Source organism: Fringilla coelebs, assembly GCF_963513975.1.
Source record: "Fringilla coelebs genome assembly, chromosome: 11".
Lineage (NCBI taxonomy): Eukaryota > Metazoa > Chordata > Aves > Passeriformes > Fringillidae > Fringilla > Fringilla coelebs.
The window spans coordinates 24265395-24408498 of NC_140037.1; the positions used below are offsets into that span (position 1 = coordinate 24265395).

At 43.6% G+C, this 143104-nt stretch overlaps 6 protein-coding genes across 14 annotated transcripts in view; 2 read left to right on the plus strand and 4 right to left on the minus strand.

Moving 5' to 3' along the window:
• Positions 1-20112: 20112 nt before the first annotated feature.
• LOC311157865 (transmembrane 9 superfamily member 2-like) lies at positions 20113-47595 on the minus strand. The gene is made up of 17 exons (XM_084212882.1): positions 47399-47595; positions 46950-47017; positions 45554-45647; positions 43938-44065; positions 43585-43714; positions 42500-42627; positions 41215-41326; positions 39010-39089; positions 37999-38107; positions 34682-34814; positions 33570-33689; positions 33336-33393; positions 30305-30464; positions 29501-29652; positions 28440-28551; positions 27853-28024; positions 20113-20742 (listed from the first exon to the last, which is right to left on the minus strand). Exons 1-17 carry the CDS (start codon positions 47513-47515, stop codon positions 20675-20677), a joined length of 1941 nt encoding a protein of 646 aa, XP_084069008.1. The 5' UTR covers positions 47516-47595; the 3' UTR covers positions 20113-20674.
• A 3149-nt stretch (positions 47596-50744) lies between these two features.
• Positions 50745-61222, plus strand: RBMX (RNA binding motif protein X-linked). Of its 2 annotated transcripts, none has more exons than XM_084213273.1 (9): positions 50745-50779; positions 52055-52184; positions 52379-52485; positions 57897-58068; positions 59114-59230; positions 59583-59697; positions 59814-59939; positions 60016-60119; positions 60624-61222. In XM_084213273.1, exons 2-9 carry the CDS (start codon positions 52076-52078, stop codon positions 60929-60931), a joined length of 1158 nt encoding a protein of 385 aa, XP_084069399.1. In that variant the 5' UTR covers positions 50745-50779; positions 52055-52075; the 3' UTR covers positions 60932-61222. The 2 variants fall into 2 exon arrangements, with proteins under 2 accessions (XP_084069399.1, XP_084069400.1); XM_084213274.1 differs by having other exon boundaries at positions 60031-60119.
• Positions 61223-74742: 13520 nt separating this feature from the next.
• Positions 74743-107521, plus strand: ARHGEF6 (Rac/Cdc42 guanine nucleotide exchange factor 6). Of its 7 annotated transcripts, XM_084213247.1 has the most exons (21): positions 74743-74833; positions 77744-77828; positions 82412-82539; positions 82948-83149; positions 85697-85767; positions 86937-87031; positions 87687-87782; positions 88617-88739; positions 90023-90161; positions 92024-92083; positions 94191-94337; positions 95185-95271; positions 96230-96308; positions 97171-97304; positions 97584-97709; positions 100458-100478; positions 101292-101385; positions 102538-102627; positions 103339-103438; positions 104261-104315; positions 105233-107521. In XM_084213247.1, exons 4-21 carry the CDS (start codon positions 82951-82953, stop codon positions 105371-105373), a joined length of 1857 nt encoding a protein of 618 aa, XP_084069373.1. In that variant the 5' UTR covers positions 74743-74833; positions 77744-77828; positions 82412-82539; positions 82948-82950; the 3' UTR covers positions 105374-107521. The 7 variants fall into 7 exon arrangements, 5 of the variants coding, with proteins under 5 accessions (XP_084069373.1, XP_084069370.1, XP_084069371.1 ...); XR_014616442.1 differs by lacking the exons at positions 74743-74833; positions 77744-77828 and having other exon boundaries at positions 82432-82539; positions 105233-106096; positions 106224-107521; XR_014616443.1 differs by lacking the exons at positions 74743-74833; positions 77744-77828 and having other exon boundaries at positions 82432-82539; positions 105233-106096; positions 106653-107521.
• A 3246-nt stretch (positions 107522-110767) lies between these two features.
• Positions 110768-116328, minus strand: CD40LG (CD40 ligand; the record flags this gene model as incomplete). The annotated part of the gene is made up of 6 exons (XM_084213164.1): positions 110768-111162; positions 111946-112008; positions 112286-112342; positions 112625-112667; positions 113857-113994; positions 116173-116328. The coding sequence occupies 6 exons, from the start codon at positions 116326-116328 to the stop codon at positions 110768-110770; spliced, it is 852 nt and encodes a 283-aa protein (XP_084069290.1).
• Positions 116329-133695: 17367 nt separating this feature from the next.
• VGLL1 (vestigial like family member 1) lies at positions 133696-138001 on the minus strand (the record flags this gene model as incomplete). Its single annotated transcript, XM_084213189.1, has 4 exons — positions 137533-138001; positions 136520-136939; positions 134369-134428; positions 133696-133736 (listed from the first exon to the last, which is right to left on the minus strand). The coding sequence occupies exons 1-4, from the start codon at positions 137741-137743 to the stop codon at positions 133696-133698; spliced, it is 732 nt and encodes a 243-aa protein (XP_084069315.1). The 5' UTR covers positions 137744-138001.
• A 4540-nt stretch (positions 138002-142541) lies between these two features.
• The window catches only part of HTATSF1 (HIV-1 Tat specific factor 1), a 14689-nt gene continuing 14126 nt past the window's right edge, over positions 142542-143104 (minus strand). For both annotated transcript variants that reach the window (XM_084213113.1, XM_084213112.1), the window contains one exon: positions 142542-143104. This exon is cut by the window's right edge and continues 3968 nt beyond it. The gene's annotated coding sequence lies outside the window, so the exon portion shown is untranslated.

The following is a 143104-nucleotide window of genomic DNA, read 5'->3' on the forward strand; positions in this document are numbered from 1 at the left end:
GGTTGGAAGCCTGCAAACAGCCAAAAAAGAGAGTTGCTATGTTACCTAAAAGACATCTGTGATACCTGCCAGACTCCTTTAGGGTGGGAAAACTTCTCTTTAGAGCTATATTACAGCTAAAATGCCTCAGGAAAAATGACTTGTGCATGTAAGCACCCCCAGCCACTCCCCACCAGCAGGTATTTGTGTGGTAAGTGACATCCCTGGCATCCACATAATCTGGTGACACCACAGCTGCCAGGCCCAGGGTGCCCACAAGGTGCAAGTTCTCACCAAGAGCAGCAGAGGTTGGGGGTGTAACAAGGCTCATCATCCTCAGATTTGACAGTGGTTGCTTTTTATTTTTAAAGGGAAGGGGTAATCAGCAGGAGGGGGCATTTGCCATAGGATGGGACAGGCAACAACTAAGAGTAGCTGATCTTCCAGAGGGCTCGAAGCACTGTAGAACATCTGCAATTTTAATTACGCCGGAGTCAGAGAAGTCCCAAGGGGTTCTCTGCTCTTGCTGCCCACCCACGGGCAGGGTGGACCTTTGACTTCTGCTTATTTCCTGAGTTACACACTCATTACCCTCACATGAAGGAAGACTGGCAGTGTGCAATCATTTATTTCATTAACTAATTCTTTCCCATACAAGTTTCTTCTTGACTTCACTTATTGTGCCATGTTCCAATGCACAGCTCAGCATTTTTTTTTCCAGGGACACCGGTCACCAGCTGAGAGAGAAGGAGTCCAGCCTGGCTCTCCAGTGGCACTGGCTGCAGGCTGGGGATGTGGCACTGACAGATCCTCTGCAAGGTGTAACAACACAGCAGAGGCACAGAGGGATGGCAAATCCTGGAAAAGGTGCAGACTCATCTGAGTACCTTGTTCTGGACAGGGATTTGTATCCGCTGCGATCCAACACACACAAAAAAAAAAAGCATTCATGCTGTCCAGAATTTGGATGGCTCCAGACCTGCAGCTACCTTGGACAGTTGCTACTTCCAATTTTCTTATGACCATCTCAGGGCAGTGGTTTTGGTGCAGCCCCACAAAAAACACCTGCATTCAGAGGTTTGAACCCGCCCATCTCCCAAGGCACCTCTCTGGATAAGGGCTGAGGACCTGAGCATCCTCCAGGACAATGGGCATTTCTAAACTAATTGCAGGGGCATCTATCTTGAGTTTTGGCCAGCTGGCACAAACGTCACATCTGGATAGATAGGTAAAACTTAGCTGAACCTCCTGCACTTTATCACACCTCCTCACCTACTTCTTCTCGTCCCAAACTCCACCAGCTCTCCAACCTCCACAGCTCAGTCTCCAATCCCCTTGCCATGCACGGATCCACAGCCAGGCACGTCCTGGGGCGCAGCTGGATGCGGCACCCGGCAGGGCTGGGGCAGAAGCAGCCAGCATCTGCCCCCCGAGAGCGCAGTGGGTTTGAGCTCAGGCAGCACTGTCACCAGCCCAGCAGCACTGTCACCAGCCCAGCTGCAGCAGCGGCTCCCGTCCCGCGGCGTGCGGGGACAAAGCCCGAGCCTTTCAGAGCTTTCAGCGCTCAAGTGGAACTTTCACCCATCCCAGAGAAGCGACAGCCGTGCAAAGGGACTGTTCTCTCCCTGATCCAAATCAGAGATGCAGTGCCACCTCCCCGCTGGGCACCCTGTCAGCCCAAGCCTCTGCCCTGGTGCCAGCCCAACCATCACTGCAGGGCAGGAGCAACGCAGAAACCCACCTCGGGCAAAGGCTGACGACAGAAAATGTGTATTGCAACAGACCAATATTTTTTCCCAAAATGAGGACTGCTAGCAGAAGATTCTCAGCAACTAGCTTTCACTTCACATGTGTGGCAGCAGCCAGCCACTTCTCAATCTGGCTGGTGATAACTGAGGGCAAATCACTGAATGACAGATCAAATTACGTAGGATTAATTAATTGACATCTGTAAAGAGGTTTGAAGATGACAAGGACTTGTAGCTGCTCTGTGTTGGACTCCAGTGGACCCTCCTCAAGGCCAAAGCCACTTTGGCATCCCCTGATGCTCCCACAGGCAGTCCTGCAGGTGTGACCCACACCGGCTCTGGGAGAGCTCCAGGGGCCCAGTGCCATCACTGGGATGTGCCCTTGCCCAGCTGTTCCCAAAGCTGTTTAAACCAGAGCAGAGGGAGCAGAGCCCCAGAGCTGCTGAATTTCCCCATGGTGCTCATTCATCCCTGCATTCCCTCATTGTTCCCTGCTTGGGAACTGTGATTCACCTGCACCCCAGCTGACGGCAGACAGAGGCCAATGAAATTTGCATTTATACAGCCCTCTCCATCCACCAGTATTTCAGTGCTTTGATTAAAAAAAAAAACAACAAAAAACCACCACAGCAGAGATGAAATTCCTGTGAGGGGAAGTGCTGTCAACCCTCACAGTCCCCAGCTTCTCACAGAGCCTCTGGCTTTCCCACTGCCCCATGCAGGCTCACCTTCTACCTGCAGCTGGGAATGCATTTAAAGTCCAGCCTTTAAAATAAAGCCCCAAAACTTTCCCTGAACTTGGATCAAATCTGAAACTATTAAATCTTCTGGGAGGAGCCCAATGAGTTTCACGTAATCAAAGAAATAGAACAAATTATTACAATAATACAGCACCAGTTTCAGTAGAAACCTCCCCACTTCAGAGATTTTCAGGTACAGTTGTCCATTCACCAGACAGATTTGAAGCAGATAACACAGCAAAGTTTAGCATAATTAGCCCTAAAGTAAAGAGTTTCTTGTTAAGTGCATTTTAGTGCCATGTGCCTTGAACACTTTTCTAGACAGAGCCTGAACCTCCCATTTCCCCCAGCAGGAACCACCCAGTTTGTGTGTATTCATTAACATTCTGTCCTAATTGCTCCCTCATCAGCTATGAATCTTAAGAAGCTTAACTGCAAAGGGGTTAAACTGTGTTTACTGACAGAAAATAGAATATTCACTAATGATGAGATGGTGATGACTCAGGATTACTGTGGGGCCCTCACACCTGAGGCTTTGGCAATGAGGTAGTGATGCTTACAGTGAGACTTTTGTCCTTAAAGATGACAGAGAGGCTTTGCCTGGACTGTGCAGCACAAAACACAATGCTGTGATGCCCCTGGGTTCCTCTCCAGCCAGGGGAGGCTGGAACAGCACCTTGCAACCCTAAAAACCATCTTCCCAAAGCACCTCCCTGCCCTGCAGGGAAGGGCCTCCACCAGCCCAGCACGGGGTGCTCCAGTCTGACACCACCTCTCCCATTTCTGGGCAATGTGCACATCAACAAGCTCAGTTTTTTCAGATTTAACCCAGCAGAAAGAACACAAATAACAGTTTAAATTTCAAAACTCCCGTCCCTTGGCTTTGGCTCAGTGGTGGCTGCTGTGGGGCAGCCCTGCATCAAGTAGTTGATATATTTATGAAGTCCTAACTTCCAAAAATATTGCCAGCAGCAGGTCGTAATTCTCTGACGTGTGACCTATGGTTTTTAAATACTGACCTGAAAAGACTGGCTGCTGGGAATAGATTTGATTTTTTTCTTTCTCAAGTTCTCCTCTGAGACATATTTGCTGAAATACTTTATTACCTCATCACTGAGCATAATTTAAAACTGCAGTTAAGCACTCAGCATTTAAGTAAGAGCATACATCATTCTGACAGTGTTCAGTTGTGAGGGTATAAAAACTTCACAAACATTAGTCCCAAAATTTCTTAAAATTCTCAGCTATTTCCTCTGCAAAAATGCTCTGACTTTGGCATGTTCATTGACATGCATTTCAAAGCTTTAGGTTCAGCCTTCAGTGTTTCAAGGTAACTGTTATGGCTTGGCAAAACGTGTGAATTTAATTAGTGTAATCTAAACAAAAGAAGCATTTTAGAGCTGCTTTAATCCATACGAGAGCAATATGCTGATTTGTCAATGTGAATTTAATTAGTGTCTTTGAGTCTAAACTCCAACTCCCTCTTCTTTTATCTAATTATCACATTTATAAAAAATATTATCACATTTTTGTTGGCCTGCCTGCTTTGCCACGCAGTCACACTGAAATCTCAGAGTCAACATGCACTCCTAACGAGCTCAATATGTTTTGAGGTCACTGCACTGGGCACAATATCTTCCCCCACAGCCACTGCATGCTTCCTCTCCCAGAAGCCCAGGACAACTCCTCCAGCATTGTGTCTTTTCCCCATACTTTGCCATGCAAAGTGAGATCCTTCTGGTGTAACCATCAGTTAAGTGCATCAATTATGCACCATGGGGATGTCCACCACAAGGCATTCACTATATAAGAAAAATTGAGCAGAGAACAATTGCTATTCCTTTCACAAGTGGTTCCCAAGGGTTGCAAGGGGACTGAAGAAATTCACTCTTCATCAAGTGAACATTCAAGTCATAAGCACGACCCAAATCTCCCTGTGGATGTTAAAGATGTTCTCATTTCTCCCTACAGCCCATATTTGTTAAATCCAGCAGACAGTTCCCAAGGCCAGTGCTGCAGCCAAAGTGGGATGCCAGGCCCTGGGGAGTGGGCAGCTGCAGCTGCACTCACACCGAGACCCCAAAGCCCTCGGTGGCCAAGGACCTGCCAAGGAACCCAGGGCAAAGGAGCTGCACCTGCACTCAGACCACCCACCCAGCAGCAGAAAAGCTCTTGGGTGTGGAGGGAGACAATTTGGGGAGCTCCCACCGGGCCACCCTGACCCTCCAAGAGTGTCGCACACCCTCCATTGCTCTGCAGGCCAACAGCACCGATCCCCAAACACTCCTTTCCATCAATTGCCAGAAGCCCTCAGCCTTTGGCTTTTAAGATGAGCAGACAAGCCTACGTTACAGGGAGCAAAAGATATGTACCTGGGGAAACTCAGCCTGCTGGAGCCAAGCAAGGAGCGGGTTATGGCTCCACACCTGCACTAAAAGCAATGAATTCCCTTACCCTCAGCTCCAACAGCACTGTGACCTGCCTTTCCCCAAAGGAGAAAAATCCTTTTGCAGGTTATTCTTAGGAACTGCAGCAATATTGTTCAAGGAGGCTAAAAATTTAGACCCAAATACTGTTTTTCTTTTAAAGTTAGTCAAATTTTCCTAAATGCAACCTATTGAAGGTCATTCAAATAATATGTGATAATTTTTCTCCTTCCACATTAGAAATTTGTAAATATCCTGAATAGTCCCCTTTTCCCCATGATAAGCAAAAATCCAGTGGAGCAAGGTCAAAGGCTGGATTTCAGACAAGCCCTCAAGCCTAGCACAGCAGCACCCCTTTCTTCAGGTCATTCTGCTGCCCATCCTCCTTAAGCAGGACAGCAAGATACAGCACAGGATCATGCTCAGGTTTTTTTCTTCTGCATATAATTGTTGTATTTTAAGATAAACTATCCTTGCTTGGTCAGGTTGTGATTATCAGCCAGTTTGGCTGAGAGTTACTGTCAAGGAACTTAACCACAGGACTATTGAAGAAAATAGGAGCTTTACAAGAGCAGGTGAATCAGGTTTTTGTTCAGAAACAGGCAGACAGCTCTGCCAGAAGAGCAAAATCCTTGAAACGCTCTTTGCTGCACTTTAAAAACTAAACTAGTGCCCGGATTGCTGATCTGAGGTTACCTTGCCTGTGCTACCAGCAGAGATCCTTCTGTCTGTGCCAGGGGAGGGGAAGAGCCGTGCAGAGGCGAACTGCAGGCCCACCTCAGAAACTGTGGGTTGGAAGCTAGAGAAGAAAATTTGAAAAAAGTGGCCTGGGAAAGTTATTTAGGCCAAAATTCTCTGAAAGTCTTGAACCACAGAGGACTAAGGAGTTGCTGCCCTCCTGAGACCTTGCCCCATACATGCAACCCTTGTGTGTTCAGCCTCCCTGAAGTCAGTCTGGGCAGTGGGAGAGGGCAGAGCATCTTTGGGAGCTCACTTACACAGCTGGTACAAAGAGAAAAAGTTTGGTCTCACTTTGGATGGAGAGACTTAAGGAGGCATCCAGTCAAAGCCAGATTCAACTGATGAACAGTCAAATCATTATGAAACTTCCCAAAAAACAGTGAAACTCCAGGAGGCCAGTGCTGGGAGGAGGAGAGCTGTGCACCTTCCTCCAGCACTTGGGTTCAAGTTACTCAATAGACAGCTTGGAAGGTGCCAGAAACCATAGGAAATTGAGCTAGAAAAGATGCCCTAGTCTCTTCCCCCACTTCAACACAGATGGTGTAAACCTGCATGGCTGCAAACAGGCTCACCATGCTGCTCTCACCCCACAGTGACACAGATGTCCTGGGCAATCCCTTCCTTTACATTTAGGAAGGGTTTCTCAGCATAAAGCCTACCCATTCCTGCTGCAGCCCAAACTCTGACTTCTCACCTTACCCTTGTAGATACAGGGAACAAATTACTTGTGATCCCTGCAGCAGGTTTGGATATTTAACTGCCATGTTTCTCTTGCATGTGTGTGAGATGGGGTGGCAGGAGAGGGGGAATTGCCATCAATGACAGCCAATTTTTTTCATGCAAAGAGATGAAATTCTGCATTTTTGGCAAAAGTGAACTTTCATTAATTCTCCCAGCTGGAGGTTTACCATTTTTCCAGAGGAATTTGGCCATTTTCCCAGTGTGCAAAGCCTCTGTGGGTTAGCACCAGCAGGGTTTCATTTTCACAAGATCAGACTCCAAATACACAACACAGCCTATTGTCTAAATACAGTGTGAGCACAGCTCAAGTCACCTGATCCGGGCCTGGTTTCCTGGCATTTACTTTCCCCATCTGTTGGCTTTTAGCACAAATTGAAGCACAAATGCCTACTAATGCTAGTCTCACATATGAACGTGCTCACGAAGCCATATTCTATCATGCAGAGCATGTTGGACCCAGTTCAGTGTGTGTGAAATGTAAGGCATATCCCAAAGGCAGAACTGGAATTGCTTTGAGGGCGTGCTCCTTGCCCAGACCTCTCTGCTGAACACACATATGCTGGAGACCACTTTTGGAAAAAAGAGAAATGCACATAAATGGAAGCTTCCCTCAGGCTGGCTCTGATCCTGCTTCATTTCTCATCTGACCCCCAAAAACGTTCCAAATGCGCTTGGAGAAATCAGTGCTGATGTGTGAGAGACACAGAGCTTTGAGTGATGATGCCCCGAATTTCCTTGCGCGTTAACGGCCGGGATGTGCGAGGAAGTGACGCGGCCCCGCAGCAGGATGGCTCCCTGCACAGCCCTCCCGTCCTAAAGCCAGCCTGCCACTTACCAGCTGCCCACGCCTTTTGTGGCCTCCAAGGATCCTCTCTGCACCAGGGCTGCAATAAACCTGAGCTTCTGGACCACATCAAACATCTGCCCTCCTAAAAGTGCAACGGATGGGTGCAGAAACCAAGGCTAGTGTTTCACCATCAGTCATTTTCAAAGGATCCTCTTTAAGCATTCCAGCTCGGTGTTGGCAAATTAGGAGTCAGAGTAGGGATTTGTCCTGTACCCTTGACCATTTCCTTCAGTCCTCTGCCCTGTGGAGCAGGGCCCCTTGCATGCCACCACCCAGCCTCAGGGATTGCCAGTGCTCGTCTCCAAACCAGGTTTCTGAAGGTCAGTTCGCCCATAACCCGGGCAAGGAGGGATCATGCCAATTAAGAAGCTTACCAAAATCAGCACCTAGACCTAACCCACAAGGCTTTTCTGGATTTGTGTGCCTGTAATTTCAATAAAGGAGCTTCTTCCATATGTGCACCTTCTCAGCATCCCAGTTTGCCTTTATCTCTTTGATTCGTCCTTAAAAACAGTATAAAGTCTTGTGTCACATTTCATCTTCTCTTTCTCAGAGGTGGCTGAGAAAGCACCAGCTCCCTTCTCAAAGATGGGCAGTGTGTGACTCCTCTGATGGAGCTTGTGCATTGCCATATCTACTTTTGGTGATATATCCAAGGGCAGCTCCTGGGCCCCTTCTCTTTGAGCGTCCAAGCAGCAGCACTGTGCTCCTGATGGATCATGTTCAGGACATCTTTTTGCTTTCTCCACTCCCAAGAAAGCGTGCTATTTTCTACTTTATACTCCTTGGCAATTGCAGACAAGGTCTTAACCACATCCTTGCATGTAGACAGCAGACAGAACTCCCTTCTGAGCCCAAATCTCCATTCATCTGCTTCCTCCAGTGCCACATGCAAATTTTGTCCTCCGTTGGTGTTGCATGTACATAAGAAGCCAAGCAGGCACAAAACCAAATGGGCAACAGAGGCCTCAGCAGGAGTACTGGGAGCAGGTCTGATGTGGTCCCAGGAGAGCTGCAGCAGTCAAGGGACAATGGTGACACACAGACAACAGTGGTGGTTGCATCCGCAAGCCAGTTTTGTGGCACTTCCAGGGCTGGGGCAGATGAAACCTAAACTGGAAATCAAAGGGAGCTCCTTCAGAGACTTTTCCCTCCCTTCCCTGCTCCTGCCCATGGAAGTGTTCAGGTGTATTTTTCTAGAGGAATTTTCACACTAAAGCTGGAGCAAAAGGAAAAGGCATGGGTACCTCACATCTCCTGAGTCTCTGGCTGCTGCTTGCTCCCAGCACCCAGTGCAGCCCTGGGACAGGGGGTCATTCCCCCAGAGAATAGGGCTTGGCAGGGACAGTGTTGTTCCTCCAGAGGAGGAACAGAGGGATGTGGGCTGGAACAGCAGCACAGATACCTCCCTGTGCTCATGTGCTGCACCAGGCACAGCCAGGGAACCACCAGGAGAGTGCCCAGGGCCCCACAGGGAACTGGCAGAAAGCTCCACAGGACCAGGACTGTTTCCCATGCCCGGGCAAACTGTCCCACAGATTCCAGCCCTGCTTCCACCAAGAGCTGCTCACTAAGTGATGCCACATGGACATTGTCCCAACAAAGACTGTGCACAACTTGGCCCAGCATTCCTCCAAGACAAAGCAAAGGGCTTTTTGACCTGCACAGGCCCAGGACAGCTCTCCACAGATGGAGTCTCAGCTCTGCACTTCAGCACTGGCCATATCTAAAAACAGTCACTACTTTGCAATGCCAGGAGATTTGTTCACCAGTAGAACCCACCCTGGGGAGCTTTGCAAGTGGTGTGAGACCAGCCCCGGGAGCACACACCACTTCTGTCCCTTGCCAAACTCCTCCTTTCAAGAAAATAAAATTCATCTCTCAAAGTACAAGGAGTTGCTTAGCAGTGCATCTATGTGGGTGGGAGTGTAGCCTCACAGTCTGGCCCCAACACTGGTGAGTCTGGAGATGCTGCTGCTCTACTTCACAGAATGGAGAAGAAACCATTGATTTGACTTCCCTCCAACAAAAGGTTTTGGTTGAATTTTGTTGATGTCTACCTTTCTGACAGCAAACCAAAATCTCAGCTGACAAACTGTTATTGTTTTTTTTTTAATGCTGAAGCCATAAATTCCTCCCTCCTGTGAGTTTCTTATGGCAGGTAAGATTTTGCTGGTGTAAGAAGGGGTAAAAAATCTTGCACCAACTTGTACCACCCCAGACCTCCTCAACTAGAAGAAAGCTGCTTTGTCACTTGTCACTTTGTCATTTCAAGATAGGTGGTTTTCACTCCACAACCAATTGTGACAGCTAATGGGCACCACAGCCCATGCCAAGGGCATAGTGAGAAACAGAAACAGGCTGGGTTCTGGATGCCCCAGCCGCTCCCCACGCAGCAATCCTGTGCAAAACACACCACTAGCTGTCAGCCCTGAGGATCCCCAGGTCTGGTCCAGTCCTGGAAAAGATGTTCTGAGTGTTGGTAAAGATACCTTTATTACCCTACTATGAACAGTCTCTTCAGACTCTGATGTAACAGTCCTTTCGAGCACAGCAGGGGTTGTGCCTTACTCCAAGCACTGGCAAATATTACATGTTTTTTAAATACAAAGCACAGCATCCAGCTCCTAGGCTGATGTTTTAAATATAGTCAGTGTGATGTGGGGCAATATGTATTACATTTAGATGTATATGTGTCATTTGATAATCAAGACTAAGCAATGATTTTTTGAGTTTCCAGCTATAAAAACGCCCTTCAAAGAGCAGCTTTGTCACAACAGCATCTTTCCACTATGGCATAGAAAGAGGCAGCCAGCAGGCAGGGGATTGAATACTTGAGAAAGTGCCTTTGCACCCATAGCGTGCGGAGAACCCGAGCTCCTGGAAAAGCCTGCCTCAGTCAGACAAATCAGGCTTATAAACTCACCTCTTTTGGGGAGGAGGGAGTGCAGAGATGGGGCTAACGGCTGCTTCATTGCATTAGGCAATATCTTCATTAAGGCAGGAAAGAGTAACCGAGGGGAATGTGCATGTAGCGTGACTTCTTTGCTAGAACCCCACAAACCACCAACTGGCAGCTCCTTGGCTCCTCGCCACCCAAATCCAAGAGACCATCTGGCAACTGGTTCACTTATCCCTCCCTAGTTAACAGATGTACACTAGATGGTGTGGGAATGGTATTTTGCAGAAGCAATTAGTTTAATCCTCAGATAAACAGTTTAAATTCCAAGTGGTTTGAGGAAAAGAAAAAAAAAAAAAGGGAAAAGAAAATCCAAAAAACAAACCAAGTTGTTTCTACTTTCAGCGAGAATAACTAATGAACAGCCAGTTCAGCTGGTTTCACCACCAGTGTGTGCTCATGGGACTTGTTCCTATTTCCAGCTTCATGTACTGGACAGCACAAATCCACCAGATTTATTCAGAGGCTGCAACCGCAGGGCCCCTGCTCCCGTGGCTGTGCAATAGCTGCACCCACTCTCCCACAGCCAAAACCCAACTGGGTACAGGCTGTTCTCTGAGACACAGCTCTTTCCTGACTCCAGCTCTTTGTCTGGCCTTGGGCAAATGATTTAACCTGGTTAAATCAATTTGCCCGGCTTGCACACCTCTCTATTTCCAGAAAATGAGGTAAATTATGTGGTCCTGCTACAGGGAGTACTAAGGTGGAATCAATTAGGGTTTGTGAAGCACTTGGAGAGTCTTGAATTGGAGAAATTATCGAAATAGAGAACATCCTTATTAATTACACTAACTGATTAATTATTATTAAATTAGAACAATTTTATTCTCTTGAGAGGAGAAAAATATATTTTCCAGCCATTTTTTTTGCTCACATCCTTGTAAAAGTGACTTCCAACTGAAGAAGATTGAATGAGGAGCTTAACCCAAATAAAATAAATTGCCAGTAATTTCTGGTATCCCCTATGCCATTATTGAACAATTTGCATTTGAATCAGGGCTTTTTCTATCACAATCCAGCTTCACCTGATCCTGCTCTATAATCACCATCCCCATTTATGAAATCCCAGCATGTTGCCGTAGAAATTATGTCACAAATTCATCATTATGACTTCCCCAGCAGGAGCAATTGGAGCTGGAGATTGGCTGTAAAAGTTGCCTTCTAACCAGTCATGCTTTAAAGATATTTTAATTTATTTTTTTTAAGGGAGAGAAGTGAGATTAGCTACCATAGGGAATTAGACAAGCATGCCATGAATATCCCAGGGATACAAGATTACATCCATGAGTCACAGGTACCATAAAATATGATCAAGAGACTTTATAGAGGATGATCTTTGAAATTACCTCCTAATCGCTGAGCAGTTTGCATAAAATCAACTATTAGTTTAAAAAAAAGTAATTCAGAATTCAAAAGTGAACCTGACTGATAATAGTGAAGTTCCAGCTATTCCCATCAGGAAGGCTTATCTGTCAAGCCACTCCAAACGCTTATAGGTTCGCACACTCCTTTGATAACATGATAATTGGTCAGGTACTGTGGCAAGAAACACTCAGAGAGTAAACTTTTGAGGTAAATTATTTATATTTAAATATTTTAGACTTTTCTTGCGAGGCTACACTCCTCCTGCTGCTGCTTGTCAAAGGCTGGCATGTGCTGCAATTCCTAATGAGAGCTACTGAAGAACCTTGACACAGGAAAGCCTCAAAACAAAGACTGCTTCTGCTATAAGAAATGCACTTTGCCAGAAATTGTCTTATTATACCTCTTAATCATTGAAAACAACATCAGAATAAAAGCCTCTTTTTATCAGTGTTAAAACAGAAAATAATTCGGTGAAAAAATAACACCTTATAGAGAGTGTAACACCCAGTCTGAGGGCCCTACCCATGAGCTTGGGTCTCGTCTGGATGCATTCACACTTTCCCTCCTTCCTCCCACACAGCCATCCCTGCACGCAGCTGGAGCCCACCCGCTCCTCTCGCTTTTGGCAGTGCAGCCTGGGTGATGTGAGAAGCGCCCGCTCCCGTGGCTGAGGAGATCAAAGCTACCACGTGCCAGGTCCTCATTGCAGCAGCTATTAACGCAGACTGCCACCAGTTCTCATTTGGGCCGACACAAATTATGGCAGCTGGAAAATTACCCAGCCATAAATCACCACCGCTTGGTTGTCAACCAAGTTCTCCAGCTGGATGCACAGAATTCTCCTCCTCTCCCCACCAGCTTTTCTAAATTTAAAACAAGCAAAGTAGGCAGTAGATATGTCCTGTATTTAGTTAGAATAAATGTTTTTGTAATGTTGTTGAGCAGTCTGGCAGGTTAATTAGTTCTCTGAGGTATCCTAGAGAACAAGGTTTGACTGGTAAGGGAGACACCATCCATTTTAAACCAACTGAAGACATTGAGGATGCGCAAGAAACCCCAAGATTTTGCAGAAAAAAAATCCCAATTAACAGAGGAAAAGGGAAAAAAAAAAGTGTAATACAGACAGGGGCTTATGCCTCCCTATGTCCCCAGAAGAGCAGCCCTACAAGCAGAGAGCAACCACCAACCTGCACTTAAATAACAAGATCATTTAGCACCAGTAAGCCTGTTACACTGCAGTTGAGCCCTTCCACTTCTCAGCAGTGACAGGCAATAATTAATTAATAGCAAACACTCTGATGGGTACTTGGTCCTTATTCCAGAAACTAGACTCTTTCAGCCAAGATATCTGACCCAGTGCAGCACAACTCATTAAGAGAAAGAGCAGGAGGAAACTTGGGAGTAATTCAGCGCTGGAATAAGATGGAAGTAAAGAAGCAGAGACACCTGGTTCCATGCATCCTGTGGCAAGATTCTGAGGAGCTAGGTAACTAGATCACACTGGTGTGTGGTTTTCTACCCAGGAAGCATGCGTCTGAAGCCTGGTGACCTCTGTTCTGTATGTAAGGAGTAGTTCGTATGTAGTACCCAGGAAAAGTGGTTTAAAGTTATTAAAAACGTGGGAAGGCACCCTGTGCTTCCTGAAGGATACCTGCATTGGGCCAGGAAAGAATGGCTGGGCTTACAAACTACACACTGAAGTACCTATCACTCAAAGAGGGACCTGAAGAGAAAAGCTACCACCTGAATCTGATCCATGCCATGGACCTATTGAGAACCTCAGAGGAATCTTCCCTAGGGTTGAGTCAGAAATCTGAGGGGGCAAAAGGCATCCTCCTCCCTACATCACGCAACATAATGCTGTCCTACAAGGTCTGTAGGAGTTCTTTTTGCCCACAGCCACTCCAGTCAGCCCTTTCACAAACTCCAAATACAATACAAACATGGAGCACAGGCCACAGTGTGACAGCAGAGGAGCTGAACAAAATACACACCCTGAGAGACTTTCTTGGGCAGTCATAGCATGGCCACCCATGGCAGGGACAAGCCTGTCCTTCCATCTCTGGGGGACAAACATAGCAACCAGGGGACAGGGGCCACCCTCCTGGTTTTATACCCAAGGCACAGAAAAACCCCAGCTGATGGAAAGATTACAGAGTCTAATTCCCAGCTTTAAATGTCCCAGTTCACCATAAAACACTTTGGTCTCAATCACAGGATATGTCATTGCCCCACCTGCAGCACCAGAGTCCTGCTGTTTTCCAGACAGCATTTATTTGCCAGCTCTTGGGGAGGCACATGGTGTGTGGAAGACAATAAGCTTGCTGTGACAGCAGCATCACAGCCTAGGGGCACAGACACCATCCTGCGCAGAGACACTGCCTGTCCCAAGAGAGCCTCAGAAGCCAGCCCACTTCTGCCCCCAAAACCTCTACCCCAAGTCAACCGCAGAACAATCACTGCCACAAACACCTCCTTTTCCTCGCTTTTCCTTCAGAGAGGGGAAGTTCAAAAACTGTGGATTGTTTAACTGACATCTTTTCCTGCTGTTTGGGATCAAGAAGCAGCAGACACTCCAGTCAACAATCCAGAACAAACTCCTTCCCCATGCTCCCTCTTCACCACACCTGAAAGCCCGAACAATCCCATCAAGTCACCAGTTTTTCTGCTTAACTACCCTCAGCTACACAGGCAACACCAGTTCACTCAGTTCCCTCCTTTCTCACTGATGCTGAGGCTAGTGGATCTCCCTAGCCTGTCCTGCAGGAAGCTGCCCATGCATCCTCCTGAGACACATGCTAGATCTGCTTTTCCTCTACCTCTGCTTCAGCTTCCCCAATCCTCATAGAACTTCTTCCCTGAGCATGATCTCACCCTGCAGGGCAGCTGTTTTGGATAAGGCATCTGCCTTTTTCTTGTCTTCCTTCTTAACCAAAGCTTTCCTGCTGATGCAGCCTCCAAAGGAGGTGTTTGGAGAGAGACAGGAGGAAGCTGGAAGCCGGCTGAGGCTCTATGGAGACCAAGGAATCACAGTCAGCTGCGTGACCCCACTTCCCTGAGTCTGGTAGGGAGCCTCCCACTGCCATCCCATCCATGCCTGTGCCAGTGACATGCCTGGACAGATGCAGACATTTCACCCTGCTTGAACATCACAAGAGCCTTGCAAAGCTAACGGTGCTTCTCTTTCTGCTCACAGACCACTGCCACTAAGAAACCTGGAGGGATTCTGCTGCTGCCTGGGAGAATCAGAAAAACTCTATTTGCTGCATCCCACATGTCCATGGCATAAGGATGACTGGTCTAGAAAGACTAGCTGTAACAGGCAGGATGGAGATGGTCCTGAGACACCCAGTGCCAGCAGGAAATTTGTTGGAAAAAGTACTCCATGCTAAGCTCAGGGAAAACCACACTTTGATTCTTTCCATTCTGATGGATTGCCTCTTAATTGGGACAAAGTCTAACCCCCAAGTGCACATCCAGGCTGTACAAATTAACCACATGAGCAGCATCTGCCAGATGAGCTGAGTTAGGTGCAGCCATAGGTTCTGCAGTTTGGGAAAACCCCTTTCTGCTGGTCACCCCACCTCCAAAGTCACACTATTTCCCTACAACCCCTCTCAAAATGCTCAGGTGTTACTCACACTGGTACTGCAGAAACCCCTGAGAAGCAGGGCTGTGGCAGCCACAGGGATCTCAGGACAGTGGTGGGAAGAGGTCTCCAGGCAGAGGGAATGTTATTGAGCCAACCAAACCAGCCAGGACACCTAGCTCTGGGATGTCCTCCCCGGGTCCATTCCACTGGCCAGGCTCAGGCCTATTGCTCCCACCGGCTGGGGTCTGATGTGAGCCACCAAGCTCCAGCTTTCCCTGTATAGCCATTCCTAGCTGCCTACTAAACAGTTTCTTAAGTTTATCTCTTTTTACCTGAAACCATCATCCTTTGGAACGAGCATTTCTGAGGTGCTGACATCCCACTGAGAGCTCCAGCGCAGTCTGGGAGCACTAACTCTCAATCCACCCACTGGGATTTCCTGTATTGCCTTTCTCCCGAAGTTGCAGCCTGATCAAGAGCTCAGTTGTATATTGTCTCTTCTCTATTAACAGAGGGAGATAAACATCCACTGGACATACAAATACAATTCTTCTCCCATAGACTCCAAAACCTTTTGCCAAAGCACCCAGGACTTCTACTGCTGAGCTTATCAAAGAGCAGCAGGGAAACAAATCCAGAAAATACGGGAGGCACATGTGCATGTCTGATTAACCCAACTTTCTATGATAAACAGAACAGCTCAAGTGCCCTCTTGTCTTTGTCCCCGTAATAAATCTCCCAGTTTTACTGTTTTGTGATATAAAACATCTAAGAGATTTCCCCAAGTTGCAAACAGAACATAAATTACATTGGGTAAACTCTGCAGACACTAATGTTATCTATAAAATCCTGGCACTAATAACTTCACAGAGAGTCTGCAGGCTCCCGGTCTGTATGAGCAAAGCTAATTAGTGTGTGCAACGTGTAACTCAGAGGCATCAAGATTAGGAAGATGAAGCACCAAACGGGGAACTACTGAACTGTAGCTACTCTGGATACCAAAACAGATGGTGACTCTGTCCTGAAGTTTTTGGTTGAGGGCTGTGGCATCTCAACAGAACATGAAAGAAATCCATCCCACTTTTATCCCAGCAAAGTTAAAGATATCCCAGATGCAAAGAAACGATTCTAAAAAGGATGAACTGTGCCTCTTGGAGGGCTGCATAACTGCTTATTATCTCAGGGAAATATAGACTGTTGTTAAGCCTTTTCCCACTGTCTGCCATAAAAAAGTCCACTACTCACATTGTGGGCAAATTATGATTTCAGCATTAATGAAGAAGCCAAAACAGTTTGACCTCTTCTCATGTGCATGAGCCCTCCAACACCTGCAGGGGCAGTGCCCTCCAGGAACTGCTCTGGGCTTGGTTCCTCCAACAGGGCACTGGAGAGCTCTGGGAAATGAAGTCAGATCCTCTTTCTCACATTTTTCTGGCAAAAGGAGCTCTTCTCAAGGCAAAAGAGTTCCATGAAAGTGAAAGGGAAAATGGAGGCCACAAACCCAAATCCACTCACATGGCCCTAAATATATTTTCTAAAAATAATGTACTGCACACAATTAATATTTAATGAAAAACAGAAATATTGAAATAACTCACCTCTACAACATAAGTTTAGTTGACACTATTTAAAAACTTAGATTATTCTATGACTTATAAAAGTCAGAGTTGCAGGTGAAGAGCACAGCTTCATCTCTCCAATCTTAAGCCTGGAAGCATCAGCAACGACTCTGCAGAAATTATTTCAGTCCTACTTTGCAAGTGAAAATGCAAAGTGGTATCACTCAGCAGAGAAACAGCAACACCCGTGCTGAAATTTACTGCCCCATTTCCATTAGGTTTACTGATACAACTCATGGGGATAAGACTAGATAGCCGAATGTCTGGTGTAAGACTACAGAAGGCACTGCACACTCAAGAATCACCCTTCTCTTTACAGTTTGTGACCAACATGACCCAACTTTTTCCACTTGCTTCAGCAGTCATTGGACTTGGTCCCGACTCTTATGATGCAAAATGTGCAAATATTGTTTTCTTTATGTGTCATTTTCACTGCTGGATCTTCACATGGTGAGTGTTGTTAAAGATCCCACTCATACGTTCCAGAAGAGATCCCATGTCTGCATTTAACTGCAGGCATGTTTGGTTTAGATCCCCTCTCTCCCAGCCCTTTGACACAGATCTCCACAAATATTCGAGCTATTGGCATAGCAGACTTAATTAGGAGACAAATTTTAAATGTGAACTTGGAACCAAACAAAAGCACAGCTGCTATAAGGAACATCAGCAAGCCACTGAAGTCAACCTTACTGCTGCTCATTAAACAACCTTCCATCACAACTTGTCAATGTGTGCTCCCAGCTCCCCCAGAGCAACACTACTCATAGTCCTCAGGAATGTTCACACAGGTGTGGGCATGGATCCCAGGCACACACCACCACCAACTCCCCTCCTTGCTGCACATGTGTATCTTGTTGACATTTCCTCTCAGGAATGATGCTGTAGCTGTTCAACACTGTTCAAGCAAGTGGAATGAAATGTAAAACATCAGCACTGAAATCCCCTCTTCCTTTGAGGTTCTGTTGTAACTTGTCAAGTTTTACTTAAAATATGACAAAACTGACATTCTACAAAGTATGCTGGATTTGGGTGGTTATTACCAGGAGAGTCTCACACTGGAGATGCTTTACCTCATCTATTACTGAAAGCATTACAAACACAACGTAGGGAATGCTTTACTAAGTCTGTTGTTCTCACAGAAGTAGATGAAGAATGGTTATTTCCATGTGACAGCTATTATTCATAAATTAATATGAAAGGGATATCAAGGAATCAGTTGCTGGTATCTAAGTACTCAAAACATTCATGTACCCATAATGACCATTTCATCTTCAAAACCCATCACTGACTCAACACAGAGTAGACAAGACCTTCAGCCATGCTTGAAAACCTCCCAAAGAGTGCTGAGAATCAATAGAAAAAAATCATATTATTATGTCCATTCTGTGCTCAATAAAATTAAAACAAAGAAGTTTGTCTATTATTTTCTGGCTAGGGCTTACACCACTTTAAATGACACGCGCTCAGAACCATTCATATTTAGCTTACAGCCAAGGGCTTTCTCTATAAGCACAAAGCCAAATGAGAGCTGGCACCTTTGCTGTAGTCAAAAAAAGTTGCCAGAAAACTCTGAGGGCATAAATTCAGATTCTCTGCAAAACAGCACAACTCTTAGATACGGGGAAGTATACAGGAGAAGTATTTAGATGTAGAGGACCTCAGGAGGAAAAATGGGTGGTTGTCTCGTTGGCAGGGGGAGTGCAGCAGCAGTAGCAAATCTCTCACACACACACACACACACACAAAAGTTCACTGATAACAGTTTAGGAACAATCAATTTTACTTCATGACTTTGGCTCTGGACTGACTGGCAAGCTTCAGAAACCTGTTCAACACACTTTCTATGTTTTAGCTCAGTAGTAGTCACAGTAAAAGCACCACAAATACAATTTTACAACCCATTTTACTTTGCCTCTTGTGAAATGCATATTTATTAATCTGGCAAAATTTCCGGCTGGGAGTTTATGGCAATTGTAGCTCCAAATTTGCTCATGAATTAATTTCCCTTTGAACACATAAAATTTAAAAGCAGCTTCATGCAACATAAGTATCCAATAAAATCACCCCCCAACTTTAAATATAAAATTTAATAGGAAGGACCTATATAAACAGACCAGCACCAATTCCAAGAGCATGAAATTTCTAATAGAATGGTGCTCTTGAACCAGCTGATAACCAACTACAACCTGATTTCTCTGAGAGCAATGCTATTGTTTACCACCTCTGCAAGGGAACAGAAGGGAAACAGAGGTTTTTCTTGGTAGGAGGCAACTTGTGAGGCCAAGTTGCCTTCAAGAGCATATCTGCACCTCATTGGGAACTGTATTTACTGTAACCAGCTCCTCCTGGTACACCAATGCGATGCTTGACACTTTTTACCTTGTCTAAAGCTTCATTTTTATGCCACAGGCACTGTTCAAAAGATGTGGCCTGGCAGTCATCCCACCTGAGCTAGGTGATCTGTCCCAACATTTCAGTAACCTTGAAGGAACAGCTTCCATAGAGACTTGAAATCTTCAAACCAAAGACTACACTATTGAAAGGATAATAAACATTAACTGCAGTCACCTGGTGTTTACATGACTATGAAAAGATACACAGTCATTTTGGGTCTTGTTAAATTGTGGGTTTAGGTGCTGAAAAGTAGCTTCCAGCGATGAATGTTTCCATATGCCGTTTAATAAGCTTTGAGTATTTCACCCATTAATCCGAGTGAATATCCCCCTACTCATCTCCAACAGCATCTGTAACACAGCCATTGGAATTTAAAGTCTGCAGTAACTCTGCTCAGCTTCCAGGGCCATTCAAGATTTTGGGGAGCCTCTTTAAAACTTTGATATTCCTCAGAGAAGAGCCCTTGCCATCTTATACCTGACGAGGCTATTAAGATGTTCTCATGCAATCCAGCATTGAAGCTAAGCTCTGCAGAGGAAGAAAAAGGCTTCACCTTTATGAAACACCCATTTCCAAGCCCCCTAGATTCATGTCTAAACTTCCCAACAAGCTCAATTAATCTTCACAGGATGAAGAGTAAGGAGACATATGTTTCAGATGGCTACAAGAAGAAATAGGGGTGTTAATCTTTGATAGAAAGTAATGGTTTGCCCAGCAAGAAGTATTTTGGGGTAAGCTGGAGAAAGCACAGAGATGACACACAGGTCCAGAAGCCTGTGCCCATCCTACAGCCACAGATTCAAGTGACCCACCAGTCCTTCTGCAATCTGCATCAAAGACACAATCAAACTGCTTATGAACAATATAAAACTCAAAACCAATCAACTGGTCCAACTAATATGATCCGTGTCCAAGTAGTGAAGACCTAATCAACAAGAAAGGAAACACATCAGCTGGAGTTGAGCAGTTTTATTTGAACAAAAACCAGTGTCAATATTTTTAGTCAAGTCTACATTACACTAAATGCATGTACATTTATAAGAAGATAACCTAGCTGTAAAGAAGGTGCAGGATAATATGTACAATCATAGTTTAGTTTAAAAAATTCACATTTTACATCGATTTACTTGATAGTCCTAGGCTTTCATGGTACATAAATGGTAACCAAAAAAGGTAACAAAAAACCCAAACCCTAGTCACAAGGAAATTCAGCTGGAGGACTGCATAATGCACTCAATTTTTCAAAAACTGTTTCACAGAATTCTTATTCATCCTAAATCAAATTTTGGATATAATTTTTGAACTATTATAATTAACATGTTCAATGGGTATTTTGATGTAAACGTTTTTGTTTATATCAAAATGGCAATGGTGCCATTTTCTTCAATAAAAATCTGCATTTTATGTCGTGGTCTGGTCTTCCACTTTTACAAATTAGAATAATTACACAGGATGCTTCTCAATACATGGCAAAAATTATGAAACAGCAAGGAGGATATGTTCAAAAGACACTTTGAAGCTTTTCAGTCCACCTTCACAACACTGTAAATCTTACTTACAAACCAGAAGCAGGCAAAAAATCCAATAGTCCCTGAAAAAGAAAGTAATAATGGTTAGTTTATCTTCCAGTTTGCCCTGAGAGAGAAATCTAACATGTACTTCCCAGCAGGACAGAATATAACACTGTAATCCAGCTAACTACGCAGAAAAACAACACTTCTTAAATTTAACAACACACATTCAATCCTGAAACCTAGGTTACTATTTAGATCAAGATGACTTTTTGGGTCGAGGCCACTTTATGTATGTTTAAGCCACCAACGACTGTGTTGACACCGCTATGATCAGGGACACAAGCACCAATTTAGAAACTGACTTTTATAAACACGCCAAGCCAGCCCCTGCCTAATTTTTTTAGGTCTAGAATATTTCACTGCCACCTATGAATTATGACACATAACTAGGCCTTGAAAAAATTCACCTGTCCCAGTTTTATATTCATCGTGCTCTATTTATACTTGAGAATAGAAATTTCTTCTTCTGTGTATCCTGTTACTTCCTTTTGGCAAAGGAATGCTACAGCAGCTGGAAGTGAGCAGCAAGTGAAAGCAGCAGTGACAAATCAAAACACTAAATGAGATTAATATATAACAATTTTCTATTTTTAAACTGATTAACAAATTTGTGGTTTTCACCAACAGTCACTATTATTGGGCAACTGCAAAGACACTGTCCATCACATTTACTTTTAAATTACTTTAAGAACTTCATATGCAAGGAGACAGAGTCCCAATTAATTTAGTCTTCAGCCTCTAAAGGAGGCAATGCACTACTCGTCATACTTTTACCTAGTTGTAAACTGCCACAGAGATGCTAACCCTTAACAGACAAAAAAAGGGAAGATCTCAATTGCACTGAGTTCTCTCTCAAAAACACCGCTACATGCCAGCCCTGGGACAGCCCTTCCCAGCTCCACTGCAGACACTCGCAAGACCATGCACTTAGCTCCCTCCAGTTTTATATTATCCTTTTCTGTCTGTACAGCTCACGTTTAACATCAGCTCCAATCTCTTTCACTACTGTGACTGACTTAACAACTAGAAGATTCTTTATGAAGCATTCAGGTTTTTTACATGAGTTACATTTCTGTCTTTCAGACCACATCTATACATTTCCCAAGCAAGCAACCTATCTTGGGATGCTCACATTCCTCATGCTACCATGTATATTTTCAGTTAAAGACTTTTTGACAGACTATTACTACACGCCACAGATTACCCTTTCCTTCGAAGTTTGCAGCTGTTGTTCTCTGAAACAGTAGGAGACAGCAGATTTAGGGCTGTTGATAGGAGATGAGACAGCAACCACACAAGGAATGTAATTCCTTTGTAGGCTTGACATCACTAAGTCTTTGCAGTTCATGGTCATATCCCACTCCTTCCTCCTGTGCCAGACATTCCAATACCAGCATTGTTACTCTAAACCTTACTCTCACAGTTTTGTTCTAATAATGGTTCTCAGTCTCTTCCTGGTTGTTTTTATAAAATAGCTGACTCCAAGCTTTTTATGGCTTTGAAAGCAGTTTCTTCCAAATGTTTAACAGATTAAATTCCTTAAAAATTTATCTGCTGTTCTAGAACAGAAGTGTACTATCATAACAAAAATGTACAACGATCCCAAGAATGACAGCTACCGTAGTTTTCTGAGCATGCCACAACTTAAAATGGGAACACACTCTAAATCCACATATTTTCCTCCGATCCTTATTAGTCTGAATCTTTATAATAAATTGGTTTTCTATAAAACATTGCCTCAGTCATAACAGAACTTGAAGACTTCACACTGTGAACAAGCATTTTATCTATAAACAGATTTTCACAAGTTTCAGTAACATTGATTTTCAACTCCCCCTCCTAAAAAAGTCTGTTTAGCAGATAAAAGACCAAGAACACCCTGCTCATTTTTCAAACTTTATCAAAAATTTTGCCAATGTACTGGAAGCAGAATAAGACACTTTTTAAGTAGTAATGTTTGTCAGATACCAGATTTGAATAATAAATTCAGGAGAGGAAGGCAACACTCATCACCAAGACACAGACTTGGGTAATCAGAACCTTCTCTGGTGAACAGAGATTCCTTCTGTTGCTACCTCTGCATCAATAATTGGGGTTAACCAGCACTGTAATTTCTTCTTCCCTCCCATGAACAAATACATCTTACAAACACCATACGTGTATAGCTCTAAGGATTAGAAATATCAAAAACAGAACATCAAACTAAAGACTCAATCAAAGGTACCTCTCCTAAAGAGCCACTTGATGCTCTAGGATCAGAATGGTTTAAAGGTACTGGCAACAAACTAGGTTGAAAACTGGTTTTCAACTAGGTTAGAAATCCAACTGCAGAATTAGGAGTGCAAATGAATCACACCCAATCAACTAGGTGATTTTAGTGCCTTTTTTTTTCTTTTTTTTTTTTTTTTTAATAACATGGGCCAATTAGACTAGAAGCTTCTAAAGGCTCAGGTCAGCAGAGTTGTGTTGACATTGCAACCAGTATTACCCAACAGAAATTAATATAAGGTAAGAAAACATTATTTATAAGGTTCTCCTGAACAGTAGCTTTACCTACATGATTGCTTATGTTAGTGCAAAAACAAAAAAACCCACAATTTTTGCCTCTATTTTTAAGAACATGAACCACAGCACAGCACCTGGTTCCACTGAAATTCAGTGTGTTTTCCCCCTCAGCCCTTGGGATGCTTGTGATTGCACGAACACTGTTAGGCCCAAAAAAGGTAAAGCAGTAAAAATGTTTCTGATTTCCTACATAGCAATAAATATCCCAGTCAAAGGGATCTGCAAATGAGTAGCAACCAGGGAAAAAAAAAATCTCTGAACTAGTGTGGCCTATTTAAAAAGTCTAGCCAGAATATCTTCCACATTTTCTGTGTTTTAACCCATTTCACAAATTTGTCACTCATTCCAGATTTGAGCACTTCATACTAGATCTTTAGACTGGTGCTGACAAGCATCACAGGTTTTCAGATTCTCCTTTTAACTACTTTGACTAAAGCCTGTCTTAGCTGCACACTCTGTTTCCTGCATCTGTAACTCTAGCCAGTAGAATTGCTATTATTAGAGGCACTAGTTAAAATCCAACCTTGCCATATCACATTGCATGGCTTGAAATGCATTTTCTTGAAAAGCATAGGTAGCACTTCAATCTTGACAATTTTTCTAAGCTCATCTTGCACCAAAATGAAAATCAGCATTAAAATGAGCCTCTCATTAGAACAGGAGAAGTATTTAGGTAAGGTTTAGATAAGACCATACCAGGATGTTGCTTTTATTTTTCTCTTTCAAAGCACATTCAAACTGAAACCCAAGTTTTGAGGCACTATCAACAAGAAGCACACCTCTGCAGCTCAGGCTTTTCTGAAGACACTGATGAACACAACATGACAGAGAACAGATACCTAAAGGCGTTTTTGGAAAAGCTGTTAAAAAAAATTCTAACACTAAGTACTTAAACCACAACAAAAAAGACCCAAACAAAGCAGCAAACAAACTAAAACCACAAATAAGTAAAATATCCCACTAGTTGCAAGAGTTGAGCCCATTACTTTTATTTTCTGATTAGTCTAAACTCCTTCACATTTTAAGGTTTGTAACATCTTTCACATGCACATCTCTATCAAATGACCCAGCACCAAGCCTAACACCAATTCCTCCAATGAGCCTTTATAATCTGTTTGTTTGGTTTAATCCAATATAACAAGTGAGTTAGCTAGTTAGTGTTTACTTTACCCAATCCTAACCTTCACCAACTTAAACTGCATGAAGAAAATACTTGAATGGTCTGCACTGGAGAACTCATTATTGTGGGACAGATCCTTATTTTTCCCATAAGCAGATGACCTGCATATTTTAAGATTCTACCTTTTAAAATAATCCCTACTATCCTAGGAAAGTGATGCCATTCCAGTATACAGCAGCTCACTGCATGTCACTGACCATTCTAGGGAGGTACAGGTAAGGGATCTTTTGCAGGAGCCATTTAAAACTCACAAATCCAGATATGAAGATGACTCAAGACACTTCTTTAGCCAAGAAGCATGTCCTAAAATCCCTTTATATGTAGTGGGGAGACACTGACACCTTCACTGGTTTTTGATGATATTCTGCTGAATAGTCTGGTCCGCAATATATATACTACCACTTTCTGATACACAGAAACAAGAGGCTATACACAAAGCCAGCATCTAACTGAGTAACGGATAGTTCTTAGTAAAGCAGGTTAAATTCAAAATTAAAAACAAGGATTATTGCAAAGAATAATGTCAAAATACATTAAGCAATCTCTTCTCCTCTACTCATCTCCTCTAGCTTTATTGTTTAATGAAGAAAAAAGAATTCAAAGCACGAGCAGATTGTAAGAAAGCAAATAGAAAAGCACTCTGCACTTGGCTGATACTTCTCATGTACCTTAAAAGCTCTCTGTATCATACTGGTTTCAATCACCGCACAGTGGTGGGTGCTTCAGAATCTCAGATTCTAAACACAATCTACCCAGAAGATCAAAACTCAATTTTGAAAATGGCATTAACTCACAAGTGAAAATGATGTTCAAAAATAGAGGTCACTGTAAAGAAACATGCTTTGACTACGTTCAGGATTTTTTTGCCTCCACAAATAAAATACATGTAATAATGTAGCTACCCCCATCCAACCACACTTGTTATTTCTTCAAAGATTAGCTGCACTTTGTACATTAAAATCAAATTGTCTGGTTTGTGTGTGCACACCATCAGATTTCACTAGTCAGATTATATTACTGTCAGTCTTGGTATACAAGCATTCAGTTCCTATTTACTTATTCATTATGATCCCTTTTGAAATGTCCTGGGTAACGCAATGCGCTGCTGCGGAGGAGGCATTAACACCACCCCTTGTACTTCTGTCAGAGTTGCTGAGACCTAGTAGGCAAGAATAGAGAAAATGAAAGTACCTAGCACTAACTTAAGTGGAACTGATCAAGGCCCCATTTTTGGAAGGCTATTAATGCAAGCCATGTGTAACATTACATTAGCAAACTCCACCTCCAGACTGTGAAGGACTGAACCCTTATTTTCTAAAATAACGCCTGTTAAGGAATATTTTATAAAACAAAGTAAAGTTAGGTGCCTACTGTTTTTTTTAAGGGTGAGCTGCGCCATTTGTCTAGAACAGCTCACACTTCAGGCCCAAAATCTATCACCTAACTAAACATGGAAAAGAAAGTTATCACAGTATTTTACATTAGCAAGGATTTATTCCGCACTCCGTGCATCTGTTGTACCCATTAGCCTTCTAGTGACTAGCTGTTCTATTAAATGTAAAAAAAAAAAAGGAGGGCCATATAGTAGATTTCCTCTTGAGCTACAAAAACAGCATAGGGAGCACCGCTGCGGGTTTTTTTCGAAAGAAAAAGACAACGCTGCAGAAATAATTGCAGCACAGTTTATTATTGTACTTCAGGGGCCTCAATGGCCTTCATATCAAGAACTCCAGGATGAGCATATCTGATGCTTTGAATACTATTTTGGCAGCTGCCATGACAATTTCAATTATTTAATGTATGAAAGGGACATTTTAAATTCTACCAATTTGCATATTATGAGTGATATTGAAATTGGCAGGATAGCAACTAACCTATGCTAAAACTCAGACACATATTAACATATTGCTTTAGCAAAAAAGTAATTAAAACATTTTAGACTATCATTTTTGGGGTTTCTAAAAGACAGATAGACATCATAGAGGACATCTGAAGCTTGTCTGTTTCACCACAATTTAAGCATTTAAGCAGAGGTTTAACTGGCAATACGCACACTTCCAAGTTTGCCTTCTAATAATTAAAAACCAGAAAAATTAAATCCTCCTTGTTTTATTCCCCTGCTTCTTTTTAGAACTTTTATTGTCCGTCTTCGAAGAGACACATTTCTAAAGAACAAAAACGAGCAGTAAGTGACAGCTACTCTTAATATAATTTCTACAGCATAACTGCTTTCTTCAAACACAGACAGGAATTTTCTTCAGATTTTTATGAAAAGTGTTTTTTTTCCCTTGTGTCAACCAGTACTAAGAAAATTAAATACATAAGGATGAAAGAGGTCTTTCTCGCTGTTACACTGACAAACTTGAAATCTGACGTTAAGACTTACCTTCAATGCCTATTTCAGCCACTCTTTTTCAACTGCATTTAACTAAAAGATGCATTTCACAAAGTGAACACAAAGTAATCACAGCAGCTTTCAACAAACAACCAGAAGAAGTTAAAAAGTAACAATATAAACTACCATGCCATCAGCAGAGAAATCCTCTATTACAAATCTTTGCAGTGACTGTCATGGCTGTTTTTATCAACAGCCCATCATATGTGAACACACATTTTCTCTAGTTCTGTCATTGCAGTATTTCACGAAGCCAAGCAGTGACACCTAAAAAGACCTGACTTCATGTGTTAAACCTACATATACAACAGCAGCAGTATGATGAACACCAAGATAAAACACTCGGCTATTTTTCAAGGCCAGTACCCTTCAAAGAGCTTCTTATTTCACTAACACATGGTGTATTTGGCACAGATTTCTCATCAAATCAGCCTCAAAATTATTGTTTCAGTCAAGTGCCTATGAACATTAAAATAATCCTCTGGAACATACTATGTTTGAATGAGTCACATCAGAAAAGTTGGACAACTAACACTGGAGAGCCATATTTCAAATCAGTTCCTCCAGTTAAGGTACATTTCCATCATTATGAAGTGGTTTAACGAGCAAGTAAGACAACTCTAACAGTACTAAAACTCTATCTTGTCAACATTCACTTCTTCCCCAGCACCAGCCTCCTTCACTTGCTGGTAGTGAAAGCTGAAAATATCTTGTATTCCCCATATGCAGAATGAAATTAACTACAGAACTTGTAAAACCAATTATGAAATCCAGAATCAAGTTAATACTGGATATTGATAAAATGGACAACATACTTGATATTACATAAAATTATAATACTCGATAAAATGAACAAAAATGAAAGTAACACAGCCTAAAGAATCATAAATTGTATTTAATATTTCATGTAATCTAAATTTCACCTAATGTTTCTCATTTCAAAACCAGAGCCCTCTATATTAATTTTAGTTTAAACATTGTACTTACCTGTGAAAAGGAAAAAAATCAAGACCATGATCATTGTGTAACCAAAGTATAAAATGGTGCTGGCAGTTCCTGTTATCTGGAGTTTGGAGAAAAAGTAATGGACTGCATAGATAAAGAGATAAACTGCTGTAAAGCTGCTGGTCAAGAATGACCTCCACCACCAGTGATAGTCCTGAAAGAAACAATAAACCGCTTGCTAAGAATCATCATGTAAGAAATGGAATACAGATAAAATGCTGAAAAATTAACATTGTCTTATGAACACATTTAATTCTGTAAAATTTAGCTCAGAAAAATTCCAACATGGCATGTATATATTTTCTTTTTTCAAAGTCAGCCGTATTGCTTCCACTACAAAGATGAAACTACTTTAAGATCAAAGCTGTTTGGTTTTGCTTATCTGTTGCCAGCAGATGATTTTGAAGCAAAAGGCACATTTCAGAAGAGTGGCTAAGACAGGCATGCCAAGGCTGAAAATGCAATCAGTTCATAGTGTCCAGCACTTCACAGTGTATGTGAATACCTCACCTATGTTTCTAATATCTTCCAGCGACAAGTCATATCTATATCAGAACTGCAACTTTTACCTCTGCACACAGGTGGAAGTAGCACAGCAAAACTGTAGCCTCTGAACATGTAATTAGAAGAATTATAAAAACTAGGAACAGGAATCCAAACATATAATACATCTGATGAGACCTAAAATTAAACACAAATGAAAACACGAGTCTCATTTTTGGTTGAAGTTCTGAGTTAATTCACAGTGTCACATTACCAGATTCTGAGTCAACTTTTGAGTGAAGGTGACAACTACTGCACTACAGGATTTAACAGAGGGAATATCAGTTGCATATTCCCTCTATGCTTCCTTTTCATAGGATAAAGAATGAGAAAATTTAAGAATTTGCTAACTTCAACTACGAATGTCCACAATATACCTGTTAGTCAGCTGATTATATTTTTCAGCACAGTTACATTACACGTTTTGAGGACTGATAAAAAAAGTCAATTTATTGTATTTGCATTTAAAAACTGCTTTAAAAAACTGTTCTGTAAGATCTCTCAATCTATACAGATTACACCAAAAAAACCTGGCACCTTCAGTATAATACTTCCCCTTGAACGACAATGCATTAGACATTTCACGTTTACAATGTGAAAGTAATGAAAGATCGCACTGGTTTAATTATTCACGCACTGCTTGATTAGGTTGTACAAGATTTAGGAGTGGAGTGGATTGTTGATGGGGAGTGGAGTCTTTGTTTTGCAGAACATGGAATCCCAAGATTGAAACTGCTAGATCATATTAGTTTCATAAATCATAATATAGTTACACAATGGATTAGGCTCTACCTAACCACAACAGCATGCAACCACATCTGTGCTGTACAGAGCCAGATGTAAAAGATAAAACAAGGCAATAGGACTCTCATATAATACTTTGAAGTTCTCCTTAAGAAGAATTAGTTTTGTAAATTCTAAGCACAGAAATAAATATAAAGAGTCCTGAAATTCCATAAAAATCTGCAAAATTATAAAAAACTTTCAAAATTAGTTTACTCTTCATATTATACGCTTTGGGATGTTTAAACTCACCGTGTGTATTATCAAACCTGTATAACTAGAGGGGAAAAAAAGTGATACTCACCAAATGCTATTCAGAATGAAAAAAAGTTGAATAAAAATACAGCCAAACGGCAAGATACCACCCATGATGATACCAGGCAATGGCTTTGTGAAAAATGACTGCTCTGGGATTTGGCGAGGAATCTGGTTTGTACGCACCGGATGTTCAATAGGCTGCAGAAAAAAATAATAGAAATAAAAGATGAATTATTACATCATAAAGATGATTACTTTTCCCTAGTATTAGCATATAAAGATTTGATAAACATAACTATATTTTTATTCTTAAGCCATCACAAGTTATCAAACAAAAAAACCTACAAACTTGATATTCATCACTAGGAAAAAGCACATGTGCTTTAGACACTCCAGCTATGGGCCAGTAATCAAAGCAGAACGCAAAGAAAATAAATCTGTTCAGTCCTTAACTAAAACCAAAACAAAATTTAAAAAATCCAATAACATCGCCTTTTTCTTAGCTATCTGGCATTACTTCAAACTAGTGAAGTACAAAACCGAAGCCTCTCTGAAGCACTACTTCAAAACTCGGCAATACTACCAGCAATACTACTACTATTGCTGAAGCACAAAAAGCAAGAACTCCAAGAACATAATTAAAATCTGATTCTAGTGAACAGACTGAAAAAAACAGTTTGGTATGACATTATAAATACACACTGTTTCAATATCAAGACAGTAAAATGTCGTTTTACAATCATGGGATCATAGATGTTCCAATCCAACCAGATCCTGTCTAGAACTCTTGCTTCAATGGCTCAGTTACAGAGGACAGGTGTACTTCAAATCTGTATTCAAAGGGCCCTACCTTCTCTTTGAAGCCAAAATAGGCACCAACAAAGGTTAGTGGGACTGAAATTCCAAACCACATGGCAAGGATAGCAACTAAAGTGCCAAAAGGGATGGCAGCTGAGGAGCCTTTCACCCACAGAATGAGATTCATAATGAAGAAATCAGCAAAGACAATCCTGAAAAATAAGATCAGAAAATACATTAAAATATTCAAGAAAGAATGAATATCACTTAGTATTACAAAATGTAAATTAGTTAAAATAAATGTAGCTTCTTTCAATTTTCCAATTTCCCAACAGTCCTAGTTTCTTTCACCACTGGTGCAGGTAAAGTAAAAATGCCTGCACCAACCAATGCTTGTAATGTAGGTACCCATGGTAAAGCCACTATTTAAATAAAGACTCTGTACATAACACCAAAAAGTAACGGAAACAAGTCACTGGAAAAAATCTAAAAAATAATGGAAAAAATACAGAATAAATGCAAAAAACCCTTATCTGGACCTTGTTTCCTATTAAAACCATAAATATTTTCTTTATGTCCCTTATATATAGTAAAGTCCTTCTGAATTAATACAGTGATAGCAAAATCTCCTATTTAGGAAGCCCCATGGACTCTCACAACATGAACTCTAATGTGCTGCTGCAGTTTGTGTCACAATGGGAAGGACAGATTAAAAAGGGCTCTGCTCTACAACAGAAATATTTGTATAAGCATGGAGTTACACATACTAAATAGCCTGTGCTTCTGGAGAATTTAAATAAAGACTTGAAATAAATTTGTCTTCAGACCTGCTTTTCCCTCCCCCCTTAAACACATCTGCCTCATTTTCTAAACATCTCGGACAAAAACTTGAAACAACTCAGAGATGAGAATCAAGGTGCTGCTGAATCAAGGTGAGATGAAGATTTCAAATATCCCATTCTGAAAACAAAGCAGAATATTCATTCTGCAAAGGAACTCCATATCAAAAAAAGCTTGTGCTAATTGCCATTATTTCTGGATTCAAATATACACCACAGAAAATTCAGCCTCAGAAAGGGTCCTGTAAAGTGCACCACTGCCTGGGTTTTGCTAAAAAAGTGTTCCTGAGACAGAATTTAAGCTGCCTTGAAGTGAACAGGCACCCTGTATTTAATTTAAAAAGGAAGAAGGAAGGTTTAGAGCAATAGACAGGCTCATTTTTTTCCTAGGAGAGGCCTGACACTTGCCAAAACTGCTTGGGGGAGAAGACTTGTTCAATAAGCACACCCAAGCGACCCCTGGTGTAAGCATCTTGTTGAACAAAAAATAAAAATCAAATCCATTTTAGAAGTCTTTCTAATCTTTATCCTCTACCCAGGTTCATAACACAGACCTCACTTACCCCCTCCACAATTATAAAAAATACTTCAAATATGAACTCCCATCAGTCTACTGAGATTAAAAAGGCCTTGGGCTGTTTATGGTATTATGCAAATTCACTGAACTAGCACAGTGTAATCAGGGCATCTGTTCATATTCTGTCAGCCTCAGTCATTTCACTTCCTCTGTGAAACTCAATTTCTTTGGGAGTTTAACTGACTAGCACAGGATTCTTTCCATCGATATATATTTTCTTCTCTCTCTTGATAACATCTAAATGACAACAGGGAAACTGAAGCACATTCTGTTAAGAAGTAAGATTTCTCACGGAAATACTAGACTTGGTTGTTATTGAGTACATTACCTTTAATTTGATGAAATCCTGCTTTACTCGAAGCCATGTTTTATTCATTCTGAGGTTTTTTGGGGGAAGAAATACCTTAAGAAACTTATAATCTTTTCTTCCACTTTTGCCAAAAATATTTGCCAAGGGATGACTTCATGTACTCAAAGTTGCAACCAAGAAACATGGAAGACTTGCAGAAGAAATGAATTTCTGCTCCCTCTCCCCCCACTAATTCTCAAAAAAGGTCATAAGAGCTATGAGAAAACAAAAGGCTAAAGTGCTATTGTCCTTCCCATGCAGGATGGTACTGCCCACACTGTAGAGTACGATACACACTACAGCCACATCCCTAACTGGACACCACCTATATTCATGTAACATTATAGATACATATTATAATATTGGCTTTTTGCAAATATTAAAATGGATTCTATATGTGTGCTGCTAAAGTAACTTTGCTATAAAGATATCGTTTTTATTTCTTTTGTTAATTAAGCTTAGACATAGTAGTGAAATAGCTGATATAAGTATGCTTGTGTTAAAATGCCTGCTTGGATGGGATAACATCCTGTGAACACACGATGAGGACACCTGCTACAGACATGCCAACTATCAGCACTCACCATCTGAAGAAAGCATGGACCAAGGCCCAAAAGTGATAAAGAGAAGGAGCCAAAACCACCGCCAAGAAACACACATGCTCTAAAAAAAGGAGGACCCAAGGAGGGGCCATGTAAAATAGTTCCTGGAACATGCAAACTAGTTTGGGGAAAAGTTTACTATGCATAATTGTTTATGAATATGTAACAAGCTGATGCTACTGAAATGGTATATAAAGGATGTTTTCCAAAATACCAAGTGTGCTCTTGGCTGAGTGTCAAGACACACCCAGCCATAACATCTTTGCTTTATTGTCTTTGTCTCCTAGTGTCATCTATTAAACTTTCTAAATTTTTAAGGAGAGTGAACTGTGTTTTTCACATGTAAGAAAATTATAACCAGAATTACCTGGTACTGCATTACCAAACTGGAATTACCCCAGCACTGTGCCAAATGTTCTGGTGCAGTGATTCCCAAAGGCTGTGACACAACCTTGCAAGAGAATTGCCCTATTCCTCCTACCCCCGCACCTGACAACAAAACAAGAAGCTGTGTTCTAGCTGTACCAGCTCCTCAGAATTCACTTTTCTTTATAGTCACAGATAGGCAATGCACAAAAGGAACAGCAGCTTGGGAGTACCATAAACAAAATCATACAGGGAAGCATCATAACAATTGGCTTTTCCTCACCTCCTCCCCACTTCTGATTCACTTATACTTAAGAATAAAAGAAAGAATGAGGGGAAACAATACTAACCCAGGGCAGAGCAGAGCTGTAAGCAAGACATTGGTCTTCCACTTCTCACCCCTGAATGCTGAGGAGAAAAAGTAAAAAAATTTCAAGGTCAAGACTTTTTCCAACTGCTTTGCAGAATGGCAGCAAGAAGCAGATACACTGTCTGAGACACCAGCTCCAATTGGAAGTATATATTCAGCCCAGCAATTCTGAATTTAATACTTTGTCTCACATTAAATAAATGCATGTACTTACTCTTGTACATTCTAGCAGACACATAACCAGCTGGAGTTCCCAGTAAGACCCACAATACAACTGCACAGGTCATCAGAGCACCACGGTTGGCAGGAGAAAGGAAACCAAGGCAAGCTAGGACTAAAGAAACAAAAAGATTTAGTTATTTGGGGACACATGTCAAAATATCCCTGTAACAGATCACTGTGAAGGTTTATCCCTTTCACTACCACCTATTTAAATGAAGGCTGAGTGCCTAAGCTCTTGTACAACGTCATCACATGAACATACCCTAATGGCACGGTTTCATTCAAAAGCATTATTTTTACCTCATCTCTTAAGTAGAAAACTTCTCCTAGCCAAAACGCTGAAAAATAAAATGCTACCATCCATCAAAAGCATTTTCTCTTGCCACGAATTTCTTTCTATACTACCAAACTGATAGTGCAGGAAACTATCATTGCTAAGCAAGATACAGAGTTGAGATCAACACTGATAGACAAGACTATCAAGAAAATTCTAGTAATCTTACAGTATCATGCAATAAATAGAAAAAAACAGCTCCCCTATGAAAGACCAAAATCTGAGTTAAACCTGGAGAACAAAATTTGAAAGATTCTTCTTTTGTACTGAGTATCATTCTACTTTCCAATTCCACTGTATAGTAAAAAAAGGAATGCTCATAAACTTTACAGATAACCAATAATAAAATACCATCTTGTGACAGGTTACAAAAATCACATACATATACAGCTATTTATGGTAGGCTATCATTATCTCAACATTGTGTCAGTACTATTTCACTGGCGTGCACTCTTGCTCATATTTCTGTATTGCTGCAACCTCATGGCAAACATATTGGACAGAAAGGGTTCCCAGAACAAAGAAACTTGTAAGAAGGAAGTTTGATTTCTGAATTCATAAAGAATCAGCATTAGCCCAAATATCACAAAGTTTTCAATGACAAGCTTACAACAGTCTTACTAAAGCAAATTACTGTTATGAAATTGCCTTAATATTTTACACTACTAAAGGAAGAACTTTATTTCTAAAAGAAGGCTTTTATATAATAATATTGCATCTTTCTGATTACTATTACACTACATACACATCACCTTACTGAAGTTACTTACATAAAGTAATAAACGTCATAATGAAAATTTGGGTTCCTTGGCCCAAAAAGACAGACAGTAACATTCCCTTCCTGGGAGGTCTAAACACATCTCCATGAACAAGCTTCCAGCCAAATTCCTCTTGGGCATCTTCCTGTATAAAATCAACAATGTCTTTAGCAGCAATACATAATGCAGTAGCGAATTAACACAAACAAAATGCAAAATACATATTTAAATTTTGATTAGCTTCCAGTTAAGACCCAAAGCCAGACTAATTGCATCTGATTCATCACTCATTGATTTTATAACCCCCTAATGGTTCAGTGAAAAAGGCAAGATTTATCAAGAAAATTCTCATCTCCTAAAGCAAGGAAAAGCAAATGTAATTAGTCAAACCATAGAACATCATTCTAAATTTAAACTAAAACAAAGCAGTCAGTTTAAACTTCAATCTAGTTCATGCATTTATTTTTTTCTGTTTTGATTTCAAAGTACATTGGTCTCAGTGACAATAATGGAAAAGAATGAAAGTGTCTCTGTACTCCAGAAGGAATTTTGCACCCTGGAATCATGAGGGACAAGTACAAACACTCTGGCCCACTGCCAGAGGTGAATGGATGAAAGGATGGAACAGGGAGGGGAAGCCTCAGTCCAGTGGCTCTAAGGAACCACTGCTCAAGAACAAAACTTTTCAATAAAGTCACTCAAAACAGACACCTCCCCTAACAAAAAACAGCCAAGCAACAAAACTAACACACAGAACCACACACAATCAATCCCACAAGAAGACCCTCTACTCTTCATAAAGTTAAAAGCTACAGGTTCCATTCAGCGTAATACTGAGTTCAGTTCAAAGGTCTGCCTATCAGTAGAATTAAAGCTTGCCAAAATACAGGGTAAGAAAGAAAGCAGACCACACTAGTAAATGACACAGAGCGCCTTAAATTGCAACAGATGTAACTTTTCTTTTTCTGGAAGACTGTCTTTGATTTCCCCACACTGATACCGCTGCTTGCTAAAAATGACTCTCAGAAGGCTGATATATGAATACAAAAATTGAAAACTATTAAACACAAGATAACACTGATTAAAATACAAAACCACACCCCATACCTGATAGAAAATGATACCAGATATCCAGGTATAATTCCAACACATCAGTGTTCTTCCAACAAAGAAAGATTTGTTCAGCCAAAGAAGCATAAATACAAAACTTCCTGTAAGTCTGAACTTGAACTAATTGTGATAATAGCGAGTAAACTGTTGAGGTAAGACAGAAGAAAGGCTTTTCCCAGGTAGTTGTAAGTAAGGAATTAAAGAGTTGCAAAGGTTACCACATGAAGCAAATCTGTTTCCAAAATGGTAAACACTAAGCAGAACTAAATGCTTAGTACTTCACTTCCCAACAGAATACAGAAAACATTTAGAGATTTGAAATGATTCGTACAGAATCTTTGTCAACAACTCATCTGGGAAATGCACTCAAAAGACACCTTCTGGTTCTAATGTGAACTTTAAAACAAAAAGCTCCATGGTAATTATCTTCATTTAAGAAATAAAGGGAAACCAAGTCTGGCAGATTGAGACCATTGATTTATCCTTTATAAGCCTATGCACCACAGTTTGTCTCAAAGCTTTGTTTTTAATTAAGTTATTTTATTACTGGTCAATTAGCTGTGAGTCAGAGTATTTTTCAGAATTCTGTTCAAAAAATTCAGCAGTATTTCTTACTGCTAACCTTACAACATAATGATAAGAACTATACAACTAAACCAAGTAGTAAGCTATATTTTAGAGTTTCAAAAAATATTAGAGCAAAATTACTCTAAACTTTTCAAAGGTGCAGTAACCCTCATATCCTCATCTTACCCATTAATTTAGCTTAGTGTTCAAAACATTCTAACAAAGATTTAAGCCCCCTACATTCAAACAGTCACTATCAAAGAGATTTTAGGGAAAAAAAAAAAAAAAAAAAAAAGAACACTTTACCTCTCACTGGTGAAAACATACTGACATGAGTTCTCTTCAGTTCAGGAATCCTCTCTTAGTCATAAGACCCTAAAAGTAATCTAATGATTTCTGAACACTTCTTTAGTGAATGTCTCACTAAATCCACATCACACTAAAAGCCAGCTAGCATCAGCTGAAACATTAAATGCACATTCTAAGACCACAGTCACTGGCTGGTGCATTGACCTCTTTTGAAGTACAATCACCAGCATCCCCTACATGTGAGATACTACTTTGCTTCCCTGCATCTTCTTCAGCCGACATCCTCTTTTGCACAATTATTTCACACCTTTTTAAATAAGCTCCTTGAGCTGCTACAGAGCTGTAAGTCTCTCACACCTGGCAAGAAAATAAAAAACTGTGGCTTTCTGAAAGTCACACCTATCCCTGATGTTACTCAAAAAAACCTAATCAAGCTTCTACAAGTCTTGCTCTTTATCACATTAAGAATGATCAACTAATAAAGACAACACAGTATAAAATATTGAACACAATTTAATTGAGAGATCAAATAGAAGCCTCACAAAAACTATCAGTTAAAAGATGTGAGAAAAATCATTCCACTTTAAATCACTGTCTGGATTTACATTAACAAAAGATATTCAATATTAAAACCACAAAGAAGATCAGGAGTTTTTACACACAGAATTCACAGTCAATATGAAATATTTTTGTGCATTTTGAAGTATTTCCTTAACTAGATGGAGAGCAACGAAAGTGAAAATTCAAACCTCTGTTGCATCTGACATTACTTCTCATCTTTGAGTTGCAGATACCACTTTTACCAATGAGAGAAAGGCTGAGTAAAAATTACTCTCCGTCTACTGGTCAAGTCTTTCCAACTCACAATCAGTTATATTCTCTTCCACTATAGAAACCTGCAGCTTTCCCATTTTAAGGAGTATATATCTCAAAACAGCTCACAATAGGTTCAGTCAGATGGCAATTCAAACAAACAAGACTCAGTTTAACACAGCGATTACCATGGGAATTGTATTTACAAATAAAATAAAATATCATTTACACACATACCAAGTAGCTCTAACACAGATAGAGGTCAGAAGTTGTATTGCACATGAACTGCAATATTATGATCTCCTAACTAAATAAAGTGATTCTACCACAGCTTCCAGCCACAGGTAACATCAATTTGAATAAGCCTATATTAATCAGAATATCTCCAATAATTTTTAACCCCCAGAGATATTAGCATATATCAAACTCATAATAGTTATACATCTCTCTAGACTGTACTCAAAACTAAGAGACAGACATCACTACAGACAGAAAAATGTGCTCATGTAAAAGCAGTAAATTTTACTCACAGAAGAGTCGATCTGGTTGTATCTTGCAATATCTTTATGAAGAGTCCTCAGAATGATCATAGCCACCATGCCAGATAAGAACAGAACAATTACGAGGGAATTCATTATACTGCAGATAAAGAAAACGTCAAACTTTGGTTCCAGTTATTCAGGTTTCAGGAGATGTACCAGTTCATACTACGTGTACAGTTCAGATCTGAGGAAAGCCTCAGATATTCAGACCTTTCAGTATTTTCCCATCCAGAGAAGATAAAGGTACCTAACTTAAAAGTCTGTGACTTCTTAGGAGACAAGTGAGGAAAACAGTATTTCATGATACCTTGCTAATTCTGAACACAGTTACATATAGCTTTTCTTTATTTTCCTCCTTATACAGCTAAGAAGTAATTTCCCTGGTGAAACAGCTACCGTTCTTAAAGCAGACTGTCAAGTAGGTTTTATATCTATCAACCAATGAAACTGATTTTGTGCCATTTAATATTTTGTAGAGAACAATTTATTTGGATTAGCCTTTTCAAGATTACATTGCAAAACATTAACACTTCAACACAAATTATATACTTACTTAGTATAATTCCCATGCTATGGAGGGAAATAAAATAAGCAAGAGCTTTTCACATACATCTTTTACTCATAAAAAAAGACCTTTTTACTGTAAGCAGCTGCTGAGTACAAAACATGCATTACATATAAGTACCTCTCACTTGGCCATCAAAGCCAGACAGTAACAGAAAGAACACTGCAGAGCTGCAATGACTCAAAACTTCTCCAGAATAGAGATGATAAAGTAAAAAATGAAAGCTGTTTTCCTTTTGGATACTGTTAATGTATTCATTTCACAAAATGCAGTAACACAATTGCTCCCAAGAGATGAAAACTTAATTCATGTATGAAAACAAAAAGTTTTCTTGACTAAAAACCTACAGACATTGTTCTATCTCCCTAGAAGTACAACTAAGAAATCTTTGTGCTCCCCTGCAAGGTTACTTAGTGAATAAATGCAAATCTTACCTAAACCACTGGATGTTTGTATGCGGCATGGACTCCAAAATGTAGTCCCACCTGGAAGCCCACTTAATATTATTCTTTTCCTATAAGGAAATGAAATAGTAATTAATAAAAGCAAGCACAAGTTTGTTGGAGTCTCCAAGAGGAAATAAGCATACCAGATCTCTTCCCAAACCTTCCAGTCAGCATTCACTTCTAAGCTTGGTATGAACCCTGGATGTAAGACCTCTTCTCTTGCATTAAGTCATCTCTAGAGACCTAAAAGAGTATATTTTCATTGAAATCTCCTATTCATATCTTCTACCTTTAAATTAAGCTTCACTAAGCCTCATCTTTCCATGATTTGGGATGGAGCTGCCTGCAGATCCCAGCTGCTGAAAAACAATTATGCCATCACTACAAGATTTTCCCAGCATAGCACACTGATCTTGAAATTTCAACTTTGTCAAACATACTCCAGAGAAAAATTCCAGGGGAAACTACAAATATGTTTTTCTAATCACTTTTAATGGATTTAGCACAGGCTTCTTTGCTCTCTGCCATAGTGTTGGCTGATACAGACTAATTTCCACTCTGATTCCTGGCACACAACTTTCATTTCCTGATATTCCTGTGATGGACCTTCATGTCTACAACTGAGGACACTTTTTGACCCACGAGCCTTGTCCTCCCCATTTATTTATTTTTATTTGTTCTCTTTGGATGTACACGTATGTTGTCCTGCTACCAAATTCTATCCCCTGATTGGCATGAAGTTCTGCTGAATTTCTTCATTTACTCACAAGGTGCTAAGTTTGTACAGCTAAGTACCAAACTGCTCCCATACTTACATTTTTGTACACTTGTGTACTAAACATTAGAGCCATGATGACGTATACTTTTCACACAGTGTTAAATACCTTGTCCATGTCAATTAATTAAAGCAGACACCGTAACTTTCTCATCCGAAGTCAACTGCCATATTAAAAAAGACCCTAAAACAGTTATATATTTATGCTTTATGTAGTCAGGCATACTTAAACTGATGCTTTCCTATTTAAAAACACCTCTCACTGATAAACACTCCACTTTCAAGTTATTTTGAAACTACTAATAAAAAGTAAAACACATGAGTTATTATTTCAAACCAAGGCTTATGGATGACAGAGAGAATAAGCAGTTTTGAAGTGCCACCTGCTGGAAGTATCCAAACCCACTGGATGTGAGCCTTATCTGCTCCACATCAGGGAGAAAGAGTGTGGGTATCCAAACACCTCACACATTGCATGAGTAACCAGACAAGTTCACACTGAAGTTGTGAATCACAATTTACCTCAAGATTTAAACACAATGTTAATGAAAGAAGGCTCATTCATGTAGGAAAATCACAGCTGAAAGAGGATTGGGTGTCTCAAGGGAAAAGTAATAGGCTACTGAGCCTTGCACCTTAAGGTCACTGGTTCAAATCAAATTCAATTTGGCAGGATGAAAGTTGTTGCCATATCATGGTCGCTTCACTGTCTGTACAAAACAAGCCTGTGGTCTCAAGCCAAACCTTTTAAGACTGGTGTTTTATATCAGAAAAACAACCACGCTTTCAGTACAGACCGGAACAGAGGTACCAAGTATAGTCACATCCACAGGAAGCTCACTTTCCATGCTGGGGTAAAGACCCATTTGCCAGAAAGCAACTTCCTCCTAACTCATTACAGGCTGAATAAAGCATTAGTGTATTAGTAAACATTAGAGTATTAATTGTAAAAATTAAATTATCACCTACTCAAGAAAAAGCCAGTGAACAAGATAAAAAACACACAAAATGAGACAAACCCTGCAACTTCATGAGATAAAACTTTACAGTCAACATTTAACAAAGAAAATGTCCCCAAATAGAAACTGTTCTTTAACATAAGACTCTCAGAAGCCTGACTGAAATCTGAAAGCAGAGTTTACCTCAAGGAAGACAACTCTTCCAGTTATTCAATCTGCTAATTTTCTATTAGTAATAAAACATAGAGGAGAAAAAAGGCCTTCATTTATATTTTCATAATGTCACTTAAGTTACAGGAACAAAAAACCTGTTAAGATTTTCAGAAAAATACTTCTCAAGACCATCCTTACAGAATTTACATGGCTGTAATCCACTTACGGCTATTAGAATGTTATCCAATTGCTCTGATTTCTTTCTTGTGTGGAATTACGTATTCATGTAACAGATTTAATACTTACTTCAAACGTCACAGAGTAGGTGTAAACCAAATTCAGTTTATTGGTGAATTCTCCAGGAATCTCCATAGGTGGGCCCTCACAGCTTAAGTTGTTCTCATCTGTATGCTTATAGCTAACGGGGAAAAGAAGTTAAATAAAATTTTTAAAAACTAAAATTTTCTTTAAAGAAATTTAGCATTGTGCTCCAACCACAAATACTCCCCCTCCGGAGAGCTTCAAGGCTGAAGCAAAGCACCTCGTCAAAGAATTACAAAATTAAGGTTATGTGCAACCTAACTGCCCCCTCGTGGTCTGCACTGCCAGGGAAAAGGGAAATTCTCATTTTTCAGCCATTCAGGATGCTACTGATAAAGCATTTATGAAAAAATGAATAAGATTCTATCAATCTTCCTGGCACTCACGGAAGGAATAAACTTGCATAGCAAGTATAATTTACTAAAAAAACACTCTACCTTGGCAAGTATCATCAAGTCATGTTGTACCAAGCATGTCTGCATGACTTCAGAAACTGTAGTAGTGTAATTTATTAACTTACTTAACCTCTATAGAAAAGTTTAGCTATATAAAAAAAATGACCTACTCTGAAATTTTGTAACTGGGCTGCAATTTTCAAATATAGATAAATATGAACTGTGTATAAACAGATTGACCAGAGGCCAAAGTAGTTGCTCCAGTGTTCTTCTGACCTCTGAGCTGTTGCACCTCCACTCTGGTCAACACAAAAACTAAGCAGCTACTCTTCGAGAAAATCAGTTAGTCTTCTTAGGAAATTAGTTGTTGTCATCTGCAGTTCTGAATAGCAGCGTTAACATGATATTTCAACTATACCTCTGTATACAAACTTACACAGGAAAAAGTACACCTGTACATTCAACCAAAATACATTTGGGAGACAGGTAACAGATCTGACATGGGAAATGTTACTCATTGAAAGCATGTTTCTCAGCGTATCTGAAAACATGCACACCCAGATACAAATCAACCAAAACTTGAAAAAGACTCTGTTGTTTGGGTGAGGTTCTAAAAGTCTGCATAAACAGTTTTTCAATCACAAGGGACCTCAGGAAACACTTTAAAAGCAAAGGTAAATGATATTTACAGTTGTGGAACTGTCCTTGTAAACAGCTCCAGACATAAACCAGCACACTGAAAGCTTTCCCAGAAGTCAGAATAACAAGTTCCTCAGAATTTATTAACTCCAATAACATCTCTAAGGAACTGCTCTCTCTGGAACTGCTGCTAGGACTCCAGAGTACCCGAACCTGATGCTTTAATGCACAATTACCTTTGTGGTCTCAGTCTTGCCATCACCAGTCTTGCACCAGGCCAGTTTTCATCCTTCCCGCTGTGGTACATGATTGTAATGTCAACATGGTTGAAGAGGTAGAAAGTGTTCTTCTTGTTAAACTCTGACTACAAAACATGATCAGGAGACTGAGCAACTTCTCCAACAGGAGAGGGCGCAAGAAGTCAACAACTTTATCATGAGACTGGTGTTGTATGAAGGAGCAACAAAGGCAAACACTTCAACATTAATATACCTGTATAAAAGATCACTTTCAACAGTCTGGGGAGCCTGAGGAGTAACTGAGTTGGAAGATCACTGCAGACAGAGTAAACTGAAAGTGCATGATAAATGCAACACTTCAAAGAAGCATCAGACCTGCTGCATACAAATGAACTGACTGCACTGCACACAAGCAGCAGGTCAAGTGGTAGAGCAGTCATGGAAAGCTCTCTTCTCACCAAGAGGAGTGCTGTCCCTCACCCAGGAGGGATAAAACTATCACTATTATCTGTAATTGTACTAGTTCACAATGGGACTCCCAGGATGACTGACACATTTCCAACTGTCAACATAATTTTCTCTGTCACAGCTGTGTTTGTAATCCTTCAGCCACCTGGGAAAACCCTGACACATTTAACTTGTAAACTGTGCTAGACATGACTTTTGCAACTGGAACACAAAGCTCATTTCTAGGACTTCACTAGAAAGCCCCTATCTGATACTGATAAAAGAACATCTTGCACATGAACATGACCTAGACAAAAAATGAAGAGGTACTAGAATGGATACACATGAAATTTCAGAATAAAACCTCAAATTTTTTAAGGCTTTTAAACACCCACACCATTCTTTTATAGCTTCATAAAACATATATTAGTCAAAGATCTGTAAGAACACTTTATTTGGAAAACTGTATCAGTGAGTCACTGCACACACTAGCAGCACTCAGCTCTGTCAGTGCCCACAGTCTGAACATTAAGCATGTTTACAAACACATCTGTTCTTTCTCAGGAAAAGAAAGCTTGAAAGTAAAACCACAAATGAAATCACCCTATACTAACAAAGAAAGTTCCACCACTTACATTTATAACACAAGCATCTTTAACTCTACCATCTGGAGTAACAAAACATCCTATTGGAAATCCTGGATTACAGTATTTTTGTCCATCTTCCACATCATAACACCACGTTACAGGCATGTTATCGATAATCCTAGACAGAAATCATCAAAGAACACATCCTCAGAAAGGGGTGCACCTCACTTCACAGTGACATTTCACATTCATGTAACGCACACACTTTTCAGTAGTGCCTATGAGATGCACAATAGAGAGACAAATATCACACAAAAGGAAGAAAGCAACCACTAAAACATAGGTAACAAATGTCCAAAAGCAGAAAATAAACCCAACCTTAAGCATATGTCTTGGCTTACCAGTGATGCTGATAATTCAATTGCATTCCTTTCTTCAAAAAAGCCAGTTTGCTTTTATCAGCACTGTTTCCTGGGTCATATGATCTTGTACAAACCTTCTTGCAAGTTTCCTGCTTTTTAAAAGTGAACTGTTAAAAAAAGCACACAAAAAAAAAGTCACTTCAATTTTGCTTGAAAGATCTTTCAGCATTTTGGGTTTCTTTCAGGTAAAGTAGGGAGGGGTTTTTTTAGCTACTTTAGCTCCTGTAAGTTTCTAAAGAATAAACCCTGAGGACTGAAAATTGAAAATTAGTAGAAAAGGTATTGCTTTTTAATTTACCAGTTTGTTTTATTTTGATAATTTCATCATGGGCTAAAACAGACTTTCACTACACCATTCTTGAATGTTTCATGTTAACTTTAGCTGGTTATCCCCATGATAACCAAGTAAGATAAGGCTGCCAAAAGCACAAGCCAAAAGCTTCAAGCACAGACAACACCTAACACACTCACACTCAAATTTGCATCTCCAACTTCTAACCCGGTTAGTATTTACCTGTTAGTGAGCTTAAAGCATGACTGAAAATTGGAATATTATCAAGGCCCAAATGCTAACCAGGAACAGCACTTCCTAATTACTGTTGTGTACAGCCATTTCAAACAGCTGTTATAACACTTCATCCAATCAATATGTATCCAGTCCAAATGACCTATCATGCTACATATTTAAAAGCTTCTTGTGACCACTAGTGATAAGACTTAAAATTACATTAGCTCAGACAATCAAGGAGATTTCTAAGAGCAGTTCATATAAGGGAGAGGGCATCACCCACTTAACAGACTAATGAAAAGATGTGATCAGGTCCCTTAAGACTGAGCAGCAGCAGACTCAGAAACTGCTGCCTCTTTTTCTCACACCATACAGCTCTCAAACACCAAGAGCCACTGTTTGACCACAGTTCCTCTGCTGCTAATGACTGTTCCAAGTTGATGGCACAGCTTTTTAGATATGCTACATTTGGTCATTGCTAATGCAGGGCATGATACAGAAAAATACCACATACCCAATATGTGGTATTCCACAAAATATTTCCATACATTTATTTTACAGAAGGTTCCAAGTGATATGCATCAACACTGAAAAATTTGGTTTCCAACAGCGGAGGATAAGTATGTACAAGCAGAGAAAAGCTCCAAGAGAGCCATAACCTAGTTTCCCATTCCGGAAGTTGCCCAATACTACAACCAAGTATATGAAACAGATCCTGAACTGTCACTTTATAGTCTCCAATGTTACATTTAATAAATCAATTCTTTCACATCATCTAGCACACCTTACATCCAGCTATTAAATAACTACCTAAGATATAGTTTCTGGATTTCTCTACCACAGAGCAACAGGCAAGAAGGGCGATCACTAGCTCAGTTTCCTAACTGTAATTAACCAACCTAAGATGCCTTTGAGTTGGGAGGAGTTTTATTGGATTTTATTACATGAACTCCATAGTGGTTATATTAAAAAATATTAACAAAAATAATCACCCAGTCATCAAATCTTCAGCTCTGTCTATGGATTACAGCCATCAGAACAATGGCTATCAAATTTTAACAGGATCAACTTCAAGGGATTAAATAACCTTATACGGCGACGATGCTATTCTCTCTCCAAACAGCACTTGTCCAAGATTTTCTGATGGTCTTTTCTCTTCCTTATCTTGACAGAAGTCAAAACTGGAAAAAAGTAGCAAAGGTTCCCTTTTAATTGACACATAACTGTAAATACCAGCCTAAAACAAATTCTTAAATTATGTCCTTAGTAGTTTTTGTTATTTTTTTAACAGTTTAGCTACTGGTAGTTAAAAATCTGAGACCCTTTGCAAAGAAAGCTATTATCTATTTTAATATCAATTTCAACCGATACATATTTCAGCATATCTTTAACAAAATGCACAATGATTAGTTCACCCACCCTTTTCAAATGACAATTTAAACAAACAATAGAATGCTTCATTTTGTGGGAAAAAAAGGCACTGTGCTACAGACTTTTCATTTCTCCTGCAAAAAGTTTCTGAAAAACTACACTCCTTACTTAAAGGAATATTTACAAATAGCATTTAACATGAAACACATTTCAAAGAAGGAAAGTGATTTTAGTCTTACAGTGCCACACTGCCAAACAGCATTCAACAATTCTTTTCAGCTACATACAGCCCGAAACTGCTGAATACGGGAGAATATAACCATTCTGGCTTTTCATTAAACACAGGTAGCAGCACATTATGTTAAAAAACCCCAACATAACAACAAACAAACCCATACTTATCTTTGGTACATAAGTACTTTTCCTCAATCCGTGCTCCTAAATTCCCTGTCTTCCATAAAGTTTAATGGAAATAGAGACAGGGGATTTCTTAGCTAGTCTTTGGTCTCACTTCTACTGCTGCACTGCCCAGGGAAAGAACTAAAATACCTGCAAGTTTTCTTTTCTGTGCCCAACAGCAAAACTGCAAATCATATTATCATTGCTTTGTAGGCCTATAAATATCTGCAAAAGCAGGTAGAAGTTTTCATATAAAAGAATCAAAATTAAACAAAACCAAAACCAACAAACCAAGAATTAGCTACAGAGCTTTGGCAAAAAAAAAAAAAAAAAAAAGGGAAGTTAACTATGACTGGTCTCTGAGTTTCTTTCAATTATCTGGGAAAAAAAAAAAACCAAACTCAAAGCATCTTATGTCCTAGATTTGCCTAGCAGAAAGAACTCTCAAATACGTCAAACAATCAATACTAAATCTCGTACTCAGCTCAAAAAAATGCATCCATAAGAAACCCTGCAGCCTTTTTTTTAACAATAACTTAGGATGGTCAGGTGGCACAGGTATGGCCTTCATCCTTCCCACCCTCTTGTATTTCATTCCTGTCACTGAGCACCGGATTCACTCTTCTATCCCTACAGCCAAAATACTGATACCCTTACAGTAACAAAAAAGCGTCTTTCCAAACACTTCTGGAAAACTACTGGGATGTACTTACGCATCATATTCGTACGGCAGAACTGATTCAACAGAGTCCAGCCGGTTCACGAAGAGCTCAATTAGTGACTGAAACAGGAAAGGAGGAGAAAAGGCATGAAAATACGGACTTTCAGAAACAAAACGTGTGGCCGGTATGAAACGCGAGACTAACTAGCAAATGCTGCGACCCCATGGCGGAGTTACCCTTGGCTGTTGACAGGCCCCGGCCACGCCAGGAACAAGGAGCTAAGGGTCCTCCCCTTTACAGCGCTGGCTGTAAAGTTCAGCGGGAAAAGGGAATACGGGCTGGGGGTGCGTGTCTTCCCGGAGCAGAGGCTGCCGCCCGCGGGAGGACACCTATGAGCAGCGGGATTGGGAATACCCCGCGGAGTCCCCTCGCCGCGGGAGTCCCGCGTGGGGCAGAGCGAGGGGACGGCCCACGTCGGGCCCGCCCGTGCGGGCTCTCACCTTGCAGCTCTCGGTCTGCTCGCTCTCCTCACAGAAGCTGACAGGCGCCAACCCGGGCAGGTAGAAGGCGGCGCTGAGAGGCGCCACCAGCAAGAGTGCGACAACCAGCAGCCTCATCTTGCAGCCTGGACGGGCAAAGGCACCATGAGGCGCAGCTGCAGCCCCGACCGCCCCGGGCAGCGCCTTGCGGAGGCGGCCCCAGCACCGTCGGAGGCGGGGGCAGCCGCGTCACGGCCGGGTCGGGGCCACAGCGGCTGCGCGGTGAAGGGGGAGACGCGCCGGACGCCATCTTAGGGGAGGGCACTCTGAAGAAGAGGAGGCGAGCGGACACGGGAACGGCTTCCCGCTGGCTGAGGGCGGGGTGGGATGGGACACCGGGGAGAAATGCCGCCCTGGGAGGGCGGGTGGGCGGCTCGGGGCCTGGCGCCGGTTCCGGAGAGAAGTGTGGATGCCCCAGCACTGGAAGTGTTCAAGGCCAGATTGAACGGGGCTTGGAGCATCCTGGTCTAGGGGAAGGTGTCCCTGCCCATGGCGAGCGGGGTGGGGATAGTGAAATCAGGTGATTTTGAACGTCCCTTTCAACTCAAACAATTCTAGGATTCTATGGTACCAAAATTTCTTTTCAGGTTTAAGCCCCCAGCAAAAAGCACAGAATCCATTCGGGTGGAAAAAACCTCTGAGATCATCGAGTTTAACACAGGACTGAACACCACCATGTTAACCAGACCATGGCACTGAGTGCTACATCCAGTCTTTCCTCTAAAACCCCCAGGGACAGTGATTCTACCACCTCCCTGGGCAGCTCATTCCAATGTCTAAGTACCCTTTTTCTGAAGAAATTCCTGCTTACGTCCAGCCTAAACCTCCCCCTGCACGACTTGAGTCAATGTCCTCTCATCCTATCACTTGTTACCTGAGAGCAGTCAGACCTTCACCTGGCTACATCCTCCTTTCAGGGGGTTGTAGAGAGTGAGTGAGAAAACCTTAAGTCAGATATTATCAGCTCAGAAATTAGGGGTGGAAATCCAAGTTTTCATATAGCAATCTGGAAGAATTATATTTGGGTTTTTTTGACGTAGCCTGGTAATGTTTGCAGCCACAACATGGCCTCTTGGTACAGCACAGTCACAGTGGTGCCACAAACATGATGCCAAGCTCCAGTGTCAGGTGTTCAGATGGCAGGAGCAGTGCTCTGGGACAGCTGCAAAACCTGTCTGAGGAGCAGGGTAAGTGCAAGTGATGGCTGCAAGCTCTGTGCTACCTTGGCAAGATGGGTACTCGCAGCTGTCTGAGACATTGTGCTAAAGGCATTCCTGTCAATGATACAGAAAGTATCATTCAGTAGCAAACACCTCAGCCTCTCTGTATTTTCCATTTTGGCAAGCTGTTGCCACTCATGTTTCTGGGCACTACATTTGTATTGCCCTGCAAAACATCCATGTCCATCAACTTTAACGAATTCATCAATCTGTAGTGAATTGCCCTTACCATAGAACAGCAACAGGCAAAAGGAAAAAGAATAAAGGGGTGCACAAGAATTCTTGTGTCTTTTCAGCTGAGCCTGGAAATTAGAGTTGTCATTTCAGGCAGGTCCAGCTATGTCTTAGCAACCTATGACCCACCTTGTATGGCTAAACTGAAAGGAGCCACAATGAGATCCCAAATAGGTGATTTGGGAGAAGCACATTAAGGAGTTCCAGTTTAGAAATGGTTGACAAAGTCCGTGCCAGAAACAGTTATTTTGTGCTGTTCTCATCTATTCTAGTCTGAGTTTTACAGAGGAAAATTCCTGAATTTCTATAAACACCTATCAACTGACAGTACCTAGAAAATTGCTCCTTGTTATAAAACTATTATGCTGATTTTTCAGTTATTAGTTTTGGATTGCATATCTAGAGTGAATAGCATTCCCTTTTTTATTAGTTCTGAATAAATCTTTTGTGATCAGATTATTTATGTATTCATTAGTCCCCATCCCTCAGCTCTCCTAAACTCTTTATCCAGTTTAAAACCAAAGCATGATGAACTTGGTAAAAGGCCAATGTGTTTGATGAAAATATGCAGCATGGTACATAGTACTTGCATGAAAAAGTTTGCAGTGTAAATTCAACAACACTGTTAAACATGCAGGGATTCATTTAAGAGAGTGACATTTTAGTTGAAAGCTATCACAAAAATCCATAAAATATTACCCTCATGGAATGTTGTCTACCTCTCCCATCTACTAGACTCAATTTTAGGGTTATTAATAAAAAGGCAGAAAGAGATCAGCTTATATGTATGTGGGTTTTTAGGTAACATACTTAATCTCATTTCTTCTACTCTCAAAAACGTGATAATGCAAGGGCAAGTATATCTATGCTAGTTAGGGAGTAATTGTCCTCTGTGTAAAGGTTGGTGAAGTTTCCCTGGTCTCTGTTTGCCCAACTGTCCCATCCAAGTCTGTTTACTATTCCATAGGGTCCAGTATAGGACCTCTTATTACTATCTAATTTCCTATCAGAAAATTCAAAGTTGAAAGGTCATCTGCAAAAGAAAATGTCATAGCTCTTCAGCGTTGAACTTCTTACTGAAGAAGAATTAGTTTCAATTCAGACTGCAGTTTGTTCCCGATGATTTCTGTAGTTTTTCTTAAAATATTCAAAATTACCGGGGGGGGGGGCGGGGGGGGGGGGGGAAGAGAAGAAGAGAATTAGAAGAACTAAAGAATTATATATCCTTTAATCCTCTGGGAAAAGATCTGACTGAATTTGGAGCCAGACCATACATACTCTGTGTAGTGAGAGACTGTAAAATACTGTTCCAGTTTGCAATGAAGATGCAACTAAGTTCTGATGAGAAGCCTCATGAAGATACCTTTTAGAACAACAGGTGGAAGAATTTTTAGAACAATGGGTGGCCCTGATACAATTACAGCTTCCATATCTCTCCTCGTAAGAGGGATGCTCCAGACATTTAATCATCTTTATGATGATTACTATCTCCAGTAGCTCCTTTTCGTGAGGAGTCCAGAACTGGACACAGCACTGCACACGGGGCCTCAATCCTTCGGGACGAGACGCAGCCGGCAAACAAAGCTCTACCCCTCCTTTCCCACGGCCCACTCCGCTGTTTTCCCGCCGCTCGCGGTCCCCGGCCCCTCCCCGCTCCTGGCAGGACGGGACTCTCCGCGCCGGTGGCCCCCGTCCCATCGGAGCCCCGCGGTCCGTCCGCCGCGGCAGCCTCGCACCGGCCCCGGGGACCGCGGGCGCCCTCTACCGGGCTTGGCGCTGCCGCCGCCGCCGCATCCGGGGCTCCGTCCGGCGGGTGACGTAAAGCTATAAAGGCCCGCAGCGCCTTTGTTCGCCCCCATTGCGCAGTTGCAGATCGGCGCGGGCGGAGGTGAGAGCTGCTGCGGGCTAGGGCTCTGCGGGCGGCACCGCGGGACGCTGCGGGTATCCGCGGCGAAAGGTCCGCGGGGTGGGGACCGCGTGGCGCGCCGCTAGCGGCGGAGCGGAGGCACGGCGGAGCCGGGCCCGGCCCGCAAACCCTCCCTGTCCGGCTCCGGTTAGGACGGCGGGACCCGCGCCGTTGCGGTGGGGCGAGGAGGGTCCTGGCGGTGTGAGGCGCGATGTCCGCCATTTTATGTGCGGGGGTTCCTGAGCATCCCAGGGGAGGGAGAGGCGGGCATGGCGGGCGCGCCGCGCCGATGTGTCCGGGCGGGCTTGAGTCGCCCGGTGGGTGAGTGCCGAGGAGGCCGCCGGCGCGGGGACGGAGCGGAGCCGCTGCCAGAGGTGGCCGCCATTTTGTGGCGGTGCCTGAGCCGGCGGAGGGTCCGACGCCCCCCGCTCTCACCGTGCCCGGAGCGCGGCTGAACCCGCGCGTGTGCGGCCCGGCCCGGCCCCGCCGCGGCTCCCTCGGGGGTGCTTTGTCCGCGCTCCCGCGTGTGCTGGAGCTGGCGCGGGCCTTCCCGCCATCGCGCTGGAGACACGCGGGCAGCGCTTGTCCGCAGGCGCCGGGCGGCCTGCCAGGCACGAGGGGGATTGGCTTTGTCTTCAGCACTTGGGCTTTTTTTTCTTTTTAAGCCCTCCCGCCCCCACGACTGTAGCTGTGACATTGCTGTGTAGAACTGCAGTGGTCGTCTGGTGTCAGTTCAGTCTCACATGTTGTGTGGGCCAGGAGTTTAGCATAGGCTCCATGTACTTTAAATAATACAAAGAATGAACTTAATTTAAAAACACTGACCTCAAATGCTCTAAAGAGTTAACTATTTTGTTTTACATTGACATATTAAGCAAACTACCTGAAACATCCAGGATTTAAGGGAAAGGTGTGCTAGGATGGCTCTCCAGGACAGAAGGAACAGCAGTTCTGGAAGAGTTTTCGCATTCACCAACATTGCTTCATTTTAACAGTGCTTTGTTCCACTATTCAAAGTTCTATTTAATATCTTTTAAATGTAGTATATAATGTGAAGAACTAACTGTTAATGCTACTTCCAGTTGCTTCCACTGCAAAAAGTTGTAATTACTTGATGTTTTTTAATACCTCATATTTCTTACCTAATATATTTTTAAAGAAAATGTGCTTGTGCATTTGAGGACAGAAGTAATTGTTATACCATGAAGTCTCTATTGCAGTCTGATATTTTGTTAGTAATGGCCTCATTCGTTTTAGTAGGTCATTTACAGAATCAAAATGGTTGAAGCAGATCGTCCTGGGAAGCTGTTCATTGGGGGCCTGAACACGGAGACTAATGAAAAAGCCCTTGAGGCTGTATTCGGCAAATATGGACGCATTGTGGAAGGTAAAGAGAACTTTTCTTAAGATGGTAATAGTATAAAACAAACAACATAGCTGTGATGACTTTTTGGCGTTGATCATCTGAAATGATGGTGCTTACATGTCCTCTAAGAAGTTCTGAGCTTAAAAGGTTAAATAAAGGTTAAGTGTACCTTACAGAGAATTACAGGGAAGGCTGATGTGATTTTGTTTCTGCAGTCCTTTTGATGAAAGATCGGGAAACAAACAAGTCCAGAGGATTTGCATTTGTCACGTTTGAGAGTCCAGCAGATGCAAAAGATGCTGCCAGAGATATGAATGGAAAGGTAGGAATAAGATCATTTATGTGTTGCAGTTGCTACTGATCAGGACAATTAATCTTTGGGGTAAATCAGCTGGTAATAAAAGTTGGAAAGAAAATGGATTAGAACATTGTGGAGACAAGTTGTAACTTTAAATTTCACAAAATGTCTCTGTCTCCATGAAGCTGAAATCTGTTTTTCCTGTTCATGGATTTGCTAATAGAAAATGAAGTCTGGCTGGCAATCAGCTATGCCCTTTTCTTATTGATCCTTAATCGGTGATGGAGGAATCAGCTCTTCATTCTTGCATGTTTCAATAATGATTTTGGGGTTGGATTTTCCTTTTTGATCGTATTTGAATGCAGTATTGTGTAAATTACACTTCAGGGAAGTGCCTTACCTGAAAATTAGTAACTGTTCCTTTAACACGGGTTGACTGTGATTTCCCTTGAGTGCTGGAGCATTGATGAGCTATCTGGTATTCTGTGGATAATCTACATTTGTGACTTGCATCATTGATCTGCTTGGTCTGTGAGGGGCATCTTTCCAGTTAATGTGCAATGGCTTTGCAGTTAGCCGGCAACCAAATTTGTTCATTTATGCCCTGAAACGCAGTGGTCTAGCTTTAAGAGCAATTAGATGTGTAATGTTTTTAAAAATAAAAGTACAGGAATTTGCAGCACAAGTTCCAAGATAATACCAGGATAGTTTGTCAGAGAATTGCTGTAATCTGTATCTGTTGTGGCGTGTGTTTGATAAGGTAGATATAAGTTGGCAATTTTTTGGTGAACAAATGCTTATCTTCATAGAGGTGCTGTCTCTTCAGGCAGTGAAAACCATCTTAGGTCACTTGAATTGCAGACTCTGGTTTTCCCTGCATTGTGTTGAATGGTTGTGTTTAGGTCACGTTGCACTGGCCTTGTAAACAGTGTCTCTTGAGATGCTGTTCAAGTAAAGTGAAGAAACATTGCGTGATTGTTATTAATTGACACTTGGGATTTTGACATATTTGTCTTGTTAGTTTAAGAAGCTGAAGTGAAAGAAAAATGTCAGTTATTGCAGTCAGTAAGTGAAACAACTTTAGGAATAAGAAAGTGAGCTTTGTGTAGTGTTTGTGAACACAAATAGTAAAGCCTCTTGTATTTGTGTTATAGCAGGGTATGTGTTATAGAAGGATAGTGGGTTTTCTGCTCCATGTACTGATGGTTCTGGATGCTTCATGCCAACCTTATCACAATTAGGGTTATTCTCTTAGAAGACTTCCTTCCCTTTTAAGCAAGCTAGTAGTTTTGTCAAGGCAGAGGGTGGCAAATTCAGATGATGTTCTTTCTATACCAGCCTAAACATCTGTCAAGGTGCTTCTTTTATTGAATTTTATTTCTTCACTGTCTAGTTTGCCACAGTTCTGAAGACTTGTTTACTGCCGTGCTTAAATAATTTATTTTCTCTGAAATGGTCATGGAATCCTCACATAAGGTAATTTCAAGGAGCTGTAGGCAATTGTCAGACTGAAAGGAACTTGGTCGCTAATCTATGTGTTTGTGGAGTGCAGCTTGCAAATCAAAATCCTTCTGAAAATAATCACCAACTGTTCTAGCTCTTGAATGTCGAGGCCTGTGCTTGATCACATTGGAAACATTTGGGAGAATACTGCTTGGTAAAGTAGCTAAATGTTTGTAGCTGAGGTTATGTCTACTTGTTCTGGAATGCACAATCTGCATTATTGGCAAGAAATGCTAGAAAAAAAGGCCTTGTGGATCATCGTTCTCATGGGTTTGTCTTCACTATAAATCTAGAAGTACCTTCCTCTGCTTTGAAATTGGAGCAGTGTATGAAAAGAACATCCTCAGATGGGATTTAGCCTAGAATGTCTTCTGGTCCAACTTGCTTTGACCATGGATATGAAAGATATTCATGTGGTGGTCTCTAATTCTCATCTTCAGAAGGCCTTCTGGACAACAGGTACTGCTTGTATTTCAAAAAGACTCTGCATTCAAGATCTGAGGGAAGAGCAGTGTTGAGGCCTGGTGTGGGAAGAGGCAATTGTCATAAAAACGATTTGAAGGTCTCTTTGTCCGTTTGGAAAAGATGGATTGGAGCATTCTTGAGGTTTTAATGCAGCTGAGAAGCAGCAGCAGAAGCACTGTGCAGATTGCAGTTGAAGCAGTCTGTCAGGAGTTAGATGATCTGTCTGGCCGGGGGAAGAGTTCTGCATTGCCTGCCTGTTGCTCATTCTGTCATCCCAAAGGAATTTGAAGTTGTAGCCAGTAGAAGAGTCTGCCTCCATTAGATTCTGCAAGAATGAATTCGCATTTGATTTTTTTATTTTGCAAATGTTTATGAAAATATATGCGGAGTTCTGCACAATTTGGGTGAGGGCTAGTATGTGAACAACTATATTTCATTCTATATTGGGACAAGCATAGACTAGTCAAAGCTTGCTTGTTGGAGATAAATTTGTCCTGCAGAAGGAGATCACAAGATAATTATTTTAGAGTTGGGATGGAGATTTCTCACTTCAGTTACTTGGTCTTCTAGATTGAATCAATGCTATCATGTCTGAGCAGTGCAAAAGAAATACAGAAGTACTTCATAGCAGCTTACCAGCCTTCCTTAAGAAGAATCTTAATTCATGGCTGTCAAGTCCACGTCCTGATGCCACAAAATACACATGCTTACATGGACATAAATGTGGATACTTCCCAGTCTGTAATGGTTGTTCGGTGCAGTGGGCTGTTCTCATGACCTTCTGATTCTACGTCCTTAAGATGAAATGGATAATTAAAGAGAGGATATGACCTTAGGCAAAGGGTCAGGAAAAACCAAAGATTTTATTCCAGTGTAGACCTGCCAAGCCAGCTGGTCTGTGTTAAGAGGATGGAAGCAGATGCTACAATCCCTACAGCATAAACTGTACTCAGCACTATAGAATATTGTCTGATTGACAGAAAGTGCTTCCTGTTCTTTGGGAAGAAGTGATGCAGAAGCTTGGCCTCTTGAGAAATGGATCTTCATTTCTTGGATATATATGGCAAAAGGAAACTCACTTAATGTGCCATCAAAGAACATGGAAAAATGGAGTCATTGTGGCATCAACAGCAAAGTGATCCATTGAAGAGGAAAGCCCTGTGCCCTGCTAGGACCAGCTTCATGCAAGTTATTGTAACAGTTTCTTTGACATACTTGATTTCTTGCCCCGCTCCCAAAATCAAGCAAATTTCATTCATCTTTTCTGTTGAGATGTGGAACAGTTTGCAGGATAGTTCTCTAATTGTGTTTGGTTAAAGTTCTCTGTCTCACTTTACAAATATGTACAGATTATTCATTCCACACATAGGAGACTTTGATTGCCAAACTATTACTGTCCTAAATTACTTGTAGCTTAAATTATTTTCATGCTTTTTAGCACCAGGGTGACTTCACTTTCTGGTGCTCATATCATATTAAAAAGGCTTCTATAACACTCTGAATCAAGGTATTAAAAAGAAACTGAGTGTTCACGTTGACAGCTTGTGCTTTGAGCTCATTGAAACAACTTCCTTATTTTGAGATGGGTTGTGTGACTTTTATGTTTGGTGAGGTAAGACCCTTCTTTGAGCTAAGAAACCATAAAATGTCCCTCTTCTTTGAAATAGGACTAACTTTGACAAATATTTTCTGGTTAGCAAAAAATATATTCTTGTATCTAGTGAAAGGTCTTTCTGGACCTATGGAATAGATTTTTTAAGACTACTTTTGTAAAGCAGTCTACAAAGAAACAATCTTCTGCCAAGGTAAGATGCTTAAGTGCAAGGCAGAAGAAAACAGGAGGAGAAATTACAAGGAAAACCGTGCCTCCTACCTAACAGAAATGAAAGAATTTAAACCTAGCATCCAGGTTTTCAGAACCCATGCTAGCAGAAGGGGACAATGTTTGCTTTCTAAACTTAAAACAAGCTGTCAAGACTCTGCCACGAAATTAAGGACAGCAGTGGCCATAGCAAAGCTTAAGGCTTCAAGCCCTCTGTTCCTGCTTGAGAGGGATGAAACTGAGAGATTAATTACAATGGCAAATCAATATGATGCAAACTGATAAGTTCCAGTCATTAGAGTGGATATTTCAGTTTGTCATGCCAAAAGGCTTTTTGAGAAACCTTTCATAAGTAAAATATTACACTTAGTCAAAGCCAAGACCAGTATGATTTTGCTGGTATTTCTTACTTTTTTTCCCTCTCAATGGGTCAAGTTGAACCTGTGTATGTACACACAGGTTTTCAATCAATCACTACAACTCTGAGCTGGCAAAATACATCCACTATTATGGTGAATTTTCAGAGAGCTAGATTTTGACAGAGAACAAAAAATATTTAGTACTTCAATAAAATACTATTGGCAGGGTAGATAAAGACATTACTAGCAGTCTAGCAGTTATGTTTGTTCATTTATTGCAGCAAAGAAGTGCAATGAACAACACTTTCTGCCTGATAATTAATTAGTTGTCATGGCAGAGTTAAATATTTAACTGCTAAAAAAGGCAAATAAACCATGTTGGCCAGGATAGGCATAGAATAACCTAATTTTAGCAGAGCTTGTGATCTTGATTCTGCTATGATATCCAAACATGTGGTGTCTAAAGATCATACAGAAATTTGATTAACTAGGTTGAATTACTCAGCTTGTTAGTACCTGCTCATGTTTGAGGTATATTAGTTGGCTGCGGAGTTCCTGGTATTGCAGATCTATATTCCAGCAAAAGCTTCTACTTTTTTCATACCACAAAAAAAAATGCAACCGCACAACAGAACCCACAAACAAAAATACCCCAATCACAAAGCACCTTCCCTGTGGAAAAGCAAGCAATAGAGTAAATTGTGACAGTCACCTTGATTGAAAACCCAGCTTGAAACACTAGAAAAAAAGGGTGAATTGTCCTACTTGGTCTGCTGTGTAGATGCTGAAATAGCTTCTAAATACTTCAGCGATCACCGTTTTATCAGGACGTCAAGAAAATGTGCTAAACGGCCTCCCCATTGCCAGAAATCCCAACTGAAGCTGTTACCTTCAGCTTAATCTTGTAACTACAGGTGCACTTCTAGTTTGGTACAAAAGTACATGACAATTGAAAATAAATTGTAGATCATATATCATGTTTCATTTACAGAATAAATGACATGGGGCTGCTGTAATCATTGGACACTTGTGTTTTCACTGAAAGTCCTTTCTGATGCTGCTCTGTGGTTTTTTTGCCATCAATACCACAAGAATGAAGTACTGTAGAAATTGAAATTAGGCCCAACATGCTGCTGAGTACTTGGGGACTAATACTGAAGACTGAAATCAGTTCTAGAGTTGCTCTAACTTATAAAATGGAAGCCCTATAAATAGTGAAGCAAGAGGGGCTTGATTTAAGAAATACAAACATGACTGAGCAGTAAGTAAAGCAGCTTCTTCTTTAGTCATTAGATGGGAAGGCAATTAAAGTGGAACAAGCAACCAAGCCATCCTTTGAAAGTGGTGGTAGGCGTGGGCCACCACCCCCTCCCCGAAGCAGAGGTCCTCCCAGGGGCCTTAGAGGCGCAAGAGGCGGAAGTGGCGCGAGAGGACCACCTTCAAGAGGGAGTCACTTGGGTATGTATTGACCTCTCTCATTATACACTTCGACAACACAAGACAATCCCATTGGAAGATGACAATAATCCTACTGGAAAAAAAAAAAAAATCAAACACCTGAATAGTGCACTCCTTGTTCTTTATTAAAATGATGAAATACGATCTCGGCAGTTTAGTCAAATTTTTGATTAGGCAAGTACACCTTAAGAAAAGGCTTTCAGATGTGAAGATTCCTTTCTACAACTAACACTCCACTTGACTTTTGCCTATGAAAGAAAAGCAGAACTCCTACCTTGCACGTGAGAAAGGAAGCTTTCTGGTATTCAAGTTGAAAAAGTAATTCGCTACCACCAGGGAAAGGGAGCTGCCTTTCATTCTTTATAGCGAGAGGTCTAAACTGAGAAAGTTGTAGGACTGATCCTTCCAGATCAGAGTGAGAGTTAGGGCAGCTAAACTATTTCTGTTAAGTTGAAACTTTATCAAGTACATTACTTGATACTGGATACTCATTAAGATACAGCTGTTTATTCAGACGTTTCAGTATCAAAACAAAACTCACTCAACTACAAACAGTACCTGAGGTATAAAGTAAAAGTTGTAATGCAGGAAAAAAACCCTGGAAATAGTGAAACTTCTCTTGAAGAGTCTGTATAGTAGGTTCTGCAGACTTGGTAGTAGTACCTCTGTTCCCTCTCTGTAGGCTCTTCTCTAGTACATCCTCCCAAGTGGTTCTTCTGAGAACAGTAACTTGTTAAGCATTTAAGCTGTGACTGATTACAGGTATCAGACTGTCTTTTTCCTTTGTGTCACACCCTGTAGCTTTTGGATAAGTTCTAAAAGACAGTTCTTGACAGGAATTTAGGCTGTGGGAAGTTTGGCTCTCAATTCTGCCAGTAGCATTTAATAGTGGCTAGAAGACAAGAGAAGGCTTTGAGGTCTAGTGTTAGAGGTTTATGGTTGATCATGTAGTGGTAATAATGGCACCTTTAGGTTGTCAGGCTTTAAAAAAATGCAGGTGAGAGTATCACAGAAATAATAATTGGTTCCTGGCTTCTCCTTCTAGGGTCTTCTCGAGGGCCACTTCCCATGAAGAGGGGTCCACCTCCACGAAGTGGAGGCCCTCCACCTAAAAGATCTGCACCTTCAGGACCAGTGCGTAGCAGTAGCATGGGAGGAAGAGGTAAGGACTTCCTGACTAAATTAATTGCTTGGTCAGCTCTAGCACCTTAGTTCTTCCTTTAGGAACTGGTGCAAATCATTGATTCTAACTTTAGTCTGCTGTGGGATGGTGTACTGTTTTTCTAACCTTTGGTTGCTTTCATACCAGTATAATTTTGTAGCTGTTTGGAACAATTTGGTGCAATTTGAATATGTTTCATCTAGTGCTGCTTTAAAACTGTACAAGCAGAAATGTAGAGCGTTCTAAATGTAGGCTCCGGAGATACTATTAAATTGCTTTATGCTATTTCCTAGCACTTGCCTTGGATGTTCTGCATGGCTAAATGCTAATTAACTGGGCTGTTTCTTTGAAGCTCCTGTGTCACGTGGAAGAGATGGTTATGGTGGTCCTCCGCGCAGAGAGCCAATGCCATCACGGAGAGATGTCTACATGTCTCCAAGAGATGATGGCTACAGCACTAAAGACGGGTAAATTCTAATACTGTTTTATTTAAGTGAAGTGTTTTTTGTTTGGAGAAGGATCTTGATTACAGACATTCTATGGTAGGACACATGTCTGACATCTCAGTTTTTGTTCTTTGTAGTTATTCAAGCAGAGATTATCCCAGTTCCAGGGATACCCGGGACTATGCACCACCTCCCCGAGACTACGCATATCGCGATTATGGTCATTCCAGTTCACGTGATGAATACCCCTCCAGGGGATATAGGTACCTACTGTTGGAGTTTTCTCCCTGTCACTTTATTTTTGCTGTAATGTTAGTGATTTGTACTAAGTCTTAGTAGTCTTTCCTCCTATAGTGATCGTGATGGATACGGTGGTGGACGTGACAGAGACTACTCAGATCATCCAAGTGGAGGCTCCTACAGAGATTCATATGAGAGTTATGGTAAGAACCCATTTTGAGGATCATATGAATGTACAGATGTCATAACATTTGACTTCAACTAGGTTGCTTGTGTTTTAGGGGGAAGTGGCACAATTTTTTTCCCCTACAGTGAAAGTGCAGTTGTTGGTTATCAATTGATCGTCTCGTTAATAAGCTATAAGCTAAAGAAGCAAAGTCTTCAGTTCAGAATGACAGCTGTCTCTGGAAAATATGGCTGAGTTTCTTCTCTAAAATAACAAGCTGTATTGGAATACCCAGTTAAAGAGCCTGCCTGAATAAACAAACACCGTCTTCATTCCTTCAGAATCTTAAAAGCCACTCACTGCCTGATACACGATCCCCACTTAAAATACCATTAGTGTGGCAGATTATATTAAGACCATCTCAATACATATAAAAAGAGTAGCAGTAAACATTTTAATACAGCAATTCTGTAAATTCAGATTTAAAATTGTACTATATGACTTATGGTGTTGCCATATTACCTGACCATTGACCCTGCAGGTAACTCACGTAGTGCTCCACCTGCTCGAGGGCCCCCGCCATCATATGGTGGAAGCAGTCGCTATGATGATTACGGCAGCACACGAGATGGATATGGAAGCCGAGAAAGTTACTCAAGCAGCAGAAGTGATGTCTACTCAAGTGGCCGTGATCGTGTTGGAAGACAAGACAGGGGTCTTCCCCCATCCATGGAAAGGGGCTATCCACCTCCTCGGGATTCTTACAGTAGTTCAAGCCGCGGGGCGCCCAGAGGTGGTGGCCGTGGTGGAAGCAGATCCGATAGAGGTGGAGGCAGAAGCAGATACTAAAAACACTCTTAAACTTTTGGACCAAGACAGATTATTTCTCAAATGTGGAAGCTGTTCTATCTTTACTACCAGAGGACTACTAAAAGGAAAAGTTGTTTTTAACCTTTTTTTTATTGTTGCCTGTTAAGTTTTTCCCTCCATGACTTTTATGCTTTTGTGAGAAAAAGTTGAAACAATGTTTAATATCATTTCAAAATTGTTAACATTTCTTTCAGAAAGCAGATGTTAAATGTATAAGCTTGAGCTGTGTACTAGTGTTGTAATTTTCAAAGTAAAGTTTCCCTAAAATGCCACACTTCCATCTGATTTTCGTCATGAATGGAACAAGCTGTTCTTAAGATCTTCCGCACAACATCCAACCATCTAACATGGAGATGGATTGCTCTACATGCTCAGCATCTAATTCTGAAAGTATTGCTTGTGATTTGGAGGGTGGTGGGGATGATTCCACATAAAGCTCAGTTGTGCCTAGAATTTGAAGTCACAGTATTCCCAGTACAAAATGCCTTCAGATCCTTGTGTAAAGAAAAATAGAGGATTTCAGTCACTTAAGGCGAAAAAGCAAGTGGATAATACTATATTCTGCCTTCCTACTGTTTCAGGGGGAGTTTAAAAAGGTCTCCCCTGCAAAAAAATCATGTTCATGTAAGTCAGCTACAACATACTGTTAAAAAAACAACAATCCGCAAACCATTGACCAGTTCCATCAAAGAAGCTGCAAATCGATGCTTACTCACACTGTTTCAAATTTTTGCAACTCTGTAGTGTTTCACTTTTAAAGGAACATCTTTGATTCCAAAGGAGAAAATAAGATAAGCAAAGAAGTCTTTCTCTCCAACTTCTGAAAGGCTTATGGCTTCCTAAAATAAGTGAATCTTTCAGCATTCCACAGCTGATTAAGAGCATCAAATGCCTGTGAAACAGCAAAGATGGTAAGCAAAGTAAACTAGTTTTTCAGTCTTAGTCAAAATTGAAACAAGTTACCTTCTTGTACAGTAAGACAAGCTGCATGTCATGGCAATGGAAGTGCTGTCTAGATTAAAGAAAAAAAAAAAAGAAAATCCCCAATACATTAGAAACTCTCCAAATTCAACAGTCCTTGGATAAAAGCATTTATGGCACCAGCTTTGAAACTAAAGCTGTAATGCAGCTCACTGTAGACACAGTATTGCCATGTAGTGTGGGGAGGGGTATTTTGTGGCCAGTATCTCTCAGTGAAGATGCTTAAAGAGGCTGCACATGCAGCATGTTAACAAAATTTAAGCCTTGTGAAGTCAGGAATTGGTTTAGATTAAGAAATACCAGCTCAACTATTGGGAGTTGGAAGCAAGAAATGCAGACTTGATGTTTAGTGTGTTGCCTGTTTAGTTTGACACTGCGTTGCAGGGATACCCAGGGATGCATGTGGCAGAGCCTGTGGCAAGTTATTATAACTTGGGTGAAGCCATGAAGTTCAAAAGATACTCTTGAATATAGTAAACATGAAGACCTCCAACTAAAAAAAAAAACCAAACCACAAACCAAAACCTTTGTATTACTGTTTAGTCCTCAGTAAATTTTGTCATTCAATTTATGGATTTAACATGGCAGTGCACCATTGAAAAGGAATGAGAATCCATAAGCCATGCAACCTTTCTCTAAGCTATTCCAGTCCATTCCAAGCCAGTGAGTGAATCCTCCATCATTAAAAGAAGTAGTAAAAACTTGCAACCAAATAATCTGCAAACCTAACTTGTGCCATTGTTTTGAAATGGGGGCAGTTACTGTAGTTTAGCTTGTGCTGTAAAACATATTTTTCTCAATTTGTTGTATCTTCTCTTAATTGCAGGGGGATAACTTGTAGTGCTGGTTCATCTGTTGACGGCAGAGATGAGTGGTGCCTGTACCAATACGTAAGGTAAATATTACAGCAGTGTAATAGCTGCAAGGAAGTTCCCTCGTCATTGTGTTCGTAGGTTTGAATGGATGTTCTTTATGGCTAAGTGTTGTTTTTGACTTCTGTTTAAATTTTGGAGGAGGAGGCTTAAGAAGGTTGTAAACCAACCAGCTTAGGAATGGTGGCAAGACACTACTTGTCTGCAAAAACAGGGACAATTTGAGTACAGCTAAAGAAAACCTGTTAACAACTGCACTTCAGGTCATGTGGCAGAAAGTGCTGAGGATGAATTTTTATAAGAGCAGACCATAAAAATCAGAGTTGTAATAATAAATGTTAGTATCAACATTTAATCAGTCTTGTTAAATGTGCAGGATTAGCAATTAGAGGGAGTATAATCTTGGATTAGGAATTGATCTCTGCAGAGGTCCTGGCATTAAGCTGTAGAATTCAGGTACCTCCAGAATGGTTTGAGACTGTAGAACAGCTGTGTTTTGTGGGTCTAAAGCCTACGCTATTAAAATAAGTTTTCAAGAAGATTCAAGAGCAGTTGTCTTTGGATTTTATGTGAAAGTGGGACTTGATCCTGTTTCTCTGAAAACTCAGAAGAAGAAGAGTGGTAGTGGCTGTCATTAATCTAGTTTTCTGGAAAAGAAAATTTCTCTACTAAATAATTGCTTGTAAAAAAATGGAAGTAACTTCAAGTGTGTGCAGAACTTGATAAAAACTAGTACAGATTAAAGGAAAAGGACAACTAACTACCTTTACTGAGAGAAGCATTTATGTAAAGAAGCACGTGTGCTCTCTTATGTAATTCTCTATTGTCAGTGTAAATGTAAGAACCTATTTTGCTGTTAGTTTCAAATTCTACTTTCAAGAACAACTTTAAAATGGTAAAAAAGAAAAAGCTGTAGTATGTATATTTGGTTTATCTCATAGCTGGTCACTGTTAGGAGGGAGATTCTATTTTGTGGGAAGGATAGGTTCTATTGTATACTGTGTGATGTTTGTATCCTCAGCTGGGTTACAATTCATTCTCCTTCAAGAGTGTCAGTAACAGCAGTTCAGTAACTGCCCTTGTCAGAATATGCTAATAATGTTTTAATACTCCTGATAAATTGCTGCTGTTACCTTGATAATAAAGGAAAAATGTGCTTTGTTTCAGGGTATTGGAATGTGTTTCAGATAAAATACAGAATCATCATGAGTGTTTTCTGTTCAGGGGATGCATGGAGTTAAACAAAATAGAAGCTACTGCCCTACCAGCTTTGTATTTTCCTGACGCTTGATAAAATTTCAACCAGCAAATGCTGTCTTTGTCTTTGTTTTCCTTTTAAGATGTGACTGTTGAAATATTTAAATTAGAGTCTTCCTGAAAGGACACTTCACAATAGGTGTTTCTAAAAGTTAAGAAAATTGAACCTTTTTCATTCAAAAATCGCTGATGTCACAAGTGTGCCGCTAAAGTGGATTAGGGAAATAGGTCTAAAAGTAGCATTTCCCCTTCATTTCCCCACCCACCTGCAAAAAACCACCAGGAGTCAGTTTTTAAATTTATACTTTGACACAGATATAGGTCTTAAATTCTCTAACGAAGAGATGAGATGCTGTCTTTAATGCAATGTTCTAAGAGACTTCAGAAGATACTGACAAATCATCATATAGATTGTCAGAACGTTTTAAACTTCAGTGTGCACCTCAGTTCTCTCTGTTAGCTGGGAAGCTGAAGCTTAATTATTCTTGAAAAGTGAAAAAGCTTCCCTTTATAAAAAAAAAAAAAAGGTGCCTTTTTTCAGTTTAGTAAATCTGTTGTGACCATGTTGTAATAAATACAGGTAATAGAGACAAAAGCACACTCTATCAGCCTTCTTTTCAGCTTCTAAATGTTTCCAGATTCTTAACAGGCATGGTACCAATGTTAAGGGAGCAGTAAATAGATCTTGTGGCAAGGAGGGTAATAATAGCCTTGTGGAAAATCAGGGTGCAAATGGAATTGCCAGCTGTATACCTTCCCTTGATTACAAGTTTGGTTTTATTGATAGCACATTATTACTTACAGATTAATACCAGTATGTGTACCAGCGTATTACAGAACTCCTGAGTATCATGCTGAGATTATCAAGAGCAGGTGGAATTTTGTGGCTAGTAGAATTTGAAGGGGGAATTCACTCAGGAATTGCGGTACTTAGTACCTGCCCTGGAGAAGGTGATACAAGCAGTGTGCATTAATACAGGTTGTCCTCGGGGCATTTTGATTATTGTAGTTAGCTATTGATGTGCTTTCATACTGTTGGAACAGATCAAATACAATCCAAATGTACTAACTGTATATATAAAATGAATGTAAAGATAATCTAGCATTTTTGTCTCTTGGCTTCTGAGAAGGTACTAACTTACATTTCCTTTTTCCAGCTACGGTGACTAGAAGGTGGCAGTGCAGCAATGGATGTGCATTGGAAAATCAAAGGATAACAGATGACAACTGATACAGCCTGGCTTTTAAATGTAGTGTTGCTCACCATTTTCTAGAGGAACGTGTAAGCATTGAGTAGTTGCCTTTGAAAATAGCACTACCAATCTCTTGGACATACATAAAATTTCTGGTGGAAGCCAACTGCTGTCTGCCATAGCTCGCACCTTCCAACAGTCCAGAGTGAGCTGGTTCATTGCTCGTTGCACACATATCCTACAGCAGCAAAATACTTTGCTTGCCTTTTATGTGTGTGCTTGCCATTTATGCTGGTAAAAAGAGCAAGTTACACAGAAGTAAGTCTTAGTTCACTTGAACACAGAGGACTTCACCAAACCACGGAAAGTTCTGCTATATTCCATTAACAGTTTTGTCCCAACCTGGATGAGAGGAGGGGAGTGTTGATGTACTGAGACATGTTAGTGATGTATGGCCAGAATGATTAGTGTTCCTCTATGAACACTGGACATCTTGGTGCTTCCTTCAAAACTTTGTCTTGATTTTGATGCATTTTTCTCTTACATACATGTTGATGGGCCAATGTATGTGAGAGGAATCCTCCAGCATTGGTATTTCATGTAGAAAACTCATAAAAAATCGTGGATAATAAAATTTATACTGACTTCTGTGATAGACATAAATTGATCTCATTTAAACGACCCTCAGTTCATAATGAGTAGCTAAAGGAAGAGCATGCATACCTTGTCTAGAGCTTTAAAATTTTACTTTTGGGGTGAGGATATCACTTTAAACTTAGTTACGGGCTGCAGATTCTAGGAGTAAATCTGTGTGGCAGATAGCTAGAATTGCAGTATTTCCCAGGGCAAATAAATTTACTGTTAACAAGTATTATGGGTTTGGGTTTTATTGTCTAATTTAAAAGAAAAACATATTCTTCTCAGAGACACTTGGATGGTGGTCAAGATCACTAGGGTGACATCTTGTAAGGTTATTGTTACAAAGTGATCTCAGTATCTCTTCCACAAGGAGTAACATTCTGTACTATTTTTCAGCGTTAGTTTATAGTGTTGAGCGCTGCTGTTCAGGCTGAACTGGATCATCCTTCCTAAAGTGTAATGCCAAAATGGCAGCTACTGTATGATCACTTCCTGCCTGAAATCCTAATTCATGAGAATCTTCCCTGATCTACAGTATTAGCTCATGCACAGAGTCAAACTTTGTCATTGAAAGCTACCAGTTGAAATGTATCAGTAGATGCTGCAGCAGACAAATACTCCAGTGCTGTTCTTTGTGGTTGAATATTTTCCCTCTGCTGGAAAAAAGTGAATTACTTAAGTATGCGTGAGTACAAGAAGAACCAATCAAAAATGGTTTCTGAATATGTGACTGCTCATCTTACCTTGCTCCTGTCACTGTGCTGTTCTGATGTGTATGCTGCCAGAGTCACTTGGTAGTTGGGTAGTCACCCCCTTTAAAATAATGCTGTGGTATAAACCAGGCTGTAAATAAGTTTTTTTTAACTAAGTTGACTCTGCAAGAGATGATCAACGATTCACTTGATTCGTTGCTGTCAGCAAATAGACAAAGGTGAAGTCTTTCCAAAGAACCAGACCAGACACTGTTCCTTCCTTAGTGGCTCTACCTTCATACCCTGGGTTTGCCACAGAATTAATTTTGGTGTGGAAGTGGGTAAACAAGCTGGGATGTGTTTAGAAAGAATTCTAAAGGATGTGAGGTTGGGATTGAAGTGGCTAATCAAAAACTCCATTAATTTTTGGACTTTGTGAATATATCTGCAGGTCTTTCAAGCAGTTGGTAAGTGTTCAAGATGTGGGAAGTACTTTCATTTAATTGTAGTTGCAGACATTAATATCTCCTTGGCTGCAGCAGCTGCATGTGAAATAATCATAAAACTAAACCTGCCCATCTGCACCAAAGGTTTCCTTTAGAGGAGGGAGTGGGTGAAGTACTTGGGTGTTCTGGTTTGTAACACTGACTTCAATGAAGCAGGTGTGCAATTCTCCCAGTGTTGGAAGTATTTCTCTTTACATCAGAAACTGATGTGTTCTGATGAGGTGACTGAGGTGTCTTCTATATCCAAATGCATGTCCCCATTGATAAATGAGCATTACTAGTTGTTTTGGCTACCTACAGATTTGAAAAAAGAATTATGAAATTAGGGATACTGTATGTACTTCCTTCTGCAAAGCAGTAGTGCTCATGACAACTGGAAAAAAAACCCAAAACAACTGAATTGCCAGTTAGTCATAATAGAGCAGTGAGCTGTGATTGACCTGTAGCCCACTTTAATCACAGTGCCTGCAGGCATGTGTTATGAGTATTTCCACACTACAGAGACCGGGAACTCATCCCAGAGTCCTGAAAAAGGTCAGAATTGTGTCTAGCCCTGAAAGGACAGTTCTTATTTACTGGTGGCTCTTAAAATTGGTCCATTGGTAGGTCCCAGTACCAGTCATAAAACTTGCAAAGTAGAGGCAAAACCATGCCCATTTACTGTGTACAATTTATCATTCTGCTGCTCTATTTTTCCCCACCCTTTAAATCATCGGTTTGGTAACAGTGGGTTCTTGAAAGCTGCTTTAAGTAACACGGTAGGAATTGGCTCAGAACACTGTAACCAAGAAATTCTGGTCTCTAGGATACTTTGTTCCTGTTGGATTCTTCAAGCCATGATGTTCCAGCTTCATCATCAACAGAATTGCTTCAATTTCCATCTGTTCTGGTGAAAGGATAGTTCTAAAGATGACTGGACTTTTTTAACTTGCTGTGATAAGTAGTGATGGTTAATACTGCCCTGGGCAGGATGGAAAACTACCTTCAGTAGATCCTGTAGTGGTGGTAGTAAGGGACATTTTAATAAGACAAGTAAATAGTTGGGGATTTTATTCTCAGCTTTGGATGACTAAATTCCTGACCTTTTTGAAGTTAACCAGATAATTGTTTTGAGATATTATCATCTTCTTAATAACCATTTTGGATTATATGTGGACTTCCACACAGAAGTTGAAGAGAGGCATTATTCATGCATAAAGTGCATGATAAGAATTTATTTTCAAAAATCAGACAATAGAAAACTACTGTAAAAGGCAATTTTTATAATTCGGTTTGCCACATAAAGTTGAAAATCTCTATTTAGTCCTGCATACCTCCAAAACATCACCACTGTGAATTCTGTTTTAACACTAGAAATTAATCATTATTTACAGTATTAAGAAATTTATTTCTTTGTGTGATAACCTTAAGTTCAGACTAAATTTACTAGGTGATAGGGTGCCAGTTGTCACAAGGGGGAAGTCCCTATGTGAGATATTTTTGGTGTAATAACTATTGATATAAAATGCTTGCATTTTCAATAATTTTGCAAAGATGTAGTTAACAATCTTCTTTCCCTGTTTCCTGCTGAGTGTTAGAAACTTTATTTTGACAAGAATTTTGTACCTTAGAGTAACTTCTTTTAGTTCTAAGATTTGGTTTCTGTACCAAGCCAAAAAAAAAAAAAAAAAGGTAGTTTCACACTTGAGCTGCAGCAGGAAGATGTAATCACGGATGTGGGTTCCAGTACGCTGTTGTACAGAACAGCTCTGGTGGCAGAGCTCTCCGCCATGAATCCAGAAGAACAGATTGTAACGTGGCTTATTTCACTAGGAGTCTTAAATTCCCCTAAGAAAATAGTGGATGATCCAGAGGGGTTCCTGAAAACTTCTCTGAAAGATGGAACTGTGCTTTGCAAACTCATTAATCGGCTTCTTCCGGGATCTGCAGAAAAGGTAATGCTTTCTGATGTACTTTGCTATGCTGAGACAGAGCTCTGCTCAATGAAACCCTGCCCTGGACATTCTGAGGCCCAGTTACTCTGGTGAGAGGAGCAAGGAGCTTCAGGGAGAGGTATTTTACATTTAATTTTCTAATTGAGAGCCAGTTATGATTCTAGCTTTGGTTCCTTGATTTTGTTTCCACATCCAGAAAAAACCCTGCAAAGTTGCAGTTGACTCACTTACCCACGTTCAGTCAGTGGCAGGAAATACTTGGCCTAACAGAGATCAGAATATCTTGATTTTAAATATAAGGATTTGCAGTGTGTCAGTATTTACATCAATATAATTAATTAGAACTAAATATATTTACTCTTTCAGAACTCTTACTGCAAAATGCTTTGTTAGTCAGTAATGCACTGGAGAAGCAGATTGGAACTGGAATAAGCAAATAACACTTCCATCTGTGCCATTTGATCTGTCCCAAGACCAGCAAATCCGTTGGTACTGAAGCCATGTGAATGCTCTTGTTACAGTTTGACAAGGCGTGTATTCACAGTCCAAAAGTGTGATAAGAATCTGAAGGAGAAGAAAAAGGGAAGGAGTCCAATGAGAGATAGGAGCTGGCAACACAGAAGAGAAGCTTTTAAAAAAGCAACTGCACAACAGGTTGTTGGGAGCCTTTCATTATGCTGAAATCAATTTTGCTAGCACCTTATCTTTTTCTTACTTGTGGTGATTTGGGGCAGCATGTTGTTAAAGGTCATCAATTTCCCACTGTCAGTTAGGGCACTGTCATATGCTGGCATTCAAAACAAGATGCCGACAGTTTCTATGTGTGCATCACTTCCTCCAGTGGCTTTCTTCCTGCTTCAACAGCTTGCCTGCCACCCCCACCCGCCCCCTGAAGAAGCTTCCCTAATTCAGTATAAAAGGCACATGTCAATATTCATGCAGGCCTTCTCAGTACAGGCAATGCAGTGAGATCAGTGGATTTTCTTTCTTTAGTATTGCCTGGAGCCTAAAAATGAAGCTGATTGCATCAGTAATATTCAAGAGTTCTTGAAAGGCTGCGCACTTCTGAAAGTGGAGGTAAGTCAACTTAGATCCTTTCCTTTATTGTAACATGCCAGTTTGATCAGCTTTCTCAAAGGAAGCCAGATATCAGAGGGAAAAAGTTGGTATCAATTAGTCATCTTTTGTATTAATCACATAAATCAGAGCATGGATGATTTAATATTCAGTCTGGGCAATTTGGAAACAGTGTTTTAACTGTGAGCTTAACAGATTCTCATCTTCTGAGACAAAGCATGCAGCAGTAACAGGAGATCTGTTTAAACAGACTTCAACCTGTACCTGTTCATAATTTTTTTTTTTCATTACTAGAAGGAATTTCACATTTTAGCGCCACTTTAATGGGAAGGTGAAATATTCTTAATACTGCACTATTTTTTCATCCCCTGCAACTGTTGTGTAAGATTCTGCAAAACACATATTAAATTGTTCCTTACACAAAAAAAATAATCCTAATGAAGTCAAAAGATACCTATCTTTTGACTGTTCCTGATCCTATCTCTGTAGATTCTTATGCTTAATCATAGCTCATATTTGCAATATCAGAGTCTAAATGAAATCACTTCAGAGTTCAATTAATTTTGCCATCGAATTTGTTACTATCTAAAGACTTTTGTGTCACACTTAAATTCCTACAGTAAAAAAAAAAAAGAAACCTGTAACTACCTTGTTTGAAATATGCTCAAGATTGTGGAAAAAATTTTTCTGAAGACAAAGTCTGCCAGAAGCAGGGATAGAATCCTTGGGCATTATACAGAATATTCATGCACTACAGTGAGAAAAGTCCAGCTCACAATAGCTCTGTTCCTGTGTTTTTTCCTTTGAAGATCTAATCAAGAAAAGGGCCTTTCTTCTCTTTAGAGCTTTTTAGCTAAGCATCATGAAAATGTGCTCATTCCAGAGCTGTCTCCCTGGTCTTTTGTTGCCCAGTGATGCATTTCTTGGAGCCTGCTGCAATAGCAGTCTTAAGACCATATATATAGAGAGAGAGACTTATAATCCCTGAAGGCCTATTGCATCAGAAATCACTAGTCTTCTGGCATTGACGATGTGATTTCCTCCATTTTTCTGAGAGTTTAGTTTTCTGTTTTCAAACCAATAATAAAATGGTTGTGGTGGAAGGTATTTTTAAAAATGGGAATCTTAAACATCTAAAAGGTAGGAGAGGAGAATAGTCCTCACTTGTTGTGAAGTGCCATCTCATAGCTTTGAAGCTTATTCTGCAATATTGGAGTCACATTCCTCAATTTTCAGATACTCAGAAGAGGCAACATAGTGTGTCCATCTCTAGGTGTTCCTCTGATCCTCCATGTGCCTTTTCTTCATTGGCTTTAATAAAGTCAAGGTTTCTGGCTTTTTTTTTCTTCTGATGTATAACCCACTTCATCTTTGAAATATTCTGAGCCTTCAGTAGCTTCCCTTGCTCATGTGTGCCTCTCCTGTTTGCTGTGAGAGGAGACTTCAAAAGCTGGATAAAAACTCAAACCTCTCTAGCTCGAGTTTAAATTTTGAAGTGAAATGACAAAAATTTCTTGGTTTTTTCTTTTGCATAATATTGTCATATTAGAACACCAAGACATGAATTTTGCTTTTTCCTAGCTCCTCTGTAGGCTCGTGCAGAAGGCTCAAGGTAGGACAGCTGAGGTGGTGGGCAAGGCATGGCACAGGCAGAGTGCTTATGCTTCCTTCCGACTCTTCTCCCTTGTTGCCAGCTTTTCTGAGTCCTCTCAGGCAAATCCTCTGCCATCTGTTCCTTCTAAAAGCTGCTCTGTTTGGAACATCTTGACAAGGAGACTCTGAGCAGCATTCCTACCGGTGATCCTTCCTCAAACCTGATTCCTAGTTTGCCTTGGAAAGGGCCATTGACCTTTAGGAGAGGGTTTACTCTGGAAGCGTGTCTGGAGCATCAGAACAGGCAGAGAACCTTCTGCTTCCAAGATCTATCAGCATTTAACTTGCAGTGATCAGGTATTAGGTAAAAGGAACATGAGCACAGAATAGGGTTCTGTTCTGCCTCAGCAACATAGCCTGAGGAAAGAGTAACAAGGTCTGGGCTTAGTACGTTTTAATTCTGTGCCAGCCATCCTGCTGCTTACCCTGACCATGGATATGGAAAGCAAACCCTGATGGTTCTCTCAAATTCTGCCTTTCTCCAAATGCCACAGTGAACGCTTGCTTTTTAGATGTGAAGAAGTACCCTAGGGCTGGACTTGAGCCACTTCTGTTTTGAGACTGACAAGGGTATGTTAAGGTCAAATATTCTGTTCCTTATGCAGATGTGAAAAAAGGAGGGTATTTTGAGGAAAATGGGAGTTCATTACTTTCTGGATGCTAACTTGTACAAAAGGACCTCATCCTGGGGAATCTGAAACATGACATTAGCATGCTCCCCTGGCATCCCTTGGCTTAATTGTACTCTACCTTCCATTTGCTTTTGTCATGGTTGTTTGTGCAGCTGCCATGTAATACACCATTGCACTGGACATGGCCAGCATGCAGGAAGGGTGGTCAGTGTGGAGGGTAGGATTTCCAGCAGCTTTTGGTGGAAATTCAAGTCCCACCTCCCACTGAAACACACCCTGCTTGCCAGTAGGAGGGAATGCATAGAGGTTACTCTTTCAGAGCTTAACATACGCACTTCCCTCCTACCCTTTGTTGTCCTGGTAACTCAGGAAGTGGAAGAAAGACACAGTGAGGCAAACAGCAACTTCTCTTGTTTACAGGTGCAGTGAAACATTTGGACATAGGGGTAGAAAGACACTGACCTTCCTGCTATAAGCTGGCTCCATTAAAGTGGAGCCATTCTACAGGCTGGTGGTGTGAGCTGGAAGAATCCACCTCATTGCAGAGTATAAATAACAAAAACAGTTCCTTAGCTTCAGCCCAGGACTGAAGCCTGAAATCTTTTGCTGTTTCATGTGTGTTAGTCCTAAAAGAGATGGCAAGCAGGGGAATCACCCCATCCTTCTAACCAGGCAAATGTTTTAATGAGGTGAAAAAATGAGACTGTGTCCAAAACTTTCCAACGGCTTTTCAGTGCTAGAATTTGATCCAGGTTGTAAGAATATCAGTCAACCCAGCTCTGCTGAGGCAAAGGACTAGGCAAAAGACATGGGCACTTCATTGGAGCTTAAGTGTCCTTAGTGGATTCTTTCATGGTTTGGACTGAGGAACAGTGCAGAAATTCTTTACATGCATTTACACTGTGGCTTCAACATCTGAGCTGTGTATCTGACCCAAGAGCTGGTCCAGTGAGTGAGCACTGCTAAGGCAATGCCAGCTTGGATGCTGGTGGGTTGAGTTGGAAAGTGGACAACAAAGTTCTGTCGTGATGGCCAGGTGGAGTCTAGTGTAGAAGAGACAGGGAAGAGATCATGACTAAAGAGAAAAATCATAGAAGGCTCCTGGCCTAGCTTGTTCTTGATGACAAAATGGGAACTTTGCTTTTGCTCTTGACACCGATGTGCATGTAACAACAGTAGATCAATAGCTAAGCATCATTTGCTAGTGAAGAAGCACAAGACCTTCATTCAGCAGCCTCATTTTTTTGTTATTAACTACAAAACTTCTGGCAAGGTCTGAATTTTGTGAACTAAGAACAGTATATGCAAGATAAATCAATAGCTGGATTAAACCTGGCTGTCCAGAACAATGGCAGAATATGCAGAGGGTAATTACCCATCACAGGCAGCACAGAGGTTATTTGTGCTATTGGAGGTGCCTGCAACCTCCAACAAACTACCTGCATTGAAGGCATGGGAGAGCAGGTGAGAGATCATCACCCTTTTAGCTCCCCATCCATGCACTCCCAAAACCTGCTCTGCTTTGGCTTCACTCCAAAGTGACATTACCTCTCCTAGCTGGTTAACATCAGAAGCAAGAGCTCCTGCCCCAGCACCAACAGGCACAAGCACTGGAGAATGGGTCTCCAGCGTACCAGAGAACAGACCCCTGGCTCCAGGTGTGTGATCTGTCTCTGCATGGGGTTGGGACAGTTGGGCTTCACCCTGGATATGAGTGCAGTGCTCCATTCCCTGTCCACACTGCAGCCTGCTGGTGTGCTGAAATATCTGGGGACTTTCCTGTTCCCTGTAGGAGAATGTTCCCCAAACAGATGAGCACAGGCAGTAGAGGACATGTCTCACTGCCTCAACTGTACTGTGCCCCATCTATGGGCCCTTCTGCAGTGTTTCTCTTCACAGTGGTGCTAACCTGCTGCAATTACGGTTCCAATAGTGTGGGTATTCATTTTCTGTTCTATGCTTTCCTGTCCTTTTAAATTTTTCTTTTCCTCCTTTTCCCCCTTTCTTTTATCTCCATTTTCCCTTCTTTCCCTTTCCTTCTCCTAATTCACTTTTCCTCTTTCCTTCCCCGCTTTTCCCTTCCCCTCCCTGATTTATTTTTCCCCATCCCCTTTCCCTTTTCTTTCCTCCTCCCTCACCCCCACCTCCGGCCTTTCTCTTCTTCTCTTTCCCATCTCTTTGCAATCCGCTTCCTGCTCTTCCGGGCGTTTCCTGGTGCCTCCGGCCCGTGGCCGGCGGAGGGAGCTGCGGCCGCACGGCCGCGCCGCGTCCCGCAGCGAGCGGCGGGGCGGAGCGGGGCGGCGGCACCGCCTGTCACTTCCCCTTCCCTTCTCTTCCCTTCTCCGCGCCGCGATCCGGCTCCGGGTCAGAGCCGCAGCGGCCGCTCCGCAGCACCGCCCGCGCTGCCGCCATGCCCCGGGGCTGCGCGCCCGCCCGCCCGCCGCCGTGAGTACCGACCGCCTCCATGGCCCGGGGGTCCCCGCGGGTGTCCCAGCCGCTCAGCAGGGGTGTCTCCGGCCAGCTGCCGCGGGTGTCCCTGCTGAAGGGGGTGACGGCACCGCGGCACCCGAGCAGAGCACCCGGAGACGGAACGGTGCTTGTGCTCCGGGTGCTCCGCGGGGGCAGCGGCGCTCCCACCGCCCGCCCGGCTCTGTCTCGCCGATGCTGGCGGAGCTCCGGCCGCACCGCCGCTCCCGCTGGAGGCAGAGGCAGGTCCAGTGGGAGCAGCCGGGTCAGCGAGCGCCCGAAGCACCTCATCGCTGGGGGACGGGCGGCTCTTGCCCCGTCCTCGGGTTTGGAGGGGTCGCGGCCGCGCCGGGCTTCGGGCTTGGCACCCAGCTGGGGGCTGTCCAACTGTGGACAGCTCAGACTCGAAACACAACCCGGCTTTCCCTAACTTCTCTGTGCTTGCCGTCGCGAGACTGGGATTTTGGGTGCTGTAACTTGCTAGCCGCACCCGGGTTTGGGTCTCCTGTTCTCGTCCTTCCCAAAGAGCCGGGTGTTCTGGTCGCGAATCACCGGCTCCTGCTCATCCCATCGCTGCCTGTGGCGGAGGCTGGGTGCAGCAGTGCAGAGCTTCTCTTGCCCGGTGCAATGCTTGACGGAAACAGCCAGAGTGTTTTAGCGAGGGGAGCTGCAGTCTGTGATTCTGGAAGTCAGAATAGCGTTTTAATGGAGATCCTCAGATGACTGGTGTAGATTTAAATGGGGTTTTAGTTGCATCCACCTCATCTTCCATGTGTTAGAAGTGGAAAAGCCTTTTCTGCCTCTATTTATCTTCTAGCTGCAGCTTGTCTTTTAGCTATGAATGGAATTATCAATGGATTGTGCTGGAAAAAGTAAATTTTAGCTCATAAATAAGGACTTTTTTGTATGAGGAATTTATTCTGGAACAAGCTGAAGAATGTATTTACATTACAGTAGCTGACCCCACATAGCCACTGTTCCACAGTAGCTGTTCCAGAAAATTTCCCCATGAAGAAGTTCTAAATGTTATTACTTGCTTTTGTGCTAGAATTTTTTGCATATCTTTCTTCCTACCATTTTCATCTGGACTGTCAGCCTGATGACTCTGAGCTTCCAGCATTATTCTCTGCATTGAAGGATTTGGGATGTATTTTTCTACTTTGCTCCTTAGGAAAAAAAAGGTGTTAATTCAAGGCAGGACTTTATTTTTCTGGAATTACTGAAGTGGAAGAAAAAGGATATGGATGAAAAAATGACACACCAGAGAGATGCATGCAAACAACCCAGCCTGGCTGTTCACTCTCCTCTTGTGAAGCTGTAACATCCCATGCTGCAGCAGCTGCCAATGGGGTCAGCGCACGCCCGAGCTCTCTGTTACGTTTCCCTTTCCATGGAGATGGGAACGTCGCTGCTTAGGGCTGAAGGCTGTGCTTGCATGGCGCTGCCTGTAACTGCAGGGCAGGAAAACTGGCTGGCAGAGGGGATGGGACTTGAATGCTCCGAAGGAGCAAACCCAAGTGAGTGCAGGTGATAGATAGCTCAGAAAGAGCCCAAGGTAGGTGGGTATGTCTCTGGAACGTGCAGACCAGTAGATGTGATCGGAGCTGTGGAACTACAGGTTTAAATATTTGTAATGACAGCAAACTGTCCCCATGCTAAGCATGGATTAAATTTCTTTAGGGTAGAACGTGTCTCACAGTATTGAGTAGCTGAGTCAATCTGAAAACATATTCTCAACAAAGTCCAGCCTTCGTACTGTCTGTGTTGGGCTTTGGTGCTGCTCTGGTGTGTCTGTTTAAGAGGAGGAGATGTTGCAAGCGTCCAGGGCTGTGAGAGTGGACAGTCCCCTTCCTATTTGAAATATGCCAAGCATACTCAAGGAGCTCTGTGTGGAATGCAAGAAAGGGCTGTTTTAAAGGGCAGTACTAGCCTAAAGGTAAGACTTGTGTCCTTATTAAGCAGCATACACTCTTTAGTGTGTTGAAAGTGTTTGTAATTAGATGGTGTCTGCCGGGAGAGCTTTAAAATCATCTTTCCTGTTCATTGGATTTGTGTATCTGTGGTCTCGATCTGCAAGACAACATGTATTTGGGGATTAGCAGATGGTGCCATGGTGGTACCAACCAGACGGACTTTTTGTAACCCTTATGTTTGCTTCACTAATGGTAGGATTTGTACAGTCTGTATGCAGTTGAAAGCATTTTTCAGATGTTAGAGAGGGTCAGAGTGTTTTGGAAACTCCAACTGCCCTCGCTGTTCTGGTGGTGATTTCTGAAGTGTACAAGGTTCAGGTTATTAGTCATGGAAAATAAGCCCTTGCTAAGCATGTATTTCTGTTTCACCATTGAGGACTAGCAACACCAAATTCTTTAGGGTAAAATTTTTTAATATAAGATAACTGGGTTTGTCTTCCTGTAGAAAAGTGTAAATAAACTGTATATTGCAATAGCAGAAAATTCCATGTGTGTTAATTCTGCTGTGGAAAATATGTGTTTATACATAGATCTGTACATACAGCCTCAGTCTCTTCAGCTCTCGATTATAAAAATAGCAACAAAATCTTTCTTTCCCTCAAGGCCAACAATAACCTTCTCAGTGATTTTCAGAGGAGTCTCTGCTCTGCAGACAGCACTGATTCCTTCCCTGTTCCCAGCCTTACACTCCAAGTGCTTCTGGGTTCCCCTGCCCTTCCCACACTGCCTGCCAGTGGTGCCCCGGGAATTCTCTGGCTGTAAAGGAAATGGGACTTGGCAGCCCTGAATGATCACCCTTTCCCTGTAGAGATGTAGGGGCTGCCTAATCCCCACTGTCACCCTCCAGCACCATGGGCGGCTCCAGCCGCCTTTGTGAGATGTTTTGGGCTCAACTGACTGAGTTCGTCTTTCACAGGTGTTTGATCCACATGATTTGTACACTGGAGATCAGTTCTCCAAGGTCCTGAGCACATTAACAGCTGTAAATAAGGCTACTGAAGGTAAGAAAAAAAGGGGTTCTTCTGTTGTCCTTTCAAACTATTTCTTGTGTCTACGAAGGGCTGGTTTTAAATTTTTGTTAATTCCTACTTTATGGTGATTTCTGGAGGTTGTCAAATTGTGCTGCTAGCACTGATGGCAGGATTAACATTTCAGGCTTCTGCCAACTCTGGGTTAAAATGTGATGTTTCAGAGTTACTGTGTGCACTCTGCAGAGCTCAATTATCACTTGACGCTGAGGGACCTCTGCTCAGTTTTGAGCATAAAGTATTAAGGGGCCTCCAAGTAGGTCAGCATAAGTGATCCTCAATGTAAATGAACATGCACTTCTCAAAATGCAAATATCAGATTTTAAAGAGTTGTGTTTTAAAAAGCTGAAGAGAAAAACAGCTTCATCTGCATAATACCTTTCCTGAATGTCAAAATAAATGTTGTTGCTAGTTGCTCATTCAATTCTATTGATGTTTTTCTCTCACTCCTCTCCCTGTCTCAATGGAGTAGGCTCCTGGATCTGGGAAGCAAGCTGATGGCTTGTCCTGTATCTCTGGGAGCAGGAGTAGGCTGCTGAAGCAAAAAAAATCACCTTATCCTGATTGCATCCCAGATATGTAGCTATTCCCTACAGATTGCTTTAAAATGATATTCAGTTGCATAGTCTGTGAAAGGAGAAGTTCAACGGGGGGGTGGTGATAATGGCACAGTGGTGAGGAGTGAGGGGATCAGAGTCTCTTTTCTGAGATGATGAGGAGCAGGTCTGCCTGGTGCTGGGAAGAGTTCACAGCCTCTTGTCATACAGGTGAGACAGACAGAAAGACATGCAGGTTAGGACAGACTTCTGCACACCCACCAAAGTCTAGCACCAGGAGAAGAGTTCCATTTCCCACTTGCAGGTTACATTTGAGATGGTTTAAAGGAGTAAATTTCAAAATGAAAACTCATTACTTTCATAGGAAGGATTTTCTTTTAGCTTACTGCATTATGCCTATACATTATATAGACTTGTGTATTAGTTATTGTGCCTATATCATACATCAACATACATAATAATATATGTCTAATAATAATATATAATGTATAATAATAATAGTATATATCTGTAAACCTCCTCCCACCCCCTTTGATTTTTATATACACATGTGTGTGTGTGTCTGTGTGTATAATGCTGCCCTCAAGAAATTCAGGTTCTGAGGATGCTGTTCTGCAGCTCTGCTGACAGCTCACTCTGTAGAAGTTTGGGAATGGGAATTTGGCCTCAGCCAGCCTCAGCACCACCTCAATTACCAACTGCACCCACTGACCCTGTGTAGAAGCTCTTGCAGTTCAGTGTGATGGGGGATATAAAATGTAGGTTAACTTGACTGGGAGCAGCCTCTGCAAATGCTGCTGTTTTGATTGATATTTGCTTCATTAATCTGAAAGCAAAAGGAGAGAGAAACTCTCTTGCCTCTGTCCTTGCCTGTTGCAGGAGGGGTGTGATGGGGTGTGTGCTGACAGGGTGGCAAGGCTGCAATGCCATTTTCACATCCGTCCCTTTATTTACAGCTCCATCCTTCCAGCCACCCATGTGCCAGCTCAGCCCAGGTCAGGGCTTTGCTGGGGAATAGTTCCTGTCATATGTTACTGATGGGGCTATAGAGAAGCTGGGATCCTCTTGGTTTCATGGCAAACATCTGTTTGAGCATATGCATTCTGTGTTTAAATGTTAAAAAGCGCAATGCCTGCGATATAATTAGCTGCTCAGGCAGAGAGCACCCTTGGGAAAAGTACGGGTAAAATAAATATGTGTCTCAAACATTTACTTTTTGGTGGCTTAGTCAAATTCCTGAGGAGCAGGAGCCTGTGTCCTACAGACTGCCACTGCAGATGGTCCAGTTTGTCTATTTTGCCAGAGGCCACAGGCTGAACAGAGCATCAGGGTAAGCCTGGTACCAGCTGCTGCAGTTTATGCTGTCACCAAGGCTCTGAAATGCCTGCACATCCCAACACCCTGGGTGGAGGCAGAGAGAATTAGGTGCCAGCTAAAGAAAGGTTGTGGGAATGTATTTCTGAGCGTCCATTTGAAGTCCAAATCCTTGTGTCTTCATGGATCTTTCTATGTAAATAACTGGAGGCATCATCTTTTAGTGGATATACTTGTAGTTCAGCAACTGTCCATCAAAACACAGCAATACAGATGCTTGATGCTTTTTGTCTGCAAGAGAGGGCAGGGGAGGAAAACCAGCTGTGCTGGATCAGACAAGGCTCATGTGCCAAAAATAGTGTAGGAATGTGAGCAGAAAACCCAGCTATTTTAACCATAGTTTAAGCAACATATGGCAGCAGTGTTCTGTGCTGGACCAGGCATAAAATAGGACACTGTCATGATGTGATATAAATGATACACTTTCTTGCCAAACTGTCAAAGGCAGTTTTACATTTGTTTCTGGGTTGCTGCAGATATTTATAAAAGCTTTGGAAGATTGGGAGGGGCAGGGAGAGTCATAAAATCTACAGTAATGGAGTAATTTCTGTGGGACTGTGGCTGATGATTTGAATAAGTGAAGTCTAGACTCAGGATTTATGCCCTCCCTTTCAGAAGGAATCAGGGGAAGAATATCTCACACTGGCAGCCAGCCACACCCCTGGCCTGTGAGTCGCCAAGAGCAGCCAAAACCACTCCTGCTCAAATATCAGGATGCTTCAGAGAGAAAAACCCACCCTGTTGGCAAAGTGGCTTTTACATGGGGAGGGGTTTTGCAGTTGCCACAGCCCAGAAAGCTGGGAATTCACCATGCAGTTGTCAGGCATTTGTGTAATGAGCAGGACAAGAGAGAAGAAAACTGACTCACTGACAGCACACAAGGTTTATCATGGATGTTGTCCATCTCTGGAGCATGGACTGGCTAGACTGGTGTGTGAGTATGGCATGGCTGGGCTTTGTAAGGCAGCAGCACCTGGCAGTCAGAGTCAAGGATCTGGTCCCCACTGTGCAAGGGTTTGGAGAGAGACAAAGCAAGTCCCTTCTCCAAGAGCTCAGAGTTTGTGTTGCTCCAGGTCCAATCTAAGGATGAGGTATTTTCCTATTGAAATAAAAATCCTCTGAGGAGAATAAAAGCCCAGCTGAGTTCCTGTAACTCCTACCAAACTTCCCCTTCAGAATGAGTTTTCCATGCTGACATTCAGACTGGAGGAGAATGGAGGAAAAGCAGCCTTGCAGTTTGTCTTTTCTGATTTCTGCACGTTTTATGGCTGTATCACTCTCTCCTCTTGCAGTGTTTTCAAGGCAGAATTCCAAACATGGTCCATGGACTTGCACAGCCAGCACAGGGACTCCTGCAGACTGCTCTGTTCTGCTTTTGAAGTCCATGGACACATGTGGTCCCCACTGCAGGTGGAAAACTGCAACGCTGGAATCAGAAAGGTCCTAGAATCTGAAGAGAAGCTACAGACCAATCTTAAAAGTTCTTCACAGTTTACTGAAATGATAATATCTGCTGTTGCGTCTTTTGAGCACCATGGGACACGGAAAGGTGGTGATCTGAGTGGTGTCCCACAGTGTGCTATGGGGTACAGTAGCAGTGAAGCACTGGGAATTACTGGGTGGCTTGTATCCCATGTTTTTACACCTCTGCAGCATCCAACAGGATTCTGGGGCTCAGTGCTGCCAGATTCTGCCAGAGCTGGAACTGCTCTTAGCAACAAGGCTACTGACTCAATCTCTGAACAGTCAGGACCAGGAAACTTTTTACCCTCTGGCAATTTTTTTGGTATTAATATAGAAACAAATCACTAATTACAAAAACAGATGTGTCAGAGCAGCAGCATTGCCTCCAGCATCAGGTGGGGAGAAAAACAAACCTAGAGACTGGTTTGCAAAGCAAGAAGCTCTGAGTGTGAAGGAGGCAGCTCCAGGAGCTGCTGGAATGATCTGAACCTTTCCATGGGCATTTCATCTCCTGGGGATGACACTTCTGTCCTTCCTCAGCATGGCTCGAATCCCTCTCTCACATGACTAATGGCAACGGTCCATGAGCAGCAATCAAAATAGTGCCTAGCCTCTTTCAGCTGGATAATGAACCCAGAAGGACTCTTCTAAATAGAGGAGTGATTGTGTTGACCAGCTGTTCAGCATTCTTCCCTGCTCAGCAGGATAGCCCACACTGCAGCTGCAGAGGTGACCTAAGAGCACTCACTGGAGAGCTAAACTTTGACACACCTTCAAGAGTACTTACTCTGATCCCAGAAACACCCCCAGTGGGAATCACAGTACTGAGTACTATTCTACTTTACTACAGTTTTAAGGGGGATTTCAAAGAAATACTGCAATTGGATGTGTGGCTGCAGAGCTGGCACAACCTAGGAGTGCCTTGGGATGCAGTTCAGCTTCTTCCATGATGGAAGGGTTATCCCAGCCCAGAAAACCACCCTCACTGCTGACTGGGAGTACCCACACTGCAGATGCCATGCATTTGCTGTCTTGGGCTCATAGATGCTCTTTGTTGTGCTCTGTTCCTCTTCTCTTTACAGGCTTTACTCTTTGCTTTGCTGTGATGTGGAGGGATGGTGGACAGCTGAGTAAAACTCAGGTGTTGTTTTGTTTCCCCAGATCAGCTGTCAAAAGGGCCATGTTCACATCTGTCCTCTCTTAACTCCGCGGCTGGAGACCCCCAGAGTGACTCCAAGGGCACAGCTTCCCAGTCAGCAAGGGTGTTACGGAGGCAGTCCAAGCCTGTGGTACCCTTTATTTAACATGTAATCGTGGATTTGGTGGCCTTGGGGGGAGGTTGTGATTGGTGCCTCTGGGTCAACACCAGAGGTTGTTTTCCCCTGATCCCCATCATGAGTTTGCTGTCTCAGTTGGAGAGAGTCCCGCAGCTTCTCCAAACTGCAGTGTTTCTCTGTGTGACGTGAGAATAGTGATTCTTATCTGCCACCCATTGCACTGGAAAACTAAATTAATGCTTGGGAGGGACCTTGTGGTCCTCTGAAGGCAGTGTTTACACAGCAGCAACATATTATTGGTTGTTATACAGAGCATTACTGAGAAAACAGCTGTCACAACAGAGAAGAACAATGGCTTGTCCTAGTTGTTTCTGGTTTTTTTTACTATTTACTGATGTTTTTCCACATTTCTTTCCTTAGGAGATGACCGAGAATGGCAGTCACCAGCTGGTGGTAAAGGCCAGGTTCAATTTTAAGCAGACCAATGAGGATGAACTCTCTGTTAACAAAGGAGACATTATTTATGTCACTCGAGTTGAAGAAGGGGGCTGGTGGGAAGGCACCTTGAATGGAAAAACAGGCTGGTTCCCAAGCAACTATGTCAGAGAAATCAAATCTACCGGTAAGCAAATTGCTTTCAAGGGCTGATTGAATGACAGTGGCATAATGCAGTGAGGACCCTCATGCCTTTGGGAAATTGCTGCTGTTTATTAAGGACTGTTTGTGTACTTCAGGCAGCTGGGCTAATGGAAGGATGAACGCAAGGGTAAAGCGCAGTGTTTCGGATGAATTGCTTGAGAGCTGCTTCACCCTCTTCCCACCACATTGTGCCTTTCCCTTGCTTCCCCCAAGCCCCAGCAGCATGGAAGCAGGGATATTGTCAGAGGATGAGGACAGAGATGGATGTGGGTCCCCTTTGTCCTGGAGAGCTGTCAGGTCATTCCATGTCTGAGCTCAAAACTAGCTTTTTGTTAGAGACCTTGGTCAGGCAATGTATTTGTGTTTGATCCTGGCTTTTCAGGCATCAGTGGAATGGATGCTCACCATCACGATGTGGAATCCGACAAAAACTGCATGGCCACAGGGCACTGTCAATGTTTTGGTCCAATAGTGATGGTTGATTTCAGAGAGTACATTTTTTCCCAGATGCTTCTGCTGCAATGTTGAGAAAGGAAGAGAGAGGGGATGATCTGTCTGATGACATCTGCCTTTATTGAGCTTTGTCTTGAGTGTCCTTAACATTTTCTGCGATGTGGTTGTACCCAGACATAGGGTGGTGATGATGTGAAGCCACTGCCCAACTGCCCTGTGGCATTACACATCCATTCAAACAGCTCACCCCTGTCCAGGCCTTTGTGTGAAATTAAACTGATTTTTTGCAAAATGCAGCTTAACTCCTTATTGCGCCTTGAGCACTTAGGCGCAATAGACAAAGACCAGTTGTGTGCTTGACGCTGGTTCTGTGGCTCAGGATCTGCTCTGGCCTCAAACATTGAGATGTCAGTAGGGGTCTGTGAAGTAGCTGCAACATGTGCAGCCCCTGCTAGACATCCTTTCTTCTACTCGTGCAAAAATAAAGCAAGGGAGGGGAAAAAATTCACGATATAGTGCTCAGAATTAGGTCAGTTTTTATTTGATTCTAAATGAAAAAAATCATCTCATCTCCCACTGTTTCCCTCTGGGAAATGATGTCTGAGATGGAGCAGGAAGTTGTAGCAGGGATTGAAGGCTTGTCTGGCACAACTCAGGAATCACTAATTAACTCAGTGAGGGGAGAAGAGAGATGTTTTAAACAAAGGAGAGCAAACTTGAGTCCTAGAGGGAAGATCAGATGGGAGCTGCATGACATGACAGCACCTCACAGAAGTGAAGGGCCAGTCTCCCATTGATCCTGACGGAAGAGGCCATGAGATTTTTCTGCTGTGGAGCATTTCCCTCCAGATCCTCTCTCAGCACCGTTTCATGTGACAGGAGGGTTCATTGCCCTGGTGTCTGCACGCTCAGGAGATGTGCCTGTATTGCAAGTGAGGAATGAGGGACCATCAGTAAATCCTCCCTGCCCCAGGAATGCTGCTGGAGCTGCAGCCAGCAGGGAGCTGCTTTTCCCACCTCCACAGTATAAGATTTCAGACACACTCTGAATGGAGTTACTTGTTTTTCAGCAGTGTCCATACCTCTGCTGTGTCCTAGGTGTGCCATTTGGGTGGAAATATTCTGTGATTCTGTGAAATAACTATGGAGCTGAGCTCTTATGAGCCTTTAGCTGGAAGTGACAGGAAGCATTACAAGGGCAATATTTAGACAGTACATAAAGAGACTACATTTATCAATTTCAAGTTTCTCCCCTGCTATCAGTGTGCAAGTAATTGCCTTATGTGAGCAATTGCAGGGAGCCAGGAGAGCCTGGCTGCTCCACTTGGCATGGAGCTGTTTCAGTATGTGCAGTGTGGCCAGGACTGGGGCAGCCTTGCACCGCCTGCCTGTCCCAGTCCAGAGGGAGCATGGTGTTGCTGGGAAAGCCATGCTGCTGGAAGGGAAGAGGCTTCTCTAGGGAAGGAAAATTGGAGCAGGGATTTGTCCGTGTGTTTGTGTGTGTGCACATATGTACAGAGCTGGAGGCATCCACAGGGATTTATTAAATGCAGAATGAGAATTGATTTCCGGGGTTTTGTGAGCTTTTCATTTAAATCTACCTTCATTCAGAGAAGGATTTTGCATCACAAGGGACTGTTGGGATAGGAAGTCAGCATATTGATTGGGGTTGGCTTCAAGTGCCTTATGAATCACCTGTTAAAAAAGATAGTATCTGTCATTTCTGACAGACACCCAGTTTTAAAAACAAATTTAGTGGGTCAGGTGAACCAACACTGTAGTTCCAAACATTGACAGACACTGGGCTGCTGCCAGGGATTTTGGAACAAACCTGGATGTTGGTTGGCAGAGGCTGCACAAAGCTTCTGGTGTGACTCGCTTGGCCACTGTCAGTGTCGTGCATGCCACTGGTTTTATCCTAGTTTTTTTGAAATGGGGAAACAAACCCTGCAATTGGAGTTTTGTGGTCAGAGGGATGAAGTTATATTTGCTGGACATAATGTGGCAGTGTCTTTTCCTGATGGAATAACGAGAGCTGTGTGCTGTAATTTATTCATGGTTTTTTTTTTTTGTACAGATAAACCACTCTCTCCCAAAGCATTGAAAGGGCTAGAAAACACTCAGATGACAAAGAATTATTACCCTGTGGTAAGTTTTAAAGTACTGATCATACATTTTAGTAAGTACCATGTTAATAATCTTCTGAAGTAGCTCCTTCCCTTAAAAATCATTGATGCAATTTGTAACAATTGGGGATGTGACTCTGTGTTTAAATGTAGCTGTGTCCATTCCTTTGATTCAAGGCCATTGAGTCAATAAACCACAAATAGAAGTGGCTGCAAGATGTCAGAAGTAGAGACTTGAAGTAGACAACTGAGATAACTAAGGAGAGGTGGCAGCTTTCAGATCAATGCAAGGGGAGAAGGCACAGTATTTCCTGTTGATAAAGATGGGCAGATAATGTCATGGTGTAAGCAAGCAAAATCAGGGCTCTGGCCCCTTTCTTGGGTTTGGCTGGAGATGTTGCACCCCATGGTGCCTGTCCTTGGCCTCTGCCAGTGGCTGCAGCCCTCAGAGAACGGGCAGCTCATGGCCTGGCTTGGTAACTGGGCTTGGCTTTGGAGCAGCCTGCCAGGCCATGAACTGCTGCTGCAGAAGGGGTAGGGAAACATCCCCTCCTTTACACAAGGCTGCCAGAGCAAGGAGGTCTGGTGAGGTGGGGGCAGCTACCACGACCCCCTGTGTCCAGGCTGTGGTGTAAGAGAGTGAAGATGCTTCATGTGAGCATTCCTGGCGCTCAGGGCTGGAGCTGAATCCTGCTCATCAGTATGTCTAAATATACATCAAGCAAAGCAAAGCAGAAGCTGTATGTCCAGGGGGCTGGAAACCACCTCCACTGTCTCCAGAGCTTATCCACACTGAGAAACTGGAGTGCTGACTGGGAATGTGCAGGCACTGCGTTTGTCTGCTATGCAGCCAGAGGCAAACCACCTGCTGAGATGGATTAACAGGACCAAACCTTGATCATTACATCCCTGAAGTGGCAAATGAGGTGTGCCGTGCTTGATCTGCCACAGAAGCCATCCTTGGTGTGGCCTTTAACACCGGCCTTCCAGGCCTCCCCAAGTTTACAAAGTAAAATCTCAATATTTGACCACCAGGACTTCCCTGAGTGTTCTGAGTTCTACATTAAGAAATGTAATTTCTGGACTTAAGACACACTTCCATGCTTTGCCAGACCTGGAAGCTGATGTCATGTTCCTTTGACTAGTTTCCTAGTACAAAGATCTTCTCAGTGCTCTTGTCTCTCACCCTAGGTGTTGCAAAATATTCTGGAAACAGAACGAGATTATGCAAAGGAACTACAGTCGCTTCTGGGAACTTACTTAAGACCCCTCCAGTCTTATGACAAGTAAGATATAAGGGCATCTGAGGTGGAGAGAGCACTGTGGGAGCTTTGGGGTGTCGTGGCCAGAGGGCACGTGTTTAGACATTGTCCAGTCAGGAGAGATGGGAGCGTCATATCCTAAGGTTTCTGTATTTCAGTCACTTCTCCCTTCCCAAAATCTTCTTGTGGGAAAATTTTTTGTGCTCTCAGCCTTGTAGGCCTAAATGATCTTAGGATGACAGAAACAGGCACATTAGCTTTGGAAACACCCAACCTCACTCAAGGAGCAAAGAAGCCCTTACCTGTTGGACCTTCCTCCCATAGGGAAACCCATGGCAAGAATCCCTGAAGACAAAACTCTCTGTCTGTGCACACACCTCCCTCCCCACCTCTGGCTGAAATCCCATCTGTCTATGTCTATTAGACAGCTAAAGATCTGAGAAGATTAGTGGGATTAAGTGATTAAAAACCAATTAAGATAATACTTGGCAGCAGACTTCTTCTTTAGGAGACTGTGGTCTGTAGCTCATAGATCATGAATTTTGTGTTCTGTCCGATGCTGTGTCTGGGGAAGGAGAAATTTTTGGGTCTTTTTGGAAGGGCTGCTGATGAATAAAAATAGGGTGCTCCTGAGAGCAACTTCTCTTTGATGGTAACTGTGGTGATGTGGCTCTTGTAGGCTCAGCACTGGGGACATCGCAGCCTTGCTGGGAAACATGGAAGAAATCTCTGCTTTTCAGCAAACACTGAACCAAGCCTTGGAAGAAGTTACAAAGTAAGATTGTGTCATAGCACAGAGGTTGTTAAGCTTTTTAACTGTAGCTAAAAATAATAGAAAGGCATGTTCATTAATATTTCTCCTGACTGCTGCCTTAGACTTGTCAAATATCAAAGAAAATAACAGGACTGAGGAAAGGTTGCGGGCTGTGCTGTGGCAGGAGGAAAGGTAGAAGGAACTTCTGAGATTACTGGTGTTAAGTCATCTGCTGAATGAGTGTCACTAGAACTGACACAAAAGTGTGCCTAACCCAAAGATGCAGGCACATGCAGGGTGGGAGATCTGGCAGGCATGAAGATGGGAATTGCCATGGAGCAAAGAGCAAATTATTAGATAATTTCCTGCAGGGAAGCTGACAGGCATAATTAGCCTTAGCTAAAGGCTGAAAAGAGATGGGGAAAGACTGAATATTGAGAATATATGCAGACTGTGGCTTCTCCTTCTTTCTCTGTCTTTTCATATTCGTAGGCAGCCCAGAGAGTGGTACCCCCCCACCCTCACACTGCCCTTAGTTCCAGCACATCCTCATCCTCATTATCCCAGCTGTAGCTCTGCTGGTGAGACATATCAGGTTGAGTCACAGGTTCTCTAAGGCTGATAATGGGTTGTGATGCTCACTGTCTGCACCACAGGAACCCAGACCCACCTGAGGATCCCCCTCTTCCTCCTCCCCAGATGGCAGGTGTGGATATTTTGCTCAATGCTGCAGTTATGAGGTGACCTGGGAATGTCCCTGAGCAGTGGGTAGTTCCTGGGCAGGTCCCTGAGAGTGCAGCAGCTGCAGGGTGCAGATCCAGAGGCTTAACATAGCTGGTGTGTTGGTGTCTGTAGGCTCTCTGAGAACCAGCAGCGTGTGGGAGGCTGTTTCATGAACCTGATGCCCCAGTTCCGCTCCCTGTACCTGACGTACTGTGCTAACCACCCTTCAGCAGTGAATGTCCTCACCCAGCACAGGTGAGTGATGGAGAAGGAGATTCAGACTCCTTTAGAAAGTTACCTTACTTGGCCTGCCATGGCTGTTGACCTATGTTTTGACAATAGGTCAAGGATATTTCCTGCTGCTGCGACTTTGGGCTTTTCAGCAGGGCCTTTCAGCTTCAGCATGAAGACAACTCACACTGCTCATGTTCAGAGCTGATCTCACCGGTCCTTTTTCGCACAGGACTCCCACCTTGGGTCAAACAGGCAGCCTCAGCTTTGGCAGTAGCGTCTTCTTTGATTATTACTTGCTAAACCACCCAGATGCTGTTTCAGATCTACTGCTCAAGTGCTCACACACTGACGAATGGGAGGGTGCTCCCCTGTGGCACCACAGTGGGGAGCACATCGCTGCAGGAGGATGGTCATCGAGTCACTCAGCTACCCAGTTTATTCACTGAGCTTCTATTCAACCAAATCGTTGATTTTCAGGGTCATTAGTAGATCACATTAATAACATCTTTCTTCAGTGTGACCCACATGAGTAGACACTTGAATTTGTGTGATGTCCCGCTCAAGAGTGTGCCAAACCAAGATGCTACAACTGTGTCGTCCCTAATGCAGGTTAGCTGTCTTCCCTGCGTGACGGGAAAGCCAGGAGCACATGGATAGTGTTTAAGTCTTCCCGTTCTGCAATGGGAACTCACAATGTATTTACTTACCTGAGGAAATCCAGCTTTAATTCAGTGTAACAACAAGCCTGGCTCCAGCAAATGACTCATTCATGTGGTTCCTCAGTCTGACCCCTTTTCCTAAATCAACCAAAGAATCAGCTTTGGCAAATGTGCTGACACACAGAAGCTGTATTCTCTGGAGCAATGTACATGCAAACACCTGCTTCACAGTTTCCAGCAGGGTCCCAGTGCATTGCTGCAGCCTCCTCCAGCACAAGACCAGCCTATGCAGCCCCCCCCACCTTCCCCCTCTCCCCATCCACCAGATACCTGGCCCTGTGCCACCTTGCTGTGCTGGGGGACCAGCTGCTGGCACCAACGTGCCCCAGGAGCTGTGCATTCCAACACCTGTGGCCACACGACATCCTCTCCTGCTTTCCAGAGGAGAAAGGTCTTGCTTGGGTAGAAGCTCCCTGCCTGCTCCACAGAGTGGGTGGGGGGTGCTCAGAGGGGAGTTTGTGCTGCCTTTAAGGAGGCCCAGCTCAGAGCAGAGCCCTGGCCATCAGGAGAGCATAGGCAAAACACAGCCCTCAGCTTTGAGAGCCCTCCTTGTTGTTTTTTCTTTTTTGTTGTCTCTTTTTATAGTGATGAGCTGGAGAAGTTCATGGAGAGCCAAGGTGCGGCCAGCCCAGGCATTCTCATCCTGACCACAAGCCTCAGCAAGCCCTTCCTGAGGCTGGATAAATACGTGACTCTGCTGCAGGAGCTGGAGCGGCACATGGAGGTCGGTGGGCTGTGGGGCTGCTGGGCAGGCTCTGCCTGGGGATGCTGCCAGAGGTGCTCCCTGACCTTCAAGAGATGCCTCTGCCTCTTGGTATTTGAGCAGGGGAGATGTCCCACGTCCTCCAGACATTATCCACCTTTCAAATTAAAAGTGAGAAACTGGTGTAAGAGTCTGAGGAATGTTGTGGAAGCACATTACCTGCTCTTCACCCCAGCCCTTCCTCAAAGATACTTCCAGCACAAGTAAAAGCAGAGTCTAGGGTCAGGCTACAGCTGCTGTTTATTTGCACGGCCAAGAATAAATCTGTGTTTTTCTCGTCATTTGATGAGATTCCTAGGCCTGGCCACTCACTCCTGTGGCTCACAGGCACATTCCCACCCCTTGCCCCAGGGTTGTGCTCCTGGGTGGAGGCAGAGCTGCACAGACAGACATGGATCTGGCCACCAGCACAGACACAGGGGTAGAGAGCGAGCCCCTGGGAGCAGGGAGAGCAGTCAGGGGCACAGAAATCCTTGGCAAGAAGCAAGTGTGCTTCGGGACATTTCTTGCCCCAGGGACAGTAGAGATCTCTGCTACTGGAGCTCTGCTCCTCACTGCTGGTGCACTCCAGCTACAGGAAGGCAAAACTCAGGGGTGGTGCCAGGGGCTGAGGAAAACAGAAGTAACAGTCTGTTTTTAAGCAAGTTTCCTTCTCCTCACCCAGTTTTAATTACCAGTCAATTCAGGACATTTATCCATGACCTACAATCAAGCCAAAGGATTAAAACTTCTATGCTTGAGCCAGGGATAGCCTGCATAGGAGAGGGCATGAGAGCCTGCAGGGTAGGCACACCCCAGACCTACCTGTTCCCTCTCACCTGGCTGAGCTGAGCTGCAGGGACTGAGCTGAGCCTGGCTGCAGCCACCATGCCCATGCAGGGACGATGTGCTCTTTGCAGGATATGCATTGAGCTCTTTGCCTGCTCTTTGCAGGCGGTTCAGCAGTGGGTTTGGGGACACACACGTCACCTATTTGTCTTGGTTTCTAAGCTGAGTGTGGGAGTTTTGTTGCATGAATCAGTAGGCCTGAGGTTTAAGCTGTGATGCTGTGGGAAGAGGATGGCTGTGTGCAGTGTGGATGTACACCACAGCATTCCCTGCACTGCTGCAGAGCTGCTGAGGGGGCAGGTGTGTTCAGGGCAGCTGCTGTCCCACATTGCAGATGAGCAGTGCCAGGCTGCAGGGGCAGGTCCATCACCTTATGATTTGCTTGGCATGAGGACTTGGTGGTGAGGAGCAGGGCCTCAGATCCAGGAGAACATTCTGGGAGAGTACTAGCATACAGCTGGGGTCAGAGATAAGGGGCACCATCCTGCTTTTACCTGGCCCAAGAGCTCTCTGCTCAGACATGCCCTCCCTTTTAAAGCCAGAGGTGAAGCCCCCTTGATGGTGGTGGGTTTCCACCCTTGATGGGCAGTGGCTGGAATATCTGGCACTGCAATGGAAGTTTCCTTCCTGAAGATGCACCCTGCACCACTGCCTGTTTTCATTGATTTTAATTTGCAAGTCAGATTTGTTCTAAGTCCAGTCATACCTACTCTTGCTCTGGCCAATTCACACTCATTAAATTGGCATCAGTAAATTGCATACCTGCCTTTTGCCATGTCATGTTGAAGTGGATGGTGGGGAAGGTACCTGGGAGACTTTGACCTCCTCCCAAAGACCATGCTGCCTGTATCCTTAGCCCTGAGTGTAGTGGAACAGTGGGTGATGCTCAGGGTGGGTTAATGCTCAGGGTGGGTTAATGCTCAGGGTGGGTTAATGCTCAGGGTGGGTGCTGCTGCTGCTGCTGCTGGCTGAGGAATTTGCTCTTCCTTCACTAGGAGGCGCATGCAGATCATGAAGATGTTTTGAAAGCCATCACATCCTTCAAGTCCCTTGTGGTAGGTGGCAATTCTTAAAATAGAGCCCTCCACTTCAGGTCTGCATTTCATGAAGAATGAGTCAAGCCTGACATTTGTCTCCTCATTAGGAAAAAAGGTCTTTTGGAATGGAAAAGATGGGTTACAAAGAAACTTAATTTCACATTTTAAGCCTAAAGCTGCTCCTCTGGCTGTGGCAAATACACGCTGCCTCTATGGTGCCAGAGCAGAGATCTCCAAGTTTCTCCTCTGTTACTGAAAGCCACGTGTGGACTGTGGTGGCAGGGTCCCCTTCATGTCCTGTTGCCTCCAAGCTCTAATCATTTTCCACCTGAAACTAGACCACCCCTTGCTCATTCAGAGAGAGGTTAGCATGGCTGTGGCTGATCCAAGTGCTGGTGCCAATGGGAAGTTCCCCTTTGAGCCCATGGAGTAACTGTAGGTTTTGCTGAGGTTTGCTCTGCAGGCATCAGGAGGCTTGGACCACATTCCAGTAATCTGTGGCTCCAGGTGGTAATTTATGGCCGTCGGTGGGGAACAGAGAGAATGGATGATTCAGAGATAACAAAGGCATTTCTGTGAACTCTGTAGCACCCCTCAGAGTCCTGCTGCACTGAGATGAAATAGAGGGGGAAAAGCCATCCATATACCCAAAGGTTTTACCTGGAAAAGCTTTTTATGGAAAAAGCTCTAGTCTCTCTTGCTTTGTAGCCACAGAGAACTTTTCACTATAACCACTCCAGATATGGTCCAGCTTCCTTCCTTTAGCACCACAGATGTCACCTGTTTGTGACAGATGCAAGTGTTTAGCAGTGCAGATAAAAGATGGGGAGGAGAAAGTTCATAGAAAACAGGAAAGGGCGATCATGTTGCATTTACTTAGAAACTCAGCACCCTTTCCATTTATTCTGGAAGCTAATAGGGGAAAAACTCATTTAAATTACAAGGTGTCATTAATCTTTAGGAAATCTCGGAAGGGCTGGGTGATTTTACTTGAAATGTGTAGTTGGGTGATGAGTAATTTAATGTCATTATTACACAACTAAAGAGGTTCAGTGTGAATTTGAGGTTAGACAGGCAGAGATGCCCCTTGTGGGTGTGTGGTCCTATTATAGGACCAGGAAGGCTCCCAAGCAAAGGCAGGGAGGGACCAAGGAGCCACTGTGAGTCACAGCGGTGCCTCTGCACAGACTGTGATGAACTCCTGTGGATTATTTGGATTTTTATCCTGGCAATGTTGGATTCAGACACTTGCGGAGCCATCAAAACATACAATAGTTGTAGAACCAGAGTAGACCACAGTTATATTCAAATGTGTGTGGTTTCAATCTAGACCCAATGCAGCCTCTCTCTTTGAAGAGCAGGATAGTCAGTGAATTGGAAAGGAGGAAAATCTCTGTCAGATAAAGGGGTTTGGAAAAACCAAGCAGTTGGTGAAAGTAGCCTTGGTTTAGCTTTGCAACAATTTTCCCTGTTGGCAGAGGGGTCAGTTAAAGAAAGTATGGCTTGGATTTGCAGGACTCTGTTCAGTCAACATTGTCCTCTCTTGCTGAGAGCTGATGAGATACTGGTCACTCCCTGGAACTTCTCCAGTCCCCAGCTTCCCAGCAATGGTGCAGTCTTTCAATAACGGCGCTTTCAGAAGATTCTTTTTTGTGCTAATCTACAGCACCACCTAGTCCTGCTTTTGGGTTCCCAGATTTTGGTTTGAAAATATCCACCCATCTGACTTGTGGGGACTTTGCAGTGCTACAAGTTTAAGTCTGCTGTTTGGACAAAACCGGCAAAATCCCTCTAAGCAGTAGCAAATTAAAGACGTTTAACTGTGCAGCTGTCTTGGTTTGGAAATTTTGACCCTGAACTCTTAGAGATAGGGCTGGTTTGGAAAGAAAAGTTTGCTCAGTGCAGTTTGCAATCTCCTTGACATTTGAATGTAATCATTACTTCATAAATCACTGGCATGTGGTTTTTTAGCAGACTTCATGTAATGGAGCCAAAGTAGGCTTTCCTGATCCCTAACATGACCATACCTGAGCCCACAGGGCTGTGTGAGTTGTTACTGGTGAAACTGGGGTGGTTTGGGTTGGCTTCTGCCCTTCAGCTAACAAAGCTCTGCTGTGATTCCCAGTCACAATGCCAGGAGCTGAGAAAGAGGAAACAACTTGAGCTGCAAATCCTTTCTGAATCCATCCAGCGCTGGGAAGGAGAGGACATAAAAATGATGGGAAATGTCATCTACATGTCCCAGGTTATGGTGCAGTCTGGGGGAAGTGAGGTGAGTGTGGTGTTCCTTCTGCTGGCTGTAGACTTCATGCCTGAATAGCCACTTGCTCCCAGGGTAAGTGATGTGAGGTGGTAATTCCTCTCCTTCCAAGCCACAAACTGATGACAAATAATGCTGGTAAATGATTTTACCTTGGGAAGAGCTGTGCAACGGGACTGTGCATGTCCTTGGAGTGAATCAGGCACCCCATAGGCTTAGCTTCAGGCCTTTGGTGACCCACTTTTCAAGAGAAGTATCTCAGTGTCATATAGCACATTAATTTCCCTCTTTCTCCCCTGTGACTTACTCTGAGAAATGAGAGTGACTAGAAAATGTTCTGTGTGCATCACAGGGGCTGCTCTGACACCCCACCCCGGAGCTGACTGTGTTTTGGAACTAACTGGAGTGATTCTTGTCCTACTAGTCCTAGTGCCTGACACAGACCTTCCACAGTGGTGCTAAACCCATGTGTGCTGCATGCTCAGTGTGGGAAAATACCTGTTAGCACTGAATTGTTTGCTGTTGCAGTTTTTCCCTGGGAAGGGAAGACCTGTAAAACAAACCCATGCAGTATCTAGTCCCAAAAGTCATTCTTGTTTGGGATGTGGGATGCTGGGGAACATAAGGCCTTCTGAGGCACTCTGCAATGATTGGAAGAGGGTTAGCAGGATGCAGACAAAAATCTCTGCAGGGAAAATTGGTACATAAATGAGATGCTGTAAAGAAAAAAAAGCCAGAATAGTTGATTTGGGGGTGATTTCACAGGCTGTGATTCCAACTGCAACAGGTTCAGTTTGCTAGAGGCAGGTGCTTGTGCTGCATTGCAGACTGGGCTAACTTAAATTCTTATCCCCCCTAGGAAAAAGAGGAGCGGTATTTCTTGTTATTTTCCAATGTTTTGCTGATGCTGTCTGCAAGCCCACGGATGAGTGGGTTCATCTATCAGGTAGGCCTGCTTAGTTTGAAGTTGCAAGGCGTTCAGTGTAAAAGGCAAAACAGATAGTTCTTATCAAATTCGAGTCCTCTGTATCCTTTGAACTCTCTGTTGTGATGCAAACACCCAGGCTGGGAACCAGGGCTTGGCTTTACCATGTGCCAGGGTAGTCAATGCCTTTGTCCTGATAATTGGTTAAGTAGCATTTGGTAATTGAATGCTGAGAAATTAAAAAAAAAAAAACAAAAAAAAAACCTCAAAACCTGTTGTTCTACTTGCTGTTTTTGAGAGTAGGGTCTGTGTGTAAGGTGTCCTGATCCAGCTGTAGGGTTTCAACCAGCCAGCTGGCTCTCAGTTTTGTGCCATCTCTAGAAAATACTTATAAAGCCCACTGCAAAGTGCATGAAAATTCCATTCCATGAGGTACTACATATAACTCTGTATTTCTTGTGTTTTGCCATTTTCCATACTATCCAATGGCTGTTGAGAACTTGGCTTTTCTCCAGCTGTCTGAAACCGTCAATACTGCCAGGAGAAGGATGCTCTTGTTTTGATGTGTCATTTGTCGTAGCAAGGAAGATGAGAAAGATTTGGGAAATATTTGGCTGGGTTTTCTGGCTTGACCCACTAGTGGGAGTAAGGTGAGCAGGCAGTTCAGCATGCAAATCAGAGGGATGGGGAACGCTTTCAGAAAAAGCCAGGGGAAATTGAACCTGTAAAAAAGGTTTGCACTGAATGAAGGGAAAGGGTGGCAGATGAGCCAGGGATGACTCAGTTGTCATGAGAGCCTCATCTCCGGGGTTTGACCTAGTTGTGCAGGGAAATCTAGTTCCATACATTAAAGGAGACTCTTCATGCAGACTGAAGCCTTCACAAATTAATTTTAAATGGTGATTTCCAAAGAGAAAGGAATCAGCAGAAACAAGCAGAACAGCACCTGCTGACACTGACTGCTCTTCAATTCTCCTAGGGAAAGCTGCCTTTGACAGGAATGACGCTGACAAAGCTGGAAGATGCCGAAGGGAATGAGCACATGTTTGAAATCACAGGTCAGTGGGGCCCTCTGCCTGGGACAGTCCTCCCAGTGCAAGCAACAGTGACCGCTGGACGTACTGCTCCACCTTCCACTAACCCCCTGCCATGATCTTCCTCCTGCTCTTTTACCATGTGTTGTCTGAGTTTCTGAGCACCTCTGTCCTGCTTGAGGCAATCTCCTCCAAGTGCCTGGAGCTCTGCCTCTGGCTGCCTTTGGAGACCATCGTGCTTTGTATGGGACGAATCTCTCGCCCCGGTAGCACTGCTCTGCACTGGTGCGCCCTGTCTGCATCCAGTAGCCATGTCTTGTAGCTCTGAGCACCTCCTTTATTGGCAGATACGTGGTTCTGGTCATGAGAGCTTTCATCCCATTTCCCCTTTCAGTGTGTCTCATTACTTGTAGGTATACACAGTCGTTTCATGCTCAGTGCCTGGGCTGTTTGTGCTGGTGGTATTTGGTGTCAGGATCCTGTTCATCACAGAAGTATTGTGTTTAATGACCTTCAACATTAAATAATCCTCACACATTCATCTTACTTGTTCCCTTAGCATTTCTTGCAGCTCCCACACTGTTAGTGGTTGTCTGGAGCAGGATGGGCAGTCACATCATCATTGTAGATGAGATGCTTAGGGATGTGGTTTAGTGGTGCACCTTGCAGTGCTGGTTTAATGGTTGGACTTGATGATCTTAGATGTCTTTTCCAACCTTAATGATTCTTAATGGTTAATGCTTCTATCTTTGCCCTAACCTTTTTGGAGCCACTGGGCTGTGCAAACTGAGGAGCCATTTCCTGCTGAGCTGAGCTGATCTCACCCTGTGTTTCCTCCTGAGTCTCCACCACTTGCTGAAGACAGTTATTTAACGCTCTGCCACAGGGAACATGATGGAGCGGATCACCGTGTCCTGCAGCACCAGCCAGGACTTGCACGAATGGCTTGACCACTTGCAAAGGCTGACCAAAGGGACATGCAGCACCGTCTCCAAAACACAGTCCTGGAGCCCTCATTCAGTAAGTGTCACCTCCTGGCCTCTGCTGCCTGGGCTCCTCACTGTTGCCTGAGCTCTCTGTTTCAGCAGCACCTTGACTCTGAGGTAACATGACAGCTGTAAGACACATCCTGCCCTTTGCTTTGTAACCATGTTGTGCTTGTACCATTTTACATGTATCCTGCCCTATTTTTGTTGCAACTTAGATGTCTCGGTATCTCAACACTTGTCCATCCCCCTCCACTTCTCTGCCTTGTTTGGTGGTTAACAGTCTTGGTTTGCTTCTCATCTATTTTCTCAGACATTTAGTTCAGCTGGGCAGATCCGTGGGCCTCTGGAACCCCCCAAAATCCTCAAGCCCTGGAGCTTGAGCTGCCTCCGTCCTGCTCCTCCACTTAGACCTTCAGCAGCACTGAGTTATAAAGAGGTAATAATCCCACCTGCCTATCCAGGACCCTAACTTCACACAATCCCTAGACCTTGTGTTCAGGTTTCGTATCCCACAGCAAGGACACAGAAATGTCAGTTCTTGGGGATGTTGAGAGAAATTACTCTGCCACTTTGGCCCTAGTCCCGTGATGGATGTAGGTCGCTGTCCTGGGCTTTGTGCTACACGGGACTCATGAGTACCTGTGTTTGCAGGCTGGATGTTAGCTGTTGGCTGCCATAGCCAGCACTCTCAGCTGCTGGATTTCACCAGTTCCACATCTGGGTGTCCCATTGAACCCTGTTTTTTGGAAGTGCCATGGTGGAGCTGCCTTCTCTCCTCCTTCCTGCCTTGGTCTGAGATGTGGACAGGGGCCTGCTCCCTGCTGGAATGTGTTCCAGCTTCAGCTGTGGCAGCAGCTCGGTGGTACAGGATTGAGAAGCGATAGTGCACCATGAGGAAGAGGCAAAATGCCTGGCCATGTTTCTTGTGTCTTCCACCCTGTTTTGATGGCTGGAGCAGGACGTGGGGCTTGACCCTCCTTTGCCACCCACCTGAGTGTTACACAGCAAGGTCCTGCTGGGAGGCAGCAGCCGAGGGATGGCTTCACCTGCAGGAAGCCCAGCCTGGGAGCTGGGAGTCGGCATGGGAAAACCCAAAATACAGCCTAGTGCTGTTGTCACCCTGCACCACAACTGTAGCGCTCTTCTTCCCTACCTCATGTTAAATTTTTGGAATTACTCACCAGTATCTCAGGTAACGTTCCTCTTATTGAGTGAGCACTCTGGTTCTGAGTCAGCTGCCTTTCTTGGTACAGCAGCCCTGGGAGTGTTTCTGCCCAGTGGGGATGGGGACAGGGAAGGGACTTGGATCCCCTCAGCCCTCCCAGCACTTAGGGAGAGTTTGGCAGGTGGCAGAACTGTGGGTCTGCTGCTCCAGGTAGAGGTTTTAATTAGCCTCATTGCATCTTGTTGCATTTGTTTCTTAGAATTTGTAAAGTAACACATTTCAGTTTGGGAATTAAATTGGTTAAATAGCAACTGAGCAGACTGAAAATTACCCGTAATCTTTGCATGTTCCAAATTCCTAATGGAGGCTAAACCGTTTCTTGCTTGTGTGATCAATTAAAAATATTGGCTTGAGGTAAAAGAGAAATTTTTCTGTGAGAAAAATGACAGGTTGAGGGATATAATTAATACCATGGTCCTTTGCAGTTTCTTGTCCCCTGCCACTCATAGCAGGAATTGAACTCTCTGTGTTGAAAGCAGGGGAGAGGTTTTTGCCACAGAGGCCTAGCCCACAGTGAGTCCCAAGAGATAAGATGCTGGATGGTATCCTGCAAGATGTCATAGGACCAAAATGTGGCTTCTGTGGGAGCAAGCTGGGCTGACCATGTCAGCAGAAACCCAAAGGCCACCATGTCCAGCGGAGCTGGGCAGGCACAGCCTGGTAGTCAGTCCTGCCTGAGCCTGGGGAGAGCCTCATGGACACAAGCCTGCCATGACAGATGGGGAATAAGTTTGGTTGCTGGCTCAAGCAGATCCACATCTGTCTCATTTCTCCCCCTGGGGTGCTTAATCCCTAAACAGAATCCCGATGTCACTGTACTTTAGGTTTTTTTTAAATTGAAGTAGAGCACAAAATAAACAATGCTGACAGCTCCGTGCAAGTACTATAATGAAGATACAATGAAGGAATACAAATTTCAAAGGTTACTTGCAGGGAAATGAGTGGGACAGTTTGCTTAAATGAGCTGAGATTTTTAGACAACCAGTGTTATTTTATTTGTCTTCTCATAGTGTAGGATAGGATGGCATAGTCTTGTACACTTCCTTGTACCCAGCTCAGGAAACCTCAGACCCTGCTTGTGTATGGCGCCTCACTCTTGTTATTTCCATTGAAATTGGGTATTTTTCCTGTTCTGTTTCCAGTAATCATTTGAAATGACAGAACAGGTAAGTTCTGTGGGTGTCTGGATTAAGTTTAGCAAAGGGAAAATGATTTATAGATCGTTTCTTCTACTACTTTTTTTTTTTTTTTTTTTTAACTGGCTGCTTTCCATTAGGTGAAGACTTTATAACATCGGGGTTCAGGACTTTGCTGGGCAGACCTGCAGGAGAGCCTCGTGGCTCCCTGGGTCAGGCATCCCAGGGATAGGATGCAGGGATGGAATCTTCCCCAGGATGTGCAGGGAGCTCCCCATCCCTGCCAGTGAAGCAGGGAGGTGTTGCAGTGCTGACGCCCGACGTGGTCAGGTCTTCAGCGAGGATGGCAGGTCCCCTTTGAGAAGATGGAGTCCCAGGAGATTGTCACCAGGGTGGGCAGAGCGTCCTGGCAGCCTGACTAGGCTGGGTTGAGGCCCTTAGATAGATTTGGTGTTGAGTGCAGCCCCTGAGCACTTCCTGGGACTTGGATGGAGCCAGGCACCTGGGGCTCCTGCAGTTGTAAGCACCAGTTTAGGCAACCAACATCCACAGACACCCACTACTAACCAAGGAAGCATGTTCTCTGTGTTTAGAGTGTATTAATGCCCACTCATCCTGTGTCTCACATGTAAATTTTCAGTTTTGCATGACACGGTGCTCCTTTGCATGTTGGTAGTGCTTTAAAACCAGGACAGAGGGTGAGCTGCGGTAATCTCAGGACTAACACTGAAATGTGGTTTAGAATTGTGGATTTAACGAACTTGGTGAAAAAAATCATCATTCTCTCACACTCATCTTCTCTTTCTTTGCATATTCATTGTAGAGGATGTCTTATATCTTAAAGGTAAGGGTAGATACATCTCTTTGGCTTGTCGTGGCACAGAATGCTTGTTCCTGTTAATGCTTCTTGTGCTTGCATGACCCTAATTTTGCCTTGTTGTATCTGTAAGTTATTGTCAGAGTCAGAAGCAGCTGGCAAATATATTTTAAGATAACTCTCAGAAAGGATTTAGTATTATGGTACTTAAACCTCCTGGCATGCCTCTTCTCCTTTAAATCCCAATTGCATGTAACCTACTAATACTCTAATTCTCTCCAAATCAGCAAGACTTTTAGCTGAGTGAAGGAGATAAAAACTTGTGTTTCTTACTCATGGAGTCATAGCAAACACTAACTTTTTATGTGTGTTTGTCTGTTCTCTGTGTATATTTGTGTATGGGATTTATACTCTCAAATCAAGAGAGCATTTAGAAGCAAAGCTATTTGACAACTCTTTTATATTAGTAATTAAGTCAATGGAATAAGCCACATTTTAGGGTTTTCTAGTACAGACCACAGAGTTTGTAAGCAACTAAAAGTGTTATGAATGTGTTTGAATTCTTTGGCTAAAGGATTTTAGAGAAGAGCTGAATTTACTAGAGGAGACTGTCCTGGCCCAAACCTGCAGGTGCAATTCCCACTGCTGTTCCAGGGAGCAGTGGGTAACGACTGGTACATGTGAAGGGCAAAAACTATATTTTTCCCCAACTTTGTCACTGTCTGCTTTGTAGCTTTCTAAAGTGTTGTGTGTAACATGGGTAGCTGCACCCATCTGTGCTGCTCCACTGTTCCAGCTGCCTTTGTTTCTGGTTAAACAGAAGAGTCTGTTTCTCTGTAGGAATCTAGCAAAAGTCCAAAAACAATGAAGAAATTTCTTCCAAAAAGGAAAACTGAGAGAAAACCATCTGATGAAGAGTTTGTTGTTCGGAAAAGTAAGTGTTGTCCAGAGATGCTTTGGCTGCCCCATCCCTGGAAGTGTTCAAGGCCAGGTTGGATGGGGCTTGGAGCAACTTGGTCTAGTGGAAGGTGTCCCTGCCCATGGCAGGGATTGGGACTAGATGATCTTTAACCCCGACCATTCTGTGATGCTATTTTTCTTTTGTTTCTGGAGATTTCTGTGTTCTCAGTGATCTCCATGGGAGTTTGAATACACCCTTTCTTGCAGTGCAGGATGTGACAGGATGCTCTCACTCTGAACCTACATGCTTCTGAGCATAGGAGACTTCTGGAAGTGCACTGGTCCTCAGCCTCTGACAGATTCCTCCTCCCCTCCCATTTATGACTGCTAGACATGCCACCACCCTCTTTGTGATTGCTAGCAAAAGGTCATGGTTTGTGGGTGGTCTTATTCTGAGTATGAAGCCAAGGAACTACTTCCAAGTAGTTAAAAACTGCATAAAACTGCACATCAAGAGTCACCAAAATATGTCTGACAGCTGGAACAAACCCTTACCTGGCCATGCCAGCATGTCTATGGGGAATTAGGAAACAAAAAGGTCCCCATCCCAACAGGGATGTTAACCTGCAAAGAGGAGTGTCCTGAGAACTCCCTAGAGCCCACTTGGGGCACACCTTGGGGGCTTTACACGAAAGGCCATGGCCACCATGGTCAAGCCATGGTCATGCTGCCATGCACAGCTCCAGGATTAGTTCTCTCCCTTGAGAAGATGGCACTGAGCGGAGGTTGGAAATTTACACTTCATGTGTCCAAGTCCTGCTCTGTAGCTGTTGTACCAGACCTCCCACGGTAGGGTTGCTTTGCCTGCCCATCTCCTGGTGCTGCCTGCACCCAAAGTAGGGCATCACCCCCTGAGTTTTGCAACTAGAGATAAGTTTTCACTTATCTCTTTCACTTTCAACAAGATGAGCAACTAGAGATAAGTTTTCACACCATTTGGTCATGGTACTTGATGCCACAAAGGCCAGAAAATGTAAAGGACCACAAAACAGATTGGCCAAAGTCCCAGAGGCAGTCAGCCAAAGAAACAGCATGATCTCTTAAGGGGCTTGGGAGCAAAGACTGGGAGAGACAAGGCCAGAGTACCTTGTTTTTTGTTCATGCTGTTGTTTGCAATGTTTTACAGGTACTGCTGCGCTGGAGGAGGACGCTCAGATCCTGAAGGTGATTGAGGCATACTGTACTGGGGCAGGCTTCCAGCAAGCTCTCAGCTCAGGTGGGCACATAAACACATGATTTAGCTCCTACTCTGCCCACAACACTGAGAACCCCTTTGGGAAAAAACAGATGTTGCATCATACAGCAATGAGACTCATGCTAGGAAACTGTAGCGTTCAATCTTTGAGATAAGGAAGCTTCATTTGCCTAGTGGTTTAGTTGCCATTGTTTTTCTCCTAAACACAGAGAATGAAGCAGGTAGGAGGGCAGATGAGACACTGCTATTTCACCAGTGATTACCTGATGATAATCTCAGGTTGCTTATAGCTTTAGAAAGGAAGCATGAATATTATCTCTCAATCAGCTGCATGTTTAAGAACAACCTGCTTCATAAGAACATATCTAACATCTTCACCTCTGGAAATATAACTATTTATCATTGCTGGTGAGATGTCAGCCAGTTAAATCTGTGTACTTTCAAATAATGGTACGTAGAAAAACGGGAGGCCATGGTTCTTTGGGGAGCTCTTGACCCTAGTTGAATGGTTTCATTTATAAGTCATGATGTAACTTTAGGTGCAGTAAGTACTCTTGAAAATTTTCCACTTGCTGCTGTAGCTCTGGGTTAGTGGGATGTAGCTGACATCTCCAGCCTGCCCTTCTGGCTGATGGTGGAGCAGGAAGAGTGAGAGATTCTGTCTCTGATGTAGCATGGGCTACCAGGGAAGATTACCCCTTTTTCTCCCTCATGAATATTTCTTGTACACAGGCTCCCGTAAGGACTCCATCCCCCAAGTCCTTCTTCCTGAGGAAGAGAAAATCATCATAGAGGAGACGCGAAGCAATGGCCAGACGGTCACAGAGGAAAAGTAAGTGCAGCTGCTCTCCACTTGCAGATAGATCCCTGTGTCACTTTTTGGAAGGACATTAAAAACCAGTGTCCTCTCCTTGTGTGCCTCCACAGAGGAGCAGGCCTGGTGTCATTGACTGCTGCCTTAGTTCTGGCAAAGAACCACCAGACAATTTCAATGGCTATTTTGTCCCTTTTAAGGACAGGACCACCCTCCCAGCTGTCCTGACATGGCTGTATTCCTCTGGGAGTCTGGATCCCCGCTTTATGGTTTATCCAGATGTGGGATAATGGGGTCACTGAGGACAGAACCAAACAAGTGCCTCTTATTTTTTTAACTGTTGATGTACTGAGCTGTTGCTGCCCCTCGGGAGCCTGCCTGGCACCTGCCTGTGAGTGCTCTCAGCCTGTTCTGTGACTTGTACATCTGGGTGACTGTGTTGAGCCTCTCCCTTTCCAACCCAGTCAGTGTGTTTCTTTCACATTTGATTTTTTGCAGCACAACCTCAAGGAATCAAGGCTGCTTTACAAAAGATACTCAGGCATTTCCACCTTTAAAGTTATTGTTATTTATTGCCATAGCATAAACAAGGAAGCCAAAGTCACAGACCTTTGCTGATAACTCAAAGCAGAGCAAGGTATCAAGGTTTGAGAAAAGAGCCCTGAGTTTTGGACCAGTGGCACATAAATGGTCCTGGGCTGTGTTTCCAGAGTCCCCTCCCAGGCAGCAGCCTGATGCTTGGGAAGCAGAATCTGGCTGCAACTTTCCTGTCAGCACCTCTCATACTGTTTTCCTGCACACCAACTCTAATTTCTTTTTTTCTTTAATTTATTTTTTCAGAAGCCTTGTTGACACAGTTTATGCACTGAAAGATGAAGTCAAAGAGCTGAAGCAGGTAATTTGGGTGGGATTGTTTGTGCTGGGAGTTGAATGACAGCCAACCAATCTGTGCTGGATCATTTTCAGCTGGTCGGTACCAGGAAGAGTCTTGCTGGTGTTGGTCCAATCCTGCAAATTCCTAAATGACCATTAGTTTTTTTCTGGTTTACCTTCCTGAATCACAGAATCATAGAATCTTTAAGGTTGGAAAAGACCTCTGGTGTCATGGAGTCCAACCATCAACCCAGCACCACCACTACGTTCACCACTAAAGCATGTCCTGAAGTGCCAAACCTATACATGTGAACGCTCCCAGGAATGGTGACTCCACTGCTTCCCTGGGCAGACTGTTCCAGTGTTTGTCAACCCTTTCCATTAAGAAACTTTTCCTAATATCCAACATAAACCTTCCCTGGTGCAGCTGGAGACCATTTTCTCTCATCCTCCTTGCTTGAGTGCTAGAGAAAGCAAGAGGGAAGGAGCAGCTGGTCTTTGGGGTAACATGAAAAACTTTCCCCCTATTCCAAAAGCTCTTTCATCTTGACCAGTCATTTTACAGGGGTCTGGTGGACACCAGTTCTTGTAGACTCAGAGGAAATATGTCTTCTTCCCTTCAGTCCCAAGTCTGGAGGTGGGAGAAACCATCAGAGGGGAAAAGGGTTCTTCAACCCAAGATAAAATCAGGTTTCAAGGAGTATGTTTCTGTCTGCCCAAAGTCAGGGAACTTCTGTGCAGGCCTGTGAGGTAGTAAGGCTCTGTTTGGGTTACTTGTGGTCTGATCCACTTATGTTTTTCATCCTCACAAACTCCTGTCAAATGTCTCTGTTATTTCATCACCTCTGAGGCATCAAGCAGCAGATGCATGGAAGTACCTCACTGCATAAAGTACATGGGCATTACTACATCTTAATTCCTTTGTTTTCCACCTTGCAGGAAAACAAAAGGATGAAACAATGTTTGGAGGAAGAGCTTAAATCCAGGAAGGACTTGGAGAAGCTGGTGAGAAGGCTGCTGAAGCAGACAGATGAGTGTGGCAGGGAGGACACTGGGCGCAAGTCATCCCTGATTGCTTGAATTCATGGAGAAGCTGCTGGCAGTGGTGTGTGACCTCAGGTGTATTTTTGGAAAGTGGAACTGGATCCTTTGCCTCTTCTTGCTCCTTATTTTGTTGGTTTGGGGTATTTTGTTACCAAAAAAAAAAACAAAACAACAAAACAAACAACAAAAAAGTCATAGAGAAAAAATACTTTTTCTTCCATCCAGTAAGGAAATAATGCAGAAACAATCAATCACAACTGAACCAGTCAGCAAACAGTCCATGATTCACAATTCATCTGCAGCAACTAATACCTCATTGTACCTGCTACTGGGAGCAAATACAAACTCTGCTAGTGATTGTTGCTCACAAAGGCTTGGGCAGCAGTTTCCTAGAAGAAGCTTAAGCACTTTTTAATGCTTTCATTCTTTCCAAAAGTACCAGTACCTATTTATTGAATGAAAACATTACTGAGGTGGTATTGAGCAGAAACCAAAAAAGCAACATGCTCCTCTTTTCAGATAATCACAACTTGGGAAGTCTTTCCCATCCGTCTTCTTTTTCCCCATTAGTTGACTGTAGCGAACTAGAGCCCAGCAATACTGTGGTTCCTGTGTGGCCTTGATACTGATTAAAATGTGCAATTAACGTGAAGATGTTTGAACTCCTTGGGGGAAGCCAGATCTGGAGCGCCTGTCAGAGTGCATAGGAAGGTGTTTTGCACAGTGCTGCCTCCTTACAGCTCGTCATTAGCACAACAGGTAACTGCTGTTCTGCCCCCCTCCCTTTTCTTATGCATGATGTAGAATTCCTATCCCCTGCTTTGTTTTCACACTGAGTGTCCAGGTATCCTAGGAGATGATAATTTTGCTGTGCTTCCTCTTGCAGGACATGCTTTTCTCCATATGAAATGTAAACACTGCTTGACAAAAAAGCAACCCCAAATGTGCTGGTCCCCTGCTCCCTTCTGCCCCCTTCATGCGTTCCGTCGCTCTTTCCCAAAGGTTGGGAAGGTTGCCAGTGGCCACTTCTTCCCACATCGCCCCACAGGGACTTTCTGCTAGGAAAAAGGAACTTTCTCTTGAGATAGGGAAGGTATTTATGCTTTGACAAGAGCTGGAACGCTCCTGAGGCAAGGATGTGCAACACTCTCACAGATCCCTGCACAGACAGCATACAGGCAACATGCATATGTATCAGCTCTCCTTATCTTATTTGGTGTTATACCCTAGTTTAGAACTGGTGTTTTCCTTCCTTCCTTCCTTAACAGCATTATAGAAATAACCTTCTGTTAATTATGTCTTATTTATCTCACAGGGCAGCATGGTCCCAGGGTGTGCAGAGGCACCACAGCTCATTACAGTCACACCATTATGTTGGTGGTGAAGGACGTAACTGAGGCAATAATTACAACTCTCTCCTTGCCATTAAAATTCAGCCAGGACACTGCAAATGGTGTTTTGGGAGATACAGACTCCAAAACATCTCAAGGAGTGTAATAAGAAACCCTCTTTAAAGGGTTTCTAGAGCAAAACAGAGGTCTGGCTACATTTGCCATCCCCAGAGCATTCCAGCCAGATGGCAGGTCCCCACATCCCTCCCTGGGCACACAGTTGAATTATTTGGTCAGCAGTCAAGCCCTGCTGTGCTTGTGAATTGTTTTCCAGGAGTAGGACCTTTGCTGCACTTACTGCTGCTCAGGGAGGCCATGGCCAGACCCCTCGGTACTGCCTGGCCCTGCTGCCTGCTCCAAGCTGGCCTGGGGACCAGGCTGCTGACACTCCAGGGAGAGGGTGGAAATGTGTCCTCACTGCCCCCAGGCTCAGTTGGAGCCCGTGCTAGGTACATATGCATGTTTGTGAGATGTAATGTGATGGAGGGCACACTGGGACTTTTTGGATCAAGCATTTGTCAAGAGCTAGATGCCAAAAAAAGACAAGAAAATAAAATAAAAAGGAAAAGAAGCCATGCCAGATGGACAGCAATGTTTCCATATTTACTTTGTTTACAGTGCTTTGTAAATAGGTTCCAGTGAGTCTGTCTTTAGATGGATGTTGTGTCAGCTGCCTTCCAGTGTATCTTTGTCATGTAGGTTTATTTACTGTAAACTACTTATGCAAGTTCAACTTTTCTAACATGTTTTTATTTCAAACAGTTTTTTAATTGACATTTTCAACAAATAAATGATAAAAATCACTTCTTAGCCCTTGGAGCTGCTTCCTGTGTTTCTGCCATGAAAGCAAGGCAGTGCTTGCTCTGTGCATCACTGATCTCCTCAAAATGCCATGGCAGCGTCATACCTCTCTGATTTTCTGGTGGGAATACTGGTGTGAAAGGTGATGCTGGCACTTGGACTGTTGCTCCCATCATCATCCATACCTGCAGTAGGCCAAAGGCACCTGGTCCCAGGGCAAGAGATGCATTTCCATCCCTCAGGCCCCACGTGCACTCTGTTCACAAGGATGCTTTATGGAAAACAGACTGCTCTGCTGCACCAGGCAGTTGCTGTAGATATGTGACTTCCTGCCTGTTTGAGATTTTATTTTTTTTTAGTTAGTGTGTGTTTTTTTCTGGCAATTAGGTGTGGTGACAGGATTTCCTTTGGTCTACCACCACTTGGATGTCTCCTGCAGGCTGGGAGTTTTTTAACTCTTTGGTGGAGATGTGCCATGGTCTGTGGTCTCAGCCCACAGCAGAAGTGGAGGATCAAGGACAGGAGGGCTGGATCCTCCTATCCTTCCCCAAACACAGCCTTCAGAGTAGGAAAAAGAACAAGGAAAAAAAGAGACACTAGCCTTGGGTGCATCATGGAAAAACACTGAAATCCGAAATTTCCAGAGGGCGGGGTTAAATGGGATATTAGAAAGCCATTCTTCCCTATGAGGGTGGTGAGGCCCTAGAACAGGTTACCCAGAGAAGCTGTGGCTGCCCCATCCCTGGTAGGGTTCCAGGCGAGGTTGGATGTGGCTTGGAGCCACCTGGTATATATATATATATATATATATATATATATATATATATATATATATATATATATATATATAAAACACGTATATATCTATATCTATATATATTTTTTTTAGTGAGCTCAGTATGTATTGAACCATGCAAACACCTCTCCCAGCAGATGTCCATGCTGCTGTGCTGCTGCTTGGGCAGCACTGCTCATCCATCACCCCCTGTACCAGTCCTGCTGATGTGCCCTGCAAACTTATTACACTCTCAACCCCTTAACTCAGAACAAAAGTCAGGTTGGAAACGGTAAAATCCACAGCCTGAGGACTTGCATAGAGGCCTCACGTCAAGGAAAAAAATCAATGTATTGACAACCTTTAAACTTTCCATGGTGAGAGGAAACAGTGCCAGCTAGGGCAACAGGCAGGGCTGGGGGAGAAGGACACAGCGGAATGGCAGCAATTGCATCTTGTCCCTTCTCACACACTACCTCACATCTGAATCCCATGGGCTATTTTTGGCAAGGCAAGAAACAAAAGCCCTGAGAAAGGCAGCCATGGGGGCAGGGGCTGGGGTTGGTCAGACAACCCACAGGCAGGGGAGGTGAGAGCTGGCATCTGCTGCCCTTGCTGCAGAATTTATGGACTTGTTTAATGACTGTTTTTCTCCTCCCCTCTGTTTTCCTCAGCCATGCATTGTGCAGCTTCTGGATCCCTGCTCAGTGATCTGGGCTGGGGACCACAGCCCAGCCCAAGGTCTCTGGCAGGTGCTCCTGGCCATTGAGACTGGGGGCTGCAGGAGGCTTCAAAGTGTGCACTGATCAGTTTCTCCCTGCCTGTGAGGAGCAGGTTTTCTACTCATTTTTGGCTACACACACACTCCTCACCGCTCTCTCCCCCCCTCCACTTGCTCCAAGCTTCTCCCCCTGTCTCAGACAATGCTAGTTTGCACTATCTTTGGTTTCTGCCGTAGCTCCCACCATCACTCCCACCATGACCAAGCACCTCCACCTCCCTTGTGGAGGTTTGTGGTTCTTCAGGCAGCCCAGCACTGCCTCCAGGAGCCTGGCCCACAGGGCTGGGGCTGTGTTTCAGCAGCAGCAGGGATGTGGTGAGACCCACACTAGCACGGGGCACCCTGGGAGGCAGCAACTGCCCAGCCGCACACAGAACATGTGCAGCACCCGTCCCTCTGCCCTCAAGCACACACGTCCCTGCGGGCTCCATGACCTCAGGACAGGCAGGAATTATCCTCTTTCAGCCTAAAGATTGTCCAAATCTAGAAGCTCTTCCAAAAAACCCTTGTCATGTGCAATCTTCAAATGTTTTTTAAAATGCAATCAATGTCCTTGTGCTCTGATCACCCTCCCTGCAGACCAAGCTGGAGAATAGGGTTGGGAAGACCCTAGTGTGCAGTGTCACCCAGGTACCCCCTGCCCAAGAGGGCATCTCCACAATCCCACCCTTCCTGTCCAGGAAAAATGCCCCTGTGGACACGTCCTCACTGAGGACAGTCAGAAGATGGTCTGCACATGTGTCTTGGAGGGAAGAAGTAGGTGGTCCTGCCACCCCCTGGCAGGTTTCCTCCTCCTTGGATAGGAGGGGTCTCTGGAGAAGATGCAGTTCCAGTTTTGATGGTGGTGCCCAGTGCCCCTTCCACAGGGTAGTGAAACTGTCCACAGGCAAAGGTTCCTCTGCCTGCAGAGGTGGGAGGACAGTCTGGTGAACTGATTCAGGTCACCAAGAGCAGAACACCACTAGTGCCCCACTTTGTCTCTGCCTTGAAATCTGCAGCCGTCCCTCAGCCACCAGTCACCCCTCTGGTGTGGAGCGATTGTCACCGAGTATGAACACAGCCAAGGCAGTGCCACGCTCAGGAAGTTGGTTGAGTTCCACAGACAGGCATGGATGGAAAAAAAGGGGTTCTCCAGACACAGCCGACAGTTGGGGTGGCAACATTGCCTCACCAGCAGCTACCGTGTAAAAACAGTGCTGGGCTTACTGATTCCTTTAGAGAAGATGTTCCTAAGCCTTTTAATGTTTTTCCATTGATGTTTGTAAGCAGATTGGTACCAGAGATATGCATGAACCCAGCTTGGCTGAAGTGCCCTGAGCCATCCCACATTTCTAGGAAAGGAACATTGATGGCAGACTTTGGTAAACAAAGCTCTTATGACATAACAGGGACATTGACCCTGCCAGGAATGTGGGATGTGGTGGACCCAGACACATAACACCAACATGTACCAAATCAATGGCTGCGAAAGAATAAAAACTGAAAGCAAATAATAACAGCTTCAAACTTTGTTCCATTTGTGTTCTCAGGGCCCCTTGGCCCTCATTAATAAATAACAAAATATACAAATTAAGAAACAAGAAAAACAGAGAGGCAGAGGAACATAAATAAGGGAAAAAGGGAAAGGCACTTTGTTCAAGAAAATTGAGCTGGATTCCCAGCTCAGGACCACCCTTTCCTCACTACAGCTTGAAGATGCCAAAGTAGGTGTAGCCGTGGCTGTACCTCACTTTTGTGGAGTCTGTCACATTGACAAAGACCATGTCATCTTCCCGAAGGTTGAAGACACCTCCCACACGGATGGACTGGAGTTCACAGACGGTCTTCGAGTGTCTTTCTTCCTCACGTGTCTTCAAAGAGGTCTGTGTGTTTTGTCCTTTCAGCAAGAGCCGGTCCTCTTCCTTGGGGATATGTAAATAAATATATAGGGTGAAGGGTGCCGAAGACACTTCCGGGGTGCAGAAGCTGACTTGGGAGTAGATGTAGTAGAGCCCTGCTTCCTCCACCTTCAGTTTCCCCTCCTTGTTGGATATCAAGCTGTTTGTGGGGCCATACATGGTCTCCCTCCACTCCAGCACTGTAGGGAGAGACAGTGGCAGGTGAGCTCAGAGAAGGAGACTTCCAGTTTGGCAGGCTGATTTAGGGGGACACACACTGACATCCGGCTTTGCAAGCTCATACTCACTTTGGTAAGCCTTGCTGTTCTGGGAAGTCCCTCAGCTAAGGCTGAGCTGAGGGACAGAGCAGCAAGAGCAACCACAGTTGATACAGTGGGACGCACAAATGCAAAAGGACTCAGGTGTTTCTCTCAAACCTGATGTGGCTGTGAATAACTGCATCTTGACTAAACCAGTTTGGAGCCCTATGTTGCAACTGTAAAGCCCTCAGCCAGCCCATCTTACTACCAGGAGTACTATGGGTGAGAATAGCATTAAATCAGCAGATGCAAATGCAAGCAGAGCCCTCCAACAGCAGCCACCCTAGCAAGAGATGGCCAGGAGAGCAAAAAGATTAATTTTAAGAACAAAAGAAAAGTGGGAGGTTGCTTTCCTTAAATACAAAGCTAAAACGTTTTCCACTCATAAAAAACACTGGAAAGATTAAGCCCTTGTGGTGCATTTCTAGGAAGGGCACACATAGGGCTACTGAGGACAGCTGGGATGCGTGAACCCCACGTGGCACAGGTGCACGTGGTGACGTGACCACTGGGAGGTTTGCTGTGTTTTGGGAACACGCTTTTGTGCCAGAGTTGTTCTGCCCCGTTCCCCGCCCTTCAAGAGCCACGGGCAGGACTGGGAGTGCACACTGCTGTGTCCCTCTAGCTCCCTGGTCAAGGTAGGACCAAGTGAGTCTGTCTTACCTGAGCCTGCCTTGTTGCTCTGCTGACCTGCCAGGTGAACTGCAATTGGCTCCCTCTTCTTTGCTGCAATTTAGAAAGGTCAGTGTTATTGATGCCTTGGCACTCACTGTTTCCCCAGCGCTCCTCTGCAGGGACTGCAGCATCTTCTGCCCCTAATGTTTCTCTACAGGCCAAGACATCATCTCAAGATTCCACCCCTAGCCCAGAGTGAGGCAGGACTCCACTCAGCAAAGACCTGCAGGTGCCTCTGAGGTAAAGCCTCTGATGGATGAAGCCTGTGGAGGAGATGGTGCCACCTTGCCCAGCCTTGGAACAGGACCTGGATGTGCCCACACCTCACCTGTCACAGATGCCTCGTTCTTGTGCGTCACATGGGGATGCTCATGGTGCTCAGGACCTGCGATGTAAAAAGGCCACAGATTTAATTTCGAGCTCAATTTCAACAACTTCAGACTGTCTACTCTGGAACCCAGAACAGCCATGCCCAGTGTCCCCCTCTGCCAGCCCACAGCGAGCTCAGTCCTACACCCATGGGGATGCTCCAAACCCCAACCCGTCCCCTGTCTCCACACCATGCCCTGAGAAACTCATGGGCTGTTGAAGGAAACCCCTTCCCAGGCCAAGGAACTCCTCCTGCCCCAGCAAGCCATGAGCACACTGGCTACACTAGGAAACTCACCTCTCTGCATTTCAAACTTGGGCTGCTCCTTGGGGGGTCCGTCCTGTTACAACAGCAAAAACATATGGGTTTTTTTTCAAAATCAATGATTTTGAAAGTTTCTATATAAAAGATGCTCTGGTCATTGCTAAGGTTGGTGATATTTGGCTCTGACAGCCCTGTCAGCTCATGACAGAGGCTATCTGAAGCCAGAGAGCCCCTCTTGTACCTTCCCCAGCCTCACACATGACCATGAGCTCTTTGCAGCAAGGAGTTTATAGAGTTTATGGTCTTAGGTTTTATTCAATTAAAATGATGGGTAAAGTTTCTTGAAAACAATAAGATAAACAAACAAGAAAAATCTCCTTTTCATGTGGGAGAGCCATGATGCAAGTGCTGCCAATGTATATGCCTGCCCTGCAGTTGGGGTTTTCAGGACTGCTGAGTGCAGCCTACCTCAGACATAATTTTTGGTGGTCTGCAGGGTACTGTTGCAAACCTGGAGACTGAGCTGAGGCAGGTTTAGCTGAGGCACTTGTTGTCACCAGGCAGTGACAATGAGGAAGAAAGGCTCCTCTTCTGTCTACTCCAGCCAGCACAGCCACTCCCAAGCAGTGAATTCAGAGCTGAGCAGGATGAGAGCACCTCATTGCAATGCACGTTGCAATGCAAATTGCCCCTTCTGCATCCAAATGTGAGGAGCCTGCTGCAACTAGAGATGCCGTCCCTGAGCCCATAGGGTGGCAATTTGCACAGCACCCTCATGCTCCTCCTCACTGGTTGCCAGGAGCTGTCTCCTGGCCCAAGCCTTGCACTGTCATTGACACCTGGGCAAAGTGGGCAGAAATATGTTCCCAGTGGCAGGTGGCCACAAGCATCCTCACAGCCACCCAGCACAGGACTGGAGCAAGGTGCCAGACTGCAGAAAATCAATTATTTTCAGACTGGAATCAGGGAGAAGTGCCAAGGTGGCTGTAGCTCCAACGTGCCCACCACAAGCCACAAACACACCATGGCATGTTGCAGCTAGATGTGCTCTGATTAAGAGCATTTTAGGAAAAAAACAATTGAGATTTCTCAAAAATATCAATATAGTGTTAGAAGAATACAGTTTAAAAAAGGGCAAGTGCTACACAGCCTAAAAGTAAAGAACACCCATGGGTAACAAAAACAAACTTGGGGTTAAGCTCTCTGTGTGACTGGGAGCCCCTCTCCTTCTTCAGTGGGATCTTTATCCACCCAACAGCATGTACCTTGCACTGGATGTTCTGGAAGCCCTTTATAACCTTTTCACAGTCCAATAATGTCGACTTCTGACCTTCTGCTGTCTGACATTTCTGTACTTTCTTCAGGAAGACGTAATCTTCATTTAAGCTCAACACCTCTTCCATCTGCCGACAGAGGAGAGGAGGGTCAATGGGATGTTAGTAGAAAACCTGCAACAGCTGGCAACAGAGCCATGCTGCATTCCTACCAGCAATAAATCCAGCCTGGGAAGCTCAGAGTTGGATGTTCAGAACTGGGATGAGGTGGGCAGACAAACCATGGGCAGCAAGAGCTCCCACCAGACACCCAACACAGAATCTGTGCCCTCATCCACTGGGAATTGAACCCATGGAGCTCACCCTGAATGATAGTGCCAGGTGACAGGAGGATTGCTCAGGATCTGTGGGATTCACATTCTCTGAACCTGAGAGAATCAGTGAGAGAAGCAGAGAAAAGAGAGAAAAAACCCAATTCTTATCTCAATTGCTGCTCGTCTTGTTGTTCGCAAATGGAATGCATTGTGGAAGTTTGTTTACCTGAAGGAAATTGGTAATTGGATTCTGGTGTGAGTGTTTTGATTCATTGACCACTTGAATTCATGTGTGTGTTGGGACTGTTGGCAGACAGCCACGAGATTCTGTGCAATTGAGTTGAGTGCTTTGTGCAGATTCAGTTTAGATGTAATGTAATATAGAATAATATAGTATAATAAAGTAATTAGCTAGCCTTCTGATAAGATGGAGTCCTCCTCGTCATTTCTTGCCTTTGTCAGGCTTGCCCTGCTTTTCCGATAAGGATCTATCTTCTATCACCTTGATAATGAATTTAAATGTTCATCTCTAACTTTTCCTAAAGAAAGAGAAATCCCAGTGGGTGGCTCAGGTGTTTTTCAGGTCCTTCCCCAGCGGCCTCAGCAGGCAGCTGGGATGCTCACTCAGCCCCTCATTGCCCTGTCCACTCAGAAGGGTTTAAAATTTTTTCTACTCGCTTATTGACTAAAAGCATTGCCAGCAAAACAAAACAACATGTAGGTTGGGGCTGAATTGTGCCAAGATCTTCAGATTAAAAAAAAAATCAGAAAGCCAATAAGAAAATAATTAAATGCATCTGAATACTGATTTTTATATTTACACCCGTTTGTTTTTTTGGTTTTTTGTTCCTTGTAAAAACCTAACATTCAGTTAAGTGGTAAAGAGGAAGTGCAGCTGGACATGAAGACACACAGCTGGGCAGAGAGCACAGCACAGGCAGCACTAAGATATGGAGGATCAGATTTGAAGCCCTCCAGAGCCCACAAGCTCTGAAAGCAACTGAAATCTTCTTGCCCCCTGTGACTGCACTTCAGCTGCCCCTGATCCTCAGCCCCGTCCCCCTGTAGTAACATTTCCCTTTGCCAGAGACCCTTTACACATTCCTTCATGTGCGCCTGCAACCTCCATGCAGTGAAGTCCCCTTCAAGCCCTCTAATATTAAAGCCCCTCTAGCTCAACATTGTTCTCCACCCTTGTAGATCAGAAACCACACATCTAAAATTCAATTTAAGTTGAAACGACACTTGTAAAAATCAGTAACATCCACCGTATCAGTGTAACAGGTAAGGAAAATGCATTCTGGGTTTTAGGCACATATTTCTTTAGCAGGCAGTCATTTCTTGCTTGAAGGAAAGTAGCTTTAGATTGGTGTTTTTAGGCATCATGCAGTGCAGCTGCAGCCATACCAACCTCAAAAACAGCTTTCTGGACTGTAACTTTTTTGGTAGATATTGTTTCAAGTATGGGACAGGATCACTAGTACTGTGTACCTTCAAAAATGGAGGACTAGGGTCCAGTCTTTTCTTCCCTAAACTACGCGACAGCACCTGAAGTGAGATGTTGATAAAATCACTGAAACATGAAAAAAAAATTATTTCTGGACCTTTCATTCTCTCAGTTAATGTCACAGCGCTAATAAGTGCTACAAAACCAGAAAAACCCCTACCAGCCTAAAACAGCCACTTGCATGCCTAAACCACACCCTCTTGTCCTCAGACTAGCCATCAGCTAGCAGATTTATTCTAAGTGTCTCTTGGCGATTGGTCATTCTCTTTTTGTTAGCAAGGGGAACAGATCTCCCACATACACCTCATGGCAAATTAAAGCAGAAATGAGAACATGGGTGTGATAAATGATACTGTTGCCTCCATCCAGGGGTCAGCACCATTTTCCACCATGTTCATCCTCCTGGTGAGCAGATCTCACCAGACTTGAAGTCAAAGCACGCCAGCAATCCAGCAGGGACAGAGACAACTTTCTCTCTCTGCTTACCTTATCCATCTTCATGTGAAGATACAAACAGAAGAGCACAGTCCCAATGGTCTGCACTACAATAAATACAGTGAGGAAGCCCATGAACATTTTCATGATGCCAGGAGATGTGCTGCTGATGGGACGGGGTGCCTCAGGGCCATAGGGTTCGTTCATCCTCTGTGCACGTTGCTGGGGCTCCTCCAAATGTGCTGCTTGCAAGTAGCATGAGAACTGTTGTGCGAGCGCCTGCTGCTCAGGGGATACAGGGTACAGCAACCCACACTTCCTGGAAAAAGCTCTTCATAGTGGGTAGGTTTGTTCACTACCGTCTCCCAGAACAAACAACAACAAAAAAGTTGCTTAGACTTTCTTCTCTGTTGCACTTCCATGCTTTTTCCTACTGTTCTACCAGAAACAGAGAAAGGTTCTTATTTAGTATATTCATATCTGCCCTTGAATCACTCAAAAATATTCCCTGGTGGGTTTTTTTTACTGTTGTGGATGAAAGTTCTGTGGCAAATTGCCTTAAAAAAAATGTACACGGAATGCAAGTACAGAGCTGCTGAGCAGCACTGTGGGCTGCCAGGGGCCGGGAAGCACTCAGATATTTGGTTGTTTCTCAAAAGGGGATAATAGCTTTTTCTTTTGATTTCTTCTAAGAGAAGGATGATTTCTGCAGTGAAGATGCTTGGCTGAGGCAGGCGGGTTGAGCTGGTTTCTGCTTTCCCTTGTGCTACCCCTGGATGATGTCTATGCCTGGGTAGGCTGGATGATCTGGGAGAAAGGACCATCTGCACAGACACTGTAACCCTCCTGTGGGCACAGCTTTCATGCTCCTTAGCAGACAATGGGACTTCGAGCTTGGTGTGTGACTATTAGTTTGCAGAGACAAGTTTTAAGCAGCTTTCTTGAAACCCTAGTGAGGTGCTCACCCTGTACCCAAGAGCACAACCTATTCCTGTTACCTGTATCTATGTACCTAGGCATGAAAAGGGCTGTTGGGAGTGCCAGATACTGCGGCCAGCTTCTGATCTCCCAGCATCACTGCCATGCAACTTTGAGAAACCCATGTCCCCTCTACACCCTGACCCCTCTCGAGCTGGTTGCAGGGAGGTGAGGTCCTGCCCCTCGGCTCCTCAGGAATCCAACATTCATGAGTACATGTAACGCTACTAAAATAATATACCAAGTAAATACCAGGGGGTCCTCATTGCTTGCAGCAGGGGACGGACCTCACTTTCTCCATGTAAAGAGAATAAATGTGGGGGTTTGTTGGGTTGCAGAGGAGGGGGGTGCTGCAAGAATGTGTTGAGGAGGACTGGAGCGCTGGTTTGAAGGCTTCATCAACCATCATGTAGAGTTGTTTTGAAAGTGGTATGCTAGAGGAGATATCAGATATGCACACAGCTAATACAGGGTTGGATCCTGTTGGTGGGGGGTGCTGAACAGGTCCTGCTTGCCAGCAGTCCCAGGAGAGGAGGGTACACAGAGCCTTTTGGGGCTGCTTAGAGCATTGCAGGATGGAGTCCAGCATCTGCTTTCCCTATCTGCCTTCTCTCCCGCATCCTGCCCTGTGTGGTTAAGGTGTTGTGAGCTACAAATGCAAATGCTGGTAACAAAGCACAAACACCTCTGCAACTGAGTCAGGGTTTGACCTTAGCAGGTCACTGAGCTCCTAAATGTAACATCCTAATCACAAGTGTGGGACGGCTCCAGGGTCTTTGTGGGCAGCATTTAAGTAACAGGACAGAGGATGCCTTGGGGTTGAGGCCCTGGCTGGTGCTTTGGGGTCATGCAACCCTTCAGCTTGCCAGGACTGTCACATCTCTGCAGTGAGGGGTAGGGCTCATCCTTTGGGAAGAGACTGCCAGCTCCGAGGTCAGCTCCCCTTTTGCCTCCTAGAGGAGAAAGTAGCTGCTGAAGTCCCTCCCCTTGAGTGCCCATACTCTGAGCGCTGGCCACACACCCTGACCATCCAAGGGCTGCCTTGCTGCTCAGCTCACCAGGGCTTTCTAGTCTTCTCAGGAGTGTCCTCCCAGCAGCAACAAGGCGACCTAAAGAGTGCTGGGGATACATTAGCTGTGTCCCCAAAGAGGGTCTCCTCAGCATCACTGAGCTCTGGACCTGGTCCCTCAGGCTTTCAGCTCTGCTGTGCAGAGGACCAAGCCCACACACAGCCTGGGGCCACTGCCAAGTGCCTGATTTTATTTGTCTTAAAATTGCCATAATCTTTGGAAAGGCCCAGCCTGGTCTCCTCTCAGGCATCTGGTCTGACATCAAGCTCCTGCATACTGTCCCTATCATGGCAAGTTTGCCATAGGCAGAAAGCCATTTGAAAATCCCCAATAATACTCCAGACAGCTGAGGGCCACGAGGCCACAGTGGGGAGCAGCACTAGCTCTCCGAAGTTGTCATGCTTTGCCTTAGCCCCATCACACTCAACAGCATTTTCCAGGGCTCTTTAGAGTTTCCTCTAAATTTAACACATCTGGGGGAAGTCATTACATGTGAAACTAAATTACATGACAAGTCATCATTTAATACTGTTCCCAAATGTGTTGGGACAGAGGCACCCAACAACGTGTGAAACCACAGTGTTGAGTGTTGCAGAGAGTTTTTGCACAGCTATTCATGAGCCCTGGCTTTCTCCAGTGGACAAAACCTTTCCAAAGATATTTCTGTAGAGCCACTTGCTTCACTGAAATGAGAAGAGCCTATAGGAAATGTTGAAAAGACCAAGTATGTCACTGGTCCCGTTGCATGCTCCTTGATGGAGGCTGAAGCCTTAGATGGCCTGACAAGTTTGGTGAGGAGGATGGGGAAGGGCTCCAGTTTTGGGTACCCAGCACAGAACATCACCATTGGCCACCGGTGCTGCAAACCAGGAAACTGAGTTGCTCCTTGGCAGCACCCTGATGGGAGAAACCAGGTGGAAAATATGACCGTGGGGATCCTGGCAGAGGTTCAGCAGCAGCAGCCCCTCTTCAGGAAACCATCGCCCCACAGCTGCAATCCAGCCCCTTGCTGCTGCAACTGGCGGGGAGCAACCCTTGTGAGCTGTCCACTCTGCAGCACCTGGTCCTGAGGCTTCTACGGCTCAACCTGGACCACCACGGCTGCAGAGCAGGGCGTTGGATCAGACAGGAGGAGCTGACCAAGCCCTGTGGCAGGCAGAGCCCCAGTGAGCCGTTCTGGCACTGCGGCTGCTCAGAGCCAGGCAACCCAGGGACCTGCTGCAGGGTACGTGGGGCTGTCGGTCCCTTGGGACATGCTCTATTGCCACCTCAAATGGATAGTAGGGAGGGGGGGATGCATATCCCTGACTGTTTGGCTGCTGTAGGAACATGGGGGAGCGTAGCAAAGCGGGGAACACAGTCTTAGGGAAAGTGGGACATGATCCAGAGAGATGATGGGCAAGGAAGAGAGGACCCAACACCAGAAGGAACAGTCTGCCTTCATGGGATAATCCCAGGGAAGATGAAGTCACATCTTCACCTGGTGATGAGCCCATCACCAAGAAACCAATCGGGTTTTCTTTCGCGTCCCAAACTCTCTGAACGTAACCATACACACCCACTTGTGAACCCAAACTGGTACAGTTCCTCCAGCCAGATAACGCCTGGGTAAGACGATGGGAAAATGTGATCCACTGCTTGCATTCCTATTGCCCGAGCTGTGGTATTTCCGCTGATCAGCAAATTGTCTCCATTTGTATTCGGGGTTCTGAGTTTTGTTTACTGAGAAAATATCCGGTTGCCTGCCCCTGTGATCTGACAAAGGCTGGAAGCATCTCTGAAGGCAGCAAGGTGAAAGCTGCTGAGAAGAGAGTGATTTTTTGGGGTTTTTTGGGTGCACGCTGTGGTTTCTTGACTAGCTTTTTAAAATGTGATGCTTGCCCCACATGCTCTTTATAATTAACAAAAGCTCGGTGTTGTGCAGTGTTAAGAACGATACACTCGAAAAGAAGAACTTATTCTGAGTCAGAAAAGGAGTTTGCCTGCAATGCTGTGGGAGGGATGCAGAAAGGAATCTATGAGAGAAACATAAATTAAGTCCCTTCAGCCCAGGGCCAGGGGCAGAAGGGAAATTTGAATTTTTCTGCCATTTTCTTTTTCACTTCTTTAGATTTTTCACTCTCCTGTACCATCTGAGCTGTCATGTCTACAAGACAACCCTGCCATCAGAGAGGAAGAGGGAACAGAAATAGCCAGAGCACCACAGAAAACCACCAGCATCCAGAGAAGGAAAGGTTGCATTACGGTTTTTGTTCACTACCTCAGTCGAATAAGATAAAATTCTTGGAGTCCAGAGCAGCAAGCAGTTTCAGGGAAAGAAAAACATGTCAATTCTTATGAAAGTCACATCCCCCTGTGGAAGAGAAGAGCAGAATATGCTGGCTGTAAGCACCATGGTGGCAATGGCAGGCTGCAGTCCCATTGCTTGCCATGGTCCTCAACCATAGAGAAACCCATGTGGAGATGAGCAAAGTTCCAAGCTCCAGCAGATGTGAACATAGCAGGTAGATCAGATCAGATGTACAGCGTCATCTCTACTGCATTTTCCCTGCAGATGTGAGTGAACATCTGCCCCCTCCAGACATCTTCTCTGCCACCATCCAGAGCAGCAAAGAACAATAGAAAAAGAGCAACAGGGGGTGGCACAGGGACGCTGCTGTCCCTCTGAGCAACACTGTTCCAAGGGTCACTGTCCCCTGTCCCCCCTTCCCTCCTTACCCCTTCACCTCCCTGCCCTTCTGTACAATCCACGGAAACACCCCGAGCCAGACTTTTCCCCTGAGGTGGGAACTGAGGTGGGTGGAGAGCAGCGAACAGCAAAGAAACACGCCCCAGCGACCCCACAGAGGATGGAGGGCCCCGAAGGGCACATGGCTTTTATGCCACATCTGGGTGACAGTGCCAGCCTCGCTGTGCTGAGCCACAGAGAGCACCTGGCCTTGGAACTGCTGATGCTGAGCTTTGCTGTAGCTGCAAAACCACAAATGGCACTAGAAACTTCCTGCTGTGAAGACTGCACCTACTTCTCCCAACTTCCTAAAAATAGAGACCAGCGTGGGGAGGCCCACGGCCCCGGCCCTGCCAAACAAGCCCCTCTTGCCTGAGTCACGGCGGAAGGGAGCAGAGCATCCCGTGCCTTCCCCCATTCTTGGTCAAGTGTTGAAAGCTGCTCTCCCTGCACGGGGTGCGGGGGCCTGCACCCATCAAAACCACAGTGAAACGCCCCGGCGAGGCTCTGCCTTTTCATGTTGTGAAAGGAGAAGGGAGGAGTGGGGGAAAGCAAAACCAAGGGTGGCTGCAGGGCTGGCAGTACCAGTGCTGCCTCCCACAGCATGGTACAATGGGTGGGTGGGGAGGGTCCTAGCATCACCTTTGCATCTCTCCTTCCTCTCTGCCTGTTCTGCTGGGACAAAAAGGTAGATGGAACTGCCTGTTCAGCATCCATGTGGGACACACAAATGAAACAAAAGCCTCAGAAGGAGAGGGAGGATGCTGCCATTCCTGTCCCCTGTGGGGCTTAGCCCAGTCCAGCCATGACTGCAACTGGCTCCAAGCACTTGCTGGGCTCCACAAACAAACCTTGCCACTACCCAGCCTTGCCACAGCAGAGCCACCTCAGCTCCTACCACCCCACAAGGGTCCCTGGCCACTGGCTGGGACATGCCAGTGGATCAAGGCATTGAGCCTCATGGACAGCTTCACAGCTCTTGACCAAAGTCCAGGAGGAGATCTCATGTGCAGCTCTGGGATGGATGGGATACCAAGGATTTCATGGGGGTTCGTGTCCTGGGAGGTGGGTAAGACACAACCTGAATCAGCTATTGTTCCATTCAGTCTTTCTCCCCTTTCCCTCCCGCCATAGGGGGAGGTTTGCAGTGAGCCTTCACCATGGCTGAGTCCTGGGCTGGCTATGCCTGGTTATTCCACTGGGGCTGCACAGTGACACATCCTGCAGCAAATCATCTAGATCCTGACTGAAACTTACCAAGACATGAGCAATCTCCCAAGGCAGATTTGGCAGCCACTTGTTCAATCTTTTGCCTGTTTCTTCTCCATTACAGCACAATCCCCCTGCCCCGGCAATATTAATGCAAATTACCCATCTTTTCCCAAAGGCCACCTTCTCACACATCAAGCTACACAAGGCTGTCATCACAGGGCTTTCTTCACTGCTACGGGAATCACATCTGTGGCTCTTCACTCCTCCCCTTTCAGTCTTTGCTGTCATTTATCCTCTCTCCTCGTTGATCTTTGGATCCCCTGGGGGGCTTGTGCTCCAACCTCTAGATAACTAGGATCCCATTGGGTGAGCCCCAAGGTGAGAAAGAGAGGGTGACACTGCTGTCAGTGGCATGAGATGAGCCAGGAAGGGTGAGCGGCCAAAGGTGTGAGGGGCAGACTCAGGAACACTGCTCTGACCTGAGAGCTTAGCCGAGGAAATCCTCAGCCCCTACTTAGGACTAATCAACCCTATGGAGAAGGCAGCACCAGGGGCAAGTGGAAATGCACATGCAGCCCTCTCAGTCTGGGAGCCCAACCAAGACACTGCGTGCATGGTCAGAGGCAACAAAATCAGTCTTGAATCTCTTGCAAAGCAATGCAAAGGCAGAGCAATGCTGCCTTCCATGCATGTTTAGACACTGCAGTGGTGTCACACAGCCCTTTTGCCTCAGAGCCGTAAGCCAGGGTGCTCTGAGCAGGTCATGTTGGCATCACATGGAGCCCCTTCCCTACATGCTTCCACTCCTGTCTCAGCTGTGGCATGATGATGGGAATGCTCAAGCCAGCTCCAGACTGAGCTTGCTCCTTGGCCAGGCTGAATACCTACGGCTCTAGGGCATCATCTTGGTAACAAATCCCCCATAAAATCCCTGTGAACCTGTGAGAGGAACAGCAGAGAGCAGAGAACAACTCTGCCATCTACTGATTCCTCCAGCTCCTCTCCCTGCCTGGTCCACATCTCCATCGCTGCCTCACACAGCCATCTGGAAAATTGTGGCTAAAAATGAAGGGTCTCCATGCTGGAATGTGATGCCACAGGAGACGCCAGAGAAGCCCTGCAGTCAAGCACACATCCTGCCTCCCTGCCCAGTGGCCTAGGGATGTAGCCACAGTTCAGGCTGCAGAGGCGAAAAGAGCAAAGTAGAGCTGCCAAAGCTGCTGCTCACATAACAATGTTCTTTGTTCTCATGCCAGGGACAAAACCTGCTCAGAGAAAATAAGTCTGGTTTCCATAAAACACAGATGTTTCAGGAATTTGTCGGTCTGAAGAGACCTCAGGTGCAGGCTTCCTTTGCAAGGAAGCGGTGCCTCATGACTGGTGATTGCCTTGTCAAGGTTCACAATGGCTTTCCCCACAGTCAACGGGAGCAGGGCTGGCTCAGTGTGTGCTCAGCCCAAAAACCGGCAGCCACAGTGGGGAAGAGTGGGTGACAGCCCCAAGCCAGCCTAGCAGCCCTGACACCCTGACCAGAGGGGGTGCAAAGCCTGGGCTTGGGCTGAGCACTGACCTTGCTCAGCTGGTTCTGAGCATAGACAGTCTCCAGACAGAAGTAAATGTCCTCCCTTTTGTAGAAACTCCTGACTGTGGGCTGAGTACAGACATCTGAGCAGCACAATACTCTACAGAATCATCAGAAATAGCTCCAGCCTGGGGGGATCACAGCCAGCAAGGCTCTGACATGAAAGCAGGTCATCTCCAGGAGGATGCTGCAGCCCCAGCTCCTGCATCCTGCTGATGCTGGGAGCAAAGCCGCTACAATTTCTAGGTACCAGAGGCTCTTACTGGCAGACAGAGGGTGTTTCTTGGCGCTCACTGTCTATTTACACAGGCGTGGAGACCTCAGTTCATCTCGTATTTACCACAGGGGCCAGAGGTACATCCAGGTAGCATCTGCAGAACACCAGCCCTTGTATCCCCATGCCCGGCCTCTCTCCCACCATACTCAGGCTGTGACAGGCTGGTGGCTGGAAACCCCTGAACATGTCAGCTGCTTCATCCTTGCTAGAGCTTTCCCATAAGATGTGAAAAAAATTGTGTAGAAAAAACAGAGAAACATAGCTTGTTCAAGCACTCTGTTTCAGGAGATGATGGTGCTAAAAAAACCCCAAAACAGAGATGATTATCCACACACGGTCCCCCAGGATGAAGCCACACCAGAGGAACAAGTTTTGCATGGAGAAGACTCCTGCAAACATAACTCATGCACAATAAATCTGACACAGGGCTATGTGCCTCATGAGTGGATGCTACTTATGGGTCCAGATCACCACATCAAATTGCAGGGCCATGGGATTTCAGCTTCTTAGCCGGTGCCCGGGTTCATCCGGAGTCCCTGGTAGCACATCCCTACAACCCCTTGGAACAACCATGCCCTTGCTTTGGCTGAAGAGACCTGGCCCAGGGACACACAGACGCTTTTCAGGACACACGTTTTCTTTCCAGAGCAGCTCCCTAATAAGCCCAAGCTGTTGGACATACATCTTCTCACTCGCTTGAATGAGTCACCAAACCCCAGAGGCTCTAATTCCCTTTTAGCAGAAAAGCAACCTTATTTCAAAGTGGAAAGTCTTTGGCTTGAAAGCTGGAGGGAAGTATTACGCAGAAGTGATGCAGTCATAGAGGCTTGAATGCTGGAATGGCCACATGCTGTAAAATACAGTGAAAGGAAAACCCCAGACACCCTGTTCAAGGAAAACACTACTGGCACTAAGCCTAAGGACAAGGAAAAAAAGGACCATTTCTTCCCAGCGTTCAGGGAGGGGAAGATGAACATGCAACAATCACCATTTTGCTGAGCCACAAGGAAATCTACCCACGTAAGTATTGTGTTGTCATCTCTATGACAGTAATTGGGGGAACCATACCGGAAACTGGGTTCAGTGGTTGGACAGGAAGGAAAGCAAACCTAGAGCACATCCCAATTTGTGCCCTCAGCATCAGCCTCCTTGCATCCCCTTGCAGGCCATGGGCCAGCCAGGATGTGGATCCTGTTTGCCTTTGGGATCTGGACATAGAGACGGAGAGATCTGGAAGGCAGGACACTCACTTTCTCTTGCTGCCTGCGTCTGGTTGCTTATGATATTTTAGATAAGTCACCTGGTCTCAGTTTCATCACTGGTGAAATGAGGCATCTCTGTTGCTGGGTAAAGATGCAGAGATATAAACAGCCAAATAGATTCAGCCTATATCGAAAATAATCACTATGCCAGCTCTAATCTGCAGAGCAATATAATTTCAAAGTGTATTGTATCTCGAAGTGAGGTGGCAGGGTAAGCAAAATATTTTTTCCCTCACACGCTGAGTCTGTTTTGGACAGGATGGTAATTTCAGAGTCATATCCAAGCCCTTATATCAACAATTTTTTCATCTTATCTTCCTCCCCTGTCTTGTTGAGTGGCTGGGTGGGCATCTGGCAGCAAGGTCAACCCACCACAAGGTCTCAGCTCTCCCATGAGTTACCCTTGAGTTCCTACTCTGCAATGCAGCTCCTGAGGGACATCACTGCTCTTCCTGGCTTCCTTACCCAGGAATTCATCCTAATTTTCCAAGAACTGAACTGAATCACTACAGCTATTAATGATGTAGTGCAATGCTGGGTCTTAGTGCTGCCACAAGCATGCAGCTGTGAAGCTCTGTTGCACTGACACGATGCAGAGAGACACAGCCTGGATTTGGTGCAGGAAGCCAAATTTACCCCAAATTCCTTTCATAACAGCTGAGCATGCAACCTCTGGAGTGGTTGTTGGGGGTCTTTGAAAAGAGGAGTCAGGCGGAGTTTTTTTTAAGTTTTGCAGGGCAAAAAAATCAATGGAACCGAAAGTAGGTTCACACCACAGTGCCCACCCATGCAAAACTACAAAGAACCACAAAACCAGGTAATTACACAATCTCCTTCCAATGTTTACTAGGCACATTTTCTGAGCACTGGCTGCTGCTTACGGCAGCCTCAGAAGACTTTAGGTAGAAAAGACCTCTTGGTCTGCAATAGCCAAAAAACCCATTGAGCTTGCCCTAGAGGGTAGAAGCATATGATTCAGGTTTCTGAGAATGAGCCCCAGTTTTTAAATAATCCTGAAAGAGTTTTGTACAAACCCAGAGCTCTCACAGCACCTTCCTTCACATACCTGAGATCACAGGGAGAAGACATAAAGCAAAATTTCCACCGTGTGTGGTGAGGAAGGACAGGCATCTCCCAGGAGAATGGAGCTGAAGTCCAAAGTGCCCTGGAAAGAACTGTTTGGAAGGACCCAATCTGACTGACAGCGGGCAACAGGTATCTCTAAGACAAACTACGTCCTTTAAGCCCATTTCAGGAGCTGCCAAACATTGTCCCCAGGTGGGGAACCTGGTGTGGATATCAGGTTCTCTTTGGTCATGGCTAAAGGCACTATCACAAAGAAAAGAACTGGATAATCAGTCCTTGCTCTAAGCAGATTTACCAAAACCCTGATATATATCTCTCCAGACTTGGGAAGAAACACAATTTACAATCCCTTCGCACAGGTGGGGGCATGCCACCCTGCTTTCATGGCACAGGAGAAGAAATACTCCCTGGAAACCCCCACTGAAATGTTCTCTTCATAGCCTGTGGATAATCTGTGTTCATAAGATGGGGCAACTTTCTGCTCCACCCCAGAATGAAGAGGAAATTTCTTCCCTAACAGCCACCACTACAATCCTTTGCAACGAAGTGGCTACTGCTGTGTGGCCACGTGCCAGTAAGTCCTTCATAAAATTATGCCTCAGGTAGGAGAAAGGCCAAAACTCTGCATGGCAAATTAAATGCTCTTGAAATTCCATAGCTGTCTTGGGGATATTAATGTACAAAATTAATGAGGAGCCCTTGAGGGTTTCATATATCTGTCCAATGTGCAGCCTTGGTGAGTATGAAACCCTAACATTTGCAGCTCTGGGATGTGACTAAGGCCAAGGAAGAACTAGACACAATTGTCCCGACACAATTCCTGAATTTCTGTGTTCCTGCAGGGTGTGGTGATGGCAGGAGCTCTCACCTGGATTGGCAGCACATTGCCCAGTGGTTTTGGTCCACACACACAACATCAGAGGATGCAAGATGGAGTTGCATGATGCTCAGTACACACCATCACATGGAGCAAGGGCTGGATTATGATTCCAGCCCAGCCCAGCTGGAGGCTCAGGAGACACAAGGCATAAAACCCATCCTACATTAAGATCAAAGATGCAATTCTGATCTCCAAGAGCAGCTGATAACCAAGGAAATTAAGGATTTGTGTATATCAAAGTCTGCTTGTAACTTCTTACACTGGGGGTTACATCCAGAGAGCTGCATTTCAGAGAGACCTGTGCTTCCTGCTGTCTCCCACAGAAGCCCTGAGCTGGAAGCACCGCAGTTTGGTCACACACTGCAACAGAAATACTTCTTTCTCCTTGCTTCACCTAGTCTGATCCTTGCTGAGCTGCTCTACAGCTTTCATTTCCTCAGCCCTGAGAATTTGTTGGTTTTACTGATGAAGTGCAGTAATGTGGCACCTCTCCAAGCTGAACCTGATGGAAAGTTTGCCTCCCACACTACACTGTTTGACAGCAGCACTGGGACACAGTGTGGCTCCCTGGGAAACAGTGGTAGATGTTGAAGCCTGGACCTTGGGAAGAGGATCTGGCTTGCCTACAGTCTGTTACTGTCACCTTTCGAGGACTAAGGCATATGCAGAGCACCGTGCCTCAAGCAGGCATGAACTTTGCATTATTCCTCTTTCACTGGGCATTGCTGGTGGCTTTACCAAATATCTTCCTCTTTTATCTAAAGGCAAAAAGATATTATTTGTGTTCCGTCCCCTAAACCATTACTAATTCTTGGGTCTTTTACTGTTTATACAGCCAATATACTGTTTAAAGACTGCAGCAGTAGTAGAGTGTGACAAATGTCAAAGTTCTTGGGTTCATTGAGCATCGTTTCATTCTGAACATCTCCACAGTAGATGAGGCTTGTCTGGATGGAGTCTCTTGGAATTAACATGCCAGCATTGTGACACAGCACCTGTCACCCAGGAGCTGCACATGTATCTCTCACAAGCACCAGGAGTGCACTCACAAACCAGAGGCAAACTTGATGGCACATGTGCAAATACATTGCAGACCTCAGGCACACGGAGTGGTAATTACCAGGTGCTGGAATATGCAGAAGTAGTCAGACATTTGGATTTGCTGTTTTAACTGTTTTCCTTCCATCCTAGATGGTTATGTGACAGTTTAACTAAAGCCAGGAAGTTTTCCTTAGAATTGACTTAGTCTACCTTGGAAAAGAAAAAACAAACAACTTTATGCATCAAAAAATCTGGCTGGAGGACTTTCCTTATTGTCTATCACTTTTAATTAGCTGATGTGCTTTCCTCTGAAGTGGGTCAAGCACAGCACCCAGTCTGCACACATTGTTCCTTGGCTGGGGAGCTGCACATGGCAACTTCTCTTATATATCATTTATCCTGCACATGCTTGAGACTTGATGATGTTTGGGAGTTCACATGGAGACCATGGAGCATGGGTGCTTCTGCACTGCTCTCCAGGCTCAGGGTGACAGCATCCAACAGACAGCTGGTGCAGGATTGTTTTAGGCTGTGCTCAGTCACTAGAGATGCCTTTTGGGAGTTCAGTACATTCAGTTCCCTTCCATACACTCAATTTGTTTTTCTGTTAGGCAGAGGGATCTATCTAAAGTGACACCTCGCTCTGGGAAAACATGGTATTGGGAGTAATTGATTGCTTTATAATTCTGAGCATAGAAACTTTTTATTTTTGTGTGGGAAAGAGCTGTTATTTTATCCCTATCTCAGGTGGAAAGGTCATAAGCAGGAGCTGTAATACTATTGCATTCCAGAATGAAATGCTGCTTGATAATATTTTTATAAGCCTGTGCTGATTCCAGCATTAGCCTTTTGGAGAGAGATAGATGGGGAAAACACAAATGTCCCTGGTCAGACACAAATCCAGAGCTTGCAAATCCAGGGCTGGGGCAATGGAAGGAGATGGAGGTACAAGAGCTGAGGATGAAGGTCAGGGAAGCAGCCACTTTTCTCAGGGCTTTGCTGCAGCCAACTTGACCCCCACCTAGAAACCAGGCTGGGGCACAGCATGAATCAGCAGTGAATTCCTGGCATTGGGCTCAGCCAGGTTCATGATGGCTCACAGGGGACCCTGGGCACTCCTGCTGGACTCTGTTTTGGGGAACATGGCATCTGAGTTGGCTCACATTGGCTCAGACAGCTCCATTATGGCTTCAGGCACCTGAAAACATCCTCTGTGCTGTCCTGGACAGCCCAGCTGCTGCTTGCTCAGCACTCAGCTAGTTTTGCACCTTCTCAGTAAATGAATTGTGATCTGTAGCATATGACCACAGTGCAGCTGCTTGTGCAGCTATATTGTCAGACCAGTAACACACAGCCCTCTGACATGGCCTGTGATACTGAAACCCCTCCCAGATACCAAGGCATCAAAACCACCAGTCTGCATCAGTTTTCTGCTGAAATCCTCCAAGTGTAATGATATATGCTAGCTCAAAGGAGTATCAGACCAAACTCTCAGTAGTTCAGCGGCTAAGTGGAATAGAGCCCTGAGCCCAAAACATGAAATGTTTTAAACCAGGCACTGCAGGAAAAAAGAACACAGACAAAGTGGTGCAACAACGCCTTTACCCTGGACCGTGCTTGGTAAAGCCTGCAAGAAAAGGGGATTAAAAACCACAAGACAGCAAAAAATTCCAGCGACGAGTGAGTGTTTACCAAAGGCTACATGCCACATGGGTACATGAGGTGTCCCTTGCTCACCTGGGATGAGACAAATTAATTGACACCTAAACAGAAATGAAAGTAAATGAAAGCTCGTGTTCCCTTTGAAAGGAATGAGCATTCCTATTTTATTAAAATATATATAACTCTTTAGGTTTTTCTTTCACAGCAAAAGAATCTCTCTTGTTTATCACAGCAGTCTGGGGGCTATTTTTAACACTGCTAATGAGTGACTAAAGCAGAGTGAAGTAGCTAAGTCAGCTTGCTGCTCCCAGCTACCAACAAGGTTTTTCTGACCATCAGAGGACCTGGACCAGAGCCAGCTCATGTGAGAAGTCAGAGCAAGGCACCTGCCAAGTGTCTGTGTCCTGGGACACAGATTGTGGAAAAAATGCACACCCGTTCCTGCAGCTGAGTGAAAAAAGGCCTGGACTCCACACAGGGCAGGTATGTCCAGTGCTTGACATCAATCTCTGAGACTAATGCATTTCAAAGATGCATTAATCTCTAACCAGAGCTCATAAAGCATGTAGTTGGCATCTCATCTGTCCATCAAAAAAAGACAGGAGAAAAGCTATCTGTGCAAACAAGTTATTCCTGGATTAGAGGGCACCCAATTCAAGGCAAGTAGTGGTTTCTCACATGGTCAGTAAATTAATAGAAAATCATAAAATCATTATGGTTGGAATGACCTCCCAGATCATCAAATCCAACCACTAACCCAGCATCACTGTGTTCACCATTAAACCACAGCCCCAAGAGCCCCATCCACACACTTCAGGAACACTTACAGGTATGTAACACCTGGCCCCTGTCTATCCTTCCGAATAGTCTTGGGAGAGGTCCATTGGCATTCAGGGGATCGGAAGCTGTTGAAAGGGGAACATCCAGCATCCCTTCTCCCATCACCTCCAGGACTGCTGCATTCAGAGGAGGGACCGAAGATAACTGGGAAGTACCAGATTAAAAATGCGGGTGTTAAAAGTGGTAAACGCTGCTGCCTATCTCTTGTCCCCAGCAAGCCTCTCCTGTCAAAAGGCAGGCTGAGTTAACGTTCAGGCAATGCAGTCAAACGACCACTCAACACTCTCCGCAGCTGGCTCAGCGATAGAGGCAAGAAATGCTCTTTTGCAAGGTTTTATTCCAGCAGAGTAACACAGTGGCCGAAGGACAAACCCGGGGAAAAGAGGATGAACGCCGCGGAGCAGGCAGCTTACACAGGGGAAGGGGTGGGGGGCAGAGCTAAGGGTGGGCGGAGGGGCCTGGCCAGCAGGGGTCCCGAGCCAGTGACAGGGGAAGGAGAAACGCGAGGAAGTTGCGACACCAAGTCCATGGGGGAGACTATTTTTCCCTTTGGGAGAAGTAGTTAATGTTTCCAATGCTGAGGGCTTGGGGATTGACCGAGGGGGGAGCGGTCATGGGATGCTACACCAGATGGCAGCTGCTGGATGCAGCGTCCCAGTTGTCAAGTATGCGAGCAGCGTACGTGCTGAATGGGAGTGAAGACAGTCATTGGAGCATGACAGCTGCAGGACAGCGCAGGAACACAGCAACATCCTGGGCTTGAATGCAAGAAACACTCCACTCCAGACAAACAATATTCCAGAGGGGCCTGTATGTGTATCTATATTGTTTTAATCTATACATGAACAAAGAAAAGCCTACTTGATGTAGGAAACTGCTGTGAAATGTTCAAAACTCTCTTATACTAAATCATTAAAGGCAAATTGCAGTGACAGGTTAACCATGTTTATTGCAGAAAAGCAGTGAGATGCCATAAACCTGGGCACACGCTGGTGCAAGGTGCTGTGATGGTATAAGACAAAATGCCAGAGTAGCAGAACCTCTCTGCCACAGCCCTCTATTCCATCCTCATTCCTCTGAAAGTCAGGGAAGAGAGCAAGCACCCGTGTGCCTGGTGTGGAGCCTGCACTGGCAAGGGGTCCAGGGACCTTTGCGCTACTTGGACACTTGTTCCCTTTCCCCAGGTCTGCCAGACAGCTGGACAATGGGGACACAAACCTTGCAGCAATGGCTCAGCATGACCCTGTCAAGGCAGAGCCGCTGATGGCTCCTGCTCTTTCAATAAGGGACATGCATTTAAAAACAAGGGTTTTTTTCCCCCCACACTGTCCAACCCCACTTGTCTGATTCACCAGAAACAAGGGTTTTATAAGTAATCTTGAATATTCCCAGCCTCCCAAGGGAAGCACTACATTTAAGAGCATTTAAATGGACTGTCTTTTCAGACCTTGCAGGGAAATTTTATAAGCTTTTTCCTTTGGAAGGGATGGAAGAGGGAGGAAAAAAAAAATCAATATTTTTAGGTAATAGAATTATAATTCAATAGAATTATAGCACATGCCAGTATGACAGATGTACATAATACAGGTTGGAAATCTTTGCTTTGGCTTGTTGAGGAAGTCAAATTACATTACCATGTAGCCTTAAAAATCAGATAATTAAGTGACTTGGGAAAACAGAACTACTTGGATAAATATTTGTAAACTTAGAAGAATGGGATTTTTTGTAGAAATATTAAAAATGAGTGGGTTTTTTTTCAGTGCTTCTCTATAGCAAGACAGGACATTGGTCAATCTTTTATTCATTTAGTTAAAACAGTTCCTCTTGTGATCTCAGATTGATGTAGAACATGTAACTGCGAGAGCAAACTTGTAAAATTTAAAAAATAATTCCTTTAAAAAAATCTCAGTTTGTGAATTAGTACCATAGATGCCTGATGTTGCTAAATTCATATTATTTATAAAATTACACAAGGTGTTATAACTGGAGCTGTGGCAGCAGAGATATCTGATGTAACCGTCATAAACATTTATATCAATTCAGGATTTTGTTCTATAAAAATCACAAGCTCTGCCATTTCAAAGGTCATATTGCCTTCAGCAAGTACATAGAGCTGTCAGAAAAAGCTAATAATGGTCTATTATATTATATTAGCATACAATCAATGAAGATGGAAGAGCTTATTTACAAAAAGAATCTCTTACACCTGCAGACAGGCTGGAAAAATAGAACACTCCTACCTGCAGATTTTTGCTGAATGGTATTTTAATTGTACCCAATGATAATCAAGGTTTCCTCTCAGAACTACTATGAATTCACTGCTTTCTAGAGGACGATGATACATTAGTGAGAGGCCAAAACAGAGCCTTCAGGCATAAGTACATTATATACTTTCTGAAGAGTATCCCTAGGAATTGCAAGTATGGTCATAAATTGCATCACTTTTGCAACATAAATAATGTGCTTTGCTGGCCTGTGGTTGAAGTCTCTTGCCGGTGGCCTAGACTGTTTTAAACAATACGGAGATATCAAATCAAGCTAAGAAGTTGCAGCATTGAACTTATGCTAACTGCATCCCTGCACTTCTGGGTTATCAGCTGCATTGATAAGAATTGTACTTATCAGGAGGTGGTAAATTAATAAATACAGAAAGATTAAAAAGGGCAGGAGTCCTTTCAAGAGGGCTACATGAAAAGCCTTACATAGACAATATATGGCCACACAAACATACTGCCCAGGTTAATACCAAAAACATTAGAAATTTTTGTATAGAAATTACTGAATAGAGAAGGATTATTTTGTCATTTCCCAAACAGTAAGTAGTACATGTATTCTTCCAGCTGAGAGAAAAAACACAGGATAGCTGCAGTAAATTTCTTCTTGATTCACAGTTGCAAATAATAATAGTTCACAGAAATAACTTTCTCTTTCAGAACAAAGTAGAAACATTCAGTTGCTAGAAGTACAAATCTTGTCTTCTGTCATGAATCTGAATACCTGAAAGACACAGCAGCATCAGGACAGTCAAACAGCACAGGCCTTGCAATCTCTTAAGATGTTGTGCAAACAAAATCGCACCTTTGGGATTGGTGCAAAGGAATCCTTACTAGAATAACCAAAATGACCTATTCAAAGTATCCTCAAAACATTGCACATCAAAGAACCAACAACGGGGTATGACCAGTACCAAGAGACCAATAAAAATAAGGAAGCCTGAATGCTTTGGGAATAATTTCTTAGAACAACTCACCCAGCAGTATGGTGGGTTTGTTGGTGCAAACTGCAGCAGTGCTACCACATGCATGCTTGAGGTATAAAGCAAGGGCTGTTCTATCTTTCTGAGATCTGAAACTTGGACAGCGAGTACAAAACAGGCATTGTGAAATGGCAGCCTGAAGGTATGAGCACAAAAACTAAGGTGAATGGGGTAAAAAAACCCCATGTATCTCATTTTAGTATAATGTAGTGGTTTTCTTTTTTTGTTTGTTAATGTAGTTATGGGAGGTTGTGGTTCTGTCTGGGGGGAAAATGAGCTTTTGAAATACAAAAGCAAGGAAGATCTTCAATACTACATGCATAAGCAAGACTGCTGTCTGATTTGCTCTAAACCTGCTGGTTTCTTTACTCACCTGCAATGGCATGGCTTACACTGGGATTTTCTGAGCCTTGGTAAGAGCTTGCTTTCCTCTCTTTAAAAAAAAAAAATTAAAAAAACTGGGGATGGGCAGAGATTTAGCACAGAGCTAAAAGTAGACCATAGTTACTAAAGAAACCTTGCGCTTTTGCAGCCCAGCCTGTAGCACAGGTGCTGAGGAGCTCTGTACTGTCTGGCACAGCAACATACAGTTCCATAAATATAAATATCAGCTGTTCTTAAACATGACACAGAGCAAGAAGAAGTATATTTAACAGACAGAGCCAGAAAACAAGGACTCCTACAGCTGAACTAAATGTACACATCCTAGGGATTTGCCAAAGACTCTCTGTGAACATGGATCAGCCATTTCTTATTGATCCTTGTTGGGTTGTTTGATAATCACAAGGATGGTGTTAGATGTGTTGTGCTTCGAGGCTCCTGAATATTCAGAAAGGCCCTGTATACATCCTGAAAGAAACAGCTTTAACTGGTAATGGCTGGAGAATACTGAACTGTTTAATTTCCTTTTCAATTTTTTCCTCACTCATTTTCTTTCTGAATTTTTGGGAAAAAAAGTCCACTGTTGTTAGTAGTGCTTCCCTGATATCAGCACAAGACTAATTTAATGAAATAGCTATTTTTCTGAAGGAGTCAATTCCTGGGGCTCCCAAGCCTTGATAGGCTCACATTGCCCCCTTGGGGGAAGAGGGCACCTTACCTTGTTCTTAAATGAGATCCCAGTTCAGACGGTGTCTTTAAAGAAATTAAACTCTCATTCACTACCTACACAAAGTCTAGGGTGAGTGCCTATGCAACACATACAGAAAACCTCTGCTCATATACCATGAGCAGACAGTTTGCATTCCAGCTGAAGATACAGCCACTCTCCCTTTAACATGAACAGACAGGCATTAGACATTCTAGCAGTAATGAGTTAGCAAAACACGTACGGTCAGGGTCCTCATAACAACATAGATCTGTTGTATCCTCATAAAAGGAACTGTAGATAAACTCCTGCTTGTATCTGCAGGCAGTCTTTAGCCCACATTCTGCCAAATTCCTGCAGATGCAGTTTCGAAACTTGGTAACCAGGAGGTATTTCGCAGCTGCTTATTTTTCAAAACCTATGCCTCAGGATTGCTTCTTCACATGCCCAATGTTTTTTGTTTAGAAGCACCAGGAAGGACGCACTGTATTTTTCCAGCAGACTCCCTAAACCTAAATTTCACAACCCTTTTGCTTGCAGACCAATGTCAAGCTGTCTGAGTGGGGAATGCCCAGGAACAGCAGTGCAGATGTACCCCAACAGGCATGAGCGCTTTGGCCAGGAAGCCTGACCCCAGAGACCTTCTCAAAGGCAGAATTACTCACAAGAGAAAAATTTTATCCAGCAGATCTATATGCTGTGGGGATATAAATGAACTTCAGGCATCTTTCCGCTGTGCATTGGTAGTAACTAGGATTTGGATTCCTAGTAATTGTGGATAATAAGCAACAATCATCACTGTGTGAATTGCATTAGCTTTGGGAAATCTGCAGGGAGCAGACATAGCCTTCGGCAGACAGGACAGCAGCACCTCATGGCAGGGAGCTCTTAGCCAGGAGACAAGGCAAGGCTAATCCACCAACCCCTGTACCCTCACCATTCCAGCCACAGACAGAGACTGGGAGGGGGAAAAACCCCTGGCCATGCTGGTAAGGGCTGCAATTTCCCACCCTGTACTCGGAACATAATTAACAGCCTGCACAGTAAGAGAGGCTGCTCAGGGATCTTTCCTGGCCACCCCTTTCTGGTCCCAATGAGGGAGCATCTGGTATACACCACACCTAATACCCATGTGTATTAGAGATTAAGATAGCACTATGATTAATGCTTATAGTCACTTAAAATGTCTCCCCAATGTAAGCCAGAGGTGAAATATTGTGCGAGTAGGCACAATCTTTTGCACATTATTTGATTAACCCATACTATATGGCTAATTGATTCCAACTACCATGGTACATACCAGGGTTATCTACTGTAAAAGATTTCTGTGAGTTTGCCAGAAGTTGGATCCAGCTTGAAAAGCTTAGGGACAGTTGGCATTATTCTGTCACTTTACATCAGATGTCATCAAAGAATAAAGTGATAGTATCTTCTTACCTCCCCCAGGAGCTGAACTTTGACTCATATTTTGTAACCTCGCAGGTCCAGTCATACAAGCAGAACTTGAGTGTTGCTTCATGGTGCATTCTTGCATGGATGTTAAGCACCTTTCCTGCTGCAGAAGGCCAAGAAGAGAACTGTATTTCCTGTCAGAGATCAGCTCATCGGCTGCATGCAGGTCAGGGAGGGTGTGAGGATACACTGAACCGGTGACACTGGGAGTCCCAGTTGGAGGGAAGGGCCATAAATCTGCAGGCTGAGCTGGACGACTCCGCAGAGACAACGGCTGGCACTGGCCTACCATACCAGCAGCAGAAAAATTCAGAGCAGAAGTTGCCATGCTTGTTGAAGAAGATGATGGGTATGGTTTGTAGCAATGCGATGAGAAATTCCACTGATGGGGAGGCATGCTGTTTACTTAAAAAGAGAAAAAAAGCATCTCAAGTCTCATCAATTCTTACTTTTTTCCCAAGGCAAATTCCAGTGGACTTCTAAGGGAATGCTACCAGATTGCATATTCATTTTTACAGAAACACAAAATCACTTTAGTGCTGCTTATCTTAAAAAGTCAACCTCAAATTCATAACAAAAGCAGATTAAACCACCACCACCAATCTTTCTAGTAAGTATTTCTACTGTAGTATGTGTACTACACAACCACCAACTTAGGCAGGTTTTTGACAGCTGGAAGCTCAGACAAATATATTTTTGTGAAGATGACGACTTAAGTCATAATGAAACTCATTGCATTCAGCAGTGATGGGGACACTTGGCTGGAAAATGATGACCTAGTCCTGCCAACAGGCCCATGGAAAGCTTAGGAATCACTCCAGCAATCACAGGGATTTACCCAGGAATTCCCAGCTACATAGCCTAGGGCTTTACAAGTATGATTCTCTTGCTTTCTGTTTGCAAACAATTTCATATTTAAACTCAAGAGATCTTAAATTCCTTGGTAAAAGCCAGTCATCCCCATCCAGCACCAGGCTCACATATGGAAAGGAGCTCACCATTTTTCAGGACAACAGTCTTACCCTTCTGCTTTGTGCTTAGATCTTGGGGGTTCTTGGCATTGCTGAGAGCTCTAGAAAAATGCTCATCTACCATGCTGTTAATGTCGCCTTGGAAATAGGTGAACACCACACTCTGAGATCCCCATTCTGTTTTCACAGGCTCTTTGCTTTTACTCAGCTTTGGGGAAAGCTTCCTTGTTTCTTCCATTTTCAATGACCAACAGTCCCTGCAAAAAACAAACAACAACAAAAAAAAAAAAAAAAACAAAAAAACCCAACAAAACAAAGAAAACAAAACCCAAAAAGCACAGACCAAAAAAACCAGACAGGTCAAAGAGATAGTATTCAGCTTCAAGTGCCTAGTGAGTGGTGAGCCCAGCTTCCTCCCAAAAATGGTAGGGGCCAGAAGAACACTTATTAGTAGGAGTAGATTCTCTGGTTTCCTGCTTTTTCCATGCACCTCTTCTTTACTGATTTCCCTCTTAGATACTTCTAAAATGAAATACTTGTTCAGAATGGGCATATCTACCTACCCTAACTTTTAAAGTCTGGGCTTAGGATGCAGTACTGTGTGAATGTGTCCTCTGGAAGAACTGAAACACTTAAAAAAATTATTCAGAAGTGGCACTATCCCTGAATGAAGTTTGAGGTGAAGTTATCAAAATGCTTTGTCCAATTTAGGTTTTTGTGTTGTTCAAAAAACAATGACAAAGTGAAAAAAAAAACCCAAAAGAAGAGCAACAAAAAACCCAAACCCCACTATACTACATTAGAGCTGAAAATAATATTTTTTAGATAAGGTAAAGTCTGAATTACCTTAATCACTGTCAGCACAGATCTCCAAAACAAAAAGACTTCTAAGAGTAATTAGTTGTTTCACCTGTTGGAAAAAGACATTCAGATTAAATTATTTGAAACTCAAATCATGCCAAATTCAAGCAAAAAACCATCACAAAACAACAACCAAAGAAATAACCTTTTCTTGTTTGAAACAACTTACCTAGGAACATGGTGGTTCTGCCAGCTGCTTAAAACTTTGGAGCAAGACTGTTGAAACACACTGCGGGTCGACCAGAATTTACAGGTTTAAGGCAGGAACTCTACTAAAATAGTTTGCAGGAAGTCAACAGAATAAGGTTCCTTTTTGTTCTCTTTAAAAATCTCTGCTGCCAGGTATGGTAAGAGTAGCACAAGGAATGTCACTGCTTGCCCTGGAGAAGCATCATTTTCATGCCCTTGTAGAGTTTCTGGCCACAAGGGAGCAACTTCCCAGCCAGAGCTCATATGTCTTGCTCTAATCAAAATCATATTTAGCAAGACTTAGGCTACAAATGCAGTGAAGTGCCTGCTGTTTCTATTAAATTTTCCAGTCTCATTGTCAGCTCATGACACTGCATAGCATAATTGATTTACCTTGGTAGCAAAAGGAAGGCTGTTATTTTTCAGAGATCAGGGCAACCTTTAGCCAATAGCCAGCCGTACTGCATAAAATCTCATGAATCATTAGATATGTGTTTCCATCCAACTAACTCTGCAATACACACCACTGCTTAACCCAAGTTCAATGCATTCATCTGATTTATTTCCTAGTCATACACCCCCTAATCCTCAGAAACTTCCCAATAAACACTGCACTCATCTGTGTCTCAAAGGATACTCTGAAGTGCCTGTGAAGTCTGCCTTCAAATGGTTTCTCAGAATTTTCTTGCACATGAAAAAAAACTGCTCAGGCTGCAAGACAAGTATTTAGGAAGTATTAGGAAACATGAGGATTAAGGTTGTCAAACCATAATCTATCCCCATTCTGATGCTTAAACCTTCACCTAAAAACTTCTTTTCCATGTTTATTATTTGCTTCCATATTTAGTTTTGCTTGCCTCCCTCTCTCACCACCATGTGCTCTGTTCAATTCTCCCTGACTCACGGTCACTTGCTCAGCCAGCCATAATGTCCTGTCACCAACTGCTAACTCATGTCCAAACTCAGGATTAAAGCTCCTTAGTCCTTATTTTAGAACTTCTATTGCTTTGTCCCATCCTCCTAAATTCACCTAAACACAGCAGTGGGAACAGGACTGCAAGGTCACACTCTGATTCAGAAGACAATATTTCACAAGTTTAAAACTGACCCAGCTTTCCCAGACATAGAAAAATTAAAGCAACACTTCCTCCAAATGTACAGGCACCTTTCCAAGGCCATGAGGGGAAGCAGGAACTAGCGCAACACAGCCACACAACTGGAAGGACTTTGAGCACAGGAAGAGACGCTGTTTTTTCCCCAGTCTTGTTTTAGAAAGCATCCTGCAATTTGGGTTATAGAAATTTATGATTGCTCAGCTGGGATCCAACACTTGCCATTAAAAATTCCAATCCAAGAAGTGGCAGACACATGAGCAATCAGGTGGCCTGAGAAAGGACAAGAAGTCATCTTGACAGCAATAAGCAAAGCAGCTTTTCGTACTCTGCGCCAGCACTACACATCAACCTACAATTTAGGAAGCATTAGTGTCGGCCCAGAGGATCACTTTTCCCATTCTTCACTCAGTACAAGCCATTATGTCTTTGTACCACTTATATTAACATGGTTAACTAGCTCCTGACATTAATTCTGGGCTCCTTTAGCATTGTTTATTTGTGTGCAGCAGCTTGGGTGATTGTGACCAGTTAAAATGCTGGAAAAAGAAAGTATTTTAAAGGAAAAAAGGTCATTTATATCTTTTTTTTCCAGTGTTTCCCTTAAAATTTTCTTGTGCTTTCCAACAAGCAGGCAAAGGAAGGCTGGGTATAACCTAGGTTACATCTCAGTCCTCTCAGTGATCATATGGGCATAACAATTCTAATGTCCCAGGAGACAGGACCTGAATTTGCAGCACTGTGGTCTTCATTACCTGAGCTTCCTATTATTCCAGCACCCAGCACAAGGTCTGCAAAAGGCAGAAATCCTTCCAACTTGTGTCTGACACAAACCATTGCCAAAATAGAGTAGAAGTAGAACTCAGGATGAAATGGACTCAGCCCGTATCTCACTACTCTTAGAATGGGTTAATAATGGCAAAATAGTGCAAGTATTTGTCCAAGTTATTTCCCCTTAAGTGGACAAGGGCCCATGGTCATCACAGGCTTAAGAGTGGTGGCTGTTGACAGCTCACCACAAGACCTAATATATGACAGTATTTTCCACATTCCCCACACTTGCCAGCAGTATGAATTTAGCAGCACTGGAGCATCTGACAGGGAACTCTTCATTCTTGATTTTATGTAGCTCAAACAAGTTTTAAAAACAAAAAAACTCCCACTTCTCAAGTATTAAACCACAATTTAACAAGCAGGTATTCCCTCTCATCAAGTTACTTCTCAAATAAGGGAATATTTGAGGAAGTCAGTGAATTCTCCTACCTTAACTCACTGTCAGTCAGATTTTCCAGATGTGGGACACTCACTCATGTTGTGTCCAGCAGGTCGGGATCCTTCCTGGGCCTGGCCAGCTCTGTGTGCACTGCAGCGACTGCAGCAGAAGACAAGCCACGTTCATGAACTCCCCACACTTTCTAGCCTCCAGCTGCACAGAACGAGGCGTTTCCTTCAGCCTATCTGCTAAGAATGCATGAAATGCACTCCAACAAGTCAACCAGGTTAGAAGGTTTCAGGAATGAGGAAAACAGGATTGTAAGTAGGTTTAGGGTGTTTTTTTTTTTTTTAAATGACAATGTGTGTACAATAAAGAGGATACTGTGGACTTTGGAAAAGTTTGGAGTAAGATGATAAATGAGATATGGCAATGAACCAAGCTTGCCTAGGATGATAAAAGATTTTTCCTATGTTACAGAATATTCACTCTTAAACTGGTAACAACAAACACCTGTTTTTAATCCAGATAAACTGGATAATCAATTTTCTCACTTTCCTTTGCTGGATATGTTTTAATAACTACAGGGAAGGGAAAAAAAAAAAATCATTCTTGTTCTATAAGGGCTGTAGCAAGAAAGTTTTTTTTGGAGCAAGTTTACCAAAATTAGCAAATTTCAGCCATTCCAGAAACACTATAACAGGCGCAAACTTGCCAATTTCAGCTTGAGAAAAACACACTGAGGAACTAGTCACCAAACTGGTGACATTATGTCTTTTACAGAGTAGCTTAGGAGTTTGTTTACTCATTCAGAAAGCTGGAGAGCACAATCCAATGCCCTCTGCCTAAATACGTATGAATCCGCCCTCTGCCCTTCCCAGAACAACTTAACTACCAGGCTGGGAGAGTTCCCGTGATGGTGCTTAGTCTTTTATTGACACTGTTTGCGCAAACACGTTTTCATTGTGAGACAGACTGAATTCCAGTCCACCAGCAGGGCAAGAGTCTTCAGTATCTCCACTGCTCTATCTCATACGGGAAAAACTTCCTCCACTAAAGCTTTTCAAGACCTTATTTGAGATCTTCCTCTCATGCTGACAGTTAAAGCTCTCCTCACGTTAAGATGGCATTGGTTTAAAGCTCCTAGAAAGAACTACATGGTAAAATGGGATTTTCATCCCTATTCTTCAGTACAGGAATTGAATGACTGATTTCCAGTGCTTTTGAAGCATTTTGAAGCAAAAAAAAATTATAAACATTTGAGAATAAAAACTAAAATTCTACTTGTCCTAATTAAAAACTTCTTCACAATCTCAGTTTTAACTACAGTGTCTGCAGTGATCCCTCCTGCTCCTTTTCTCTCCAGGCAGGTCCATTAACATCCCAAGCCAGGAAGAAGGCTGAGACCAAATCCATAAACAGGGAACAAATACCATATTCCCACTTACAGTTCCAGCAACATGTCTACTGGGTCCAGCTGAAAGCTCTAGCACATTAATATATGTGGTTTATAAACTGAAGCTACTGTGCACCAAATGCTATGGTATCTTTCACTGAGGAAAAAAGACAAATACGTTACCTTGAAACCAATCAGCAGAGACTTGTTCTGTTCATGAGTTTGTTTATTAAAAAGGTAGTATAAAACACAACCCCTTTAAGAAACAAATCAAAGACAAAAAACAGGTATTCTCAGATGCTGTTACAAGTCTAGACATTATTTAAATAGCACTTGCTTTGTAATGTTGCTATTTTAAATGAAAATTATTAATTTATTGAAAGAAAATCACCTGTCAGAAAATATTCTGAGTTTACTTACTGAAAAGTTTAATCTAACAATATACTTTTCATATTACAGAATGAGCAAAAAACCAGTTTGCTGCAAAAGATTTCATAATTCTATAAATATTTTACAGAACTTTCAGAGTATTCTGACAGTAAGATGTCCAGCTATAATGAGCACTACAATACACAACAGTCAAATCAACACAAATACACAACTCACAGAATTCATTTACCATACTGCAGTATGTTTTCTCAAATGCAGAAGTAAAAATAAGAATTTAAAAATCCAACTAAAATCTATAGGGAATGTATTTTTTTTTTCCAAATTTGGTTTGGTTTAGTTTCAAGAATTCCAGGTATGAATGGCAAGTTTGGGTTTCTATGAAGCATCCAAACACCTTCAAGTTTTCTTGAGTGAATTAAGCTAATTATTTGTAACTGT

Coding starts and splice junctions, on each gene's coding strand:
- LOC311157865 (XM_084212882.1), bottom strand. CDS start 47,515: ATGAGGCTGCTGGTTGTCGCACTCTTGCTGGTGGCGCCTCTCAGCGCC. Junction 45,648..46,949: donor CTGCCGTACGAATATGATGC/GTAAGTACATCC, acceptor ACTTTTTTCCAG/TTTTGACTTCTGTCAAGATA. Junction 33,394..33,569: donor GTCTGCTAGAATGTACAAGA/GTAAGTACATGC, acceptor TTTTCTCCTCAG/CATTCAGGGGTGAGAAGTGG.
- RBMX (XM_084213273.1), top strand. CDS start 52,076: ATGGTTGAAGCAGATCGTCCTGGGAAGCTGTTCATTGGGGGCCTGAAC. Junction 58,069..59,113: donor TTCAAGAGGGAGTCACTTGG/GTATGTATTGAC, acceptor TTCTCCTTCTAG/GGTCTTCTCGAGGGCCACTT. Junction 59,231..59,582: donor CAGTAGCATGGGAGGAAGAG/GTAAGGACTTCC, acceptor GTTTCTTTGAAG/CTCCTGTGTCACGTGGAAGA.
- ARHGEF6 (XM_084213247.1), top strand. CDS start 82,951: ATGACCGAGAATGGCAGTCACCAGCTGGTGGTAAAGGCCAGGTTCAAT. Junction 88,740..90,022: donor AATGTCCTCACCCAGCACAG/GTGAGTGATGGA, acceptor CTCTTTTTATAG/TGATGAGCTGGAGAAGTTCA. Junction 94,338..95,184: donor TGCAGTCTGGGGGAAGTGAG/GTGAGTGTGGTG, acceptor TATCCCCCCTAG/GAAAAAGAGGAGCGGTATTT.